This window comes from Rhinichthys klamathensis, unplaced genomic scaffold, assembly GCF_029890125.1.
Source record: "Rhinichthys klamathensis goyatoka isolate OS25496 unplaced genomic scaffold, OSU_Roscu_1.1 h1tg001060l_1, whole genome shotgun sequence".
NCBI lineage: Eukaryota > Metazoa > Chordata > Actinopteri > Cypriniformes > Leuciscidae > Rhinichthys > Rhinichthys klamathensis.
Genome location: NW_026607325.1, coordinates 1 through 118,594, shown reverse-complemented (window position 1 = coordinate 118,594; position 118,594 = coordinate 1). Strand labels below are relative to the sequence as shown.

At 42.1% G+C, this 118,594-nt stretch overlaps 2 protein-coding genes across 2 annotated transcripts; one reads left to right on the top strand and one right to left on the bottom strand.

Annotated features, from left to right (window-relative positions):
• Positions 1 to 10,681: 10,681 nt before the first annotated feature.
• Positions 10,682 to 29,962, top strand: LOC130079446 (ATP-dependent DNA/RNA helicase DHX36-like). Its single transcript, XM_056244717.1, has 6 exons — positions 10,682 to 10,791; positions 10,898 to 10,997; positions 15,586 to 15,676; positions 18,750 to 18,867; positions 28,014 to 28,166; positions 29,677 to 29,962. The coding sequence occupies exons 2-6, from the start codon at positions 10,898 to 10,900 to the stop codon at positions 29,842 to 29,844; spliced, it is 630 nt and encodes a 209-aa protein (XP_056100692.1). The 5' UTR covers positions 10,682 to 10,791; the 3' UTR covers positions 29,845 to 29,962.
• A 574-nt stretch (positions 29,963 to 30,536) lies between these two features.
• Positions 30,537 to 99,383, bottom strand: LOC130079445 (rho guanine nucleotide exchange factor 26-like). The gene is made up of 10 exons (XM_056244716.1): positions 99,286 to 99,383; positions 96,580 to 96,732; positions 95,764 to 95,893; positions 91,572 to 91,646; positions 91,381 to 91,470; positions 52,162 to 52,316; positions 40,435 to 40,644; positions 33,823 to 33,890; positions 33,405 to 33,506; positions 30,537 to 30,760 (listed from the first exon to the last, which is right to left on the bottom strand). The coding sequence occupies exons 1-10, from the start codon at positions 99,315 to 99,317 to the stop codon at positions 30,618 to 30,620; spliced, it is 1,158 nt and encodes a 385-aa protein (XP_056100691.1). The 5' UTR covers positions 99,318 to 99,383; the 3' UTR covers positions 30,537 to 30,617.
• Between the last annotated feature and the right edge of the window lie 19,211 nt (positions 99,384 to 118,594).

The window sequence follows — 118,594 nt, the reverse complement described above, 5'->3', positions numbered from 1 at the left end:
TGTGCAATGACAACGCACTCTTCTCAGCGCTCTCGTACTGTGCAATGACAACGCACTCTTCTCAGCGCTCTTGTACTGTGCAATGACAACGCACTCTTCTCAGCGATCTCGTACTGTGCAATGACAACGCACTCTTCTCAGCGCTCTCGTACTGTGCAATGACAACGCACTCTTCTCAGCGCTCTCGTACTCTGCAATGACAACGCACTCTTCTCAGCGCTCTCGTACTGTGCAATGACAACGCACCCTTCTCAGCGCTCTCGTACTGTGCAATGACAACGCACTCTTCTCAGCGCTCTCGTACTGTGCAATGACAACGCACCCTTCTCAGCGCTCTCGTACTGTGCAATGATAACGCACTCTTCTCAGCGCTCTCGTACTGTGCAATGACAACGCACTCTTCTCAGCGCTCTTGTACTGTGCAATGACAACGCACTCTTCTCAGCGATCTCGTACTGTGCAATGACAACGCACTCTTCTCAGCGCTCTCGTACTGTGCAATGACAACGCACTCTTCTCAGCGCTCTCGTACTGTGCAATGACAACGCACTCTTCTCAGTGCTCTCGTACTGTGCAATGACAACGCACTCTTCTCAGTGCTCTTGTACTGTGCAATGACAACGCACTCTTCTCAGTGCTCTCGTACTGTGCAATGACAACGCACTCTTCTCAGGGCTCTTGTACTGTGCAATGACAACGCACTCTTCTCAGCGCTCTCGTACTGTGCAATGACAGCGCACCCTTCTCAGCGCTCTCGTACTGTGCAATGACAACGCACTCTTCTCAGTGCTCTCGTACTGTGCAATGACAACGCACTCTTCTCAGTGCTCTCGTACTGTGCAATGACAACGCACTCTTCTCAGCGCTCTCGTACTGTGCAATGACAACGCACTCTTCTCAGTGCTCTCGTACTGTGCAATGACAACGCACTCTTCTCAGCGCTCTCGTACTGTGCAATGACAACGCACTCTTCTCAGTGCTCTTGTACTGTGCAATGACAACGCACCCTTCTCAGCGCTCTCGTACTGTGCAATGACAACGCACCCTTCTCAGCGCTCTCGTACTGTGCAATGACAACGCACTCTTCTCAGCGCTCTCGTACTGTGCAATGACAACGCACTCTTCTCAGTGCTCTCGTACTGTGCAATGACAACGCACTCTTCTCAGCGCTCTCGTACTGTGCAATGACAACGCACTCTTCTCAGCGCTCTTGTACTGTGCAATGACAACGCACTCTTCTCAGTGCTCTTGTACTGTGCAATGACAACGCACTCTTCTCAGCGCTCTTGTACTGTGCAATGACAACGCACTCTTCTCAGTGCTCTCGTACTGTGCAATGACAACGCACTCTTCTCAGCGCTCTCGTATTGTGCAATGACAACGCACTCTTCTCAGCGCTCTTGTACTGTGCAATGACAACGCACTCTTCTCAGTGCTCTCGTACTGTGCAATGACAACGCACTCTTCTCAGCGCTCTCGTACTGTGCAATGACAACGCACTCTTCTCAGTGCTCTCGTACTGTGCAATGACAACGCACTCTTCTCAGCGCTCTCGTACTGTGCAATGACAACGCACTCTTCTCAGCGCTCTCGTACTGTGCAATGACAACGCACTCTTCTCAGCGCTCTTGTACTGTGCAATGACAACGCACTCTTCTCAGCGCTCTCGTACTGTGCAATGACAACGCACCCTTCTCAGCGCTCTCGTACTGTGCAATGACAACGCACTCTTCTCAGCGCTCTCGTACTGTGCAATGACAACGCACTCTTCTCAGCGCTCTCGTACTGTGCAATGACAACGCACTCTTCTCAGGGCTCTCGTACTGTGCAATGACAGCGCACCCTTCTCAGCGCTCTCGTACTGTGCAATGACAACGCACCCTTCTCAGCGCTCTCGTACTGTGCAATGACAACGCACTCTTCTCAGCGCTCTCGTACTGTGCAATGACAACGCACTCTTCTCAGCGCTCTCGTACTGTGCAATGACAACGCACTCTTCTCAGCGCTCTCGTACTGTGCAATGACAACGCACCCTTCTCAGCGCTCTCGTACTGTGCAATGACAACGCACTCTTCTCAGCGCTCTCGTACTGTGCAATGACAACGCACCCTTCTCAGCGCTCTCGTACTGTGCAATGACAACGCACTCTTCTCAGCGCTCTCGTACTGTGCAATGACAACGCACCCTTCTCAGCGCTCTCGTACTGTGCAATGACAACGCACTCTTCTCAGCGCTCTCGTATTGTGCAATGACAACGCACTCTTCTCAGCGCTCTCGTACTGTGCAATGACAACGCACTCTTCTCAGCGCTCTCGTACTGTGCAATGACAGCGCACCCTTCTCAGTGCTCTCGTACTGTGCAATGACAACGCACTCTTCTCAGCGCTCTCGTACTGTGCAATGACAACGCACTCTTCTCAGCGCTCTCGTACTGTGCAATGACAACGCACCCTTCTCAGCGCTCTCGTACTGTGCAATGACAACGCACCCTTCTCAGCGCTCTCGTACTGTGCAATGACAACGCACTCTTCTCAGCGCTCTCGTACTGTGCAATGACAACGCACTCTTCTCAGCGCTCTCGTACTGTGCAATGACAACGCACTCTTCTCAGCGCTCTCGTACTGTGCAATGACAACGCACTCTTCTCAGCGCTCTCGTACTGTGCAATGACAACGCACTCTTCTCAGCGCTCTCGTACTGTGCAATGACAACGCACTCTTCTCAGCGCTCTCGTACTGTGCAATGACAACGCACTCTTCTCAGCGCTCTCGTACTGTGCAATGACAGCGCACTCTTCTCAGCGCTCTCGTACTGTGCAATGACAACGCACTCTTCTCAGCGCTCTCGTACTGTGCAATGACAACGCACCCTTCTCAGCGCTCTCGTACTGTGCAATGACAACGCACTCTTCTCAGCGCTCTCGTACTGTGCAATGACAGCGCACCCTTCTCAGTGCTCTCGTACTGTGCAATGACAACGCACTCTTCTCAGTGCTCTCGTATTGTGCAATGACAACGCACTCTTCTCAGTGCTCTCGTACTGTGCAATGACAACGCACTCTTCTCAGTGCTCTCGTACTGTGCAATGACAACGCACTCTTCTCAGTGCTCTCGTACTGTGCAATGACAACGCACTCTTCTCAGTGCTCTCGTACTGTGCAATGACAACGCACTCTTCTCAGTGCTCTCGTACTGTGCAATGACAACGCACTCTTCTCAGCGCTCTCGTACTGTGCAATGACAACGCACCCTTCTCAGCGCTCTCGTACTGTGCAATGACAACGCACCCTTCTCAGCGCTCTCGTACTGTGCAATGACAACGCACTCTTCTCAGCGCTCTTGTACTGTGCAATGACAACGCACCCTTCTCAGCGCTCTCGTACTGTGCAATGACAACGCACTCTTCTCAGCGCTCTCGTACTGTGCAATGACAACGCACCCTTCTCAGCGCTCTCGTACTGTGCAATGACAACGCACCCTTCTCAGCGCTCTCGTACTGTGCAATGACAACGCACTCTTCTCAGGGCTCTCGTACTGTGCAATGACAACGCACTCTTCTCAGCGCTCTTGTACTGTGCAATGACAACGCACTCTTCTCAGCGCTCTCGTACTGTGCAATGACAACGCACCCTTCTCAGCGCTCTCGTACTGAGCAATGACAACGCACCCTTCTCAGCGCTCTCGTACTGTGCAATGACAACGCACCCTTCTCAGCGCTCTCGTACTGTGCAATGACAACGCACTCTTCTCAGCGCTCTTGTACTGTGCAATGACAACGCACCCTTCTCAGCGCTCTCGTACTGTGCAATGACAACGCACCCTTCTCAGCGCTCTCGTACTGTGCAATGACAACGCACTCTTCTCAGCGCTCTCGTACTGTGCAATGACAACGCACCCTTCTCAGCGCTCTCGTACTGTGCAATGACAACGCACTCTTCTCAGCGCTCTCGTACTGTGCAATGACAACGCACCCTTCTCAGCGCTCTCGTACTGTGCAATGACAACGCACCCTTCTCAGCGCTCTCGTACTGTGCAATGACAACGCACTCTTCTCAGCGCTCTTGTACTGTGCAATGACAACGCACTCTTCTCAGCGCTCTCGTACTGTGCAATGACAACGCACTCTTCTCAGCGCTCTCGTACTGTGCAATGACAACACCCTTCTCAGCGCTCTCGTACTGTGCAATGACAACACCCTTCTCAGCGCTCTCGTACTGTGCAATGACAACGCACTCTTCTCAGCGCTCTCGTACTGTGCAATGACAACGCACCCTTCTCAGCGCTCTCGTACTGTGCAATGACAACGCACCCTTCTCAGCGCTCTCGTACTGTGCAATGACAACGCACTCTTCTCAGCGCTCTCGTACTGTGCAATGACAACACCCTTCTCAGCGCTCTCGTACTGTGCAATGACAACACCCTTCTCAGCGCTCTCGTACTGTGCAATGACAACGCACTCTTCTCAGCGCTCTCGTACTGTGCAATGACAAAGCACTCTTCTCAGCGCTCTCGTACTGTGCAATGACAACGCACCCTTCTCAGCGCTCTCGTACTGTGCAATGACAACGCACCCTTCTCAGCGCTCTCGTACTGTGCAATGACAAAGCACTCTTCTCAGCGCTCTCGTACTGTGCAATGACAACGCACTCTTCTCAGGGCTCTTGTACTGTGCAATGACAACGCACCCTTCTCAGCGCTCTCGTACTGTGCAATGACAAAGCACTCTTCTCAGGGCTCTTGTACTGTGCAATGACAACGCACCCTTCTCAGCGCTCTCGTACTGTGCAATGACAAAGCACTCTTCTCAGCGCTCTCGTACTGTGCAATGACAACGCACTCTTCTCAGGGCTCTCGTACTGTGCAATGACAACGCACTCTTCTCAGGGCTCTTGTACTGTGCAATGACAACGCACTCTTCTCAGCGCTCTCGTACTGTGGAATGACAATGCACCCTTCTCAGCGCTCTCGTACTGTGCAATGACAACGCACTCTTCTCAGGGCTCTCGTACTGTGCAATGACAACGCACTCTTCTCAGCGCTCTCGTACTGTGCAATGCCAACGCACCCTTTTCAGCGCTCTTGTACTGTGCAATGACAACGCACCCTTCTCAGCGCTCTCGTACTGTGCAATGACAACGCACTCTTCTCAGGGCTCTCGTACTGTGCAATGACAACACCCTTCTCAGCGCTCTCGTACTGTGCAATGACAACGCACTCTTCTCAGGGCTCTCGTACTGTGCAATGACAAAGCACTCTTCTCAGGGCTCTTGTACTGTGCAATGACAACGCACCCTTCTCAGCGCTCTCGTACTGTGCAATGACAACGCACCCTTCTCAGCGCTCTCGTACTGTGCAATGACAACACCCTTCTCAGCGCTCTCGTACTGTGCAATGACAACGCACCCTTCTCAGCGCTCTCGTACTGTGCAATGACAACACCCTTCTCAGCGCTCTCGTACTGTGCAATGACAACGCACTCTTCTCAGGGCTCTCGTACTGTGCAATGACAACGCACCCTTTTCAGCGCTCTCGTACTGTGCAATGACAACACCCTTCTCAGCGCTCTCGTACTGTGCAATGACAACGCACTCTTCTCAGGGCTCTTGTACTGTGCAATGACAACGCACTCTTCTCAGGGCTCTCGTACTGTGCAATGACAACGCACCCTTCTCAGCGCTCTCGTACTGTGCAATGACAACGCACCCTTCTCAGCGCTCGTACTGTGCAATGACAACGCACTCTTCTCAGCGCTCTCGTACTGTGCAATGACAACACCCTTCTCAGCGCTCTCGTACTGTGCAATGACAACGCACCCTTTTCAGCGCTCTTGTACTGTGCAATGACAACGCACCCTTCTCAGCGCTCTCGTACTGTGCAATGACAACGCACTCTTCTCAGGGCTCTCGTACTGTGCAATGACAACACCCTTCTCAGCGCTCTCGTACTGTGCAATGACAACGCACTCTTCTCAGGGCTCTCGTACTGTGCAATGACAAAGCACTCTTCTCAGGGCTCTTGTACTGTGCAATGACAACGCACCCTTCTCAGCGCTCTCGTACTGTGCAATGACAACGCACCCTTCTCAGCGCTCTCGTACTGTGCAATGACAACACCCTTCTCAGGGCTCTTGTACTGTGCAATGACAACGCACTCTTCTCAGGGCTCTCGTACTGTGCAATGACAACGCACCCTTCTCAGCGCTCTCGTACTGTGCAATGACAACACCCTTCTCAGCGCTCTCGTACTGTGCAATGACAACGCACTCTTCTCAGGGATCTTGTACTGTGCAATGACAACGCACTCTTCTCAGGGCTCTTGTACTGTGCAATGACAACGCACTCTTCTCAGGGCTCTCGTACTGTGCAATGACAACACCCTTCTCAGCGCTCTCGTACTGTGCAATGACAACGCACCCTTTTCAGCGCTCTTGTACTGTGCAATGACAACGCACCCTTCTCAGCGCTCTCGTACTGTGCAATGACAACGCACTCTTCTCAGGGCTCTCGTACTGTGCAATGACAACACCCTTCTCAGCGCTCTCGTACTGTGCAATGACAAAGCACTCTTCTCAGGGCTCTTGTACTGTGCAATGACAACGCACCCTTCTCAGCGCTCTCGTACAGTGCAATGACAACGCACCCTTCTCAGCGCTCTCGTACTGTGCAATGACAACGCACCCTTTTCAGCGCTCTTGTACTGTGCAATGACAACGCACTCTTCTCAGGGCTCTTGTACTGTGCAATGACAACGCACCCTTCTCAGCGCTCTCGTACTGTGCAATGACAACGCACCCTTCTCAGCGCTCTCGTACTGTGCAATGACAACGCACCCTTTTCAGCGCTCTTGTACTGTGCAATGACAACGCACCCTTCTCAGCGCTCTCGTACTGTGCAATGACAACGCACCCTTTTCAGCGCTCTCGTACTGTGCAATGACAAAGCACTCTTCTCAGGGCTCTTGTACTGTGCAATGACAACGCACCCTTCTCAGCGCTCTCGTACTGTGCAATGACAACGCACCCTTCTCAGCGCTCTCGTACTGTGCAATGACAACGCACCCTTTTCAGCGCTCTCGTACTGTGCAATGACAACGCACTCTTCTCAGGGCTCTCGTACTGTGCAATGACAACACCCTTCTCAGCGCTCTCGTACTGTGCAATGACAACGCACTCTTCTCAGGGCTCTCGTACTGTGCAATGACAAAGCACTCTTCTCAGGGCTCTTGTACTGTGCAATGACAACGCACCCTTCTCAGCGCTCTCGTACTGTGCAATGACAACGCACCCTTCTCAGCGCTCTCGTACTGTGCAATGACAACACCCTTCTCAGCGCTCTCGTACTGTGCAATGACAACGCACTCTTCTCAGGGCTCTTGTACTGTGCAATGACAACGCACTCTTCTCAGGGCTCTCGTACTGTGCAATGACAACGCACCCTTCTCAGCGCTCTCGTACTGTGCAATGACAACGCACCCTTCTCAGCGCTCTCGTACTGTGCAATGACAACGCACTCTTCTCAGCGCTCTCGTACTGTGCAATGACAACGCACTCTTCTCAGCGCTCTCGTACTGTGCAATGACAGCGCACTCTTCTCAGTGCTCTCGTACTGTGCAATGACAACGCACTCTTCTCAGTGCTCTCGTACTGTGCAATGACAACGCACTCTTCTCAGCGCTCTCGTACTGTGCAATGACAACGCACTCTTCTCAGGGCTCTCGTACTGTGCAATGACAACGCACTCTTCTCAGTGCTCTCGTACTGTGCAATGACAACGCACTCTTCTCAGGGCTCTTGTACTGTGCAATGACAACGCACTCTTCTCAGGGCTCTCGTACTGTGCAATGACAAAGCACTCTTCTCAGGGCTCTCGTACTGTGCAATGACAACGCACTCTTCTCAGCGCTCTCGTACTGTGCAATGACAAAGCACTCTTCTCAGCGCTCTCGTACTGTGCAATGACAACGCACTCTTCTCAGGGCTCTCGTACTGTGCAATGACAACGCACCCTTCTCAGCGCTCTCGTACTGTGCAATGACAACGCACTCTTCTCAGGGCTCTCGTACTGTGCAATGACAACGCACTCTTCTCAGGCCATCCTTAAAAATATTTTGGTTTGCAGTAACAGCAAAAAAAAAAAAAAAAAGGGTCGGTAGGTAGGTCTATATTTTTTTTTTTCAAGATTCAATGTAAAAAAAAAAGGATAATTTTGGTCATGGTGATTAGGTCGGTATGAATTTAAACAAATTTGCATATCGTGACGCCACTGACTGGGTCTTCAACCCCCATGCCTTCGGGCGCACCATTGCGAACCTCATTCTGATACAGGTTATAGACCACAAACAATTTGAAATCTTTGTAAAAAAAAAAACATATTTATTGCATTAATTCCAGCTGCATTCATTTGGAAAAAAAATAGGCAGAATAAAAAAAAAAGAAAAAAAAAGGAGCCACTAGATTTCAATGAAAGTGGATTTTCAGAGGGAAACAAATAAATTAAAATGACTAATCTCACCAGCGCCGCGCCGACCAATAAAACAGCGCGTTTGGCACCATTCGTTTACATTTGACCCATACTGTTACAAGCCCCCTTTCTGGTCTAGGGGCAGGAAAGGAGGGTAACAAAAAGTTGCAGGGAGAGAGTGAGAGATTTGACCCATAAACATCTGCTATTATTAACGGAAATCAGTGTGGTCAAATAGCTAGGCGCATTGTAGGAAACTATAGGCCGATTAAGTAGTCCTGACATATTATGGAATGGTCGATTTTCTTTTGTGCAATTTAGTACATTTCGGTATGGGATGTGCTGTTTTATTGGTCAGCGCGGCGCTGGTGAGATTAGTTCGCGCCGCACTGACCATTGGCTGGCGCAAGCAAACACTTCTCCTGCGCTGTCGAGTCTGACGCGCTCGCGCGTCTCGGTCCATTGAGCCACGCAGATTACAAGTCAGCGCAGCGCGAACTCTGTAACACACCGCGCCGTTTGTCCCACTTTCGGTGTGTTTGGCTTCCCACACTTATGTGTGTTTGTTTGTCAGAGCCTGCAGTTGCTGTTGTGACGAGCGTACGCGGTGGGCATATCGTGACGAGCTGGACGGGCTCCGAGAAAAGGCCGTTAACATTTGATCATTAAGAATTTCGAATAATGAGCGCCTAAATGTAGGCTCATACAGACGTATTTCACAAGCAGCCGCGCCGCAGCCATCATCACCGAGCGCGAACCATTGACAGTGAATGAAACGAAGCGAACGCACAGGCCATAGTGTGACATGCGTAACCAATTGTGTAAACATAATCATAATAGATGACGCCACGGGTTTTTATTTAAAAGAAAGAACGTAGCCTACGCAATTTATATTCACAATACTTACTATAATAAATGTATATTATTTTATTGCATTTGTATTAGTTGTTTGAAGAGTAAAAAAAAAATCGGTCGGTCTTAATGCAAGTTTACAACCGACAAGTCGGTCGGACTAAAAAAAAAAAAAAAAAAAAAATTGGGTCGGCCCTAATTTGACAGGGTCGGTCGGGTTACGGCAAACAAGAATATTTTTAAGGATGGCCTCAGCGCTCTCGTACTGTGCAATGACAGCGCACCCTTCTCAGCGCTCTCGTACTGTGCAATGACAACGCACCCTTCTCAGCGCTCTCAGCCCACCCTTCTCCAGCAACGGACACAACCCGGAAAAACTGTCGGTATGGATTTCTGCCGATAAAGATAGTTCCACCAATCAACTATCATTACCGATATATCGGCAAAACCGATGAATTGGTCGACCTCTAGTCACAGTTCAATGCAAGATTTACAAACAGACTTTTACTTAAAGATACGGACCTGACTGTAATGCCGCATCATGGGGGGTTTTGGTATTTACTAGTTTGGGGGAACAGACACAGTCTCTATGTTATGATATCTAAGTGAAAGAGTCTCTACATTGGGTTCTAACGCCCCAGTAAAGTGATGGGGACACTATACTGTCAAAGAGCACCGTCCTTCGGATGAGACGTTAAACCGAGCTCCTGACTCTCTGTGTTCACAAAAAATCCCAGGATGTCTTTCGAAACGAGAAGGGGTGTAACCCCGGCATCCTGGCCAAATTTGCCCAGTGGCCTCTGTCCATCATGGCCTCCTAATCATCCCCTATATATATATATATATATATATATACTAATTGGCTTCATTACTCTGTTACCTCTCCAACAATAAGCTGGTGTGTGGTGGGCGTTCTTGCGCAATATGGCTGCCGTCGCATCATCCAGGTGGATGCTGCACATTGGTGGTGGTTGAGGAGATTCCCCCCTTCCATGTAAAGCGCTTTGAGTGCCTAGAAAAGCTCTATATAAATGTAATAAATTATTATTATTATTACATGACATTGAGAGATTTATTTGACTTCTGTGACGTGAGACAGCTAGCAGATGGTCAGTTTAGCCAGTCTGCCTGCTTCCTGACCTGGGCCACAGTTAGTCAAATGCCAGCTCTAAGACTATTGAGTGATGACAGTCTATTATGTATCTTGTCGCCATGGTAAGCGGGGAGGGTGCCAGTGTCTGACATCGTACTTGCAGGCTCATAGACCTCTTTAATGTTATTTTTAGTGATGCCTGACTGATGCAGTCGGATATCATTTGTGCCAACTTGATAACAATTTTACTGAATTACGTTTCGCAAATGAGCATTAGTGGTGTTTTTGTATGGTGTTATTTTAGGGCTGGGAGGATGCTAAGAGACAGGGTGGCAGGTTTGAGAGGGAATACTGCTGGGAAAACTTCCTGTCTGCAAACACGCTACAGGTCAGTGTGCACTCTACCAATCAAACATTAGTTAAACATAATAGACGAAATTGACCTTTTGATATGCACTTGATAAATGGAAACCCATTTTGCTCCTTCCCACCAGATGCTTCAGAATATGAAGGGTCAGTTTGCGGAGCATCTTTTGGCAGCTGGCTTTGTGAATAGTAAGGACCCTAAAGATTGCAGCTCTAACATCAACTCAGGTACTTTGCCTAGACTCTTCGACTGCCATTTACACTTGTACCTTTAAAGATTTGAGCTGTCTGAGAGTGCTGATTTTTGAGGAGCGATGAGCTACTATTTTTCTAACCAAAATCCAAACATGATGTTGACACCAATGTTCCCTGTAATTTTTTTTTCTTCCTGAGCAAAACTTTTTTCTATTGGGCGGACATTTTTCGCCACCTGAGCAAAAATATTCTTTATACCTGACCTGTACAGCATACGTAGAAACACAATGGTTTCAACATTCAGTTGTAACTTTTAACTTGAATGTGCCATTTCTATTTTTATTTGACCCTTGATGTAACTTATTGGTATTAAATCATATTTTCGAAAACAAGCTTCTTAACAAATTAAGAAGTCACTAAATGAAGCACATTTTAGGTTACCTGATTTTTTTTTTACAGTGCTGTTAACTGTACAGTCTTTGCCAAGAAATCCTATGAAAAATAATTTACAAAATCTTCTGCAGGACAGTTCAATTCTTTACAATAATAGAATATAGTATGAAAGAAAAGTAAGCTGTTGCACTGAGATGGTTTGGGAAAACCATAAAGTGTTTTTGTACAGTCAATTAATTGTGTACAGGAAGCATTAAACCATCAAAGTTAAATGATTGTTTATTGCTTATGAATTTCCAATATTTTCTTTAGCAGGGGGTTTCAAACTTTTTAATGGCAAGGAGCCCTAAACAATACCCTTGTGAGATTCTTTATTTAGGCTTATAATATAATAAAATATAGGCCTAATATAACCTAAACAATACCCTTGTGAGATTCTTTATTTAGGCTTATAATTAGGGCTGGGCAAGTCAACGCGTTATTATCGCGTTAACGCATTTATTAATTAATGCCAACAATTTTTTTTATCGCACGTTATCGCAGTTTTTTTAATTATTATTTTGAAAGTCCGTTGCTCACTGGCTCTGAATACACATAGGCCTACAGTCAAACCATGGATCAGGGGTGGGATGTTGGTCAGCCAGCAAATAACCCACCCAAACAAGCAGTGGAGGGGCTTTGGCAGGTTCTCTCAGGTGAACAGAAAGGGAGACAGCGCTCCACGAGTGAATGACAGGCGCTCTGGATAGTAACCATGGCAACGGCTTCTGTGCGCTACGCAGCTGTAGCCTTTTTAACTTAAATTAAAATTATACATAACTTTACCTGATAGGCCTGCGTTTAGTTTAGCGGAGATGCTCTGCCATGTAAATTCCATCCTGTTGATGACGTCCTGATAACTATTTAGATTGTGGAAACTCACAAACAGCGAGCCGAGAATCAGTCTCTATTCCAATGATTTGTGCTGCGCGTCATGTAGCTACAAAAAGTTAGGCTGTAGACAATTCAACTTCGGCAACAGGAGGGCGCGGGCGCGTGCGTGAGACGAGCATGACCGCAACAGTTTCACAGGAACGCACCCGCTTGTCGCTGCACCTGTGCTCGACTACTTCACCTCACTCTAGTCTAGGCTGATTTATAATTCTGCGTCGGATCTACGCCGGAGCCTCTACGCTATAGACATAGTTGGTTTTTATTTATACTTCTGCGTCGTTGCCCCCCTTGACTCGCAATTACACATGCAGAGGGAGGGAGCGGTTCTAGCAATCACAGCGCTTGCGGCGTAGAATTGACGCATTGTTACATTTTTGGAGAGGTGCACGTCAGGGTACGCGCGCTACACACAGCAGGTAGGCCTACGTAGCTACGGCGTGAGTTCGACGCAGAAGTATAAATTGGGCTTTACATCTGTTTAATGTAATCTTAGTGTACGTGGGAAACCATGTCATGACCAAACCTAAGCTACTATCAGAGAAGTAACGTTGGTCGACTTATATCTGTAGTAGTGGTCATGACCTCTGACTACATAGACTGTTTCTGCTGCTCCCTGATAAAAGATACCTGTTGAGAAAAAAAAAAACAAGAAAACTGGACTCGTTTTAACAAGCTAGATAAAAGGTAATGCCCTGGCAGTGGCATAGCATTTGATTTGATTACATTAATGTTTAAGTTGAGATTTACAATAAATATTTTATTGCTACTGTGTAAAGGGAATACTGCTGGTATAAAGCACCTTATTTGTTTAAAGTTTTTGCAAACCACGTTATTGCACTTTTGTGTAGCAGTACATTTAAATCAAAAGTGCGCAATACACTACTTTAGAATTCATTATTCACTCTTGCGCGTAACAATGCGTTTAATCGCAATAAATTCATGCGATTAATCGCGATTAAAATTTTTAATCGTTGCCCAGCACTACTTATAATATAATAAAATATAGGCCTAATATAATATAATATTAAAAAAACGAATTGAAGTATTTGAAGTGATATAATATAGTTTAAATGCTTCAATTTGTTTACATATTATATTATTATTATAATATGAAGACAAACTGAAGCATTTAAATAGATCTAATAGCTAAATATTTTCAAGAAAAGTGAATGTGAACTCTTTTATAATCTAACCATCCCTGAAACTCCCCCACACACAAAAACATCTATTTAAACTAATGATGTATTTTGAATTTGCACGCAGGTGGGTGTGTAATTGTTACCGTTCTGTGTCCATCAACCGTTATTTCCACCACTTTAATCAAACCACTCTTCGTTAAAACATTATGTGATTTTATTTCACATGTCTTTGCGTTTCTCGTTGCCTCTCGTATTGAGCTATTTGGTCCGCACACACGACTCACTGCCAATCAAACGCGCTCACATCATTCTTTTTCTATGAAACCTGTAAACTGCATTCACCAGTTTTCACTCTATAGCGGTTGACCAGAGCACTGAAATTATTTCTCACTTAAACTACAAATGGATTTCCCCACACATTTCGCGTCAGTCCTCTGCGTGACATTTTATTCTTTTCTGCGCGGCCGCCGCTTCAGAAGTGCGCGGCCGAGGCATCAGAAGTGCGCGGCCGCGCACGTGCGCAGCTTAGAGGGAACATTGGTTGACACTATTGATCCCAGAAAAATATTTAGGTAACACTTCACAAAAAGATTCCATTTAATAACATTACTTAATGCATTTGTATTGTGTACGACAATTTTTTCAAAAATGAAATTACACGTCATCCAGCATTTTATATCTTTAAGACACTGTCAATTTAGATAAGTTAGTGTTTTCATCTGGTCGTGATGAAATATATAATTGAGTGTCATCGGCATAACAGTGGAAATTAATTCCATGTTTTCTTATAATATTACCAAGTGGCAGCATATATATTGAGAATAGCAGAGGGCCTAACACCGATCCTTGCGGCACTCCATAGTCTACTGACGTTATCTTCTATTTTTCCCCATTTAAACAGACAAAATGGTAACGGTCTGATAAGTACGATCTAAACCAGCTTAATGCCTGTCCCTGAAAACCAGTGTAGTTTTGTAGTCGATCCAAGAGTATTTTATGATCTATAGTGTCGAACATTATTTGACTTGAAATGTTAATATTTATGAGTTTATTAAAAAAAATTAACAGATTTAGAGTAATTAATGCTGTAAATGTCTAATCTAATTTTCCATGATATTTTGACATAAGAAATCATTGTACTATTAAAAACATGCAGAAAGTTTTAGAACACAAAAAAACACGATAGAGATGAATACAGTGGCAAAATACGGCCTGCACACAGATCAATGATGATTGACGTCATCATTACCTCTTTGACCTGCCCACTGGTGCGTTAGTGAATATGGACAGGCAAGAGAAATAACACAACATGATCAGTAAATAACTTTATCTTCCAAAGGGACTTAATGATAGGAAAGGGGTTGTTGTTTTGAAAGTATGTGAATATGTCAATAGAGCATTATTTGTCTGTTTGGTACTTTTCTCTGTGGATTCTTTGATAAACCAGTCACAATTTACAAACAGACTTACTGAAAGATATGGACCTGAAAGTAATGCCGCATCATGTATGTACAGTAGCAGTGTTCTATCGCCTAATCTGTGATAAATGATTTTACAACAAACAACGTCTGACTGTACAGGAGGGCTTACATACCAAAAATCATTGATTACTTTTTGTGTGTAGTAAATCAAGCCATTGACTAAATAGTCAAATTGACACTGTTACTCTCATGGAAATCATGTGTTATTTAAATTGTGGTAAGGTTATATAGAGAAAGAGCAAAGAAACACTCCCTTTAAGATCGCTGGAGCTGTTCAGTGACAGTGAGAGTTCTGTACTCTCGCCAAAACTCGCCTTATAATCAGAGCTGCTGTCTACACTGCACAATGAATCTCTAATTTACATTGTGTCCACATTGTGTTAGTTGTGATTGAGGAATTGTAAGTGTGAATACGAGATTCAATGGTGAGATGATTGGAATCGTGCGCTTAACAGCCATGATTGTGATCAGCTACAATGTTCAGCGATGCAACCTAAGGGAATAGATCTAAATATAATTCTTTAATCAACCTTTTTCACAATAAGTTAATCTCGGCAGATACAATTTTGATGTAAAAATTAGTTTCTAGCTGTTTTTCTCTCCGCTCTGTCTATCTTCCTATTCACATTTTTACATCTAACATAACCAATGTTCTTCATTATTTATGTTACTCAGAGAATGAGAAGCTGATTAAGGCAGTGATAGTAGCAGGACTGTACCCAAAAGTGGCCAAGATTCGCCCCAGCCATAGTAAGAAGAGACCGATGTAAGTGGCATGTATTTCTCCTATTGCTTGTTTTTTTAATGTTTATTTTGGATTATGTGCCCTCCATTCTTCAGTTCATTGATAGGCCTGAACCTCAATTGAATACTTACAGACTGTCACTAGCTGCGTTTCCATTACCCTTCAAACTGCGCAAATTGAAATTGAAAATACGCCAAATGGAAACACATCAATTTCTCCCATATATCGTTTTTTACTTTAAAAGTGTTTACACTCGCAGGAGGTGGTTGTTCAGGCAATTCGAAAAAGGAATATTTTGCTAAACTGCAACAGCTATGGAGATTATCAATCATCAATCTACTGATATTCCTGCCGCTCCAGGATGTCAAATGTTGAATTTTCTGTCGAATTTGAACCACTGAATTTATGGAAGCGAATTTGTAAAGCAAAATAAAATGGACTGTCAAAAAAACGCCGTCATTTCGCCATAGCTTTTTATCGACATTTAGAAAATATTCCAAAAGTTTTGTGCAAATCTGTAATGGAAACGCGGCTACTGATGGCATTATCCCAATTTAAGACATCTTCACAGACCTTTGTTCTGTTGTGAAAAATAAAGGGCAGAAAAGATGAAAAGCAATCTCAGATGAGAGAAACGGCATGAAAAGATCTGCATGTAATGTCTTCAGGAGAATATAACCTCATGTCACAGTGGTGGTTTGAAGATATCATTGTCATAACTCTCAGGAGGCATCCTGTTGTGGCGTTTGATTTCAGCTTTAATGCACACAAAGTGCATCAGCGCTCTTTCACAGCCCTACTGCTGCACACCTCCTTCACGCCACTGTATACACCACTTCACTCTGTCCGCTCTTCACACGGCTTCCATTTAGCATCATTCTATTATTTATACGCCATTCTGCCTGTGATTTAAAACCTTTACACTAAGCCTAGCTCAATTTGTTACTGCTCTCACTGCTAGACTGACTATCAGTGTAAACTAAAGTCTGCTTAACATTTATATTGTAGTGAAACCTTATACCATTCAAATGTTTCTTTTTTGCTCATCAAGGCTGTATTTATTTGATCAAAAATACAGTAAAAACAATATTGTGAGATATTATTGCAATTTAAGATAAACAGTTTTCTATACAATATATTTAAAAATGTAATTTATTCCTGTTATGGCAAGCTGAATTTTCAGCATCATTACCAATCATGATCCTTTAGAAATCATTCTAATATGCTGATTTGGTGCTCATCAAACATATCTTATTATCAATGTTGAAAATGTTGAATGAAAATTACTCCATGATTTACTGACCCTCACGCCATCCTAGGTGTATATGACTTTCTTCTTTCAGACGAATACATTAAGAGTTATATTAAAAAATATCCTGGCTCTTCCAAGTTTTATAATGGCAGTGGATTGCAACCAACAGATTGAAGCTCAAAAACGTGCATCCATCCATCCATCATAAACGAACTTCACGCGACTCTGGGGGGTTAATAAAGGCCTTCTGAAGCAAAACGATGAGTTTATAAAGTTTTAAATATTAAAGGGGTGGTTGATTATGATTTCACTTTTCTAAGTTTAGTTAGTGTGTAATGTTGCTGTTTGAGCATAAACAACATCTGCAAAGTTACAACGCTCAAAGTTCAAGGCAAAGGGAGATATTTGCTTTTAAAGAAATCGTTTTTTAAGGACTACAACAAACGGCTGGTAGGAACTACACGAGCTTCCTCCCGGGTTAGTGACATCACTAACCCTAAAATTTACATAAACCCAGCCCCCGGGAACACGCAGTCCATGTTGAGAAGAAGAGCTGTTGTAGTCAAGCACATTTGTGAGTCAGCTCAAACTGTAGCATCCGTCTTTTCACATGCAATAGAAAAGTCACTCTGTGTGCATCTCACAACAGTTCGAGCGATTTATAGATTATCCTGACAGAATATGCTAATTGAAGATAGTTAACTCCACATCAGCACCATAAATTCATCAACTAACCATTCAGAGATGTCCTGTTGCATTCTACATGTTGTCACATCTTCTTAGTCTCTCCATCTTTGTCTGACTCCGGTTTAAACATAAAAGGCAGAACAGTTTCTGACATTTTAGTGTGTGTCTGCTTAAGGTAATCGGAGCTGCTATAACACACACACTCTTGAAGCTCTGCCCACTGTTTCGGGAGCTGCAGCTCATTTGAATTTAAAGGGCCAGACACAAAACGGTGCCTTTTTGCTAACCCTCAAAAAGTGACAACTTTAACATGCTATATAAAAATATCTGTGGGGTATTTTGAGCTAAACCTTCACATACACACTCTGGGGACATCAGAGATTTATTTTACATCTTGTGAAAAGGGTATTATACCACCCCTTTAATATTTTTCTTACACAAAGTAAAATAACTAACTTCCGGCCAAACGAACATAAGTATAAAGCGCAGTTGGAGTTCGTTTATGATGGATGGATGAATTGCAATCCACTGCCATTATAAAACTTGGAAGAGCCAGGATATATTTTAATATAACTCCGATTGTATTCGTCTGAAAGAAGAAAGTCATATACTCCTAGGATGGCTTGAGGGTAAATTTGGGGTGAAATCATGGGGTAATTTTAATTTTAAAGTCAACTAATCCTTTAACACTTTTGTGGAAACCATGATTTATTTCAGGAATTCTTTGATGAATGGTGTAAGTGTAAATTAACAGCATTTATTTGAAATTATATAAGTTTTGATCAAAGTTCTGTCACTTTTTATCAATTTAATGCATCCTTGATTAATAAATGTTAATTATTTAAAAAAATCGTACTGACCCCGAACCTTTGAACGATAGTGTAAGTCTGTGATCAGAATTTCTGTCTTCCTAAAATAAGTACAGATTATTTAATTAAATTAACAACATTTCCGCTTACAACTTACACAAAAAAACTGCTGTGACGTTATTTGATTTTTTTTCCCCACCTCCTGGGTGGTTTATTATTGTTTCAATTATTTTGATAAACCTGCCCTAAAAGGCATGTATGACCAAAATTAACTATGGTTTGTTGCTTTACATAATATGGGGCATTTCAGTTTTTGAAAAATTCTTGAAATTGTGTGGTTTTGCAGGCCGGTGTACACTAAGGCTGATGGGAAAGTTTGTATCCACCCTAAATCTGTCAATGCGGAGGAAACTCAGTTCCACTACACATGGCTCATCTATCACCTGAAGATGAAGACCACCAGTGTATGTGCCTTTTTTAATTTTTTGTAATGTTTTTATCTTTGCTGACGAGTCAAATATTGAGGCTAAATTGTTACGTGTGTTCTGTTAATTTACTTTTCTATTGTTATTGTATTTGTATTGTATTTTATTGCAACACTTGTAGATAGAGCAGTGTTTCCCAACCGGGGTGCCTCGGCGATCCTGGTGTGCCGTCTGGCGAGAGCAGGGGTGCTGTGTAAAAATTCCTTCAAAAATGTTTCAATTGCTTAAAACTGTAAAAAAGTTTTTATTCTATACCATCATTCTCTGATGTCTCTAATAACAACAAATAACACATACATTCAAAAAAAAATGCAAACCATAAGAGCAGAGCCGGATTATCCATAACAGGGCTCTAGAGTGCGACCAAAATTTGTAAGGGTGCGACTAAATTTTTTCCTAGGTCGCACCAGTGCACCTAACGTTCTCGCATGATCGCATCCGTTGCCTCTCCACAAACGAGTCTTTTGTTCTCCTTGCACGCATGGTTGGATCATATCGTGGTCTAAACCAATCAGAGATAGAGATTGGGCGGGTCTTTGCCTCTGATTGGCTGTGGTTATGCTCCGTGCTGAAAATGCTCTAAAATGCTAAACTAAAATGATCCGTGCTGTGTGATTGAAATAAATTGCGACGTGAGCACCAGAGAATCAGTTACGGCAATCAGCAGCATCAGCTAAATAAACGCAAGAAAACAGACGACGAAGAAACTTTTAAAAATGTAGGCTACTTAAACTAGGGCTAGGTGAAAAATATTGATTTCTCGATTTTAATCGATTCTCATTTTTACGAACCGGTTGGGCTATGCTGTTTTCAGTTGATGAATGAATGGAACATTGTAGTGAGAATCCCATCCAATAAATCGCAATAATCTTTGTGCTTTGTTACTATTGATATGAAACAAAGTCTCAGATTTCAAATTAGGTCCATTTTCTTATGAAATTCAAAAACATAAATAGTGTGTTGAGTCGACGCTGTTGGGTGAGATCGCTCTGGCTCAGCTCAAGAGAAGCAGCAGCGCGGCGCGCACATGATCTCCTCTTCCGCCTTTACAATACCAGTTACAGCGCCAAATAAACATGAAAGAGCATCTGAAAGTGTGCTAAAAGATAGAGTACAACTTATCGAAATCCGTATCTTTCACATGTGTTTCAATGTGTTTCACATGTGTTTCAATGTCAATCAGTGTTTCAACCGTGGAAAGACGTCAGTAAAACGCTTGTAAACAATGTAATGTAACGTCACATTTAACTTACCTCAGAAAAAACATATCCAGTGACCATAAACTCGTTAGCTAGATAGAAAAATTAACTCTAGGGAGGAGCATTTTGCCAAATATATGCACCATATTGCATATTCATTATAATTTTTAATGTTTTTCAATATTTAATGCATGTTGTTTGAAAAAATCTGGCAAGTTTTTATGCAGCCACCATTTAAATGTTTATATTTCATATAACTTTATTATTATAAAAATAAATAAAAGTGTAATTTAAGTGTTTGTGTACAAATCAGGTAATTTTTACCTTCAATATTATAGTAGGCTAATGAAGCATAGTGGGCTACAACTGACTCCCAGTTTACAGCATTAGTTGAGATTTGTTTTTCTTGAGAAAATTTGCCATGTATTGTACCTGATATCCAAAATAATCAATATTGAATCGAATTGTGAAATTTGTGTCAATACCCTGCCCTAACTTGAACAATGTAAAAACAGCACTTTAAATGTTTTATTTTTTTTAAAGATTTATATTTTTATATACAGTATAATTGTGCTTAAAAAAAAAAAAACTACACCTTATTATTCTTATTCTTGTTTAAAAGCATTTACATAATTTAAATGAATGTATATGGAGCGTGATAAAAAGGTGACCTTGAAATTGTGGCGTTAAAGGCGACGTGAGACGAGGAAAAATTTTAGTGCACCTAAATTTTGTGCTGGTGCACCTAAATAAAAAAGTTAGGCGCACCAGTGCAACCAAGGCAAAAAGTTAGTCTGGAGCCCTGCATAAGGGCACTTGGGCCAGTGCCCAGGGGCACCAACGATTCACAACCACGAGGGGGGCACCACATGACACAAGCTTTAAAAATATTTTTCGTAAATTGTTATATTATTAACTTGAAATTCTTAAAAGACCATACATAACTCGTTTATGAACACTAATTTAACAATAATAATAATAATAATAAAAAATTATAAATAAATAAAGATTTATAAAAGAAGACCACTATCACTCCCCCCCTCCCGGACCCTCCCCAATCTGTCAGAGTTGAGTTGGTCCACAACAAGTACGCGCAAATGTGTCATTTTTTTAACGGCTACAGAAAATTAATCTAAATCCAAAATGGACAGATGTCAATTGAGTGGTTTTGCAAAAAGAAAGTTAAAGAAAGACAAGGACGCTAGACGTTTAGCTACAATTCAAAATGTTCCAGGGATTGAACGTTTTTTTGTGAGAACATCACTAGTTTCTGAGAACATCACAGGAATTGCGATCACTAGCAGTGCTGAGTCTGACGAAGCCGGGGGTATATTTTGAGGTATAGTGCCCAGGGGCACCACACTGTCTTAATACGGCCCTGCATAAGAGGGGTTGGTCTGAATTTTGGCGTGGGATTGCGCATAATTTTCATTCCCATGCACACACACAACGCTGCCTCTCAAACAGCTCGCGAGTGCCAAATGGATTTCTTTTTTGTGGCTTGTTGCTCTTAAACGGTCAAATACTAACACAAATATTGTCTTGTTGTGTATTTACATAAACACAGTCGGTTATGTCATATGTGAACGTAAACAGTTCAGAAATGCATGTTCAACAGTATATTGGATCTGTGCGTCAGGTCTTAAAGTGATGGTGAACTTGGTTGGCTTTTAAAGTTCCACAGAGGGTCCTGCCTTTGAGTTTTGGCTTGAGCAATGAGAAAAGTGCAATTCTCAAGCGGTACAAGTTCCTTTGTTTAAAAAGCTGACTCAAACTGCCAGCTTGCTCCAATCATGCAAATGTGTCCATTTATACTCTGATAAATATAACAAACACACACTGCATTCTATGAGAAGGTGAAGGTCTAGGAGAAGTCATTAACCCTCTGGGGACGGCAAACGTGCCGGCGCGTTTTGCTGTTTTTTTTTTCACATAGCAGCAACATAGACTTAAAATACTATGTCATTTATGGTCATATAAATAAAATCAATACATGATTATAAACTATAGAGGGTCTTCTTTTTTTGTGTACACTCACATTAACATCAAAACCTTGTGTTTTTTTTTTTAATAAATAAAATAAACAGGGTGCGCTTTCAGCTCACTCTGTCTCCACAAAAATCTTTCTGAAACATGTCTGGAAAATGAATTGAAACTCAGCTAATACTTATCACACAAACATGAAACATACGTCTAAAGAACGCTTTAAATTTCTACTTTTAAATAAAACAATTCACATTTAAAACAAATATTCTCCTGCAATGTAATCTGTATGAAACTAAAGAGAAGTACAGTTTCTCCTGTCTCAGCTCATTATCGTTAATTTGTTCACACCCACTCGCAGAGCGTGCTATTCATAAGATAGTGTGTTGAGGCCATATGCAAAATAGATAAACGCCCCCAGGCAAATGCTGTAAACTCTGTAAACACACTATATTTTTTAGTCAGATTAAGATTCGTCTTGCGCGGCTATGAGGAATAATCCTGGGACATTTACCACAGAAGTGCTGGTTTATTTTCACTTCGAGGAGGAGCAACAGATTCAGCTGAGAAGTGTAAGTGTTTTATGCTTGTGCTTTGTTCTAATCGCGATATAGAATAACGTTAGTGTCTGTAAACGGAAAAATAGCATACTGTTTTAAATGTGAATCATGTTTCTGTGTGTGTGTGTGTGTGTGTGTGTGTGTGTGTGTGTGTGTGTGTGTGTGTGTGTGTGTGTGTGTGTGTGTGTGTGTGTGTGTGTGTGTGTGTGTGTGTGTGTGTGTGTGTGTGTGTGTGTGTGTGTGTGTGTGTGTGTGTGTGTGTGTGTGTGTGAATGAATGAATGAATGAACGCACAGATACGCACTGTTACAGACGAAATAAAAGACAACATTTCGTTGACTAGTTTTGGATAACTTTTTATAAATCAAATAAGCATCAAATAAGCTTAAAAATTAAGACATCAAATAAGCTTTTGTTTGGAGTTTCTGCTCATATGTTAAATATATAGTATGTTTTGTCAATAAACCAATCAACTAAGATGTTTGTTACAATGCAAGCTATATCAAAATAATGAATCCTCAACTTTGAAATATGTATGATCAAACTAAGACATTTATGGAAAAAAACAATTTTCTTTTCAAGATGTTTCCAACTCTAACTTTGAACTTTGAACTGAAATAAAACCATGTCTATATGGTGAAGGGTGTGTGATAGAAGTGTCGAGACATATGCACCCTGTATTTTGTATTATTAATGTCCCTAAAGGTTGGAGTTTTCCTCATTTTTTAAATTAAGGCATTAAGATTTTTTATTCCTCTTTTTAGTCAACTTTAGCATGGGTGTGTTCACTTATTCTAAGCAGTGTGTGTGTGTGTGTGTATATATATAATTAAAAAAAAGCAATTTTAACCAGAAAAATCTACAATGCATGCCCAAAGTCGTGCAGCCATATAGTTTCTCTTGATATCAGCATGTTCACAGGTGTTTATTTATTTTTTTACAGGGACAAGATGCTACTGATGAGTCCTGCTGACTTCAACATTCACAGGAGACTACATGAACATGGTAAAATGAAAAATCAAACACCTTGGAAATGACAGGTATGTACTATGTTTCAGGAATGGGACAATGCTGTGTGACTGTGCAAGCCTCTGTCTTTAGATCAGTGTGTTTACTAATGTGCTTTTTTGTCTTTTGTTGTGTATCTTTGGATTATGTTGTGTTGTAAATAAATCCAAACAATCTAAAAGCCATTCTTTTTTAAATATCCTCATTCTTTGTGCAAGGCTCCTCATAATGATATGGCCTGATAGCACCTAATAGGGCCATTATGGGAGGGTCTTTGTCTTTCTCAGGTGTGAAATGCCATACATATTAATGAGAGATCACGCCTCCTCGCATAAAGCTTTCTCAAACAAAACACGTCATACACATTCTAAAAGACTATTGACTTATCTGAATGAGTAGTCAGGATGATTCTCACATAGTTTTGGAGCAAATATTCTAGACTATGTGATACAATTTTCAAAAGTCTTGTGAAGAAATAATCAATATGTGTTTTGTGGCCTTATTTCAGAAACTTTTATTTTTAAGTTTTTCAATAACCATGCATAAATAATATTCTCTCAAAAATACAAACATGTACATACATGTTGCTCACATATTATGGTAGCCCCGTTTGTGCTATATAGAGTGAATTTACACCTTTGCCATGAACATGTTTATAAATAACTGAAAAAAGCACAAATGTCAGTGCATGTCAAAACATCCCAAGGGCCCCAAAAACCCCTTGGTCCCCAGAGGGTTAAACGAGGAACATTTTGATAGGAGACACCACCTAGATGTATAGGCAGTATATACACTATACAAGGCAGTATATACACTATACAATATAAAAAGACTATAAACAAACAGTAATACTACTCAAAATGTACTGGAGAAATGCATGTTAATTCATTAGACAGATTTGTAAGTGAATTAGTGGAGAGAATTCCATTTCTATGGGACTGCATGTCTGTTTCTTGCAGCATGTACTGTTCTCTCATTGAGAACAATCAATGTCCCAAGTGTCTTTGAAGTGTGTGAGTGGAGCAGAAGGGTGGTGATTCACAGTGGGGCAGACAGACATCACGGAATCCACTTGAGTGAGGAGTTGTGAAGATTAAGCGTAACAATGGTGTGTTTGATTGGTCCTGTCGTTACATAGTTAGTTTGTGGAGTAAATATACAGGCTATAATCTGTGTGTGTACACAGCTTGTTTTAAAATGGCGGTACCATTTCTGTTCCATTAGTCAACTCCGACTGGTACAGACTTTCGGCAACTATTGTCGACTGATCTAGACTGCAAATTGGGGCAAAAGTTGTGTTGTGTATTCCAGCCTTTATAAGGATGTGTAAAAAAAAAAAAAAAAATTCGCCCCCCAAACCAGTCTGCTCACGCAGATCACGTCGTCAGCATGTTCCTGGGCTATGCAGAGTTGTAGACAGACAGTCTTTTTTTCAGAAACCATCTTTCACAGTTCCTCCTGATCGAAAACAATGAGCTTATGTGGCGTACATGTAACCGTAATTACGAGATTGCAACCCATGGCATTCTCGAAGCTGTTCATGTGCTTAGACTCGGATTTAAGCGTTTTTCTCTGGCAACACTACCAACGGTGAAATGAATCTGCAGCAGCACAAGTAGTCAAGTCAAGTCAAGTCATCTTCATTTATATAGCGCTTTTAACAATGGAGATTGTTTCAAAGCAGCTTTACAGAGATAAACATACAATTTACGGTAACAGAGATTGTTTTGGCTTTATAGCGATTTTTGAATAATGTTATTTCCAGCTAAAGTTAGTTTTGATTGATTCACTTCCAGCAAAATTATCATTTGTTATTACATTTGGGGCCACTAAGACGACGGCGTTCTCTCTAAACAGACTTTAAACGCGAACCTGTGACCTGATGGCGTTCACATGCGTTCACAAGCGCATTAACAATTTATTCTATAGTTATATTCGTTTGAATATATGTGCGCAGGTTTGTAATTTCCCTACAAACCATGCCTAAACAAACTACTTGTCTTGCCTATACATTTTATAAAGAATTTTGTTTTATTTTATCACTTCGGGGTACGCGAACCGGAGTAGAGCTCTACAATAATGATGAACGTATACAATTACAATGTTATGTGCTTTGAGACATGAGGTAATTTAACTCTGTCTCTCTGCTCTGGCTGTGTGCGACCAATGTGTTTTGGATGAGGCGTGGCTTTGGAGACGCTCTGAAGGGAGGGTGGGATCTAATGCTTTTAAAGCTAGGGTGCTATTGCTAGCCTCTCCGGAATTGCCTACCCTGATTTAAACAATGAATTTGGATGCTGGATGGGATTTGCGCTGATCTGAAGTAATGATATGAAGCTTATTATTTTATTGAACCTAATTATAATATTTACAGATCAAACCCTGTGTCCCTAAAAGAAAACATTTAGGTTTTTTTTTTTTTTTTTATCAAAACAAAAAACAAATCTTACTTTATGAAATATGAATAACTTTTTACCTTTGAGGATGTCCCCAAAGTGAACCCCAACACTAGGGGTTCCCAACTCGGTAAACTCGCACACATGCACTTGTGCTGTGTGTCCATTTCCTCATATCAAAGGAAAGGACTACTGTATATCATTTTGTTAAAGAGCTCTGTGTTGAGAGGACGTGTGTTTGCAGATTAATGCCGCCCCCAGTTTAAGTCCATCTTTTATTCAGTTTCTGTGTGCCTTTTACTCAATAGCCTCTCAAAAGAGTTCAAAGCTCCTTACCAAATCAAAGAGTACAATTTCTGCCATATCTCTCCTTGCTCAATGAGTCTCATACACGCACAGTTGCACCTGTGGCTGTTTTTGAAAAAAAAAAAAAAAAACTATTTTAACTATTTGGTGGCTATCTGTCACAGTGATGCAGATTGAACAGTCCTGTCCTGTACAGCAGTGTCCCCAGGGTGAGACCTGGCATGCCTGTCTTATTGTCCTTTTCCGAGAAAGCAATACTGAAAATAGAGAGCGAGAAATTAACCTGTGCTAACACTATAGTCACTCTGGGGTATCTTTGTTTTTAGTCTCTGTTTTTAGTTTGATGTGAAATCAATAATTCATGCGTATTTATTTAATTGGTTCACATAAGGGTCCTGACCAGATTTATTTTGCGATTAAATGACCAGCTGATAGAACATTGTTGCTTACTTTTTTTCTTTTTCATAGTCTGTCTTTCTTAGCAGTTGCAGCGCTCCTTCATAACGATGCAGAAACATGGGGACAGAGTTAAGAAAATCACATGTAGAGGGAGGAAAAAGATTGTTAAGAGTGACAAAGGAGACCCCTAAAGAAAATTGTCGGATAGTGAGATTGAATTTTTAACTGCCTCACTCTTTATTGGCTGGCTTCACTTTTTATGACGTCATGAGCAATCCAGTCATTTATATAGATCAGTGCTCAATACTGTGTTCAGCAAGTAAAGAGGGAGGAAGTGCCAAAGATATGCTTTTCTTCCTCTCTCTTTTCACACGCATTTACACCATTCTGTTTCTGCGTATGGGGATATAAGTCACCCTGCCGCAGGACATTTTCACTCACAAACAGTCTATTTCTCCACTCTCTGACTCAGAATTACATTTAAGCAGAGACAGCCTGAAAAAAAATCTCAATTTTCTTTTGCATGTGTGCATGCCTTTGCATGCATGCATCATTGCAATTTGTTTGCTATTTGTACATTGGGCTAGTTTTGCAAAACTACAAACAGCATATTGAGTAATGCTTGATACCTGCAAAAATTTAATGTATTCATCTTGATTTGAAAATGAATACACTACTTTTCTAGAAATTACTTGTAAAGTCAAGTGGTGTAATATTTCCTTATATACTCAAATTAATTCAGGGTATAATTCTGAATTATTACTAAAAAAGTATTACTAACACTTTATTTTACAGTGTCCTTGTTACATATGTTACATGTACTTGCGTGTAATTATGCATAATTTACTAATTACTACAGCAACTACCCTAAACAAAACCCTATTCCTAACCCTATCCTATAGTAAGTACATGTGAATTGATATTATGCAAATGTATAATTACACCTTAAAAATGACACCTAAGTCTAAAGTGTAACCAAAAAAGGGAATTATAGTGAAGAATTATGAACTTTAACCCCTGAATATTATGGTTAACTTGGATTTTTAGCTTTGGCATTTTTTGACAACCTAAACTAAACTTGTCATGTTACAGAAAGTTTCAGCCTTTTGGATATATATTTTTTATTTGAGACTCTTTTTTTTTAATATATATATATAATTTGTAACTACCTCACATCAAAGTCAATGATGTCAAGGTGAACTGTCTGAAGTAAATATAGGTTGGGAATTTAAAAAAAAAAAGTTGTTTGATTTCTTTTCCCTCTTTTTCTAAAGATCTTCCTCTACGACTGCACCGAGGTGTCTCCGTTTTCATTGCTGTTCTTCGGAGGGGATATTTCCATCCAGAGGGACCAGGACCAAGAGACCATCGCCGTGGATGAGTGGATTGTATTTCAGTCCCCGGCACGCATTGCTCACCTAGTCAAGGTTTGTGTTCATTTGACATTTTTTTGTTTCACATACAATACAATACAATACAAAGTTTATTTATAAAGCACAATTTAAAAACAACCGAGGTTGACCAAAGTGCTGTACAAAAGAGGATAAAACAAACACAAGCTGTAAAATAGGTGTAACACATAAAAGTAAAATCCTGAAACAGCAAGTCAAGGTATATTAAACGCCAAAGAAAATAAGTGTGTCTTGAGGGAGGACTTAAAGGTAGATAAAGTTGGGGCAGTTCTGATATGAACCGGGAGAGTATTCCATAATTTAGGGCCGATGACAGAGAAGGCACGATCACCTCTATTTTTTTAATCTTGTCCTGGGAACTTGCAATAGTCTGGAGTTAGCAGATCTAAGTGACCTTGACTGAACGTAGGGGTGTAGCAAATTTTGAAATCGATTCTATATTTGATCGGCAGCCAATGTAGTGAGATCAATACTGGCGTGACAGAATCATATTTACGTTTTCCATAGAGGAGCCGAGCCGCTGCATTCTGAACTAATTGTAGACGTGAAACACAAGCCTGAGGGGCACCGATATACACAGAATTACAGTAGTCCAATCGAGATGTTACAAAAGCATGCATAACTGTTTCAAATTTCTTTAGAGAAAGAAATGGCTTTACCTTTGACAGGAGACGAAGATGGTAAAAACACGACTTAATCACAGTGTTTATCTGCTTATCGAATTTAAGATTATTATCAAGCCAGACACCTAAGTTTCTGACACATGTGGTAGTATAAGGTGACAAAGATGCAAGTTCAAGGTCATGTACATAGTAAAACTGAACTTATTGTGTTTGGTTCAAATGAGCACTCTCATTAATACTCATGAAGTTAGTTGCAAGCCAGTGTTTTAGTTCTTCCAAACAGTCCATAATGGTCTTTAGGGCCTGCTTGTTATCCCGCTTCATAGGGATATACATTTGGGTGTCATCTGCGTACAAATGGAAAGAGACCCCATACTTGTTAAAAATAGACCCTAGTGGAAGCATATAAAGGGAAAACAATACAGGACCCAAAATTGAACCCTGAGGAACACCAGAGTTTAAAGATATTTCAGAAGATGAATGGTGTCCAATATTGACAACATACCTCCTGTCAGAGAGATATGACCAAAACCACTGTAATACTGTGCCACGAAGTCCAACACATGTTTCAAGACGTGATATAAGAATATCATGGTTGATTAGATCAAAGGCAGAACTGAGGTCTAACAGAACCAGAGCCATAGACTGCCTGGAGTCAGTAGTTAACATGATATCATTTAAAACTCTTAAAAGAGCTGACTCAGTACTGTGACAGGATTTAAAACCAGATTGAAATTTTTCATTAATAGAGTTTAAAGTCAGATAAGACTGAAGTTGATTTAAAACAACTTTCTCTAGAATTTTTGAGAGAAAAGGTAAATTTGAAATTTTACCACATGTGACTTGACATGGCACTCAGTGATGGATTGCAATTATACTTCAAATGTATTCTTTAAATTTAGGAGCTGAGGAAGGAGCTGGACGTGTTACTGGAGGAGAAAATAAAAAGTCCACGTCCTGTGGACTGGAATGACCGGCAGTCTAAAGATTGTGCCGTCATCTCTGCCATAATCGACCTCATCACCACACAGGAAACCCCTGCTGAAGACCCCAGGAGAGGCAGCCAGTGAGCACAACCACCAACAGCTTATTTATTTCAATGACATTTAGCTGCCACAGAGAAGACTGATCTGCTCTCACCCACTCTGATCTTTTTTTTATCAATACTTGCAAGTGTTGAAGTAAATACTTAAAGTTATCTTATCTTTAATGTTAGCACTTCTTTTTTATTTTAGCATTGGCTTGAGTTGTATGCTTTCTTTACAGTAATTCATTAAATTTGACATAATATAATCCATTTGTCTATGGAGATCTTTCATTCGTAATCTCACTTTATACACATACATATAGGTCAAGTGAAAGTTTAAGGAATGCAATATATTTACTCTTTAAATGCACATAAAAAGATCTTGAATATGAATCTATATACTGATTATTTCTATTGATTCGTTTACAAATTGAGTATCTGATACATGTTTACATTTTCCCTGAGAGTCAATTATGAGAGTGAATAAGCGAGTGAACATCTCTGTGCTGCTATAAAACTTTCCTTCATTTTAAATAGGGACTCCATGTACACGAAATGTTACTTGCTCTGAACAGTGAACCTGTGTCGCTTTGGAAAAAGCTAATTTTTGTGGAGGACAAACCCCCCCCCCTCCTCATATTTTAAAATGAGCCCTAAACTCAATGTATAATCACAATAAATCACTGTTGGATAAAGCAGAATTCCACATGGTGTGTATTTCCCCTTTTGAAGCAACTAAAGCAGTTACTGCACTGTAGTGGTTCGAGTTCATCCACAGTTTTATCATGTGCTGTGCGTTCCTCAGGAGGTAATGTCTCAGACATTGGTCTCTAGGCTTTGCAGACGGTCCATCCGCTGCATGTTTTTCTCGATGGTTGCCTGACAGGTGATGAGTTCAGCACACTCCGCTAGGAACCAGCCCCTCTCTCCATCCCGCAGACGCTCTCCTTCATACCAGCCTGAAACCACAGACAGACATCAATTGAGATTCTTGTGTACACAAACCAGACACTGAACAAAGGAAAAATATTTGACTACAAATCAACAAAATCTGCTGTCGGAGCCATGGCTTAGCGGTCAGTAACATGAATGTGCCATTTCTTACAGAAGTTCCCCCTTATTTCCTTTGTATTGCACACTTTCTCTCTTCTTTTGCCAGTTTCTTTTATAAATAACAAAACAAGAGTCTAGAATTTTGCATGAAGCTGGTTAAGAACTGTGTAGCTGTGAAGTTTTAAGAGTCGGGTATCAATGTGATGAACTGAAGTAGTGCTGAGATAAACACTTTTTCTACTTCAAATTGCTCTCTGAGTATTGTGGAGAGCTTTTGGAAAAGATGAAATGTTCAAAAATAAAACAGCCTGCTTTCAACTGTCTTTTGTATATTTAATGGCCATTAAAAGATTCAAGGGGCCTTTGAAGCCCTATCCCATGAGCCCTGGCCTTTCAACATGAAAGCCAGCCAATGAGCAGAAGCCAGAGCGAGACCGTCGCTTGACCCTCTGACCAGCACCATCAAAACTGAGACCTTCAGCTGAGCCTCATATGAAAAGACATCCCTGTGGTTAAAGGACTACTCGTTCTGGGACAATAATTATTATCCAATAACCACAGAACTGTCCTCTGGAGAACTTTAACACAAGCAAGAGGTCAGATTTGTGTAGAGAATTTAGAAAGTACCAAGTCTGAGCTTGAAGAAAGATTCTTTAAAGCAGTGGTTCTCAACCTTTTTGACTCCAAACACACTATTTTGCTAAGTGACAGTAAATACTAGAGGAAGAATGCAGATCCGGCTTTCTTTCTCTGTACTCTTAGATTTGGTGTAGTCTTATAAACATCATAGTAAATTAAAAAATCTGAACCGCTGTTTGAAAACACATACATTTGTTTGATAATGTTTCTTCTCTTTGCAGTGTCAGAAATGAAAAGTTGTGCAAGTTGCTGCCCTTGTGTGTTTTTTTATTACTACATTTTGAACAATAAACACAGAGGTGTAGTGGTAAAAAAAGAGGTGGGTAAACTATAAATTCTGGTGGACCACGACGTGGTCACCCGGTAAGGTGGGCCACTGCGTATGTGTATCCTGATGTCCTGATGACATTGCTATTAGGCAGGGCTCGACATTAAGCCTTTTCATACGCTTGTCCTGACCTTAGGACAAGTAAATCTGTCATTCACTTGTCCGAGTAAAAAAGTTTCTCGTCAGGATTTTTTTTGTTTGTTTTTTTTGTGTTAATTTATTCTGAAACAATATTCTCATCAGTGTTCAATTAGCTTTGATATTTAAATCGGCATATTGTAATATTTGCACCTTTAAAGGGCATCCCCTCCCCAATATTATTAAATGTATGCTTCATCTTTCATTTTAAATTCCTAAATTTGATCAATAAATTCAATTATTTCGAATAATAAGACGCTATAGGGCTGATCAAATTAAATCATTTACACTGAAAAATTACAATTGCATAAAATAATGTTATGAAATTGATTTAAATTTACAAATAAGAAACGTTGGAAAGAATGATCTACTTTTAAACATAACACGAAACCGCCAGTAGGTGGCGGCAGGCGACCGTCTTAATGAGTGAGTCATTGATTCATTCATGATTCAAACGATTTGTTCAAACGGCTGATTCATTCAAGATTGAGACAGATGTTTATGAATGGGTCATTGAATCTTTGACTCAATCGATTCGTTCAAAATGCTGAATCATTCAGTAATGAAAACAGGTTGAGTGTTCCTGTGAGATGCGCCGTGGTTCTGCTGTGATTTTTGTTTGGAACTATTTTCGCTGCTGAAACAGAACAAAAACAGCCAAAATATTATTGCATCTAAAATGTAAGTGACTTAATTTTAACTGTTTATTGAACTGTTGTAGGAAATCAATGTCACATTTTCAATCGTGATGGTGTTCAGGAAAAATAATTGAGGTTGCTTAACATATGTTAAAAATATAAAAACTCCACATTTAGATTTTTTATAGGCAGTATGTTGTTAACTGAGTGTGTGTGTGCGCTCATTTGTGTAGATTTCTCCTCGAGAGGCTGCGCGATCGTCAACAGCGCAACCTTACCGTCAGTAAAAGTCAACAACACTGACAGTAATGCAGCGCAATATGAAAGAGTTCGTTTTAGGTTTACCAACCTATGAAACTAATAATGAACAATATGAAACTAAAACGACATAAGCTTAATTTATAGCTATTTAGAGGTGGATAAACGCACTTTGGAGGTGGGTAAACGCTATTTCTGAATATTGGGAGGTGCGTAAACGGCGTTTACGTGCGTTTAGCCTCCACTACATCCCTGAATAAACACAACGACAATTATGACAAATATCAGTTATAGCAAATCAAACATCAGAATATACATTTAGTGTGTATATCAATGGATTGCATTGTACACTGTCCTTGTGTACTGCTGTATTTCTACTTTTTCGTAAGTGCCACCCACTCAGAGTAAAATTGCATTTTCATTCAGTCTATCTGCTGCTTTTTTTTATTTTGCATTGATTTGAACAGACATATTGAATGCCAAAATCAGACTGAATTATCGTTTTGGTGTGAAGAATGAGAAGAATGGAGATAAGGGGGGTGATCTCACCATCCACTATCTGTGACAGCAACACCACATCAGCGACCTGTAGAGAGAGCTCATCCGGCTGCCTGGCTGTGTACGTCCTCGTCACCTCCACCTGCATGGCGTCTAACAGAGAAATACACACATTTATCACTTTAACAAAAATAAAGTGACACTATGACAATCTAGTCCCTAAATATTCCTCCCTCAGTGTAATTTTCATTTATCATTTTTCTATCCACCTGGCAAAAATCATAAGCTTATAGAAAATTAATACTACACTTCTCACAAAGCAGCAGATTTAAGGCATCGTTCAGGAAAAACACAGTTTAGTAATAGTAACAGCGATTGTTGACTTGATTAGCAGTAGCTGAGTAGTGTCGCTGTAATACTCTCCATGGCCAGAGGGTGACACTGTTTCGCTGAGGCTGGTTATACTCACTCATTCTGTCATTCTTGTTGTCACTGTTGTTCCGTCCTAGAGCACTGATCCACCGGGCTCTCTCATTACTGTCACCAAAAAACAAAACCAAAAAAACACCATGATTAACTGATAACCACTGAAGCAGTTTTTTTTTTTTTTTTTTTTTTTTTTTTTTTATGTGGTCTTGTTTGGTTTTCACAATTTGATTCATTTTGACCAAATAACACCGAAGATCTTCCTTTTTCACATTCCTTTATTGTTCTGGACCGTTCAAAGACACACACCCCCAGACTCAGGTGCAACAGCAGGTAAGGTTACTAGGAGAAACCTGACCTCGGTGCTGAAGCATTCATTACATTCAGTACAAGAAGCATCTGTTCGCTCTTGTAAGCTCTTTTGTGTTTGTTCAGTTTCAGTGTGAACATTCAGCCACTTTCATACAAGAAAGAAAGAAAGAAAGAAAGAAAGAAAGAAAGAAAGAAAAAGAGATAGGTGATGCCATCATTTTTTACTCTTTCAATCCTTGAATGATTTGAGCTGTGACGTACATGAGTCAAATTCAGCACAAATATCCCACAATAAACATTATTGTATTAGGACTCAGGAGAGCAGAAAGACACAAGGGGGTCATCTGTCAGAAACTACTCCTTTGTTTAATGAGATTTGCTATTTTGCTATAAGTTGTGAGAGGGAAATACTGAAAACCAGGGGAAACATTTTCAGAGCTGACCTGCATTCGAGCTCCTAAAGTGAGTCAGCCAGACTGTGGGATGTTTAGTACAACTGCAGCGCACACAGAGACACCAGTCCCATATCACAAACTGAGCTGACCATCTGCATGAGTCATGCTTGGCTCATTCTGGTCCCGTTTACAGCTAAAGGGGTCACAAAGGCCTCTCTCCTGTTCCATTACCGGGAATCTTAATGAGCGTGATTGTGGAGTGATTCATTCATTGACTAATTAGTGTTTATAGAGTAATTAGTGTTTAGTAGAGTCACTGACAAAGAACATGGGAAATCTTATATAAATCTTAGCATAATTAAAACATTACAATACAATTTTTATATATATATATATATATACACACACACACAGTATATACATTTTGTACAAATGATGCATTTATTCACCAAGGATGCATCAAATTGATCAAAATTCTTTCAAACTTTCTATTTATCAAAATATCCCGAAAAAAAAGGTATCACTGTTTTCACAAAAATATTAAGCAGCACTGTTTTCAACATTTATAATAATACATAATGTTTCTTGTGCAACAAATCAGCAATTGGGAATGATTTTTTCTGAAGGATCATGTGACACTGATGACTGGAGTAATGATGCTGACAAATCAGCTTTGCCATCACAGGAATTAATTACATTTTAAAATATTATCAAAAAGAAAACAGTTATTTTAAATTGCAATAATATTTCACAATATTGATGACCCCAACATTTTGTTATGTTATTTATGCCAAGCAAACGAACATAAATAATCAATATGTGCCTGAATTGTTGCAATGAGGAAACGACACATGATCAACCAAGCAAAGACATCCTTCACACACTCATTGTGCATGTCCAAATATTAAATGTGTAATGCAAACTATGAGGACGTTTGTTTTGCTGAACCCGTTTCCCTCAGCCGCTTGTGTAGTTAGCATGAGAAGGGCAGCTGTCTATTCACATCCTTGGAATCTGAGCACACATGATCACAAGAGGTAGCAAAAACGCCTTCACGCTGCTCCGAATTACACCAGCTGAATTACTCATCTTACACCTAGACACAGTGTTACACATTCCCTGAGTTCATAACATTTTCTAAATGATTTGAAAAGTCCTGCATGAATAACATTTCGATAAAACCTTTCAAGGTCAAAACTTTTTTTTTAAATGACACCAATGCATTTAGAAAATGGATGGGGTGAATTTTCATTTCATGCAGAATTAAGCAACTCTGATCAAGCAAGCTATATTTGCAAACACCAGAGAGGCCGGCAGCACCAGGAAGACCTCACATCTCCCACTGTCTGGTCTCCTGCATGCTGCACTGCTTCAACACGCTCCAACAGGCTTCCTACAGCTGAGGGCCAACATTCCAGGCCTATCACCTTTAAAGATTATTTTACATGAGGTGAAAAGTTAAAAAGGCACCCAAGCACCAGTAGATGGTAGGTTTGGAAGTAAATATCAAAACTGAAAACAGAGCGAAGGAAAACATGAAGATGAATGAGGCATCTTCAAGAAATATATCTACTTTTGGCTTTTTTCATATTAAGACAAAACCAATACATTATCTAATCAATTATACTGCTCATTTAGTGGGTTTCCACTTGCAGTTTTAGGGCACCATAGAATCCCCCTTGGAAAGAAAGTGAAGACGGAAGAATCGAAGGAAATCTTCTTTGTGTATTGGAATATTATTGATCACTCAAGCATCACTTCAAACCGTCATCAGGTGTGTTGAAGGGATCTGCCCTTCAATCTGCCCTTTTTTCTATTGGCGGCTATATAGTTCCATCAAGCAGCTTTAACATCCATTGAACCTTTCCATTCAACAAAAGGTTCTTTATTCTAGAAAAGGGTTGTTTAGATTATTAAAATGTTTTTCACACTAAGAAAAAGTGGTTCTTCTATGGCAGTCTTCAAGCCTGCTCCTGGGGACCCACTGCAAGGAAATGAGGAAGCATCAATTTGAGTATTGAGAAGCACCCATATCAACATTCAAGTGAACACAGCACAAAAAGATGTGGCTAATGACGTCACAATGGGGGTCTGTTCTCCAATATCCTTTTCTAAGACATGGGGAGTTGGGGGCTTTCCATAATGATGACATTCTTGTACACCCACCGTGAGGAAGGATTGTGCCACTCACCGCATACCACTCATAGAGCTGGTTTAGCAGTATCAACATGTTATTAGACACTCAATTGGGTGGAGCCTGAAAGAAATGTGGGAGAACTTGTCTTGTGTTGACGGAGGTTCCTCAGAAGAACTACAGTCATGCTGACTCTTCACCAAGAGCAACTGTAGATAAGCATCTTTGTTATGTAAGTGGAATGGCAACATGCTAAGCTATAATTACACTCTCAGAGACAGATAACATGTTATCTCACTCACCTGAAAAGCTCAATTGAAAATGGTTCTAATCCTTTAAAAGTATTTAATGTACTCAGAGAGAGAGAGAGAGAGAGAGAGAGAGAGAGAGAGAGAGAGAGAGAGAGAGAGAGAGAGAGAGAGAGAGAGAATATAGAGGCAAACAGCAGATCTTCTTACATTTCTTACATACGGTTCCTTTAAGACTGTATTTCAATTAATCATAAAATGGCCCTGATATGTCACTAGACATTAAGAAATCATGTTCATTTCAAATACTTATATCAATGACAATAGTAGTACGCCCAGTGTATTGTCATTTAAAAAGTGAAGTTGCAGCCCTCAACTGTAATTTGAATTACACCGCTCTACAGTAATTTGAAAGTGATTGCAGGACCAGTTTTGGTCACAATCTTGCATGCGGTTCCTTTAAAGTAAAACTAGTTTTAGTTACTGTACCTTTAAGGTTTCTCTAAGTAAATAACCTGTTCTGTTCAATATAACTTGTGTCTCTAAACCTATTTGCTTTAAAAGCTTGAGGAATGATACAGATCTTTACTGAACAAATAAAGACCATTGTCATCCATTTAAATGAGTGATATGGTTGGTTTCATGGAATTTATTGATAAGTTCTCAGTGCTCCATTACAAACAAACAAAAAGGCCTAGAAATTACTGTACAGTGTCCAGAGTCACTAGAGTCATATCTAGAGACCAGAATATCGACGTTTGTCCTTTTGACTTGAGGAAGTGACCACTTAGCAATGGAATAGCAACACGCTAAAAAACACTCAGAACACCTTAGCAACCAAATAGTACCCTCTTGGCAACCACTTAGTCTTTTAACATTGTGATGCTGATATTTGCACAGACGGGCACCACACAGTCTCCGGAAATACGTGTTTATTTCTTAAGGTCAGAGGAGGTGTGAAAGAAGATGATCATGTCAAAATAACTACTGTTTTTGATGCAAATAAATTTGACTAAAAATTAAACTTAAATAAAATAATACAATGTTACATAAGTGTAGAATATGTTCCCTTGAAATAAAATTCAGGTTTTCTGGCTTTAAAATGAAGGAAGGAGGATTATTTTGGAGAGATGCAGAGCAAAAGAATGATACAAATGTGCAGCTGTTTCTGTGCAGCTATTTTCTGTTTTTTTCCCCCCCTCCCCTTTCCTGACCTTAGTCCTCAAAACAAGAGCAAAAACCCTGCTGGAGTCTTTCTCTTCACCAAACATGTTTGTATGTGCTCTATTCGACATGATTAGCTTTTTTTAATGAGTAGTTCTTGGCACTAAGTACATCACCTACGGCTATAGTTTCAAACAAACCCTGATTCAAAACCATCAACAACTATTACAAGTGAAAGGGTGAGGTAGATCAGGAAATCCTGATAATTTGTTTAGTTTACTGGGTGAATGCCTGATTCTTTTCTGATAAATCTTGTGCTGGTACATGAGGTCCTGCAGTGTGATGACTGATGGGGTGCTAAAACACACAGGTACTGCTTTTTAAAAGCAGTTAAAAGCTGTCATGTCAATTAAAGGTTATGTCAACACGTCTACTTCAGCCGGTTATCTAACCTCAGAAAGATACAGAATCACTCACGTAAGTCATAAGCAAGTTCAATAAAGGGGTCATATAATGCCATTTTTGTACAAGCTAATATGATTCTTTAGGGTCTAAATTAAAAGTTTGTAATATACTTTAATTAAAAATTCTCATTAGTATTGTAAGAAAACACTTATTTTACCTGGTCAAAAACAGCTCTGTTTTCAGCACGCCGTTTCAGTGCATATGACTTTAAATGATCATGAGCTTTGCTCACCCCGCCTCTCTGTTCTGTGCAAACACCATTTGTAACACAATAACACAATAACCATAACGCGTTGTTCAGTATAAACATGGGATTATGAATTATATTGAGAACGTCATACATAGAAAACATGCTGTAATGTACCCTGAGTGTAAACCTTAGACGCATTCATTGTGAAGCGTGCAGCTAGCGATTTGCAAAGATTAATATATTAATATAAAGTTTAATAAAACGTTACACTCACTTCCGTTCTTCTGGAGATTCAGCAGGAACACGAATATCTGGTACCGATCCTTTTTTCATGAGCAGCTTCTTAGCAAATCCAGCTTTATACTGATCCTCGTTTATAAAGCAGTCTGGTGTGTGAAATGATTCGCGCAAACATGAAAGCATTGACGTTGCTCGTGGGGAATATTCCCTTCGAAAACAAACTCAGCCACTGCGTCTTAAGCGGTTCGGATTTAGGAACATTAAAATGACTGCTGTGTTCGTTATTACACCCAAGAACAGAACACCACAATCGCTTAGACGCCATTCTGCTCATAGACAGTGCTCCAGCATATCAACAATGACCGCGCCTGTCCGCGCGGACTATGATTGACAGCTCCCTCACGAGCGAGGGCGAGTCTGTGTTGAAACGCTCCTGTCAATCAACAATCGTGGGAGGGGCTTCCGACCGTGTGACGTCACACGGTCGAACGGCTTGATTTGAGGCAGGGGAAAACATATAAGGAGATTAAAACAAAAACACTGGATGGATTTTGATCATTTTATGATGGTTGTGTACAGGCACTGCCAACACACATTTCAGTACAATCAACTTGTAAAAGTGCATGTACCATTATATGACCCCTTTAATATGTAAGTGTGTTGATGTAAGCACAAGCAAACTAAATGCACCATGAAAGGAAGCAAAGGGAGAAAGGGAAATTATATGATAAAGTCAGGGTTCCCACATAAAATCTGTTTTTCTATTTCTGTCTAATTTTCAAAATATGCTATTGGTCAGTATATGTGACCCTTGACTTGGGAACGGCAGATCATAAGTGAGTAATAAAAGGAAGGGATCTCAATTTGAACCAGAAATTACTAAAATACATCTTTGCCAGGATCTATGAATAAATCTATGACTGGGTTTGGACAATACTTGATTTTAAGACAAAACAATGAATGATGCAATCTGAAGCTGAATTGAATATGAATTGCATCGTTATTTCTAGAAGTCATGGATGATGCAGTTATAACGAAGCTCTGCTGAACAAATTGCCCATTATCAGCTCTAGAAATCATACAGCAGGAGTAAAAAACTCAACTCTGCAAGGCTGTGGCCCTCCAGGAATTTAGTTCCAAACCTGTTCCAACACACATACCTGTAGTTTTCAAATAAGCCTGAAGGACTTGATGAGCTGGATCAGGTGCGTTTAATTAGAGTTGAGGCTAAAGCTAAACTCTGGAGGGCTATGGCCCTCCAGGAACTGAGTTTTTCACACATGTCATACAGTGTTGTGCTCTCTTATTTTTCAGTAAACTGAAACTGAACACAGGGATATAAATATAAGGAACAAACAAAGGGAACTAGATGAACACAGGTGAACAGAATCTAATCAATGATTAACCATAGTAACAAAATAGAGTCAATGAGTAACCAAGAGAACTAATTATGAACACAGGCAAACAGAGCAGACTGAATTGAATGAATTATTATGCAAATACTTACAGTAGCTCCAACCCTAAGATCATGGTCACATTGTCTCCAGAGTAGTTGCTGCGGAAACTGATCTGGAACAGGTGGCTGGCCACGTTCTGTCGTGACGTCAGCATTCCTGCAGTGCCACGTACTGGAGAGAGATTCAGGTCTTCTGCCTGACAAGACCCCACCCAGATCTGATCCCTCAGTGCGTAGTCTATAACTGTATAGCTCTCCTCGCTGAGGGAAGAGAAACAGAGAGAGTCAGAGATTAATATTAAAGAAATATTTAAGGTTAAATCACTTGGGTCTCAGATATACATTTTCGGTGGAACACCACCAAGTCCATCACACACAAACAATTGTATTTTTCACATTTGTATTGAATACATTAAGTAATCATTCACAGTGCAGGGAGGAGAAAGTACTTGTAGATCTTTCTTTAGACGCAGAACTTCCACCAGATGTTTACTGTAGCTGCTTATAAGACTTTTGACCAGTTTTAGACCATCCCTCAGCTCAAATCTGTTTCAGTTTATCTATATTTCTGGGTTGTCTTGTTTGCACAACACTCTTTAGGTTATGTCACAGAATATCAATTGGCTTCAGGTCAGGACACTTCTTTTGTTGAATCACCCAACCTCTTTTAAGCTTGAAGTCTGAACATCTGTCCTGACAGTCTCATGCAAAAATGTCTTGATAGTCTCTTGAATTCATTGTTCCTTCAGTGATTCACACGTGTCCTTATGCCACCATGAGACACATCAATATTTTTCCTTTGTCCACAGTGGTTTCCTATGTGTTGTCCTTCCCTATGTGTTGTGTTTTTCTGATAGTGGGCACAGGGAGAATAGATTTGCAATCCCTGCGTCTCGAGGAGAACAAATTTGTCAGTGTGTGCCTTTATTTAACAGACAGGTCTTCAGTGAAACCCACACTTACAATCTCATCTTCTTAATTGACTCCATTTATCTTCTGGAGAAGTCTTAACACAGAGGTTTACTTCATTTGTCCAGTCTGCCTTGCTAATAATCACTCATTGTTTTCAAGAAAACTTTTGTGTTATTACATTTTGTGTGTTATTATGTCAGATTGTGTCCATCTTGTCTATATTTGTGACTTAGATAAAGATCGGACCACATTTTATGAGTAATCAATGCAGAAATCAAGACATTTTCAAAGGGTTCACAAATGTATTCTTGTGACTGTACGTCTAGCTTTAGTTCAATAATAAACAAACTACAGCTAGTTCAAAACGCAGCAGCTCGAGTTCTTACCAGAACCAGGAAATATGACCATATTAGCCCGGTTCTGTCAACACTGCATTGGCTCCCTATTAAACATCGTATAAATTTAAAAATATTGTTGATTACTTACAAAGCACTAAATGGTTTAGCTCCGCAGTACTTGAGCGAGCTCTTAACGCATTATAGTCCTTCACGTCTATTGCGATCTCAAAATTCCGGCCAGTTGATAATACCTAGAATATCAAAATCGACTGCTGGCGGTAGATCCTTTTCCTATTTAGCACCAAAACTTTGGAACAGTCTTCCTACCATTGTCCGGGAAGCAGACACACTCTGTCAGTTTAAAGCTAGACTAAAAACACATCTCTTTGACCTAGCATACACATAATACATTATAGACTTCGGTACTTTCCTGTTATCCGGACCCCACCATATACCATGGGCGGGGTTAGGGGTAGGCCATCGTCCCTGATTGGTCTTAACCCCAGTGACGGGTAGCTTTAGGGGCGGGGTTAGGGGTAGGCCATCGTCCCTGATTGGTCTACCCCAGTGACGGGTAGGTTTAGGGGCGGGGTTAGGGGTAGGCCATCGTGGGGTCCGGATAACAGGAAAGTACCGAGACTTCTATAATTCAATGTTAGGCTGCATAGATTAAGTCAGCCGGAACTGGGAACACTTCCCTTAAATCCAGATGTACTCGTTACATCATAAGAAGAATGGCATCTATGCTAACTTTAGTGTCTTTGTTTATCCCGAGGTTTTCCCGCAGCCTGCCGGATCCAGGCCGTATCCAGATCTGACGAAGGAGCTTCGCCTGGACCCGATGACAATGCAGTGCTGAAGTGTCAACTATCCTCTTTCTCCCTATGGAGGATACCTTTCCCACTCTACAGATAAAGCATTGTTGAAAATCCGGTTCGCGTACCCCGAAATGATCAAATAAAACAAAATTCTTTATCTAATGTATAGGCAAGACAAGTAGTTTGTTTAGGCATGGTTTGTAGGGAAATTACAAACCTGCGCACATATATTCAAACGAATATAACTATAGAATCAATTCTTAATGCGCATGTGAACGCCATCAGGTCACAGGTTCGCGTTTAAAGTCTGTTTAGAGAGAACGCCGTCGTCTTAGTGGCACCTAATTTGATAACAAATGATAATTTTGCTGGAAGAGAATCAATCAAAACTAACTTTAGCTGGAAATAACATTATTCAAAAATCGCTATAAAGCCAAAACAATCTCTGTTACCGTAAATTGTATGTTTATCTCTGTAAAGCTGCTTTGAAACAATCTACATTGTTAAAAGCGCTATATAAATGAAGATGACTTGACGTTACTTGACTTTAGTTGCCTGTCTAACACTTTCCTGCCATCTGGAAGTAATTGGAAGGTTTAGGCAGGTCAAATGGCCCCTCGCTGCAGAGACGTGAGGCTCTCGATCTCTGCTGAGGCCCATCAACAGCAGCTAACTGTACACCAATAACATTACACATGTGCAGCAGTGCTGTATCTTTTTACCAGGGACCACTGGCCTACTGTTATATGTACATGACTTCAGGGAGAAGCTGTGGGTTTAAAGTGCAGGTCATCAGCTATCCATCAAACCTTGCTCCAAAACATCAATCAAAACCAGAATGCAATCTGCAGTATGGAAAAGGGGATAGACTGATAAAGAGGAACACTGGAGGAGTGATAAAGAGGTGGAGGCGTAATGTAGACCTTAACGGGTGAATCTCATGAAATGTTAAGACATGTCCCAGTCAAATTTCACCCCAAAATCAAAAGAAACAAATAACATATTTTGGACAGAAATTTCTAACTCTATCCCGAGTAAGCTATCTGCGTGCAAAATAATAATAATAATAATAATAATAATAATAAATGTAAGAAGTATAAGTACAGTACACTTTAGTATTTGTTGTACTGAATTTTATGCAGATTTTAATAATAATAAAAGCATTTTGTCTTGACAGGATGGATCAATAATTATAGTAATGAAAATGTGATGCTTTTTCTTGCATTTTAGTAATAATAATTTTTCCTGAAGGAATAGTTCACACAAAAATGAAAATTCTGTTCTCATTTCCTCACCCTCATGTTATTCCAAACCTGTTTGACTTTCTTTCTGCTGTGTAACATAAAAGAAGATATTTTTGTATGTCTCAGTTTGTTTATTTATTTATTTTTGTCCATACAAAGGTAGTCAACATTAACAAAGAGGGTGAGTAAATTACATATTGAGGAAACATATACAATACAATATATATTTGTCTACTTTAAATTTGTAGAAGATGTCCTGTCACTTGTCACACATCTGTACAATATATTAAACAAAACAGTATTTCTGTCTATAGTCAATATGCTAAAATGTTTTTCTATGATTTAAATTATTAAAAGTTTCTGACAATGACTGCTGACTGTTTTAATTAGAATATTTATGTGTAAACAAGTGCTATTCATAAAAGCATTGAAATGCTAGTGGTGTGGAATAAGTCAGCATGTCTTCAGCCAGATAATTAGCTGTGTTTGTATAGAGATAATTGAATAAGTGGAGTCAGATCCTCCTGTTCAGTTCCTGAAAATCCTCTGGACTCTGTCCGACACAATCACAATGCCATTTACATTCCACTGGCAGAAGACGACAGATCCTACAGACAGAGTGGGACCAGGACCATCACACATAATCGGAAGTCTGGAAGAAACACGGTAACTCAGGTGATCATGAAAGAGTCTGAGCAACAGAGAGAGAGAGAGAACAAATGAGCTATTAGGAAGCTGAATCTTCAAAAGGAAAGCAGTCCAAATGATGTGATGCTCTAAATCATTTATAACACTGAAAATTACTGATTTAGTAAAAATAAAATAAAAAATCATCATCAATAAAATAGTCACCAAACCGACATCGATAAAAACTAGTGTTGGCAAAAGCCGACTGTTGTGTTTTTGCTCAACTTTTTTGAGCCATAGGCCTACATCTAAATCAGTAGATGATTTGATGGATCATTTTAATTCACAAATGTTAGACATTATGGATAATATAGCACCTTTCAAACTTAAGAAAGTCAGTAAAAAACAGAAAGCCCCATGGAAGCTTAATTCAACAGTTAAGCTCTTGAAGAGAGAATGTAGGAAGACAGAAAGACAGTGGCGAAAAACCAAACTCCCAGTACATTACAATATATATAAGGAAAAGCTTAAAATTTTTAATACTGAAACTGGTAAAGCTAGACAGTTGTTCTTTTCTAACATTATCAATCAAAACATAAATAATGCTCGAGTTCTTTTTTCCACAGTGGAAAAACTGACAATTCCCCCACAAAAACTGCCACCTGAATTCATCTCGACCATAAAATGCAATGAGTTTGCGTTATTTTTTAAATCTAAAATTGATCAAATTAGACTGAATATAATAAATCAAAAGCATTTCACTATGCAACCAGAACAAATAACTACAGGAACATTAAACAGGATGGCTAACTTTAGTTTGATTGATACTGAAACACTTAATAAAACAGTACAAAGCCTCACCTCTTCCACTTGTACACTAGATATTTTACCCACCACTTTTTTTAAAATCTGTTTTTCATATTCTAGCACCAGAACTGCTTAACATAAATTCATCCTTACAAATGGGCACATTTCCTAAATCCCTAAAGACTGCTGTTATAAAACCACTTCTCAAAAAGAATAACTTAGACACATCTATATTAAGCAACTATAGGCCGATTTCAAACCTACCGTTCATTGGCAAAATCATTGAAAAAATAGTTTTTAATCAATTGACATCTTTTTTAACACTTAACAATTGCCTTGACAATTTTCAGTCAGGTTTCCGGACCCACCATAGCACAGAAACAGTTCTTGCTAAAGTCACAAGTGACATCCGGTTAAATATAGATGCAGGCAAGGCATCCATTTTAGTATTATTAGATCTTAGTGCAGCTTTCGACACTGTTGACCATTATATATTGCTTCATCGATTGGAACATTGGGTTGGTTTCAATGGTGTTGTGATCAGCTGGCTAAAATCGTATCTTAGTGATAGGAGTTTTATTGTTAAAATTGGAAATTGTTCCTCAACACTAACATCTCTGTCCTGTGGAGTTCCCCAGGGCTCAATTTTGGGTCCTTTATTATTCAATCTTTACATGCTACCACTTGGTAAACTCATAGAGAAAAATTCAATCTCCTACCACAGTTATGCTGATGACACACAAATTTATTTACCTCTAATGCCTAATGACTATACCCCCATTGGAACTCTCTGTCAGTGCATTGAAGAAATAGATACTTGGATGTCACAGAACTTTCTCCAGCTTAATAAAAATAAAACTGAGGTTATCGTCTTTGGAAGAAATGAGGAAAAATTTAAAATCTCTACCCTGCTCGAAAAAAAAGGGCTTAATAGCAAAGGAAGTGGTAAGAAACCTTGGTGTCTTAATAGATAATAATCTAAAATTTGATAGTCACATAAAAACAATCACAAAATCAGCATATTTTCATCTTAAGAATATTAATAAACTTAAAAAATGTATGTCTAAGGAGGATCTTGAAAAGATCATACATGCTTTTATTTCTAGTAGGATTGATTATTGTAATGTGCTTTTAACAGGACTCCCCAAAAAGACTTTAAAACCTCTCCAAATGGTACAGAATAGTGCAGCCAGGATCCTTACAAAAACTAAAAGAATAGATCATATAACTCCAATTTTAAAGTCCTTACACTGGCTCCCAATTAGATACAGGATTAATTTTAAGGCACTTTTATTAGTTTTTAAGTCAATAAAGGGGATGGGACCTAAATACCTTCATGATATGTTTCAACAGCATACTCAACCAAGACCCCTTAGATCACAGCATAAACAGCTTCTACTAAAACCTATTGTTAGAACAAAACAAGGGAAAGCTGCTTTTAAATACTTCGGCGTCCATCTCTGGAACCAGCTTCCAGAAAACATTAAAAATGCTCCAACTATTACAATATTTAAAAATAGATTAAAGACCAAGCTTTTTTCAGATGCTTTTTGTAGTTAATGCGTAATGAATGCATGTGTGTATGTGTATATATATGTATATGTATGTATATGTATGTATGTTCATTATTGAATATTTTTGTGTATTAATCTTTTTAATGTCTTTGCTGGTGTTTTATATATGAAGAGTTCAGATGCAAAAGCCTCTAAATGCCATCTGAAATTTTCTTCTAAAATTAACATTTTTATCAAGCTCGTATATTTAAGTTCAATAATTTCACTTAAATGGCAAGAAAAATTACCCATTTATTGTCATTTAAGTGAAATTACTGAATTTAAATATACGAGCTTGATAAAAATTATCATTTTAGAAGAAAATTTCAGATGGCATTTAGAGGCTTTTGCATCTGAACTCTTCATGTATAGAATTTGATTTATTTATACTATATTGTGTGAAGCGCATTGTATTGCTGCTATGTATGAAATGCGCTATACAAATAAAATTGCCTTGCCTTGTGTTGCCTCACATCACCTGCGTCTGGACCAGAAAGTTGCGCTTGAACCTACCACTACTGCAAAAGCTACAGCCAACAGCCAACTAGCATGTATTATCTACACCTGGGTGAGAAGAAACAACTCTACATACCAGCAGGTGGCAGTAGTCAGCATAAAAGCCGCTAGCGGGGGTCTGACTTGTGCCAAAGATGTGGAACAAAAACAAGGCTGACAGATGCTCAACGGCAGCTCTTACAGCTTGGTGTGTTACAACCTTATTTGTAAAAGTTGGGCTAGGCGATATGAAGATATGTATCGTGCCGACGATACAAAGTGTGTGTGTAACGTAAAAGATATTGCTATATCGTGTAGAGTATTTAAATATATCCACACAGCACAGGACTACATGCATAAATGAAAAAAGTGCTTGATGTTAATATAAAGCTATAGGCCCCAAGAAGCTGTGGATTAAAGTGATTGTAGAACAGATTAGAGGCATTGTAAAAAATGGCCTTTGGCTGTTCTAAAATCTCTGTAAACAGTGGCTTTATGGGGGTTAATGCTTTTATAAAATGGTTACTACATATCCAAGCAAGATTTCATGAAATTAACGCACAGCATAAAAAATGCTATAATTTATTGATAAATAACAATTTTTCTGCCAAGCAATGTATTTCTTCAGCAATATTAAGCAGCAATGTTAAAGTTACCATGCAACACACAACACTCCGATGCAGTAATGCTGATGTAATAAGGTCACAGGAGTATGAGTATTTTACAACAGCTTTGGACATGGCTCAGCCAATAATAATCAAGGACCAAAACTACCCATTTTATAAAGCGTTATTAAGTCCTGACTCGTCCTGCCTGACACACACCTGAAGCATGCATACAGAAAGCTGCCTCTCTCAGACAACATGCAATCCTGAATTCAGTTCTCTTTCTTGGCTTATTGTGCTTGAACAACCAGTTACACAGAATACCATTAAAATGCCCATCTTGGCAAGTATCCACTTAAGCACGGTCAACTTCTAAGTGAACGTAAACAGTTTGATAACTTACTCCTGTCTATATTCTTAATGTTAATCCAACAAAAAAACAAAACAAAAAAAAATCACTTACTGGTATTGACTGAATAAGAATCAGTGTATTTAATTCCTTCAGTGAAGACTGTGCATTGTTTTATTTCACATTTGATTATTCAATATATAGTATTTCTTACCTTAAATCTACTGTTAAAGGAACACGCCGACTTTTTGGGTCTTTAGCTTATTCACCGTATACCCCAGAGTTAGATAAATCATACATACCCTTTTCATCTCCGTGCGTGGGCGGAGTTATGAGCCCCGTGGTGCTTTTCAAGTGTTGCACTAATCACTTCGCCCAAGTAGCAGTGCTTCGCCTTCTGAGAATATAGTTCCCAGTATGTATATGGTTAAAAGCTGGCTGTGTCTCATATGAACTTGTTATTTGTACAAACTGTGACTATACAAATCACAACATATAAATAGGAAAATGTTGGCTTTATTTTGTCACTTATTGGGAGCAGTGTGCTAGCTGGAGCCATTTACTTCCAGTCTTTGTGCTAAGCTAGGCTAGCGGTGGGTGCGTCAGACAGAGTTACAGCACGCACGGAGATGAAAAGGGTATGTATGGACTAGGGATGCAAATTATCGATTAATTCATTAATCGTTAGTTGATCGACCTTATCGATCGATTAACGATTAACTGACAAGCGGCTATTTTCCTGAGAATGTAAATTTCTCACGGTATCAATAGTGTCTTTAACATAAAAAGCTAAATATTGCTTATATACTGAATAAAAATGCATGTTATATTGCTCAATTGATGTTTTATTATAACAGTTGGGATACGGTACAGATAATGGCATTTATGTAGTTTAACAAAATAAATTATGCACAGAAAATTAAAATACATAAAAAATAATTGTGCACTGGCTCACCTGTTGCATGTGAAACATTTGCAGCAGCACTTATAACCCCCCTTGGTCTGAGAAAGGTAAAATTACTAGACCTGGAAACTTCAAATATAGAACTGAACACAACTTAAATCATCCCTGAGGAAGGTGACAGTAAAATTAGAGGGCAGTAAAATTAGAGAGTTTCCCATACGTTATTTGTGGCGGCCCGCCACAATATCAACGCTGATCGCCACACATTGATTTTCTATATATTTTTTTTTTACTAAGCCTATTTAAAATCGTATTTGGTTGCAGCACTACCTCTCGCGCTCTCACTCACCCGTACCTCTCGCATGCTCTCTCTCCCTCGTGGAACACCGCTACACAAATCTGTCCAACACAGCGCTGTTAATGTTAGAGACCCAGGCACCCAGCTTTAAAAAAAGTTATTAGCCAGCATGCAAGGAGCCTAGGTAATAAGGAGAGCTAAGTTATTGTTAGAATACAGCTGGATTTTCGATGTTAGCACGCTGTATATAGCTGGTAGTCCACTCCGTTTTGACCGCCTCATGTTTGGTTTCTTTTTTGCCGCCTCAAGTTTGTGTCGGCTCTCTCGCGTGAGAATCTCGTGTCACGTTCGCAATGTTCAATTAGCCGACAATTAATTTAATTTAATCGAGTAAATTCTTGTCGACAATTAATCGATAATCGATTAACCGTTTACATCCCTAGTATGGACTTATCTAACTCTGGGGGATACGGTGAATAAGCTAAAGTCCCAAAAAGTCGGCGTGTTCCTTTAAATAGACCTACTGTCCTTGAAAAAATTAAAGCACTGTTTTTGTCATTTGTATTTACTGTATTTGTTATAGTTAAATAAGATTTCGATCATATCGCCCCCACAATTAGGAGAGATGTCCTGATATGTACACACAAATGTACAACAATCCTTTTTGCCCAGGCCTGGCCATCTGTCAGAGACATCAACAACATCTACCTCTCTCAGTTCTGGCAACAAGGGGCACCTGGACTGGCACTAGTCAACTTTTAACCAGCTTTCCCATCAGCAAACTGAGTGCTGGACAAACTACTGTGTTCTCTTGACATATCGTATTATAATTTCATATTACAGCATCCAGCAGGGAATTTCTATCAGTTGAGCAATCTGATGTTCTTACTGTTGTAATGACATCCTCTCCAGCAGCCAAGGGATGTTCCAGCTCCAGGACAAAACATTCACACACTTTCATTTAAACATACACAAAGGCCTCTGTGCTGGTATGAAGAGATATGGTAATATCTATTAATATCTAAAATACTATTACCGGTAATATTGGTAATTACAAATTCCCGGTAATATTGGTAATTACAAATTTGAGAGATGGATTATGTAGTCGTCGTATAATACTGAACCTTTTTGTTAAACTTCTTGTACACTCACACTTTGATAAACATGCCTAACAACAGTGTACTGAACATGGTGTCCTTTTCTATTGTCTATAAAACTAAAAAAATATATATTATTATGCAAAAAAGGATAAGCAAAATGAAACAAACACTTCAGCCCATATACTGTATGTGTGCGTGAGAAATAGATTCATAAAGGAAGAAAGGAGATAACAGAAAAATAACCAGCTGCATTTAAGTTATAGTTACATAACCAGAGAAAATGAGTGAAAACAGTTGAACAGAGAGAAAGAGAGAGAGGAAATGAAAAGAGGGATGAAGTGGAGAGAGCATGATGGCGTGCACGGGTTTGTTTTGCTTCAGATTTGAGCGAGTAGTGTGACTCAGGCTCCCCTCACATATTGTACAGACCGCGTACTAGAATAAACATCACACAATGATTGAAAAAAAAAGCTTTTCTTTTTCCTTTTTATTCATTTTTCAGTTGAATCCCAGACGCAGATTTTGGGGGCCGTACTCGCTGGAGTAGAAATGAAAACCATCTCATTTTCCTGGAGGCCGTCCCCTTGTCATAGTGTGCAGAATGTTCCCAAAAATTGACCAGAACAACAACAACAACAAAAAAGCGTTGCTAACTGCATAACACGCTGACAAACTGGCACTGTGCAGAGACTGTACAAACGGGCCAATAAGACATGTGACACAAACACACTATTTTTAATCAATGCATTGCTACAAAACAAATGTTTATTTTGCAAGCCTCAAAGGTGAAATGTTCTAAATGTGTCATTTCAAGCTAAACAATTTTAGAAGAAAAACTGACCACAAAACAGAGTGTCCTAACCAGGCTCAAAATCATTCAAGCGATAAGTTATCATCTTATCATGTTAATATGAGTTTTTGTCCTACTGGACACCACCGTCAACAGTGTTACATGATGAAGATAATGTTTGTTAATGTTTCTATTTTAGTTGCTTTGTGCGAGGTAGAACAAAACACAATGTTTGTCTAGGACAATTACCAAAAAGTTTGAAAATGAGTCACAGTGGCAGAATAAATATATTTAAACAAGAATGAGAATCAAGGGAAACAGCATATCACATTCTGGAATGCACACAAAAAAACAGGATAAGCAACAAGCAAAATCTGGAGCACTGTGAGTTGTGCGTGTCATCTGCAGTGGTCACAAGGTCTTACTTCAGTCAAATGAAATGAAGACTCAAGGGTTTAGTCTTATTTTTATTAGACTTATTAACCTGATAGGACAGCAATATTTTATGTATAATAATATTCTAATATTGATGTTGAGCACTGGCCAACTCGAAAATCCCACTCCATATTGTTGTATAATACACATGAAAGATGATCATAGGTACCGTCTGGAGGGTAGTGCAGATGCTTTGACGTTGAGTGACAATTTTCATTACCTGTTTATTTTAATACAAAATTCTGCCCTCTCAATTGCTTTATTTCCTAACAACAGTTTTTGAGTTCTGTCATTTCCTTATGGAATAAGTGGTAAAGCTAACTTTGTCCTATCTCTGCAACAGGATCCACCCATTCATACAAGCTGTACCTTCATATCCGCCCACTTTAGCCAAATCATTTCCTGTTTTCTATAGTATCCTCCAGGGCACAATAACAGCAGGGGAAAAACAGAGGCACATTTGGACACTGTTTGAGAGATATAATTTGTGGTCTCCAGCTCACCTTTTCTTTCGTGTGACAATGAGAACATCATTGAAGAGGAAGAAATAGACCTGCTGGCGAGATGTCCTCTTGGAAAAGATCCCATTTTCCTCTACGAAAGCCGTTAGCTCACCACGCTTCACCATCCAGCGGGAGGACGACACCAGTGGGAATGGCTGCAGAGAGAATGTGGGAAACGAGAAAGTGTGAGCCAAACAGAATCGTTAATGTTTTTAATGCAAGACAGATGACATGAAGAAATTCAACAAGGCCTCATCTTTCTCCAAATTACATATATTAAGAGCAGTGAATAAAATAGTTAGATAGGGATGTGGCATTTGACTCCTAAACAATAAAATAATAAATCAGCCAGCTTTAAAAAAAGATTGTCTCAAGACCCCAGAGATCAGTTCCGTTGCTTCAGTTATGCTCTTTTTAGGAGATTTCAAGCCAAGAATAGTGTAAAAAATCCATTCCTATTTGTTTTTCCAATTTAACTAATAAAAAAAATCGTTTTTATTATCAATCATTGCTGCCACTTCCAGGGACAAAGTACCCAAGCACTCGAAAAGACACTGGGTCTCATTCACTAATAATAATACGAACAGTAGAACTCACAAAAAGAACATAAAATGCCTAATTGCAAACATATGCACACAAATTTGTTCTTTTAACCTCATTCTAATGCTAATGAATTTGAAGCATTCTAAATGAGAATTTAGAGAGTTAATTTCTCTAAATGTGTGACCTTTTGCAGAGCCTTTCGTCACTGTTGTGAACTTTTTCTTCTAAAGTGTAGGAAACTCAGAAGCGAAGCCCAGGAGACTTGGTTGTATCTTCAGCAGGATTATTTATTGAGAACACGAGCTGTAGGTAGCTGCAGTCATTGAGTCTAGTCTAAGGGAATCTTAAATTGTAGTTTATATACATTTAAACTGGGTGGAATTAATTACATAGTGGTGGCATGTAAATGAAGTACAGGAGTCAGCCCATTTCCCCAGTCCTGATCTCGTCAGCATAACAGTCTCATTCACATATCTTGATGATAATCCAATCAGCCTAACTATTCAACGACTGAGCCAGGGGCTCCCAGAGCCATTAAAGACAAAGAGTCTCAGTAATCTGATTCATTTAACTTACAATCGAGAGAACAGGACTGGCAGGACTCTCATGCTTAACAGGTGATATCATCATCATCATAACCTTAAAATGTAAAACACAATGTACATAACTTTCTCAGTTTATATACTATTGTATTGGAACCTAAATTAAACATTTAATAAATTGGTAATACAACACTCTCAGCAAATATACAACACTCTGACATACGACACCTAAGAGAATGCGAAGAAAGATGCTCATGGTATACCAAGTCTACTATCTAAGTTCAAACACAATGAACACTTTTTAAAGTCAGCATGAAATGTAAGTTGCAATCATGTGTTTTCCTATTTATTGTGACATATATTAACACCCGTGTTGAGGAAAGTTACTTTTAAAAGTGCATTACAAAATGCATATGATATTGCGTTACTTTGTATGAAAAGTTACATTACTTTTGCGTTACTTTTTCTCACCGTTTCTTTTTTCTGTTGAACACAAAAGAAGATATTTTAATGAATGTTGGTAACCAGACATGGAACCAGACACGGTTTCCTACTATGGAAGACAATGGCTACCATCAATTGTTTGATTACTGACATTCATTAAAATATCTTCTTTTGTGTTCAACAGAAAAAATAAACTTATACAGGTTTGGAACAACTTGAGGGTGAGTAAATGATGACCGAATTTTCATTTGTGGGTAAACCATCCCTTTAATAAAGTGATGGAGTACATGGAGTATATGTGTAATTTATTATATTTAATTATTGCAGGTTTGTGTAATATTCTGAGTTTCCATTTCACTGTTTTCATTCATTTTTAGGAATACTGAATGTGTTTTTGTGCAAGTGAGATGAGTAAATGCAAGCTTAGAGTGTACTCACACTAGGCACTGTTGCCATGAACCGGGCCCGAGTACGATTGTCCCCCCTCCCCACTCCCCCTCTGGCCTGCACTCACATAGGGTTTCAGCATTCGTGCCGGAGCACGCTTACGTCATTATTATTTCCTTTTCTTCTGCAGAGCTGCCCGATTTACGGAGTGCATCCCGTACCCTTAAATACTGTGCCCGCAGTTTTTTTATACCTTGTCTCTACACTGCTCGGTAGTTCTTTGATATCCATGACGAAGAAGATAGTCACGGATTTTTCTAAATATATCTGAGTTTTTATGCGTTTTGTCCAGCTGTTCTTGTATGCTCTTGTATGCTCTCATCTGCCCAAATTTCCAACAAGCATTGCACCTCTGCCGTAGACCAAAGCGACCCTTTCCCCACCATGTTGGTTTTGGAGCGTCGCAAAACCATGACGTCACGCGTCCTGTTCCGTGCTCCAGCACGGTTAGCGCTCACACTGCATGCGAACCGCGCCCGAGTCCAACTGAACCGTGCTCTGGCCCACCTCTTCCAAGCGGGCCAGGGCCGGCTAATCGAGCCACGCCCGGGCACGGTTCGGAGCACTCACACTAGTCAAACGAACCGTGCTTTGGTGGTCAAACGCACTCGGGCACGGTTCAAACTGGCTAGTGTGAGTACACCCTTACATTTAGACTAGAACTACAATAGCCATCATGTTTACACAGCGCACACAACACCTAGTGACACACAAGTAAAAAAATAATGTGCATTGATAAACTGCAAAATTCCATAAAAACAAGAACTGTTCATTTTGATCTCATGGTAACTTTAAACAGAACCAGATTACTTGTACAAATGCGTATGTGCAGTTTTTCACAGAAGAACCTTGCAGCTCAAGCTATACCACTCTTCTCTCTATTTGTCTCTCTCTCTCTCTGTTTGTGAAAACACTTGTGCGCACACATTACACAATTAATGAATGAGACCCACTGACTGTTGCCTATGGAAGCCTGGTAATTGTAAGATATAGTTTCAAATATGAAATACAATCACAATGTGAGACAAAGTTACACTGTGAGATTGCAAAGAACTTTTTATTTATTTATTTGGGTGGGGACACAAGCTAATTAATTTAATTGATTAATTTAGTCGTCCCTACACTTGGACATTACTATACAATTTTATACTGAATATTTCAACTTACTGAGCACTATTTACATTGCAATCTAAAACCACCCTGTCACACCATGTAATTTCAGTTCAGCTGTATGTGTGTGCATGAACAGACTGGTGTGAGATCTACTGACCTCCTAACAACTGGACACAGCAAAGTCGTGATTGTGCTGAACCCTTTAGACATCTCCTTGTACCAAATGTGCCAGCAGAACGTTCCCACACTGCTCAAGCAGCAGGTTGTGAATACGGTTACATAAGTGAGTGTGTCTAATGCATCACTGTGTACGTGCAAAGCCAGTTTAAAAAGCACATGCATAATGTGTTTGGAAATAATTCACGATGAACACATGACGTGAAGACCCACAGCGAGGGAGCAGCATGTGTGTATGAGGTAAAAATGTATGAACAAGTTCCCTTTCGTTGTCACTCCGAGTTCCGTCGGATGACGACGAATGGGGTTTCGCTTAGAAAGCCAATCGACTTCGAGTACTACAAAACGAGCCAATGGCAAAGAAATGCCATGGGTCTGCGGAATTTGCAAAGCGTAACTCCGCCTCACCTCGTGGGTATTTAAGGAGAACGCTGGCAGCAAATAGGCATGTTTTCGCTTCGGAGCCAAGGTGATCCTTCGTTCCACAAGCCATTCCTGTACTGTCAGTTCTTCTGGTGTGACGGCGATCTCCGGCGAGCGCGCACTTCCTGCCTATCTGTCTGTGGTTTGACAGCGAGTGTGTTTCTCCCCGGGCGCTTCAACACAGTCAGAGTTTCTTTCCTCTCACAAAAGAGCTTGCACGCGGCACGTCTTTTTAAAGATGCCTCGCCCGTGCACTTCTGGTTGCGGTAGACTCGTTGCCGACTCTGATGGGCACGAGCGTTACATAGTGTGTTTGGGCATTGATCACGCTAGAGCAGCGCTCGTGGATGACTCATGTTCTCTCTGCGGGAACATGACCATCGCAGCACTACGATCGAGACTCAGTGATCTCGCAAGAGTGAGAGCCCCCTCATCCACATCCCGATCTACTGACTCTAGAAATAGAGCTAGTACTTCGGCTGGTGGCCAGGGTGATCTGAGGGTGACAGTTTGGAACAAAGCGCCGACTATCAGTCCGTGCCCAGCCGCACCTTCTCCATGTTGCAACCCGTGAGTGCTCAGGGGATTCCTGCGGGATCATCTTCGGGTGTCCCGCGGGTTTCCTTTGGCGCTCCAGAGGAGGACGCGATGTCTGTCGCGGCATCACAAGGTGGGTCTGAATCTTCTGGAAGTGAAGACTCATCACAGCTGCCACCTTCGGGTGTGAGCACAGTTGTGTCAGAGTCTGATCCGGAGATGACGGCCATGCTGTCTCGAGCCGCCGCGAGCATCGGGTTAGAGTGGACCCCTCCGCCCTGTCCCGAGCGCTCACGGCTGGATGATTGGTATTTGGGTCAGGCTGCGGACCCCCGTCCGCGTCAGGCCCCGATACCTTTCTTCCCGGACGTGCATGATGAGATCTCGAAGTCCTGGAAGACCCCCATGTCTTCCCGTGACCGCTCGATGATTTCATCCGCCTTTCCTCCCCTCGATGAGGCCGCTGCCCGTGGGTACACTGGGCTCCCCCCGGTTGAACGCTCTGTTGCGATGCAACTGTGTCCTCAGAGCGCTTCTTCTCGTGGTGAGCCTAAGCACCCATCCAAAGCCTGTAGGTACTCGTCTACGTTAGTGGCGAAGTCTTACAGAGCTGCGGGACAGGCAGCCACCTCTTTGCATGCCATGGCCATTCTGCAGGTCTACCAGGCCCAGATGCTCAGGGACATGCACGAGGGCAGGACAGACCCAGGGCTCTTCAATGAGCTGCGCGCCGCCACCGACCTTGCTCTCCGAGCGACGAAGGTGACCGCACGCTCCCTGGGTTTGGTGATGTCCACAGCCGTGGTCCAGGAGAGACACCTCTGGCTGAACCTTGCTGATATGAAGGATGCCGAGCGGTCCCGGCTGCTCGACACCCCCATATCACAAGACGGCCTTTTCGGCGGTGCAGTCGAGGATTTTGCCCAACAGTTCTCGACTGCTCAGAAACAGACTGAGGCTATTAAGCATATTCTGCCTCGACGGCCCGCTGCTGCCTCCACCCAGCCGACCGGGCAGAATACTCAGTCTGTTCGCCGCCGAGGGCGCCCTCCTACGGCTCCCGCCCCTCCCGCCCGGCCCAAGCAGCAGCCTTCACCTGGGCCCGGTCGCGGAGGAAGCCGTAAGAAGGCGCCCCAGCCCTCTCCAGCCCCGCCCCCCGCTAAACGCCGGGCCAAGCGGCGCTCCTGAGACGGGCTGCTCAGGGATGATGTGCACTTCTCAGGAGATGGTAGCAGGACCACTCCTTCCCCCGGTGGAGGGCCGGGGGAGAATCTTTTGTTCTCCACTCCCCGCTGCTCACCCTCGGGTGGGCAGCACCCTTATGTGGTTAAAGAAAGAAGTGACACATTCATCCCTGAGCACACAGAGTTCTCGGACGACACGGTGCGCCGCCCCCGGGCCGTGCACCCCTCGTCCTCCTCTGTCCCAGAGCCGGATGACAGTGCGCGCCGTCCCCGGACCGTGCCGCTCTCATCCTCCTCTGTCGCCAGACCCCTGGCAGAGCAGACCCCCGTGGAACGTTCGTCCTTCCCTGGTCTCCTCTGTCAGGACGCGGTCTATGGCTGTACCCCCACACCGGGCCGCTATGCTGTCCACGTCTGGGTCAGCCATACCGCCTCGCTGCCCCACCGACGGGAAGTCTGTGGTTCGCATGACCCCGCTGGTACAGTCCTTGGGAGCCTGGCTAGAGCTTCCCAACCTGTCCCGCTGGGTCGCACGAACGATCAGGCTCGGCTACGCGATTCAGTTCGCGCGGTCTCCTCCCCGCTTCAGGGGAGTCCGCTCCACTATGGTCGGTGGCAATGCCCCTATCATGAGAGCGGAGGTTGCCACCCTGCTGGCGAAGGGTGCGATCGAGACTGTCCCTCCAGCCGAAATGAGGACCGGCTTCTACAGCCCGTACTTCATTGTCCCGAAGAAAACCGGTGGGTTACGGCCAATCCTGGACCTGCGCGTTCTGAACCGCTCCCTTCACAGGCTGCCGTTCAAGATGCTCACCGCCAAACGCGTTTTCGAATGTGTGCGGCACCAGGATTGGTTTGCAGCGATCGACCTGAAGGACGCCTACTTTCATGTCTCCATTCTCCCTCGACACAGACCGTTCCTGCGGTTTGCTTTCGAGGGGCAGGCATATCAGTACGCAGTTCTCCCATTCGGGCTAGCCCTGTCTCCTCGCGTCTTCACGAAGGTCGTCGAGGCAGCCCTTGTTCCCCTCCGGGAACACGGGGTTCGCATTCTGAATTACCTCGACGCCTGGCTAATTCTAGCTCACTCTCGAGATCAGCTTTGCGAACACAGGGACTTGGTGCTCCGCCACGTAGCCCGTCTGGGCCTTCGGGTCAACTGGGAGAAGAGCAAACTTTGCCCCGTGCAGAGGATCTCTTTTCTCGGTATGGAGATCGACTCGGTCGCCATGTCCGCGCAGCTTACGAGCGAGCGCGCGCAGTCACTGCTGACTTGCCTGAGACAGTTCGAGGGCAAGAGTGCGGTTCCACTGAAACTTTTTCAGAGGCTCCTGGGGCATATGGCATCCGCAGCCGTGGCAACACCGCTCGGATTACTTCATATGAGACCGCTTCAGCTTTGGCTTCGCGACCGAGTCCCGAGGTGGGCATGGCAACGCGGCACTCTCCGAGTACCAGTTACTCCGACCTGCCGTCAGACCTTCACCCCGTGGTCGAACCTCAGTTTTCTACGGGCCGGAGTGCCCCTGGAACGAGCTTCCCGGCATATTGTCATAACGACAGATGCCTCTACCACGGGCTGGGGTGCCATGTGCAATGGACGTGCTGCCGCGGGCTCCTGGACAGGACCCCACCGCCTATGGCACGTCAATTGCCTCGAGTTGCTGGCTGTACAGCTCGCCTTGCGCCGCTTCCGAGCCGTGCTCAGGGGCCAGCATGTACTAGTCCGTTCAGACAATACCGCGACTGTAGCGTACATCAACCGTCAAGGTGGTCTGCGCTCCCGCCGTATGTCGCAACTCGCCCGCCACCTCCTCTTATGGAGTCAGAAGCATCTGAGGTCGCTTCGTGCCATTTATATCCCCGGAGCCCTGAACTGTGCAGCCGACGAGCTCTCACGGCTTCAGCCCCTCCCGGGAGATTGGCGACTCCATCCCCAGTCGGTTCAGCTGATTTGGGAAGCAGTTCGGGGACGCACAGATAGATCTGTTTGCCTCTCACGACTCGACCCATTGCGCCCTGTATTATTCCCTGACCGAGGGCACGCTCGGCACGGATGCACTGGCGCACAGCTGGCCGCAAATATGCGTTTCCCCCAGTGAGCCTTCTTGCGCAATTCCTGCGCAAGGTCAGGGAGGACGAGGAGCAGGTCACTCTGGTCGCACCGTACTGGCCCACCCGGACCTGGTTCTCCGAACTCATACTCCTCGCGACAGCACCTCCTTGGCCGATTCCTCTGAGGAAGGACCTCCTTTCTCAGGGACAGGGCACCCTGTGGCACCCTTGTCCCGATCTTTGGAACCTCCACGTGTGGCTCCTGGACGGGACGAGGCAGGTTTGAGTACCCTACCACCAGCGGTGGTGGCTACCATCACTTCCGCTAGAGCGTCGTCCACGAGACACGTCTATGCGTTGAAGTGGAACCTCTTCGTCAACTGGTGCTCTTCTCACCGAGAAGACCCCCGGAGATGTTCGATCAGTGTCCTGCTTTCCTTTCTTCAAGAAGGGTTAGAGCGAAGGCTGTCTCCCTCCACCCTCAAGGTCTATGTCGCCGCCATTGCCGCACATCATGACCCGATAGAAGGTAAGTCTGTGGGGAAGCATGATCATCAGGTTCCTGAGAGGAGCGAGGAGACTGAATCCTCCTCGTCCTCCTCTCGTACCCTCTTGCTACCTCGCAGTGGTCTTAACTGCCCTGCGCAGCGCTCCCTTTGAGCCTTTGCAGTCAGTCGAGCTTAACTTCCTGTCAATGAAGACAGCGCTTCTGACTGCATTGGCCTCCATCAAGAGGGTAGGGGACCTGCACGCATTCTCCGTTGACGAAGCGTGCTTGGAATTCGGGCCGGGTGACTCTCACGTGATCCTGAGACCCCGGCCTGGATATGTGCCCAAGGTTCCTACCACTCCCTTCCGGGACCAGGTGGTGAACCTGCAAGCGCTGCCCCCGGAGGAGGCAGACCCAGCCTTGGCACTGCTCTGTCCAGTACGTGCTCTTCGCATCTATGTAGACAGAACGCAGTGTTTCAGGACTTCAGACCAGCTCTTTGTCTGTTATGGTGGGAAGCTGAAGGGAAAGGCTCTCTCCAAGCAAAGGTTGTCTCACTGGATAGTGGACGCCATTGCTTTGGCATACCAGCAGCAAGGTCGACCGTGCCACCTTGGTGTGACCGCACACTCCACCCTGAGTGTGGCGTCCTCTTGGGCTTTAGCGCATGGCGCCTCGCTAACAGACATCTGCAGAGCTGCAGGTAACACATTCGCCAGATTTTACAATCTCCGAGTGGAGCCAGTCTCCTCCCGTGTACTGTCTTTTTCAAGCTAACATGGGATCCGTTAGGTGTCTTCGCTTGCTCGCCATGCCACTCCACGGACTGGATACGTGCGATATTCTCCTCAGGTGAGCTTCCCCGAAAGCCCTGAGCTCCTCCAGCACTGCTGACGCTGGCGCCAGTGTCTATTGCCTGCGTGTCGGCTAGGTGCCTTCCGTGTGCATGGTACCTCCTCTGAGCTACTCCCACATGTGTATTTCCACTGTAAGCCTCTCTGAGCATGTGTCTTTCCCTTGGCAAGCCACCTTGCCACCCCTGGGGTTGAAATATTCCACCTGCGGCTGGACACCCCAGTGATTCCCCATATGCATCCCTCGGGTCATATGTGTATTCTTAAGTCCCCCCCTCTGGGTTGGCAGTAATTGCATATTCCCCCAAAAATCTGGAATATGCTCCCCAGTGTACCTTGGTATTCCTGTGCTAAATAGGAGTCCTTCGTCCGTGCTAGTCTCACGACAGGGATCTCAGATTTACGCAGGGCACTGGAAGACAGCTGAGAAGGTGGCGTGATTAGACTGGTATCCCCATTCGTCGTCATCCGACGGAACTCGGAGTGACAACGAAAGGGAACGTCTCGGTTACGGATGTAACCCTCGTTCCCTGAGTAGGGAACGGAGACGTTCCGTCTTCCTGCCACTTTCCGCTGTACTGCGGGGATCGCCTGAGCTCAGTCTTGGCTCCTCAGCGAAGAAACATGCCTATTTGCTGCCAGCGTTCTTCTTAAATACCCACGAGGTGAGGCGGAGTTACGCTATGCAAATTCCGCAGACCCATGGCATTTCTTTGCCATTGGCTCGTTTTGTAGTACTCGAAGTCGATTGGCTTTCTAAGCGAAACCCCATTCGTCGTCATCCGACGGAACGTCTCCGTTCCCTACTCAGGAAACGAGGGTTACATCCGTAACCGAGACGTTTTCTGTAATGAGTAAAAAACAAACAGCAGCAAATACCCACAGTTCTGCTTGCTTCTTGTGGTACAGAACACAACATGAAAGTGAAGGCAAGTAAATGATACATCCAATGATTAAAAGGCAGACTAAAGTCTAAACTCTTGCTAATTTCTGTGAGAGAAAAAAAGAGCATATAGTTGCGTTCACATCTCCAAACAGATCATTTCACTCCACATTCTTTAACCAGTTGGATTAATCTCTCCAAATAACTGGGATTTGTGTAACTCTACTCTACTCTACACAATCTGAGAAGGCCCTCAGCTGTGACATGGACATAACTGTAAACATATTAAAGAGGTTTGTGGAAAAGAACAAAGATAGTACACACATGCTTTATAGGATTAAGGACATATTTCCTCTCCATAAGACAGTCTGCATGTGCAAGATTTTACATGTATTGCTTGCATAGTTTAGACAATGCATTTTAGACAATGTTCCTCATTAGCTGATATTACAGGCAAAATGTCAAACACCAGTACATATCTCTCTAGGACTGGAAATCAAAACTTTGTTCTGTAATTTTTACTTTTCAAACCAACTTTTTAACTGGAGCTGAACTTATTGTTTATGGCACTTGGTTCTGTTAATGGTTTCTGAACGCATTCTGCAATCATAATACCATAATACAAAACTCTAACAGTGTATAATCGAATCTACAGCACTAAGCAAAAGACATTATGTTTCAGCAGCTTGTAGTCTAAACTGAATTCGATGTGAGAAAGTCTGCAGAAGTGTTACAGTGTTAAGTGTAATTTACATCAATGTTAAATGTCTTTAACGTTAAAAAATGTGCAGTCATGCTGTTTACATATTGGACACTTTGCAGCTGTTTTACACCGATATGCCCAGCAACGCTGCATGTAAATCATTATAATATGAAAATATTGTACTAGCACACCTTATCTAGCATTATATATCGCTAGAATAATTACTTACATACTGTAACGTTAGTTACCGTTATATTAACGTTATCTTACTAGCTATTTATAACTTATAGAAAGAGTGCAACGTTATAAAGTTACATGTAGGCTATTGCAAAATACATAATGATTTGAGGACCAAGTTTGTAGTCAAAGTATGGGCAGGCCATAGTCAATGTAAAGCATATTGTTGACGTTTAGTCCCTATTAGTGAATGTGCCATATAACTTTTTATCCGCTGTTATCGGTGGCCCTGTTTACTAGCCTGCGTGTTCACGACAGGCTCCGCTGTGGAGGACGAGGTGTGGAGGGAGGGCTGTAGCGCAGCAGAAAGCAAGGGGGTGGGACCTGTAAGTTGTGCTTGTTCAAATTTTCAGGCTAAGTCAACGTTTTCTCAAAACTCCCTACTGCAGCTTTAAACGGTAGTGCACATATAGTACCTTTTTACATACCTCACTATGGGGTTAGAATTGTTGCATTATGAATCAAGTGATTACATTTATGTATCAAATTCACAAATAAATAGATTAAGATCCACAAATAAATGTAAAGAGTTTCACAAAAATGTATAAAACTTACAAATAAATAAAATGAGATTTGCACAAAAAAAAAATATTTACAAATGTGTTTTATGTCACAAACACAACTCTGCCTGTCACAAACCACAACTCGTCCATTTTTGTGAAACTCTTTACATTTATTTGTGGATCTTAATCTATTTATTTGTGAATTTGATACATAAATGTAATCACTTGATTCATCTCACTGACAGAACAATTCACTCACTAAATCAGCAGGAGCGGTCGGTCCTTGTATGGCGGAAAATCAATGCCAATAATAACCGAGCGCACAACTGATGCTGGCAGCGCGCAGTAAATGACTTCCGCGAGAGGATAACAGATCTACACGCGAGGAAACGGGAACTCGCGAGCTCATTCAAAAACCGTGCGCCCGCATGACATCTCCTCTGCACGCAGTACAAGCCATCGCGTGCGCGCAAGATCAATCCCCACGCTCTCGTGCTCGATCTGCTCTCACCTGCTGCTTTTGCTCGCTCGAACAGTTTTATTTTTGGCAGTCGAGGGGCGGGACTTACTGTTTTAATAACCTCGAATGTCATTGGTTACTTCCCCTTTTCCGGAAGTCAGTTGTGATTGGACGCCTGTCCAATGACCCGTAATCACTTGACTTGAGACATGAGACATCACTTCATTTGTTTTATTTATTGTGGTTTATTAATGTGTAATGTGATTTAATGCATTGTTAACCCTCTGGGGTCGGCAATCACGCCGGCGTGATCTGCTCGCTTTTTTTCTTATCAGTGCAAAAGAGACTCAAAATACTCGGTTGAGTTTGATCTTACATATAAGTGTTATACATCATTAGATCCTGTTTAGTTTCTATTTTTTTGTGGATACTCACAATAAAAACAAAGTGTTGTGCTTTTCACCAAATAAAGAAAAACAAACATGATGCGAGTTCTGCGTTCTCTCTGTCAGTGAAGTCCATTCTGAAACGCGTCCTAAGATTAACTGTAACTCCGCGATTACTTGTCACACAGGCAGGAGAGATTTTTCTTTATGACGCTTGAATTCTCTTCTTTTAAATGAAGTAATTTATATAAAAAACAAATATTCTCAGTTTATGTAATCTGTATGAAAAGAGAGTGCTGTCAGTATTTTTTTTCCCAGCTCATTACACTTCATTACGCGTGAATCTGACATGCCCACTGAGGACGCGCGCTATTCAAACGCAAATGTCGAGGCAAGCCATGACAATGCCCATATCAGCCGTTCCACCGCGGCGGTAAAATGTGTGGTGTATTTGCTGCCTTTTACCGCTAAGAGGCGCTACAATCATAGACTCTGAAAAGTGTTCGTTTATTCTCTCTATTGCGTAATCTGCTGCCGCGCCGCGGAGCGATTGAAAGCTGGTAATAGCAGATGAATTCAACAAGTGAAACGTAGTTAAAATAATTAATAATCACAATACTGAAATTAGGCTACTGAAATGAAATTGAATAAATAATGAAAACATTTCAACATAAAGCATTGCAATAAAAACATTTAGGCTACATCAATGAGGCTTTACAACGGCATAAGACGTTAACACTAACAGCGTACAGACCGTAGCTCAGTGATCAACGCAACAACACGAGCTTCGAGGAGCTTCAATCGACCCGAGATCGAATCTCAATGTAGCATACATGATGTTAACCGATGTTGGCCTACAGCGTTTATATTTTACCACCTTGATGCTTAAATAGGTAACTGTTTATAACTGTTTACTTATTTAAAGTCAAGAGTTTTGTTTAATTATCATTACAACATAAATTTGCTACATTCCTGTAGAACCGCAGCCGCTGCACAAACGACAAAAACTGATGAAGGAAGATTGTCAGCCGATTGCATCAGAAAATGAAAATGAAGAAGCTCGTCTTTAGTCTGCTAAATTATTGTGTAGGCTAATGTAAAAGAACACTAAAATTACTTAAGTTTGAAACCAAGTTCGAACATTTCAAGGTTTAAATAAAGTGTCGGGACAGTTTTTTTAAATTTAAAACAGGGTTGCATCGGGTTTAGAGTTTATTTCTTTTGCGATGCAAAATAAGAAACACTAGGCTAATCTTATTCTTGCGACATTTTAAATTTGTATTGCCAAAGAAATTACAGCTATGTTAAACAATTAAAACAGTACAAAACGAAAATTGTCCAAAGAAACATAATTAAATTAAAAACATGCGTTTTTCTGTGCCTCTCTCGCGCTGGATCTCTTTTATCCTTACAATAATTTTGCCTGCTCATCAGGCTGGCTATCCGACACTCTCCATATGAAAGAGGAACATTAACACCTTTGTCCAGCAACTGTCCCTCCAACCCCCCCCCCACAGGCTATCGGAGTCTGAGGCTGACTTAACACAAAGAGAAGTCGCAATTCACACTTAAATCGCTATTCTAGACAGTGTTGATAATGATAATGAAGGAATTAAATGATTTAAGTTACATGTAGCCTAGTGATATTTCTGTCATAAAAGTTTATTACTAAATATTTCATTATTTCAATAATTGATTAAATAAAACTGGTTTGGGGCAGCTTTTTCCAAGCAAAACTAAATATAATCTGAAAAAAAAACGCTTGTTAATTTGTTGTCATGAACAAAATGTTCAACTCAATAAAGTCTACAGGGATCTTTGGATCCTTACAACTAGGCATGCAATTTGTGAATTAAGTTTTTATTTTATTTTATATTATTCAAATAAATATCGAAACACGGTGCTTCGTGGTAATGCTGCTAAATTAAATAACATTTATAGAATAATTATGAACTTAAATGAAACAATATCGCAACATTTCGACACATACATTATTTGATCTGTTTTTACATTTTAATTCAGGGCGATTTAGCCTACATTTAATTAGAGCGAGATTTTCACCCTTGTCTTGTCATTTTCTCATTGGGAAGCGCTTACGTTTGAGTAGATCCTCTGTACCTCTCGTTTTCATATGGATTAGCCTACATAATCAGATAACATTTATTAGCCTAAATATTTAGACATTTAAAGGCTTTAGACATAGCCGATTTCTTATCGTGACTGAGCTGAAGTGGCTTTCGGTTCATTTTTGTGACGCGCAGTTCCCGGAGACAGAGACGACAGATATACTGTTTTTGTCGTTAGCCTAATATGAATACAAGTTTACAGTTTTGAACGATGTAAGCTACTCTACTCTTATCTGTATGACCAAAAAATTACGGAGTCGCCTATTAAGTTATTTTAGCTGTAATAATGAGAAAAATAAATTAATCTAAATGAACGCTCCGCCGCGTTTGTCGAACACTAACTCACCATGCCAGAATAAAACCCGACTTTAGAAAAATGCATAGGGCCACTCGGCGTGGTGTGCCAGAACACTTAATTATAAACTTCAATATTTCATTCAAAATAATCTCAACACGCTTTGTGAAATTTTGAAAAGCCGTGCATGCATTAAGGCCACTGGAACTAATGAACAACTGAAACGCTGGTTTTGATTTTATTGTTTGTCGTTTAAACGTGCCTGTTGAATATCTCTATTTTATATTGATGAAGTAGCCTATAGCATTGATTAGCTGTGGAGGGAGGGGTGTGGGGATTCAAATAATTCAGCAGAAGCAGGGATGTTTAGACCAGAAGGAAATCCCAGTCCCCCCTGGCAAATCACACTTTACTTAAAACCATGTTTTTAAAAACTCTAGGTTGTAGGGAACAGACCTCTCTGCCATGCGGCGCACGGTTTGGAGCACAATATCTGTCTCGCATGCACGCTTGCTCTAGATAGATTACGGGATATTTTAACTAATTTGCGGTATAATAACTAGTCGATCACGAGTGGCTCAACAGGTAGATCTATAGATAAACTATATCTTTCAGGAATTTGACCGACCGGGTTGACACTTCAGCGTGAGAAATCGGGGTTTTTTTTATATATAAAAAAAATATATATATAGCCTATATATATATATAGGCTATATATAATTTATTTTTTTACAGAACTGCTTTTGAAATTACTATTGGTAGCCTATTATTATACAGATGCAAAGTCGTTCTGTTGGATACTATTTTGTTCCTTAGTGTAAAATGGAAACGCATGATAATTGTATTTTATAAATATAAGCAAAAAAAAAACAACTGTATGGTGTAACAGAGTTTTAGAGCTAGACAAATCTCTCTGCAATAATAAATATAAAATTTACAGCAGACCATGTTTGTGCGGGAATTGAACCCATGTCATCTTGATGATCGAACCGTAAGTTCTACCGCTCGGCTATGCATTTTCTCACTGAGAAATGCCCAAACGTTTGTTTCTCACATGAGCGAGAAAACGTTTTGTCTTTAGCCTGTGAGTGTAGGCCTACTTTAGCCTTTTACAGTTTTAAAAGATTATATCTTATCTGTATGACCAACAATTTGTTGTAGGCTTATTTGGAAATTACCCTAACTTGTAGTATTTCATCCTTAGGCTACTGTTAATAGACATTAGCCCCACTTACGTTTTGCTAAATGTCCCTTTGCGCCACCTGGCGGTCATTTCGCGTACGACTTTGAAATGCGACTGGTTTATTTTTATGTGTGGATGGCTAAAAGGTGTGACTAAAAATGTGCTTTTGGCTTTCATTTATATTTTGATTGTTTGTATATATATACATATATATATATATATATATATATATATATATATATATATATATATATATATATATATGTGTGTGTGTGTGTGTGTGCGTGTATATAAATATTTATTTATTTATATATATATTGTCCTTGCATTCTTTCTTGTGTGACACCCCTGAATGAAAGGCTCATTAGTATGCAGTCTGCTCAGGTGAGAACTGCCTAATTATTCATGAGGGGGTTGGGCCGTTCCGCCCATCCGCATATTGCCTTTGCAAACAAAAAAATGTTTTTCACAATTTAAAACAATCTATTGTTTTATGAGAACTCTAGGCGACAACATCCACTAGTCAAAAGTCTTGTGGACAGATATTTAGCATGTTATTTGTGGCCTTATATTAGAAACTTTATTTTTAATTTTTTTCAATAACCACGCATAAACAATATTCTCTCAAAAATACAAACATGTACATACATGTTGCTCACACATTATGGTAGCCCTGTGTGTGCTATATAGAGTGTAATTTCACCTGTGCCATTAATATGTTTATAAGCAACTGAAAAAAGCACAAATGTCAGGGCATGTCAAAACATCTCAAGGACCCTGAAAACACCTCAGACCCCAGAGGGTTAATATAGAATAGATTCTTCCCAGATACTTTATTAACAGGAAGTCTTACTAGTGATTGCATTGTGTTGTTAAGAGATATTTACAGACTGTAATGACGCATATCCATGGTTATTAGCATTGCAAATGTACCCACATTTCTATACATTTTTACGTAATATAAGTGGTTCATTATGTTTTCTATTAAATGTAAAAGGGGTTCTGGCTTCTCAAGTACACAGCATGATTTCCATTACACGAGAGTAGATGTTAAAACTTCATACTGATTTGTACTCGGCTTTCGCCAAGATAAGCAACACTAAGACGTAGTTTTACAGTAAACTATGCTTCTCCATCCATTTACACTTCTTTCCATATGATGGTGTGACTCCCCTTCTGTCCGGCGTTAACGGCTGCAGTGTACTTGTCGCGTCAGCACACGCGACGGCTGCAACTACAGTGGACCAGCACGACAACCGTCTGGATTGAGCCGAGTAGGGGACATCTCTAGGGTCTTCAAGTGGGCACCTTCCGTCCTCAGTGTTTCGTCGACTAGCCCACGACACCTCAAGAGGGCGCGACAGTGACCCTGGCGTCCCAGAGTCACCCCCCTCCGTCCCCCACTCAACTCAGCCCAGCTTACTGACCTCTACATCCCTCCTGCTGCTGAGACCTAACCACAATCTCACAATCTCTCCGCAGCCCAACCATACTCGCCAACCCGTTTGACTAAGGCTGTCGAGCCCCACTGGTGCGTTAATATGCAGTTTCAGTGGCAACGGTTCCGTATGGCATACCACCTACCACCGAACGTAATGACTGTAAATACTATACAACCTATACAAATAAACCAACAGACTCAAGTTTTTCAAGAATTCTACGAAACCGTAGCGTGGCGGCCTGTACAAAGCCAGCTAGAATCTTTCCGTCTCAACCACAGCCAGTTGCTGCTCCTTTCTGCTGCTTCAGATAAGTTCTTTACTGTGCGACGCAACTCTTGGCCACTGAATCCGACGTCTCTGAGGAACCGGGTTGTAGAGTGTGCCACAAAACCTCGACAACCCACTTCCACTGGATAAACCTGGACTCTCCATCCTCGCTGTTCTGCTTCAGTGGCCAGATGAGCATACCGCAGTTTCTTCCTCTCATATGCCTCATCTACCGCATCCTCCCATGGCACTGTTAACTCTATCAGTTGAACAATGCGTGCTGATCCAGACCACAAAACAATATCTGGTCGTAGGTTAGTGGTGGCAATCTCAGGTGGAAAAATAAGCCGCTGATCAAGATCAGCCAGCATCTTCCAGTCCCTAGCAGCTTCCAGTTGTCCTGGGCGAGAATTAGTGTTAACACCTTTTCTTGGTGGTTGCTCGCCTGGGCGGAGGAATATTGTCTTCTGCGTGTAATGTTTTGCTAGAACAGGCGGCAACTTATTGGTCATACTACGCTTGCCTTCCAATGCTAAAGCCAAACATCGCAGTACTTGGTCATGGCGCCAAGTAAACCGACCTTGGCTAAGAGCCACCTTACATCCTGTCAAAATGTGCCTTAATGTGGCAGGTGATGAACACAAAGGACAAGAGGGATCCTCTCCTACCCAGAGGTTTAGGTTCTGCGGTGATGGGAGAACATCATATGTTGACCTAATAAGGAAACTGATCCTACTCTCTTCCATTGACCAAAGTTCTTGCCAGCCCATCTTGCGTTGTTCCACACTCTCCCATCTCATCCACTCTCCCTGCTTGGCCTGGGAAATGGCTTTTATACACCTCATCCTCTCCTCCTGCTTTCGTTGACTACCAGCTTCCTCCTTTGAGCTGGGCCTGCCTTGTGCCATTTAGGAGGAGCTAAACTGAGCCCAAAACCCCCTCTTCCATGCTGTACCTGTCCCACGATATCCCCAATTTGAAGGTCAGCCTTTGCCTCTAATACAGCTTTCTTTGCTGACCACTTTCTACCAGTTTTTAACACAGGGGCTGCCTCCCTTACACATTTGTCGCGTGACTCTACTAAGGTCATTTCCAGTCTGACCTTGGCACACTTAAACTCCTCGGTTAAAGCAGAGACTTGCAGCTGCAATATTCCTTTACTATAAAGTCCCACTCTGCTGAGGCAGCGTGGAACTCCCAACCATTTCCTAATGTATGAACTTATTAACGCTTCCAGCTTATCCACTGTTGTCAAAGAAACCTCGTACACAGTCAGTGGCCACAGCAACCTCGGCAGTAGACCAAACTGAAAGCACCAGAGTTTTAGTTTGCCTGGTAGAGCACAGCTGTTTATGCTCTTCAACCCTTCCACTGCTTGTCGTCTAACTTCTCCCACTCGAACTGTGTCCTTTAGATCCCCATCATACCATCTCCCAAGACTCTTCACTGGCTTCTCAGCAACTGTTGGTATTGCCTCACCATTAGTGAAGAATGTTTTATCTACTACCTTTCCTTTAACTATCGAGATGCTCCTTGATTTAGAGGGCTTAAACTGCATTCGTGCCCATTCAATATTATCTGTTAACTTCCCCAATAACCGATTAGTGCAGGCTACTGTTGTAGTCATGGTTGTCATGTCATCCATGTATGCTCTGATTGGTGGTAGTCGCATCCCAGAAGCCAAGCGCTCTCCTCCTACTACCCATCTTGATGCCCTAATGATTACTTCCATTGCCATGGTAAAAGCCAGTGGAGAAATGGTGCATCCTGCCATAATTCCAACCTCTAAGCATTGCCATGCAGTGCTGAATTTCGGAGTTGAGAAACTAAATTGCAAATCTCCAAAATAGGCTTTCACTAAATTTGTTATTGACATTGGTACTCTGAAAAAATCAAATGCTGCCCAAAGAAGCTCATGTGGCACTGAACCATATGCATTAGCCAAATCCAGGAATGTCACATGGAGCTCCTTCCTCTCCTTTTTAGCTGACTGAATTCGTTGCCAGATAACATTGATGTGTTCTAAGCATCCTGAGAACCCTGGAATGCCCGCTTTTTGAACTGAAGTGTCAATGAAGCCATTCTTTAATAGGTAGGTGGACAATCTCTGGGCAATAATGCTGAAGAAAATCTTACCTTCAATGTTTAATAGTGAAATCGGACGAAACTGACTGATGCTTGTAGCATCTTTTTCTTTAGGTATAAAGACCCCACCTGCTCTGCGCCATGCTCTAGGTACAACCTGTTTTTCCCATGCCACTTTTATCAATTTCCACAGAATTCGCAGAACTCCTGAAGCACTCTTGTACACTCTGTACGGAACTCCATTAGGCCCTGGAGATGATGAAGCCCTTGCCTTTCTCACAGCCTGCTCTACCTCTTTCCACTTAGGTGCACATACCTCCATTTGGTATTCTGGTGGGTTGATAGGTGGTATGTCTGATGGAATTGACATAGGCTCATGCCTTTTTGCATCTGTATGCGTTTCCTCCAAATATCTCTCTAGCTCAACCCTAGATGCTTTTAAAGTGCCATTCTTCTCCCTGGTGAATAACTTCTTTACGAATTTGAATGGGTCTTTATAGAAATTAGCCCTCGCACGTTCCTTCTTTTTGTAGCGTTTCCGTAGGCGCTCAGCTCTGCGTAATGTTGCCAGCTTATCTTTTATGGCCCTTTGTAAGAGATTGAGTCCCTCCTTCTGACTTTGTTCTGCTCTTTTCCATTGCTTCCTCAGCTGTCTCCTTTCTCTAACTAACCCTTCAATTTTCTGCTGCCGTCTAGACATTCCAGGAGTAGTTTGTACTTTTTCCTTCCTTTTTTTTTCCACACCAAACCTCTCACTTCCATATGCGTAAATGATGTCCCCAAATGTATCCAGCTTCTTTTCAACTGTACCAGTTAATCTTTCCAATGCAAAGCATAGATCTGTGTTTACCGTGTCCCATGCAATGAATTATAGCTTACAAATGCCTTTTGAGAATTTGCTACAGAATACAGAGGAACAAAATTAAACCCAGCAAATTATTAAACTCAGCTTAAACCCAGCAAATTAGATTAGATTAGAATCAAAATATTATATAGTGATCTTAATCATCGAACTTTTTGTTTTATTTATTCGTTTATTATTTTGTTAGTTTATATAAACCTTAAAGGTTCTCTAAGCGATCCTGGGTGACGTCACTTCTTGTTGACGTTCGAACTATTGTCAAACAAAACGGAGGCTAGCTAGACCCTCCCTCCTCCTCATCCGCACACTAACCCCCCAAACCCCGCCCCCAAACCCTTCTTGTCGGTCATTGGCTGGAACAGTTTGTTATGTTTTGGGGAGCGGGTCGCCGCAGTTTGCTTTTGTTGCTGTTTGTGGAGCCTGGGTTGTCTACAGAGATCGCGTTTCTTTACAGTGTGTTCAGGGGACAGGCAGCCAGCGGATAGTGAGGAGATGTTTGCTGTATGTGACAAAAAATGTTTTGGCCTAAAAAACGCGTGACATCGCTTAGAGCACCTTTAATATTATTTTCTTTGTGATTAAGATTATTATGCCTGATCATTGTGCCCCAAATAAACTTTAAAGATTATTTGTCACTGTATTATGTTTGATTGTATGTTTGCATACCATTTGCTAATTCGCCAGAAAAAACCCGCGATTTTACCATCTCAGAAGCACTAACATTAGCTATGGCCGTATCAATTTCCAATCTTATGTTCTTTTTTTTAGACGATAGAAAAACCATAGATCGAGGAGAGATCCACTATAAATCTGGACATGTAGAACAGTGCAGCTTAGATGCTGGTTTACTTGTCGGTATTGTAAGGCCCAGCATGAGGGACAAGGTTTATCGAGTCTCGGTAAGTAAAACTAGGGAGAGATAGAGGAGTTATAATAGTGTTCTATGTATTTAAGATAACTATACAAATAATCTCTGAACAAGCATAACACAGTTAAATTCCAAAAATGTAATATAATAGTTGACAAATAATCTCTGAACAATCATATATATTGTATATATTGTTGTATATAATTATATATGTTGAATTTAAAGAGAATTGTCCAATAGCATCAACAAATGCTTATTATAATATATAAAACGAGCATCTTTCATTCGACGACTTGTGGTTGCATCTCGGGACAAAACAAAACACCATTGTCGAACTACAGTCTCTCCACAGAAATAAAGAACTGGTAATCGGTTACCTTAATATCACAGAATTCTGTGTACAACAATATTTGGAAAAACTACAATTTGAAAAGACTAAATATATAATGTTATGTATATTAACTGAAAGGTAAACTTCTAAGAACGTGAGGCTGAAACACGGGCTAGTGAGAGATTTCCTGTTTGTCATGATGACGTCTAAAGTCCCCGCCAAAGGATGTAGTCCCTTTTAGCAACTTGTTAGCAATGACCGTTTTTAAGACACAATAAAGTTTAAAAAACCACAAGCAGGTTATAACTGGTGTGTTTTATGTCATGGATCAAAACGTGAAAATATTTAGAGGCTTTGTTAACCGCAGACCTTATTTCAGGCGATTTAGGAAAAAACCATTCAAAAAACCCATAGACTTTAGGGCGAGGGAACCGGAAGTGCTAAAATGCTAACTCACTTCCGCGTTTTGGCCTACAAAGTGACGTCATAACTTCGGCACTCTATGACGCAGGTCCTTGTTTACTTCCTCATTCTAACCTCCGTCGTAACAAAGCAAAAATAACGTCTCTTCCCCCTAATCAAGAAACTAATAAATTCACGTTTTTAATATATATGGTTTGTTTGTGATTTCGGAATATTTATATAGGCATAGGAATGCTTCCAGTGTGCTTGCTAGGTAAGGATAGCCCATAGTTTCATATAAAATGCTAAGTATAACATATTTCAAAATCTTTTTTTGACTTGAAACCATTTTAAACCGCGACCGGAATATGATACAAATACTCAATGGTGTTTTAAAGTGAGCTTTAAGTAAAAGTGTAATATTAATCAATTAAATTGTGTCATGTAGCTTGATAATAGGTGGATTATTCATGTATAATGGCATGACAGAGGTGTAACGCTAAGTTAAGTTAGATGGCCAAGCATAATGCCAGAATAAAGGCTATAATGGCTGAATTCAAACAAAAGAATAAGGACAAAAGAATGATGAAGATTAAGTCTCATACCGGCAGAGGTGTGAAATGTTCGCCGATTTACATCAATAGACCATGAATGGGGCAGTTCGCCTCGCCAGACATTAGTCAAAGACTGTAAATCGGTGTTTACAGGGCAATAAAATATTTGATATGCATCTTATCAGCCTTCTCTAAAACTTATCCAAATTATACCTTGACATGGTTTTAAAATAGGCTATAGGAGATATCATCCTCAGATTTGAAATGAAGCATGACCACAATTGTGGCTACACTTTAGTTGTGGTTATAAGTTGCAATCCTACATTCAAATACTATTTTAATACATTTAATAAATATATTATTAATATTTGTTGTTTTTGTTTTTATGTTTGAGCTTATATATCTCAATATTAATAACAGTCTGTTTAATTTTGAGTCTTGAACTGGAAACTCTCAAGGGTTGGCTTTCTAAATACACTCACCTAAAGGATTATTAGGAACACCATACTAATACTCTGCCCTACAAAGCAAAAAGGCAGTAACTGCATTTTTGGTCAAAAATTAGTTATTATCATTTTCATGACATTCAAGGCATCCTTTGTTATGTGACAAAACATCTTATCTCAAATGTGTGTCATTTTGGATAAAAATGGTAGTTGTTTGTACGGTAACTGCAAAAAGCTCTAGTGAAACAAAGCAAGAGTACAGTAACATCCATTACTGTATACTTGTTATGTTTTACCTAACAAAAAATAACACTGTTGCCATGGTGAACACACAGCTGATTTTGCGGCATCCTCACGGGACGATTTTAACATTTGCGATTTCACCCTTCTAACTTCACACAAATTTTGATTGAGATGCAGTGTTTCCCCTAATTGTTCCCCTACCAAACTACCCCCCCCCCTCCCCTCCCCTGAAAGAAGGAAAAAATATATATATTCCAGAAAGAAAAAAAAGGTGCAAGAGCTCCATGTAGTAACTTTAGCAGTTACTATGATTTTTCGCGATATAGCAGTTCAGTACACTTGAAATCAAATCGTGATAGACTACTGTGTGAATATTAAACCGCAATAATAGTACTAAATACAAATCCTACATGTTCTGTGAATAAATGGTGCAGTCGACGCGCAGTTTCATTTAACACACACACACGCGCGCGCTGAAGCACGTGTGACGCTCAAGCTGTTTTTTGCCTATAAGGACACGACTGCATGAACTTACTCTCCAGACTCTAGATCCGCTCTTAAAGTCACTTTGTGATTCTTTGGGCTTATTGGCGGTTCGCATTCTTAAAAAGAGCATTAACGCCATCTACTGTAGGTAATAGATCAGAGACAATATATCACAACTCCCAGAACAATCAGGACTCGTGCTTTCAATGTTGCTGCGTGTTCAGCTCCTCCATCTACAGCCAAAGTCCCTCATCTTCCAGAGAGGGACACTGATACTAAAAACAATAATAGCCTATCTATATTCTAAAGATCAAATTTGTTCTACCTAAAAACTTTATTATTAACCTACCCCCCTCTACTGAGTTTAAAACCATCTTTAATGTTAATTGTTGATTATCTTTCATCTCAAATTCTTCAATTATCTTACTCCTTTCTTCAGAATATTTATTACACTTAATAAGTACATGCTCCACTGTTTCTCTGATTCCACACCATTCACATAATCCTGTAGGATGTTTTCCTATTATTTGCATTGTTGAATTAAGTCCTGTATGTCCCAGTCTTAATCTAGAAATAATACAGTCTTCCTTCCTTCTCCCACTTGAATTCCTTCCTCTACCTACCAATGGTTGTATTAAATGTAAATGTCTACCTTTTTCCTCATTATCCCAATACGATTGCCAATTTTTATTTATCTCCCGTTTAATTATTGATTTGATTTCTAATTTACTATACCTAATTTGCATATCTATATTTTCCTTTGCGATAGACTGTTTTGCTAGTTTATCTGCTGCTTCATTTCCAGACACTCCAGTATGTGCCGGAACCCATAAAAACTGAACTATCTTATTTTTTTGTTGCATCATGAACAATACCTGTAAGATTTCCAAAACAATATCCTGTCTAGTATCTGATTTTTGAGCTTCCAGGCACATCAAGGCTGAACTTGAATCTGAGCATATTAAAGTTTTACTTAGCCCCATTTCATTTATTTTATTAATTGCTATCATAATTGCTAGTAGCTCTCCTGTAAACACAGATACATGATCTGATACTCTTTCCCCTCTTGCCACTTTCAATCTGGGAATGATATACGCTACCCCAACCTGTCCCTTCTGTGGATCCTTAGATGCATCTGTGAAAACGTACTCGGTTACTAACATAACCTCGGTTCTCTCTAGAGAGGGAACGAGTACTGCGTAATAGCTTACGCTAGGGGAAAAACTCTTTTCCACGAGATATTGAAGCCAAAAATTATCCTTAATTTTTTATTAATGTAAAACGCTTTGCAGCAGCAAGCAGACATAGGCGAAACAGCTCGCGCGCCTATTGGCTGCTCTTGCCGCAAATGCAGCAGCCTATCGAGAGAGACTCTGCGTGACGTAATGACCAATGGGGGCAATTCGCGCCCATATCGTCACGTCCCGCCAGAAAGGGCGTGGTCTCACCCTATAAATATGCTCGTTAGGCTGGTACAAGCTGGTTTTCATCGCTGAAGCGAACCAGAGCGTATTCCAAGCACGGCAAGATACGCAGTACTTGTTCCCTCTCTAGAGAGAACCGAGGTTACGTTAGTAACCGAGTACGTTCTCTTACGAGAGTATCTCTCGTACTGCGTAATAGCTTACGCTAGGGGAACACAATGCAACACGCCGTGCGTACAGGGATCCAACACCAAAGTCCCAAGGGCCGAAGCCCAGGGCTCATGTAGTGCATAATCACCATAAACTCACATAGAGTGGAGGAAGAGAGGCTGGAAGCGTCATTCCCTATAAAAAAGCACCCAGCGGGGCTATCATATGACAATAAAACGCGCAGCCAGGGTGAAAGCTTTCAGCCTGATCTGGGTGGCCATACGTGTGTCAACACTCATGGGGCTGCAGTAAACTCAGCATCTGGGCCGCACAGCGGGGCAGATAGCACTGAATTTTAGACCGCCAAAAGCTTAGCTTGTAAGGCGGGTACCTCCAGGTTATAGTATTTTATAAATGTAGACGGCGAGGCCCAGCCCGCGGCCGTACAGATATCTTGCAGGGAAACCCCGCTCGACCATGCCCACGAAGAGGCCACGCCTCTCGTGGAGTGCGCTCTGACACCCAAGGGGCACTGTAGGCCCTTTGCAGTGTAAGCGAGCGCAATGGCATCCACTATCCATCTGGATAGGCTCTGTTTTGAGGCGGCAAGTCCCTTGGAACGCCCGCCAAACAAAACGAAAAGCTGCTCCGTCTGTCTGAAAACAGACGAGCGCGACACATAAGCTCTCAATGCCCTGACGGGGCAAAGGAGACTCGCGTCCTCCTCCTCACTGAGAACCGGAAGGGCGGACAGGGAAATTACCTGGGCCCTAAACGGTGTATTGAGGGATTTCGGCACATACCCGTGCTTAGGTTTGAGAATGACCTTCGAGTCACTAGGCCCAAACTCCATACACGACGCGCTTACTGAAAGCGCCTGCAAGTCCCCTATGCGCTTCACTGAAGCGAGAGCCATGAGAAACACTGTTTTGAACGACAGGTGTTTCATGTCCACCGGCTGGATTGGCTCGAACGGGGCGCCTTTCATGGCCTCCAGGACCGTGGAAAGGTCCCACGTCGGGACTGAAGGGGGCCTGGGAGGGTTCAGCCTCCGAGCTCCCCTAAGGAAACGCACGACTAAGTCGTTTTTCCCCAGCGACTGGCCAGACACCGGTTTTGCAAACGATTGCTATGGCCGCCACATATACTTTGAGCGTGGATGGGGTCCTGCCCTTATCCAGTAGCTCTTGAAGGAAGGAAAGCACTTCCGAAACCCCGCATTCCACAGGTGAAAAGCTCTGGGCTTGACACCATGCAGAGAAAACAGACCATTTCGAGGAGTAGAGCCGCCTGGTAGACGGAGCTCTAGCCTGCGCGATCGTGTTTAACACTCCTTCTGGGAGGCTAGCGGGCACCCGTTGATGGCCCATGCGTGCAGGGACCACAACTCCGGGCGAGGGTGCCAAATCGAGCCCTCCGCCTGAGAGAGGAGGTCTCTCCTCAATGGTACAGGCCATGGGGCAGTGCTGGTCAGCTGCATCAGGGCAGGGAACCACGTCTGGTTTGTCCAGAGCGGAGCTACGAGCAGCACTGGGCATCCGTTCTCCCTGATTCGTTCCAACACCTGAGGCAGGAGCGAGACAGGAGGAAAAGCATATAGGGGGCAGCGGGGCCAAACATGAGCCAGCGCGTCCTTGCTTTTCGAGAAAAACTCCGGGCAATGAGCGTTTTTGTGGGACGCGAATAGGTCCACCTGTGCTCTGCCGAACGTTTTCCACAGCAGCTGGACCGTCTGCGGGTGCAGCGACCATTCCCCTGCTGGAACATTGTTCCTGGACAGTCTGTCTGGTCCCATATTCAGGTGACCAGGCACGTGCGCTGCTCTCAGTGAGAGCAGGTTGTGCTGAGCCCAGACCAGGAGGCGTTCCGTCAGCCTGTGAAGGTTTCGTGACCTGACGCCGCCCTGGCGATTTATGTATGCCACCACTGACATGTTGTCCGACCGGACCAAGACGTGGTGGCCTGTTACCTGGGGACAAAAACGCTGTAGCGCTTTGTCGACTGCTATCATCTCCAAGCAGTTTATGTGAAGGAGCTTTTCCCGTTCTGACCACAGGCCAGCTAGCGGTCTGCCCTCGAGCAGCGCTCCCCACCCCGAGGTGGAGGCGTCCGTAGACACCACCTTCACACTCGAAGCGGTCCCCAGACTCACACCTGACTGATACCAGTCGGTTATTTTCCAAGGTTCCAGAGCTGAAACACACTGTAGGTTGACCCTGAGGCGAAACAGACCCGCTGTCCATGCCCTGGGTGGAACCCGCGCTTTCAGCCACATCTGCAGTGGGCGCATGCGAAGCAAGCCCCACTGGAGTACAGAGGCCGCTGAGGCCATCAGCCCCAGCATTTTCTGAAACCTTTTGAGCGGAACTATCGAGCCGTGGCGGAAGGATTTCGCGACGCGCTGAATATTTAGTCTGCGCTCTGGTGACAGGCGTGCCGTCATGGATAGCGAGTCTAACACTGTTCCCAGAAAGGAAATTTTCTGACTGGGAGACAGTGAGCTCTTTGCCCAATTGACTGTGAGGCCCAGCTCCTCGAGGTGCTCGAGTAATGCGGCCCTGTGTTCTATGAGCTCCGATCGTGATCGAGCTAGAATCAGCCAATCGTCCAAGTAGTTCAGGACTCGCATGCCCTGAAGTCTCAGGGGTGCGAGCGCCGCGTCCATGCACTTCGTGAATGTACGAGGTGCTAGGGACAGGCCGAACGGCAGGACTGTGTATTGATATGCCTGGCCCTCGAAAGCGAATCTCAAGAATCGCCTGTGATGGGACGCTATTTGTATTTGGAAATAGGCGTCTTTCAGATCTATTGACATAAACCAGTCCCCGTGGCGCACTTGCGCGAGGATTTTCCTGGTCGTAAGCATTCTGAACTGGCGCTTCACAAGCGCTCTGTTCAGCTGTCGCAGATCTAAAATGGGTCTGAGACCTCCATCTTTTTTCGGTACCAGAAAATATCTGCTGTGTGGGCCCCCTTTGCTCTGAGCTTGAGATAAAGGTTCTATAGCACCTTTGCTCAGTAGTTTCGCTATCTCGGCTCGAAGTAGATGAGATACTTCGTTTTCCACCGTCGTCTCGACGCGCGCCGTATAACGGCGGGGACGTCGAGCGAACTGTAGCGAATAGCCTCTTTTTATAGTGTTCAGCACCCATTCTGATACCCCAGGAAGCTGTGCCCACACTTTCGCGTGAATAGCTAGGGGTAGAATGAGATCTGGGCTCTGGCCGAGACATAGTGACGGCAAGAGAGCTCCGGCGTGCTGTAACGCAGACACTGTGTTTACAGTGTGTGAGGCGGGGGGCGCGCCGATCGCGGCGGGCAGCCTGGCCGCGCTCAAAACCCTTATAGCAGTTTGCTGAGGGAGAGAGAGCGGGGCGAGCCCCGTGGGGCTTAACATGTCTGTGAGTGAATGTGGGCGCAGGACAGCGGGCACATTTACTGCACTGAAAAACACCGTCGGCCTGAGCTGACTGAATGCGTGTTGGTTTCGTTTTCACAGAACCCGTGGGACATGTGGTGTGTAGTGTTTGTGGGCACTGAGACGTAGGCACATTCACTACATTTAGTGCACAATCGACATGAGGCGATTTTGTTTGTGCGAGCCCTGCATTTTTGCGGGCTGTGTTTGTGTGTAGAAATGAGCCCTGGGTTGTGGGCATTTTCAATACACTCATAACACCATCGGCTCTGGCCGGAATACCAGAAAATACACCGTTTATGTGATTTATCTGGGTCGCCGTGGGAACAGCATTTGTGTGCAGGCAAGCGGGCATGGTACTGGCTTGCTTACTGCAAAATACACTGGAACAGTCACATTTTCTGGAACTGAACGAGCGAAAATTTCAGTGGAAGTCTGGCCACGGCGAGACTGAAACACCGTCGATTTCCTAGAAGGCTAGGAAGACTTGTGTTGGTTTCGTTTTACAGAAACCGTGGTAGTGTTTGTGGGCACTGGGTTGTGGGCACATTCACTACATTTAATGCACAATTGACATGCGTCGATTTCATTTGTGCGAGCCCTGTACCGTGGCGGGCTGTGTTTGTGTGTAGAAATGAACACTGGGCTGTGAGCATTTTATTACACTTATAACACCATCGGCTGTGGCCGGAAAACCAGAAATACAATGATTTCATGATTTTTCTGGGTCGCCGTGGAAACGGCCTTTATGTGCAGGCAAGCGGGCCGTGGTACCAGCTTGTTTACTGCAAAATACACTGGAACAGTCGCATTTTCTGGAACTGAACGAGCGAAAAGTTTCGGTGGAAGTCTGGCCGCGGCGAGACTAAATTTTTATCTGCTGCGAGAGCCGGGATCGAACACGGGTCTCTCGCGTGAAAGCTTCGGGTTCCGCCACTGGGCCACAGGGAGAACTACACTAGCGCAAGCAGATAAGAGAGCGTCATCACAGTTTTGTGTGTGTCGGCGTTTGTATGCAGGTGTGCGTGTTATACAACAGGCTCATTGCTGCAATAATGACATTTTCAGCCGCTCAAACTAGGAGCTGAGAAATGTTTGAGAAATGGAGATTAGTCCGGCCTCGGCGGGGACTAAAACACACTCTTTTCTCATTTGCCGGTGACGCACGCCCATGGGGGGCGGGGTAGATTTCTTATAACGTAAAGAAAGCTAGCCGCGGTTTTAGGGCTTGCGGTCTTGATGCTGGCCCGTTTCCTTGACGACTCGCGGACAGAAGGCGGAGGTCCACAGAGCTCGCCTGTTGCGCGGCGGTTGCCGCCCAATCGAGGCCGATGCTTTCCACGGCCTGAGAGAGCAGACGCATCAGCTCAGTCTCAATGCCGGTTCTCTTACCAGTGGTCTGGCGGGAAACGCTAGCGGAGGGGAGGTCCACGGAGCTCGCCCAATCCTCGCTATCGGACGCCAGAAGAGAACACGCCTCGGTGGGTTCGTCGAACTCGTGGACGGACGCGGCGGCAGGCGGCGGCCGTTGTCCGTCAGTGAGCGACTCGAGCGAAGCCGGCGAAGCTGGCGGGCGAACCGGCGAGCTTTGGCGGGCTGGAGAAAGCTCGGGAGCGCGCTGGGCGCGGCGCTTCTTGCGGCGCGGCACCACGGCGGGCTGTGGTGAAGGCTCGGAGAATGATGCCAGGCGAGTCCTCAGAGTCACCATAGGCAAAAGCTCGCAATGAGGGCATCCGCCGTCAGCGAGCGCGAGGGCCGCGTGATCCTCACCCAGGCAGGAAACACAGATGACGTGACGGTCTCCGTCGCTGAGCGGGGCGCGGCACGAGCCACAGGATGGCATCTTTAAAAAGACGCAGCTCTTTTGTGAAGAGAAGTGTGAGTCGCGTCAAGTAAGCGAGCAAACACTCTCAGCAGAGTAAAGATACACAGAGTATAAAAGGATATAGAACGCCGGAAAGCACAGCAGGTACGGCAGTTGAAGGCGGCGAGGCCAGCGACTCCAGAGCTCGTCCCGCTGAAAGGCTTGCTTCGACGGCGCGGCTTCTCACTCCGGATCCAGCGATGCGTGTGCGTCGCTGAAGAGATGAAAATCAGCTTGTACCAGCCTAACGAGCATATTTATAGGGTGAGACCACGCCCTTTCTGGCGGGACGTGACGATATGGGCGCGAATTGCCCCCATTGGTCATTACGTCACGCAGAGTCTCTCTCGATAGGCTGCTGCATTTGCCGCAAGAGCAGCCAATAGGCGCGCGAGCTGTTTCGCCTATGTCTGCTTGCTGCTGCAAAGCGTTTTACATTAATAAAAAATTAAGGATAATTTTTGGCTTCAATATCTCGTGGAAAAGAGTTTTTCCCCTAGCGTAAGCTATTACGCAGTACGAGAGATACTCTCGTAAGAGAACCTTTATATATTGTTCATACTTAATACCAATATATTCTTTTGTCATCTCTGCTTCCAACATCCTCTGATCTTTATCTTGTCTTGATTCCAATAAGAATAGATCTACATTTGGTTGAGGTAAAATCCATAATGGTGTTGTTGGTAATATTACTGCTGGAATAACTCTATACTCACTTTGTGAGCATTTAACCGCTTCATTTGAGAAAAACTATCGTCATGTCATAAACACAGAAACTCAAAGGTCTTCACGGCACCCCGTCAAAATAAAAGTTCGGTTTAACTTGACAGAAATATATTACTGTTGTACAGTAGAATTTAGAAACGTCTCAATGTAATAATAATACAAACACTAATACAAATAAATTAAGATTAAAATGTAATTTTTATTCAATGTTTTAATTTTAACAGTAGCTCATTGTTCAGCATGTTGTTTGACCAAAAATGTTTGTTTAATTTCATATGATTAAAAGAAATGTAATTAATAATATATTAGAATTTTAATATATTTTATTTTTTAAATATTTTTAAAATATTGTATAAGTTTAATAATAGTTTATAATAAAAGTTTCATGATTTCAATTAATTAGACATGATTTTTGATTACAAAAAAAATTACACCACGTATCCGTAACACGCCTGCTCCGCAACACTAGTTTCGCAACACAAAAATGTTGAAAAAAAATGTTGTCCAAATCAGTGTTAATTTCGTTGACGAAAATAACGACGAAAATTATTCGTCAACGACATTTTTTCACAGACGAAAACGAGACGATAACTAAATAAAACCTAGTTTTGAATGACAAAGACTATGACGAAAATCTATTGACATTTTCGTCAACGAATAAAAACTAGACGAAAATGTTAGATAGTGACGATTTGGGAAGCGATCCGTCAGAACTGATGTCCTGCGTGTGTGGTAGATGCGCACATTTGTAGGCTACTGTAACGTGATCTACCCCGCGGTCATAAAACGTTAAAAAATGTGAACGTCTGGGAGAATGAGTAGAGCAGACATATAGATCTCTGAATAAGAGTGACGATGCAAAAAAGAGCTCTATTTGGTGCGGTTTTCTTTGCGCACACACCTAAAGCCTTGTGTATACTCGACGCGTCCGCACGAGCGCGAGTCTCCGCTGACTGCGCGCGCACCTCTCCAAACGGACGAGGCGTTTTTGACGCGCTCGCCGTTGTACTATTCTGTGAAACGACAGGGGGCGACTCGGAGTAATTCTCCTCTAAACCACCAGGAATCAGCAGTGAAGAAGTAGTTTGCCGTTTATTAGTAGTTTATTAATAGCTGATTCATATTAAAAGAGTAATAAATGCAGTAGGTGTATTGTACTTTCTTGTACAAACTCGTTAAACAACTGAAGCCTTATTGAAGAGTGTTTAAACCTTAATTTCATCAGCAGGGCTTACTTCTGCTATTGTAGGCTTATTTTATAAATGTAAGCAGTTACTTTAGACAAGTGCAAACTGGGTGCTTAATGCAAATGTGTTCCTATTCACAAAATGAGAGGCTTTTATGGTCGCCCATCAATGCAAATGTCTCTGTGTATAGAAGGATCATAAACATGCTGGTACAGACGTACCAGTTCGGCCTGATTCGGCTCGAAGTCGTTCACCTTCGGATGCGGCGCCGCGCGCGATGTTACAAAAAGTGCCGTGCACACCGCCAGGCGAAATGGGGTCTTGCGCACCCAACGCGCACGACCGCCCACACCGCAATGACGTCATTTTTGCCGCGCGCACTTCGCGCTCTTGCGGACGCGTCGAGTATAAACAAGGCTTAACCCGAAGCGTGCAGTCATGCACAATACACCTACAGCGCGCGAGTAGGCTACTGAATTGAGCTCTCTTTCGTGTCTGAATGGAGAAATACACGTATGTCTAAATGTCCTTTTTGGAGAGTATTCATGTAAACTATGCTGGTTATGTCTTAAACTGTGAGTGTGTAGGATGTGCATCAGTGCAATTGTATCCGCATGTCATTGGACATGATCCGACGTCTTAAAGTGACAGTGGCAATAAACCTAATGCGGTCCGTGTCCTTAATTTTGATCAAGCAACAAAAGAAAAAGAGAAAAGCATTCACTGTTTGTTAATAGCTTTAATAAGGATTAATTATATTTAATTCATACAAATAAATATGTCTGCTTGAAAGAATAAAGAATGATGTGTAAGTAGTTATAAGGAATGAATATATCATTCATTGTAAAGAAGACTGTGTTGTACTTTAGGAAAAGTGGTTTTATTTCATTTTAAGATATTTTTTAAGTAACAGCAGTTAAATCTGTATCTGTATTGCATGTTCAAACTTAAAAATCATTCATATTAATAGGTTAATAGATGTTTTCTCCGGGAGTATATGGGTTTGGAAATTTTAGAGAAATTCTAAATTAACGCATTACAATTGAACTAAACCCATTATATTTTAGTCGACTAAATCTACTGTAGATTTAGTCGACTAAAATGTTATTGTATTTCGTCGACTAAAACTAGACTAAAACTAAAACAATTCAGATGACTAAAATATGACTAAAACTAAATGGCATTTTAGTCAAAAGACTAAGACTAAAACTAAATCAAAATTTGCTGACAAAATTAACACTGGTCCAAATGGTTCCAATTATTTCAAATACAGTGTATCTAACACACCCAGAGCCCAAGTTGTGGCAAAATAGTTTTTGGAGAATCTGTAGTTACTGACTTTTTCCTTGGTATGGTGCCACGTTTTTGGTAAGTAATACAAAGCAAGAATACAGTAACTGCAAAATAGGGGTAAAATATCAAATTAAATATGAGGATTGATATGTACAAAGAATAAGCTAATATAAAGTAACAAAACAGCCACATGTCCAATAATCTACCTACACCTGGATGACAGGATAACTTTAAAGTCATTTTTCTCTGTTCTGCACTCAGCGTAGTTACTGCCTTTTTGCTTTGTAGGGCAGTACTGTGTTTGACCCCCTTTCGCCTTCAGAACTGCCTTAATTCTACGTGGCATTGATTCAACAAGGTGCTGACAGCATTCTTTAGAAATGTTGGCCCATATTGATAGGATAGCATCTTGCAGTTGATGGAGATTTGTGGGATGCACATCCAGGGCACGAAGCTCCCGTTCCACCACATCCCAAAGATGCTCTATTGGGTTGAGATCTGGTGACTGTGGGGGCCATTTTAGTACAGTGAACTCATTGTCATGTTCAAGAAACCAATTTGAAATGATTCGAGCTTTGTGACATGGTGCATTATCCTGCTGGAAGTAGCCATCAGAGGATGGGTACATGGTGGCCATAAAGGGATGGACATGGTCAGAAACAATGCTCAGGTAGGCCGTGGCATTTAAACGATGCCCAATTGGCACTAAGGGGCCTAAAGTGTGCCAAGAAAACATCCCCCACACCATTACACCACCACCACCAGCCTGCACAGTGGTAACAAGGCATGATGGATCCATGTTCTCATTCTGTTTACGCCAAATTCTTACTCTACCATCTGAATGTCTCAACAGAAATCGAGACTCATCAGACCAGGCATTTTTCCAGTCTTCAACTGTCCAATTTTGGTGAGCTCTTGCAAATTGTAGCCTCTTTTTCCTATTTGTAGTGGAGATGAGTGGTACCCGGTGGGGTCTTCTGCTGTTGTAGCCCATCCGCCTCAAGGTTGTGCGTGTTGTGGCTTCACAAATGCTTTGCTGCATACCTCGGTTGTAACGAGTGGTTATTTCAGTCAAAGTTGCTCTTCTATCAGCTTGAATGAGTCGGCCCATTCTCCTCTGACCTCTAGCATCAACAAGGCATTTTCGCCCACAGGACTGCCGCATACTGGATGTTTTTCCATTTTCACAGCATTCTTTGTAAACCCTAGAAATGGTTGTGCGTGAAAATCCCAGTAACTGAGCAGATTGTGAAATACTCAGAAAGGCCCGTCTGGCACCAACAACCATGCAACGCTCAAAATTGTTTAAATCACCTTTCTTTCCCATTCTGACATTCAGTTTGGAGTTCAGGAGATTGTCTTGACCAGGACCACACCCCTAATTGCATTGAAGCAACTGCCATGTGATAGGTTGATTAGATAATTGCATTAATGAGAAATTGAACAGGTGTTCCTAATAATCCTTTAGGTGAGTGTATATATATCTGCAGATATCTGGCATTTTTTAATTATCGCATTGGCCAATATTTTTTTCCTGTTTGGCCGATAAGTGTTGAAAGCGGACTTTTATTTTAACAGCACTGAGAACACAGAGCCTGAGTGCAGATGCACAGGAGCTCTCGTTTTACGTTTCTGTTCCCTTTTATTCATGTTTTATTATCGAAAAATAATATTACAGAATTTCATTTTCAATTTTCTATCTAAAGTATAAATCTGTTTCTTTTACAGATTTTTTTTTAATCAAGTTCAAATCTTTTTTTGCATATTGATATATTTTCCTATTAATTATTTTTTAATTGAGCAAAAATGTAACACTTTACAGTAGAAAATGTTATGCATATGTTACATATATTGTATTTATAATATATATATAAATATATATACAGTATATATATATATATATATATATATATATACATATACATAGTATCTTACAAAAGTGAGTACAACCGTCACATTTCAGCAAACATTTTAGTATATCTTCTCAAGGGACAATACTATAGAAATGAAACTTGGATATATTTTAGAGTAGTCAATGTGCTGCTTATATAGCAGTATATATTTACTGTCCTCTGAAAACAACTCAACGTACACCCATTATTGTCATAGCTGGCAACAAAAGTGAGTACACCCTGAGTGAACATGTCAAACCTGTGTCCAAAGTGTCAATATTTTGTGTGAGCACCATTGTTATCTAGCACTGCCTTAATCCCCCTGGCCATGGAATTCACCAGAGCTGCACAGGTTGTTGCTGGGATCCTCTTCCACTCCTCCATAATGACATTACGGAGCTACTGGATGTTAGACACATTGCACTTCTCCACCTTCCACTTCAGGATGCCCCACAGGTGCTCAATAGAGGGTATGCATTGATGTCACTTTCCCACGGGAACACGTCCCCTCAGCTGGACTGAGTGGCAAAAGAGCTGCTGCGTGACTGGATTTAAAAGGGGAAACTGCGGAAACGAGAGTAAAACAAACGATGGTTGGACTCGATATAAGTGTTCCTTACAACTTAGGCCTACCAAAGATCCAGTGATCCATGGATATTGACACGCAGCCATTGTGTTTCCTGGCATTTATATGTGCTTGATTTCGACGCCGGGGAAATACGTGAAGCAAATTTGCCTGTGAACGCTTCATATAAATACAATATAGGTCTAAATCTAGGTGATCACTCATATCAATGTTAGGCTATAATCATATCATCCAGCCCTAAAACTTGTAGCCTATAGTTTTTTGTCAGTTTATTTAAAAAGATCCGATTATACGTAATAAGCCGACAACACATGTGGTCATGTTAACGCGGAAACCCGTTTTCTTTTATCGGAGTAGGGTCATAACCGGCTTAAGCATAAACCGGTCGACACAGGTAGTTTTTTGCCTCTTACTCGGATTTCGCATTATGTAAACGCATTAACCTGCTTTCTGTCGGCTTATTGAAGTGCGCATGTGTGAAATGTGACAGAAACGCATCCTTAGTGCAGATTTAAACACATCCAGACAGAGCATTTTTCAGGAAAGGAAAAAGAAAATATATCACAAACGCAGACTCTTTCATGACACAGAACATTATAAAAATGTCCTGTCATCCCGTGCAGCAGAAGTAGAAGTGGTTCAGTCAAAACGCTGCATCTGTAACTGCATGAGAGGATAATATACGAGCTGTAAGTTTCACGCTGACATGTTGCAAGTTGATTTAACATCAACCGACATAACAAATGAAATACTCAGAGTCAGATACGCAAATGATTGTTTTGTCGTCACACAGGGTCATGGCCTGATTTATTAATAAAGTCATGTGTACATGCCACGGTTTACTTGCGTTGTTATCATAGGCGTCATTTACGGGGGGGACGGGTGGGACATGTCCCCACCACTTTTTGCCAGGGTCGATATTGTCCCCACCACTTTTGAAACATCTCGCGGCACGGATGTACCAATACAAATAAAACATCTCCAGTTAACTAGCAGCATTCGTTTCATTCATTTGTTAAATAAGAGGCGATCTAGCGCTGAAATGTTTTGTCTTCACTCGGATGCGCGCTTCAATCCGTTGCGGAGATTCTATTCGTTCCGGTGAAATCACAAATCAAAATGCACACAAACGTGTCCCTGCTTCTCTGGGTTCTAATCCGCACTCGTATAGTTTTTTTTCCCTCATCAAAACCGATAATGTTTATCAGTGATAAAGTATATCAAGATTCTTGATATACAACCACTGATAAACATTATCGGTTTTGATGAGGGAAAAAAACTATACGAGTGCGGATTAGAACCCAGAACCTCCGACATGCTTGGCAAAAATTCTGCCACTGGACCATTACAGTACATACGCAACACAGGCGGATCTATGTATTTATTCATGTAAAAATTCACGATACTAACAACATATATTAGATCTCATTGTACGACCAATTAAACCCAAAGTACCATCACATTTTTGGTCGGACATCGTCACATCTTTGTATACGTTTTTATTTATTTACATCAGTAAGCTACAGGACATCGTCTTTCAAAACATGACCTGCACGAAAGAGAAAAAAGAATGAATGCGTCATTGTACCCAGCACTTTTGAAAATGCCCTTCCGAATGCGTCTCTGTCCCCAGCACATTTCAAAACAAACTGACGCCCATGGTTGTTATGGTTACTGGTGTGCATGTAAACGTGCTCAATGATAACTGCAAATCCACTATTCTCTGCCTGGAGTCAAGTTGTATCTATGAATTGCATCGATCCATTTGCTTCTCTGTTCTGTAGCTTTCGGCAGTCTGTAAAAATACACCTCAGATTTCTTGTCAAATGTAGTTGTACAGTCAATCGCAAAGCTCTTTTCCATTTTAGATGTTTTTTGTGTTTTTCACGGCATTCACGCTGAAAACCAATGCTGCCGCTCAGTCTTTTTGCCACTCAGTGGGCGTGACCGCAATCACTCCAGCTGGCGGTGACGTCACGCGCATACCCTCTATAGGGTTCAGGTCTGGAGACATACTTGGCCACTCCATCACCTTCACCTTCAGCTTCCTCAGCAAGGTAGTTGTCATCTTGGCGGTCTGTTTGGGGTCGTTATCATGCCGTTCGGCCCAGTTTGTGAAGGGAGAGCATCATGTTCTGCTTCAGAATGTCACAGTACATGTTGGAATCCATGTTTCCCTCAATGAAGCGCAGCTCCCCAGTACCAGCAGCACTCATGCAGCCCCAAACCATGATGCTACCACCACCATGCTTGACTGTAGGCAAGACACAATTTTATTGGTACTTCTCACCAGGGCGCCGCCACACATGCTGGACACCATTTGAGCCAAACAAATCTTAGTCTCATCAGACCACAGGACATGGTTCCAGTAATACATGCTCTTGGACAGGTTGCTTTCAGCAAACTGTTTGCGGGCTTTCTTGTGAGTGAGCTTCAAAATAGGCTTCCTTCTGGGACGACGGCCATGCACTGGCCGTGGTCTGAGCACTGACAAGCTGACCTTCCGCTTCTGCAACCTCTAAACTTTAGAGTCTAAAGCAATGCTGGCAATACTCATGCGTCTGTTTTTTGAAGCCAGCTTCTGCACCTGACGCACAGCACGAGGACTCAACTTATTTGATTGACACGTGCGAGGCCTGTTCCTAGTGGAACCCGTCTTGGAAAACCTCTGTATGGCCCTGGCCTGTACTATAACTCAGTTTCAGGGTGTTACCAATCTTCTTATAGCCTAGGCCATCTTTGTGGAGAGCAACAATTCTAATTTTCAAATCCTTAGAGAGTTCTTTGCCATGATGTGCCATGTTGAACATCCAGTGGTCAGTATGAGAGAATTGTACTCAAAGCACACATTTTAACTGCTCTAATACAAGATACAACAATTTGTATGGTCCTGTCAAGCAGATGACGAAAACATGAACATAATGAATAGGACATGTGGCTTTGCATGGTTAAACGACATACAACTATTATCACTTAGGGTGTACTCACTTTTGTTGCCAGCTATTTTGACAATAATGGCTGTGTGTTGAGTTATTTTCAGTATATATAATGAATATATGTAAATAGTGAATCATAAAATTCCTGTCACAGGTTGTTTTATTCTCTTACCTTAATTTTAAACTCCAACTGGGAATTGATGGTGTACATCATTTCCGTTCTCTCCATTGTACGAGCACCCTCATTACACTTCCTCACAAGCTGCATATACACACATACAGAGAAAAGATGGTGATTATTAACTAAGGCTCTCTCAGACAACACTAGAAAAATCCACATTGGTAATTCATGGCATTTCTTACCTTGCTGACAGCATGCAGAGCTTTTTTACATGCCTCGTAAGGGATCGAATCTTTGGGCGTCTTCTGGCATATGGTCTATAAGACAAAAACGTTTTGAATCAAAATTATCTTTAAACTGTTGGTGCTTTTGCACACAGTTTAATATGCTATAAATATAAAACAGACTTGCAACAGAACTTGTTTCCTGTATACAGTAGGGTAAGTGTACCCATTAAGCCCATGTACCCTTTAAGCCCACTTTCAACTTTGAAGTCAAATAAAAAAAAAGAGTAAATCATATTTTATGCTGCTCATTATTTTAATCAATCCAGTGAGTTGTTACTTCCCTGGCATTTTTTATTGTATACCAATCACATTTGGCAATGTTGAGTTAGCCCCACCCATGTGCAAGCTGTCTCAGGGCACCTCACACAAAGTCACCCCAAAACTTTGGTGTTTCGGGACCCTTCAGAAATCACTAAATTTCTGCAATTTTCAGCCATTTATTTGGTAACTACATTGATATTATGTCAAATAAGAGATAAATGTGTTGTTTTTTGTGTATGAACAAATAGTACTTTATCATTTTATATAGTTTTCCTTTAAATGGAAAGATGAGTTTTATTAGCTTCAGTTCAAAGCTAATCTCTAGGTCAATCCATTAGCCTTACAGAAAGATAGACTGCCAAAGAATTAAGCATGTGAACTGCAAACAATAAATGTTTTGTGATTCATTTTACATTAATTTACAAATAAATGCATCATAAATCGTTTTGTAGAGAAGATTATTTTCATAAATTAACTTTTTTTAAAGTGGGCTTAAATGGTACAGTGCCACAAAACGCATGCAAGCTACAGCCAACACAAGCTAACCTAGAATGAAAAAACCCTAACATTTCTCAATGTGGGCACAATGAAAATTACTATGATAATTAGTCCACAGTATATTTGAGCTCCATGCATGTATTTGTAAACATATCTTACATTTTTTAAGGAAAACATTGTCTTTTTTCACCATTACTCACTGTGGAACCATTTAAGCCCACCTTATGTGTTTCAATGAGAAATCCCTCTAATTGCAAACTTTGATACATTTTCTGAAAGTGTTTAATGATAACATTTCTTTGTGTACTTTTTACCTTACTAACCTTTTAACCTTACCTTACTTACTACTAGGGATGCACCGATCCACATTTTTTCACTTCCGATCCGATCCCGATACCTGAATTTGGATATCGGCCGATACCGATACTTTTCCGATACCAGAGCTGTGTTTGCTTTAATATTATTATTATCATTATTGTTGATTTTATATGATGCTGAAATAAACTCCTCTCTACAGGCAAGTATGATATGTACGTATGTATGCATGTATGTCAATATATGTATATATATATATATATATATATATATATATATATATATATATATATATATATATATATATATTAAACAATAGATAAACAAAAGATAGAAAATTAAACAAAGATACACATTATACAGGCCTACACAGTGCTTTAATTTCAGGAAGGTCTACTAACATTTTTCAGGTATGGTCTGAAAAGAATTATAATAAAGTAATCAAAAGTAAAACAGCACTGCAAAGTTTATCATAGATAGATTTATGCTTATTAAAGCTAAAGTTATTCATTCAAGAGCTGTGAGTGATTTTCTCTTTGCCTTTTGTTGTTTGATTCTCAGTAATGGAGCAATCGTCAGCATGTTTATTAGACTGCTTCCCCTTTAAGAACGAGTGCAGATCTAATAGTCTACTGATGCACCATATTTTCTCCCAACTATTTCCATAACTACGTCCATTTTAGACATAAACTGTTTAAGTGAATCTCCAAGCCGGTCATTTTGACATTTTTGTGTAGGCTACATTTGATCATTTAGACGCGCATATGAAGCCCAAAGTATAATGTGCTTGTCTCGTTGCGGTCTGTTTCGGAGCGTGCGCCGCGGGAACAGCATCTCTTGCGCAGATTTTTGTGCTTTTAATAGCTCTTTTTATTATAAAAAGCATCCCGCAATTTAGCAACAGTAGAGACTGCATTTTACAACAATCACCGATCATGCTGATGGGCTGTCGTGTTGTGCGCGCTGTGGCACCGCGTGAGAGATCTCTCTCTTTCTCTTCTGGACTGTGAATAGCAAACATGCATCACAGACAAATGGTTTAATTAATACGGCTTTGCAAACATTGCATTTTGCTGTCTTGCTCTGCTGTGGTGTTTCCAGTGTGAAGTATTTCCACCATAGGATTTCCACACAGTGAACATGTTGGCAGCTCAATGCTATCCTGTTAGCTGGCTGCAAACTGCGGAATGGATTTCCTGAGGAGGGGGGGGTCTATGTGTCTCATTGAGCCGTGCCTCCGTTCAGGAAATCCATTCCACAGTTTGCAGCCAGCTAGCAGACTAGCCGGCGGGCCGCGGGAATCACTTTTGGAGTCGTTTCAGCAGACAACGTTAAAGCGCAGACATGGCTCATGGATATCGGATATCTCCGCAGGTTGGATCGGGAAAATCCGATACGTGAATTACGCTGGTATCGGTCCCGATACCGATACTGGATCGGATCGGCCCCATCCCTACTTACTACCTTAATTTACAACTATATTTAGATAGGCCTACAAATTACACACATTCATTCAAATGAGATAGAGCCCGTTTTGTCCTAAAGTCGTTTATGTATAACCGGGCATAATTTGGGAGCCAAGCCGAGTTAAGGCTCCAGACTCCCGGTGTCTGGGGCCCACTAGGAGGCCCCCCTAAGCCCAGAGTATGGAGCCCTAACTCGGCTTGGCTCCTGAGATACACCCGTTCAAACTTCCAGCTTGACTCCAGCTACAACTCCAGTCAAGCCGACTTTAGGCTCCAGACCACCGGCCACTAACACCAACCCATCCCACCCAGGGCTCTAATCAAACATTAGCAAAAGGAACTTTTTTAATACTTCCCTGTCACTGAATAAATATATTGATGTTTTACTTCTTTAAAATCAATACATTTTTTTATATTTTGTGAATAAATGATGATGAGGGCTTATTTGGAACACATGCGGGCTTAAATGGTGCCAAAAGAACCAATTAAGCCCATGCCAGACTTCTGACTTTATTCATAAAATTATCTTAATTTTATATTCAAAAATGTCATCAACTAATTAATACATTTTCAAATGAGAGATAAATCTTGCATTTTAACTAATTATTTTCCTTATAAACCTTGTCATTATCTATTAAAAAACCTAGACTTAGATTTTGGTGGGCTTAATGGGTACACTTACCCTATATAGTTTTTGGTTTATTGTTCCTGAAGCTTTTTGAACACTTTATATTTAAAGTAGTGCTCTCAAACTTTCTCTCACGCTTGTCTGATATTTCCCAGCTAAAGTTTTATTTGTTTCCAAGCTGTGGGAAGAAAAAGAGAGAGAAGGAAAGAAAATCAAACCCAATTTTCTCATACTCAGAGCCAGCCAGCCCAGCTCTACTGTCCTAAACTCACCGCCAAGCTCAGGGGACCCACAAACAAAGAGACAGAGGGATGGAAAGATGAGAGGGTGAGAAAGTGAGAAAAGGTCTACAGGAAGGAGGGAAGCATGGTGAAATGAAAACATGAGCTTTGAGGATAGGGACCATGGAGATGTTTCTAGGTCATCTTTAGTGAAGCTGACTCCCTCACTTCATTTTACATACACAATCCTCTGAATGGGACAAAGACGACAGAGAGAAAACAACACCCTTTTAAATCATCTTTTAAATATAATAAAACAACTCCAACTCAAACCATTTACCTTATGCAAAAATACTGCAGAAAAGTATCAACCAAACAAAAATGAATCTTAACAGAATTGTTACAGTTGAACAGCGAGGCCCTGAAAGCTATATTTTTAATGAAACAGAAGAGAACTGGAAGAGAGTGGAAATTTTACAAGGTATGCAGAGCAGAGAAAGAAAAACAAGTATCAAGGGACTTTAATTAGTTTAATATGATGTGTTATGTAACAGGGAAAGTCCTGCAGGTCAAACCAACCACATAACATTAGTGGAATCTCAGACACAGAGATTCAGCTAATGTTATCAAAGCATAAGATACATGTCAGAAGATTGAGAATGCAGTTGCAAAAGAGCTGAATGTTTATGTCAGTGTTAGAGATATTAGCAGAGGTCAGGCTGGGTCTGAACGGGAAGAAAAGGGATAATGTCACTCACATCCATCAACAGGGGCAGCCGTGTGACTCTCTGCATGGGAAGGATGAGGAAGGAGATCATGGGAAGGTTCCGGCAGTCTGGGTGGGCCTCGATCCCTGTCAGTACCTCCTTAAAGGATGAGCTTTTATTTCTGAAGGGATAAACAGACTGTTAAACTAGTGATGGGCCACAGAGTGTGATGTGATTGCAATTGGAATTGCTTTTTTCATAATTGTGTCTCTTGAGACAATGTTTCAATTAAAAGAAACAATGTACATATTGTTAAACATATCCTGACAATATCTACAACTTTTGTCGCAATGTGACTTTATATCTTGCAATTGCGAATTTATCAAAGTTACACCAATATGTTGCGTTACTATGTATGTATCTTATAATTGTGATTAAATGCGACTTTATCTCAATTTGATTTGATCTGCCAATTGCGACTTTGTTTCTCTTAATTGTGACTATATCTCAATGTGACTGTCACAATTGCAAATTTGTTTCTCTAAATCACAACTTAATATTTCAGTGTGACTTCATATCTCACAGCTGCAATGTCATTTCTCATACTTGCATCTTTATATCTCACAATGTGATATTGCAACTGCCACTTGATTTAATTTCTCGCAATGTGACTTAATTTAATTCTTCTTCTTTTAAACTTTATTTCACAATTACTCTTTTTATTTTTACACTGAGGCAGAAAAAGGCTTCATAGAAATTTGATCTCTGTCCAGAAAAAGCTTCAGATCTGCTGGGCTAAAGGGTAAAAGTCAGAGGTGACTTTCAGTCGAATCAGTGACGAGTTATGTGTATATGTGCTGTACTCACAGGAGCCTTTGCAGGGTCCTCTGCTGGTACACTTCATTCGAGCAGTATGTCACATAGGGGTCAAAGTTTGCCTGAGCATGCCTTGAAACAATGTCACTTATGTCATCGATTACGATGTTTTGCTGGTGACGATCTTCAAGTTCCTTGAAAAACCTGGAGGGAAAAAAGGAAAGAATACAATTGCATTAGGGTATTAACATGCGTGACATGCCTCACATAACATCAACACGAGTTAAAGTCAATGTGGGGAGCAACGTTTTAGTCATTCCGCATGCACAAACACGCACATATACACATGCAACACAAAGCCAGGAAACTGTTCTAACACCTCCTTCCCCAGTCTATGATCACATCAGAGCACAGGACATCCCAAAGCCCCTCAAATGACCAACCAGGGATGGCAGCATGAAAATCATATACACATGCTCTTCCTGACCAGACACACACTTCATGACCAGTCATAGGGAATTCACTATTTTTCAGTAATCCAGAGGATGCAGCTCAGAGCTATCTGTGCTGGAACCCAGCGTGACCTCTAGTTCACAATCTCACAATAGACCACAGAAAGACAGAACCTGAATGCTAAATCTGGAAGTGATGTCAGTCAGGTTGTTAGCACAGGGGCCGTGACCCCGGGACCTATCTACAGGTGTTTGGAGCCCTATCAGCTTTACAGAGGGACAAGAGTTAACCGGTGAAGTCCAAATGAACAGTACTCAAAATAAATTTGTGCAAAGGATAAAGTTGTGACTGTAGGTGTACCTAACAAACACAGTGTTTTACTGAACACATACCAAACCATCACTTCAAAACCGAGGTATGTATCGAACCATCACTTTTGTGTACCGTTACACTTCTAACAAAGGGTAAAAAGCAAACATCTATTTCTGGTCTTGGGGGTTAAAACAGCCACTGAAAGCAAAGTTCAGCTGCTGTATCAGGGAAAATCCAACAGAGGAGTTTTGAAATTTCTTTTGACTTACAGTACAAAAGTCTCTTTATCCACAGCAAAGGAATCTGAGCTTTTATGTGAGCAATCCATCACACGAGCCAACCCACACAGACACATATGCAGCGGGCCATTTCAGGAATGCTTTGCACTTCTGTTCTGGTGCAGAATCAAGGCAACTGTACATGTTCATGTACATCTGTTTATCTGTCATTTACAGCAGGCCCAGCATCTGTTTGAGCACATCGCAAATTTGAGCACATCACACCCATCCTCCATAAACTTCACTGGCTCCCTGTTAGATTCAGGATTGATTACAAGATCTGTCTCCTGACCTATCAGTGCGTCTACGGTAGCGCACCATTGTACCTCAAAGAACTCATCACTATGCATAACCCACCCCGACATCTCCGATCTTCTGACAGCTACAAACTGCAGGTTCCTAAGTCCAAACTCCGTACTATGGGAGATAGGGCCTTCCAGGTAGCTGCGCCTCGACTGTGGAATGCCCTCACCAATCACCTGAGGGCGCCACAGTCTATAGAGGTTTTTAAAAATAAACTAAAGACCTACTTATTTTTAACTGCTTTTTCTTAATATATATCTTGCTCTTGCTGTCATTGACTGTTTTTATTTATTTTTATTGTTTTTACTTATGCACTTGTAGCACTCTGAGATATGTTCTTCATATGTAAAGTGCATTACAAATAAAACTTACTATTATTATTATAACTATTCTGGATGTCCCTTGTCTTTGGCTCTCTATCAATGTTTGTTTGTAATGTGTAAATGTGTTTGTTTATTTGAAACGAAACGATATGGGCTCTAGTAAACTGATTATATTTATCTTGCATATAGAGGAAAACATTAAAAACACAGTTCAATATTTCTGTCTGGGGTTTGCTGGGCCTAATTTATACTTAATCAACATCATGCCTCTGACTGAGAAAGACTTCTCGATTTTATTTATTTTTATTTATTAAGTGTTTACAAATCAGAAGCACAGCTTGGGCTAAATGAGTCTTATCGTGAAACATCTTGCTAAACCAGTCCTTGAGAAGAAAACATTGTTGTAAAAAAACTGCAACTCAGGTGACTCAAGTTTGAGTTCCGGCTTGAGGTCGTTTTCCGATCTTGTTCCCCTTTCTCTCCTCCCCACTGCTTCCTGTGGCATCTATACTGCACTATCCAAAAAAATAAATTATAACTTTATTAAAAACATTGTGCCCTGAGCAAGGCACTTAACCTCAGTTTGCTCTAGGGGGATTGTCCCTGTAACTAGCATACTGTGGGCTCTTGTACAATTACCTTGTGTCTTGTCCACACAGCTTTCAAAGTATACTCAACCATGGATAAAGGCGGGCATACACTGTGCGATTTTCGTCCGATTTTGAGTCAAATTCTGACTCGTGCGACTCTTTTTCGGGTCGGATTTTCAGCTTTGTCGTGCGTCATTTGTCGGGCAGTTTTCGTGCAGTGTACAGGGGGAAATGAGAGGCGATTAACCTCTCCCGACAGGCAACCGGATGGTCAGATGAATTTCTGGCATGTCAGAAATGTTGGTCGCTCCTCGTGACTATCTCGCACAGTTTAAGCAAAGCTACGAACCGATTGCCCAAAACTCAGGGCTTTTTCCCTCACTGCGCCTGTGCGAAAACAGAAGTTTAACCATTTCATCTGCAGCAAGAAATAAAACGAAAAGAGGGAGATCTTAATTTCTGTAGCTATCAAACTAGCTACAAATTACGGTTGCTTACCTCCAGTTCGTGTTGCAAAATGGATAAACCATATATTACCCACGTCTTCACCTGCGATGTAGCTACCGTGCCTCTTTTATTAATTTGTTAAACAATGTCCATGTTAAACAAACTGTTTTTGAAATAAAGCTGTTTTGACTAATCATTCCAGTGTTCGGAAATATTAGCCTATAGACTGTTAATAATTTTAATTATAGGCCTATAATTCATTGTAATCGACCTAAATGTTTTTAGACAATTTTCAATGAGGCAGAGTAAGTTTCTATGTAATCTTTTATTTTCCTCACTGCGCGTTGGTTATGCGGTGATGCGCTACGCCGCTATGAAATTATCGCGCATATTTCACACGTATAGTGTGAGCAGTCAAGTCGCAGCTCGACGTTCGGACCGTAAAGTGTGAGCACATAAATCCTGAGCTTTAGCTTTACATCGCATGCGATCTACTCGTTCAGTGTGAGTAGGTACCTTGCTGAAATCGCACAGACATCGCACAGTGTATGCCCGCCTTAAGCGTGAATGGATGAGTTCGACATGTGCAGCACAATTGCTTTTTTTATAGTCTACCAGCCTTTAGAGGGCAGCACTGAGTCATGTCATTTACAGGACATTCGCTCGGAAGTATAGAAGAAGAAAAGTAGCGGATCATCATTGTATGTAACGTTTAGCACAAGAACCTAAAAGAAAACGTTGCTTTGTTTACTGTTCATGGAACAGCATACTATTTTGTATTGCTCTTTCTGCACCCTTCTTTGATTACTGCACAATATCACAACTGTGTATATTGCCACCTAGTAGACTCTTCTTTCTCAACATTCACCTTACGCATGTGCAGTTGTATACACACCATCTGCTCGGACACAAAAATTGGTCTGCACACGGATGGGGTGCACCAACGTAAGCGGGAAAAAAATGATGTCACACGGACAGTACCACAGCCCGTCTAGAAACGTGGACTTCTGAAGTATACTTCACACTACTGACTATTACAATCTGCAGAATGTAATTTAACAAGAAAACATGTTAAATGGATCCGAGAGTACTAGACCCTAACTGACAGCTGAAAGCAAAATGAAATGAGCTATTCAATAAAACTCTGAGAATGTATACAAGGTGTAGTTTTGCCAAGGCATTTAGCTCAAAACTTAGTTTACTTTGACTAAGAATGCCATAACCCCTCTCTCATGGTATGTTTATGCTAGGGATGCACGATATTGGATTTTGCCCGATGCCGATACCAATATATTTGTATTTTTTTTAAGTGCAAAAAAAGCTTATTAAAGCTTCTATTAAAGTTCTCAGTCAAGAGCAGTGAGTGATTTCCTCTTTGTGTTTTGTTGTTTTATTAACATTAAAGGGATAGTTCTCCCAAAAATTTTAATTGTCATCATTTACTCTCTCAAGTTGTTTTAAACCCAAATAGGCCTAAATGTCTTTCTTCTGTTGAAAATAAAAGTTATTTGGAAGAATGTGGCAAACCAAACAGTTGCTGTACTCCAGTGACTTCCATAGTATATTTAAGCACAAGAAAGAAATTAATCCAGGTTTGGAACATTAGAGTGAGTAAATAATGACAGAATTTTTATTTCTGGGTGCAGTATCTCTTTAAGGACAAGCGGCAGCATATTACTACTGTCTCTTTAAGAACTGCACGCGACGTGTCTAATATACACACATTTGACAAGCAGAGGCTGCGTTTACACTTGGCATTAACATGCGACCTGTATCTGGATGTTGTCCACATACACATTGAAAAGACAAGTGTAAACGCACATCTGATCGGAATGTTATCCGATCAGCGTGTCCCGGTTCGGAGGTAGTCGAGGACGCATTGTGATCGGATCTCAGTGTAATGTAAACGCAATCCAGCCATCGTGTCTGCATTCACAGGTACGTAATTTAAATCCCCGCCCAGTCTCCCCGCGTGATTGTCAGAAAGTAATGGCCAGACGCAATTTAGACACGAAATTAAACTTATTTGAACAATAAACGTCAATCTTTAAAACAGTTTATTTATGTCATTTTTCATTTTAATTGTGCAACATTATCTGAACGAGGCGATCGCCTGTACACTCACAGTCAGTCATGAGATCTTAATGAAGAGCTGCATTTGCCAGAGGAATAATCGGAATCGGAATTTTTTAATGTTTTAAATGTTGAATGTTTTTATTGTTTCAGCATGTTTATCAATCTCCCATTTCTGTCAATATAGTCATTGCACGCAACCTTAAACCCAGATGATCGATGATGTGACTTGTTTAACATGATCAACCCAGTTATTTTTGTAAGATCAACTCTGGAAGTATTCCTTCTTTCAAAAAATATAATTTGATCTAATTAATGGAGATTGCATATGAAAGTAAAGTGAGTGAGTGAAAGCAATTGGGATGTTGTTTAATTTGTATCATCTTTACTATTAATCTGGTGTCGTGCCACAGACCTGATTTAAATATCATACTGAGATCAAGAGGACATGGAAGAACCCATACTCTGCCTGTATCCACCAACATCAGCAGGCTAGTCTCGCTGATGTTGAGAGGATAGGAGAGCGTGGGTATGCGTCGATGGGAAAACAATCGACACTGAGAGCTCAAACCCTGCCAGTTGAATGGCAGAGCATACACGTCAGCAGGTCAGGCCGGTGCTAGCCTGCACATCATGGCGGTGTTGCTGGTACACCAGGCCGATCTGCTGGGGGATCTCGACCAAGGGGTGGGGCCCCTGAGGCGGTTACTGAGCTGCGCCACAAATAAAAAAAAAAATATATATATATATATATAGCTCTCCGGGATGGCGACGATACTGGCCACGGAGTGACATTTGTGGTTGAAACTGGCCGACATCGGGAAGAAAGATAAAGGCTTTCTCCTCGATTCGCTGGTTTCGCCCTCTGAGCTTTTCGGCACCTCCGTGTTGGCGGTGGTTGGAAAGTTCAGAGAGGCGAAGGCGCGCTCAGCTGTATCCAGGACATACATACCGCTGAGATCCGTGTCCACGCCCAGACAGATGGGAGGGCCTGGCCTATCATGGTCCGAGGACCTTAGATGAGGCCAGAGAGCCAGTGTCACCTTTCGTGCGCCTCCTCCGTGGAGTAGTAGGTCGCAGAGGAGGCGCGACTCCCGCAAGAAGAGGGATCTGAGGGAGGTGATCCGGCACAAACGCACGTTGCGTCGGTCATGGATCATCTTCCCTGAGGGCGTGATTATATCTTAGCCCTTTCCTCTCTTCCCCGACTCCCCAGGCGCTTCTTACATCAGGCCTGAGGCTGGGCTCATGGTTAGAACAATGTTCTGATGGCCCGCCTCGGCTTGGTTAGTGAGAGTGCCTCTTTCAGGTATGTAAAGGTGGTAGACCCCATGTTCATGAAGAACTGTCTGGTGAGTCTTCACTTCGCACGCCGCAGGTGAGCTGCTGGTCTTTCAAAGAGTATTTTTTGTGATTAAAAAATAATATGTTTCTCTTTACAGACCTCGTTCCCTGTATAGAGTTATGGGGCCATGTCAAGGTAATAAGGTAAGAGAACTTTTTTGGATTATCAGGGCCCTGAAGTTCCCCGTTAGGTGGCCAGAACGATAACTATGTTAGCCTTCGGGCTATAAGCCACCTCAGGGTAGAGTAGTTGGTCTCTCTCTGATAGAATGTTTTACTTAGAGTGTTGACTGACGCTAGACCTTCAGATAGATCTTAGGTCCGGCCCATGGGACCGTTTTGACTTTTCTGAGTATTTCGTCCCTTGAGCTCTGTTGAGTTTTCATTAGGTTGAGCGTTCTGCAGCCCTTTGTATGGAATAATACAGACTATATTCTTTAGTAGGCTGTGGCTCCTCTGAGCCCTCAGATAGATCTATGCTTACAGGTTGGCCCTCACCAGGGCCGCCTCTGTAGCTGGCCTAGGCTGTGCCAGGGATATTAGAGGCGTTCTGCTAAAATTAGCATTTCTTCCTCTGACCCTTCACTTTGTGAATGTAGGTTTTTGGCATCCCTGTATAATCAGCCTCCTCCCATGGGAGTCGTTAGGCCAAGGCCCGCCCCCTTCTCTGTATTCTGGGGTGACTAGAGTAATGAAGCGTGGTGCAGAGGATGGTTTATAAGGACATGGTAGGCCTCAGTTAGGCCTCCGTGGTATATAAGTCCTTTTGAGCAGGGTTAGGCCGTCTTTCGCTTCACGAAGAAGACTGAGTCTCCTGCCCGACCCTGCCGTGCAGAACTAGGCTGCCAGTATGGGCTTCACTTACCTCGCTGAGCTACTGCTCGAGCGCCGGGTTGTAGGTGGTTGGCTTTCATTCAAGCCCCACTCCCCTAGGTTGGGCACAGATACATTTCTGTCACCCCTAGAGCCGCTGGCAGGCCCGCCCCCTGGTAACCTCAGGGTGAGGTGTGAGTATTCCCCTGTGATTCAGGGTAGGTCTGAGTACTTCACTCCCAGTTCTGTTTATCCTACCTCGCACCACTATGGCTCAGGTCGAGTATGAAGTAAGCCTTCACTTCTTCTTTGGTCGAAGTACGCTCCCCTGTAGCCAGAGCATTGCCCTGAGCTGACGCCCATGCATAGATGGTAGGCCCCTGACTAACTGGGGCCTCCATTGAGGCAGAGTGGCGTATGTTGTACTCCCCTTGTTTTTAAGGGTGCTAAGCTCTCTTGCTGAGTACACTGCCGTGGGCAATGTGATTAGGCACCAGGATGCTGTAGGCGCTGTGTAAACAGCTTATCTGCCAACGAAGGCTGCGCCATCAGGTAGTAGGCCTCAGCAGGCCTCCTTGTATGGGCAGCCCCCAATAGGGCGCTGTAGGCCACTTCTCGAGTGAAATGGTTGGCCTTGGTGGTTCAGGCAGTTGGCTCACCGGTGGGTAGTAGGCCTTAAACAGGCCTCCTCGGAGGTGAGTCCCAACATTGTGGGACATACTTTATAGCCGCTACATGTAGCTAGCCGTACTAGGCCGCCTGTGGGTGGGCCCAATAGTTATGTTGGTGTAGTAGGGTTCCCAACAGTGTTCCTTTGTAGCAGAATTGACTTGCTATCAGCTAGTAGGCCCAACCAGGCCTCCCTGATAGGCGAGTCCCCAGCTGGCTGGCCTTAGCAGGCCGCCTTGGAACTGTCACCCGGACTCAGCTACCAGTTGCTATCAGGTAGTAGGCCACTCAGGCCTCCCTGAAGGTGAATTCCCACTTAAGATGGTTATCAGGTAGTAGGCCTCACCAGGCCTCCCTGAAGACGAGTTCCCACATGCTGTGATTATCAGGTAGTAGGCCTCACCAGGCCTCCCTGAGGGTGAGTTCCCCACGTACTATCGTTATCGGGTAGTAGGCCTCTCTAGGCCTCCCTGTAGGTGACCACATACTGTTGCTATCAGGTAGTAGGCCTCACCAGGCCTCCTTGTGAGTGGTTCCCTAGCGGTGCTGGGTTCAGGAAGCTAGTGGCCTCTTGCTATCATTTCAGCTGGCCTTATCAGGCAGCTGCTAAAGGCGAGCTTGCGCCCTGGCTCGACTAAAGTGTTCATTCTCTGCTACTGGTTCCCTCTCGGAAACTCTTTCCTGCCTACAGCCTGGTTTTGCCTACCAGGGGGACCATATGCTCCCCTCATTGAGGATCACTGTGAGGACGCGGACTCCTGAGTCTGGTCAGACGGTCGTAGGCCTCTCGTGAGGCCTCCCAGTTAGATCAGTCCTTAGGCCTTCACAGGCCTCCTCAGTGTTTTGAAACACAGACACTGGGTTGATCCGTGGATCGAGTAGAGAAACTCCCCTCGCTAGCAAGGGTTGGAAAGCACTATGCTGAGTCATACTCTCCGGGATATCCCGTCTCTGAGATCCGGGCCGAGTGGTTCACTGCCAGCTTCGCAGTCGCTCGGGTTGGATGCCTTACCTAAGGCAAGTGTCCAGAGGCTCTGTCTTCGGTCAGACAGGAAGTGGCCAGACTAAGTTCCCCATAACGTCGATTACGTATTGTCTCGTTCCCTGTTCTCAGGGAACAAAGGTTACAGTCGTAACCTGAGACGTTCCTGTGAGCGTCGGGTGTACGCGCTCAGAAAAGCGCATGTTAGAACAGCGCATCAGCAAGTGAATGACATGTTTAACTAGCAAGACTTTGACGCACATGCAAATAATGAACTTTTGTGAATTGCAGTGTCCCGTAAGTGTAACTCTACCTCTGCGTTTACATGTGATGTGATGTGAATGTAGGTCGCGTTGTACAGTATGTTAAAATGAAGGCGCCAGAATTGAACTGATAGAATGCACGATACTATGATTCCTCTCCAACTATAGCTGGTGTGTGGTGAGCGCACTGGCGCCGTTGTACTGTGGCTGCCGTCGCATCATCCAAGTGGATGCTGCACACTGGTGCTGGTTGAGGAGAGAACCCCTGATATGATTGTAAAGCGCTTTGGGTGTACAGTAGTACATATGAAAGCGCTATATAAATGCCTCATTCATTCATTCATTCATTCATTTTTCTTCAAAAGCAGATCGTGGAGACATTTTAATCGTCCACGATCAAAAACCGTGAGACGCACACCCCTAGTTGGAAGTTTAAGCTCATGCTTTGTTCACGGTCGTCACGTGCGCATAGGAAACACGCCACCCTATCGGCAAGGCTCATCGGCAGTAATATTCATATCTGCCGATGCCGATGATGGTCATTTTAAGCTTTTATCGTCCGATACCGATGTTGTCCCGATATCATCGTGCATCCCTAGTTTATGCATTTGGTTCGATTGTAATGAACTCTGGGGCATTTGCTCTGTTAGAGCGGTTAATTTTTGTTATAAGTCTGAATGCTGCGATCCGAACCTTGGTGCGCACCAAACAAGCGAACCGAGGCCCCTGAAGAGGTGGGTCTCGAATCGATCCACTTCCAAACAAACTCTTGTGCGGTTCGACTGAAATATGAACACAAAGACAGGACCTCTAAACGTGCAAAAAACAGGACATAATGTCACAAGATTTAACCCTAAAAAGGACAGAATGCTCAAGCATACCTTTTTTTCTCATAATAGGAGCAACGTTGTCCATTACTGTTCAGTACAGGCGTCGGAAATGATGTCTCCTTGCAGCAGTTCTTTGTTTGTGTGGACAACAGAGGAATTCCTGCCACTGTTTTGACTCTTTTACACATTTTAAGTTCTTCAGGAGTTGTTAGCTGGTAGAAATGCCATCATATGTACACACATAGAATGAGTGCATTTAGCATAGCACACATCATTGTTTTGGATGTTTGGTAAGTTCTGTCGCAAAATATACGTCATAAAAGCTGTTTATTTTTTACGTATCATTATGTTTGGTCTAAAAAATGACAGTGTGAATGCTAAGCGAACCAGGACTAAATGTATAATTTTCTTTTAATATCCGAACCAAACTAACCAAGAGAACCAAACCACAAATGTGAACACTCCCTCAGACAACACAGATTTAATAACCTCAGACAGTATGCATTAAATGCAATTATCCCACAAGTTAAGTATGTTTTACTGGAACAGTGCTCACTGCCAGATGTCTGTAAATGTTTAAAGAATTTATTAAATATTTAATCCATCTGTGTGAACATAGCCGGTTGGACTTTGATCACAGGTTTTACGTGCACTGGCAAAAGCAGTGAACAGCTCTGAGGGATATTTGTGAAGACAATTAAACATCAGTAACATCCGAGCTCTGTGTTTATTGGATAAAGCTGGTACAGTGTAGAAGTACAGGACATCTAATTTAGTATAACCTCTAAAGACATATAGGTATAGGTATAAGACATTGTCACAATTACACACATCCATATCGAAAATGTGAATTTTGAACCTGTTATGTTTATTTAAACAAATGTATGTTGTATCATTTATAAGTATAAGTAACCAGATAAGAAAGTTTGGGGTGCGAGTGTGTGTGTGTGTGTGTGTGTGTGTGTCTGTGTTATGTTTACCACAGACCTCACTCATATATTGAAAACCCCAATTATAAAAACCCATAGGAAAACAGTGGCGATTTAGTCTTCAGGGTTTTGATGTCATCCCTGCAGAACTCTATTAGTGTGGGATGAGCACATAGACGTTGGAACAGGGGGGGCAGGGGGGTCACACTGAGCTGTGCGTAACGCCCACAGACGTGAAGTGAACGAGACAGAGGCTGTCCGGTACTGTCTGTACCGGACAACCCCCCCCACCCCACCCCACCCCACCCCACCCCACCCCTCAAGAATCCCGCCCCCCCCTCTCACAATATAGTTCCCACGTCCCTGGATGAGCATGTGTTAATGAGGCTCACCAGCTGGACTGTTCCTCACAGATGGAGAATAGAAAGTGAAACCATTTCTTGTGTTCTGAAAATACAGCACTGTGCTTCTCACCAGAGGTCAGCGGGGGTAAATCCTGTCCGCAGGGCATTAACAGATCAGAACATTTGTTCATGAGTGTAGGCAGCAGGGATAAGGGCAATAAAAGTGTTGGGATGTGGCATGGACAACACTGACGGGCAGTACACATGTGCACACACACATAATACACAGGCAAACACAAGATTTTGTCATTTTAATTCTCTTCTTTCTCACTGACCTCATGAGTGTCTACATGAAAACAATGGTTCCAAACATACGAGAGTCGACAGAATGTTGCAGTATGTAACTGATTATACAATGAGAGTTCTATGGTAAATGGAGGTTTTCAATACTGAATGTCCATCTAGATATCTAATTACAAAATATCTGTAATGTGACAGTTTCAAGTGAAAAAGGATATTCAGCAAGTAAAAAAAAATTGTGTGTAAATTGTTATATTGTACACATTTTCAGTGGTCAAAAACCAAATGTGTGTCACTTTTGCATACAGCTGATTTGTTTTCTTTTAAAGAGGAATGTCAGTCTAGTAAATGTCATTCCTAGTAAATATGCATGCTAATTAGCAACTAGTTAATAGTGAGAATTGGACCCTAAGCTAAAGTGTTACCAGATATTTCAATATCCTTTAAGATTCGGGTTCTAAACAAACTTTTCTTTTGACATCTTCGATTGTAAAGGCCTATACGGTTCACTCCCTGAGATATGGGGAACTCGATGCAGGTCCATGTGCAAATTGTTGTATTTTACCCATTTTCAATGGTCACTCTGCATGTGTCAGGGTTGCTGGGTGCAGGTAGCCGAAGACGAGGACATGAGAACTTCAATATAGTTGATTTATTAACAAAACTCAACTTACAGAAATAAACAGGAACAAAAGAACAAATGCCAGGACTTCAGAGAACACACAACCATAGATCGACGACCAACAAACACTGAGGGAAAACACAGGGCTTAAATGAACAGGGACTAATGGGATAATTAACAGAACACAGGGGAAAGGGAATTACTAATCAGACAGAGCGGGAAAACTAACAGGACTGAACCAAAATCACAAAAGACGGGGGAAACAAGATCTCAAAACTGAACTAATAACAGGACTAAACCAAAATCACAAATACAGGGGGAAATCAGATTACAAAACAGAACTAAACACATAGAAAACGTGACAGAACCTCCCCCTCCCCGAAGGCGCGTCCTCGCGCCGTATAACATCCAAAGGGGTGGGAGGGTGGGCGCCCTGGAGGCTGACGAGGGCATGGTGATGCAGGGACGGGAAGCCTCCAGGGCGGAGCTGGTAGCTTGGGGAACCGGGGTGGAACCGGCTGTGGACGTGGCCAGGGCGGAGCGGGCTGTGGGCGTGGCCAGGGCGGTGCAGGCTGTGGGTGCGTCCAGGGCGGAGCTGTCGGACCCTCGGGCGTCCAGGGCGGAGCTGTCGGACCCTCGGGCGTCCAGGGCGGAGCTGTCGGACCCTCGGGCGTCCATGGTGGCGAAGACCCTTCAGGTGGCCACGGTGGCGAAGACCTTTCAGGTGGCCACGGTGGCGAATGCCTAGCAGGAGTTCCAGGGATCCCCAACTGAGCCGGAGAGACCCCAAGCCGAGGCGACACCACAGGTCTGGAGGGCCAAGGCGGATCTGCAGGCTCATGGGACCGAGGCGGAGAAGGGGCTATGGAAGCCCGTGGCGTAACCAGTGCGAGGGAGGACGACTGAGGAGCAAGAGGGAAGATGGAGCCCGGTGGAGCAGAAGGGATGCAGGGCAGAGGCGCAGCCGGCAGCACGGAGTCCCGAGGTGGAACCAGGGTGACAGCTGACCAATGCGAGGAAGGAAGGAGGAGTGAGCCTGGTGGAGCTATAGGGCTGACAAGACCCGGCGGAGGTGAGGGCACAATGAGCCGAAGAGAAGCTGCAGGGTCGGAGGACCAAGGTGGAGTCAGAGGTTCAGGGGATTGAGGCGAGGACAGAGGATCCACTGACCAGGGCGATGCTGAGGCCTGGAGTCCCGGAGGCGGCTCCACAGCAACACTGGCGGGTAGCTGTGGATGGGCAGCAGGGTCAACAGGGCTCAGTAGAGGCAAAACAGTAGACCATGAAGACACCAACAGCGGAGGTGGGAGAGGGAGGCTGGGTGGGATCAGCGACGAAGGCCTTGAGCTGGGCAGGACCAGCGGCAATGAGGGCCCTGGACTGGACGAACGGGCCACAATCGCTGCGTGTGTAGCCCACACACACAAGATCGCCGTAATCAGCACTGTATCTTCCAGAGCTGGCTGGACGGTCTCTGGCTGGACGGTCTCTGGCTGGACGTGGCTGATGTGATGCTCTGGCTGGACGTGGCTGGCGTGAAGCTCTGGCTGGACGTGGCTGGCGTGAAGCTCTGGCTGGACGTGGCTGGCGTGAAGCTCTGGCTGGACGTGGCTGGCGTGAAGCTCTGGCTGGACGTGGCTGGCGTGAAGCTCTGTCTGGACGTGGCTGGTGTGAAGCTCTGGCTGGACGTGGCTGGCGTGAAGCTCTGGCTGGACGTGGCTGGCGTGAAGCTCTGGCTGGACGTGGCTGGCGTGAAGCTCTGGCTGGACGGGCTCTGGCGCAGGATCAGCGGGCTCTGGCGCAGGATCAGCGGGCTCTGGCGCAGGATCAGCGGGCTCTGGCGCAGGATCAGCGGGCTCTGGCGCAGGATCAGCGGGCTCTGGCGCAGGATCAGCGGGCTCTGGCGCAGGATCAGCGTGCTCTGGCGCAGGATCAGCGGGCTCTGGCGCAGGATCAGCGGGCTCTGGATCGGCTTGGCTGGACGGAACCAGCGGCGAAGAGGGCTTGGCTGGGCTGGACGGAACCAGCGGCGAAGAGGGCTTGGTGCTGGACGGAACCAGCGGCGAAGAGGGCTTGGTGCTGGACGGAACCAGCGGCGAAGAGGGCCTGGTGCTGGATGGAACCAGCGGCGAAGGCTTGGCTGGACTGGACACCACCAACCCAGAATCGAAGAGAGGCCAGAGTGGAGAGTGGTGTCGGGACTCCTCTCGACCACCGCCTCTACTGCAGCCTCCACGGGTCCCACGGAACACAGCTTGGCGGGTTCCCACAAAGGCTTGCTTCCAGATCTCCATCTTCCTTTTTTTATATATTTTTTTTTATGGTTGGTCGTTCTGTCAGGGTTGCTGGGTGCAGGTAGCCGAAGACGAGGACATGAGAACTTCAATATAGTTGATTTTTTAACAAAACTCAACTTACAGAAATAAACAGGAACAAAAGAACAAATGCCAGGACTTCAGAGAACACACAACCATACATCGACGACCAACAAACACTGAGGGAAAACACAGGGCTTAAATGAACAGGGACTAATGGGATAATTAACAGAACACAGGGGAAAGGGAATTACTAATCAGACAGAGCGGGAAAACTAACAGGACTGAACCAAAATCACAAAAGACAGGGGAAACAAGATCTCAAAACTGAACTAATAACAGGACTAAACCAAAATCACAAATACAGGGGGAAATCAGATTACAAAACAGAACTAAACACATAGAAAACGTGACAGCATGCAGCTAATTCTTAATACATTTAAAGAGGAAGAACAAATAAATAGCTTTATTTATTCACATAAAAGCAATAATGTCACTATTTTGATCTTTGAATGTCTATACGTTGTCATTAATAATAAGGAAATCATGGCAATTTAACCCTCTGGGGTCTAAGGTGTTTTTGGGGTCCTTGAGATGTTTTGACATGCCCTGACATTTGTGCTTTTTTCAGTTGCTTATAAACATATTAATGGCACAGGTGAAATTACACTATTTAGCACAAACAGGGCTACCATAATATGTGAGCAACATGTATGTACAAGTTTGTATTTTTGAGAGAATATTGTTTATGCATGGTTATTGAAAAAAACAAAAAATTAAAGTTTCTGAAATAAGGCCACAAAACACATACTAAATATCTGTCCACAAGACTTTTGACTAATGGATGTTGTCGCCTAGAGTTTTTGCTTCAAAATGATCTGAAAATCAGCCTGCCTAATTATTCACATAAAACAATAGATTGTTTTAAATTGTGAAAAAAAATTTTTTGTTTGGAACGGCCCAACCCCCTCATGAATAATTAGGTGGTTCTCATCTGAGAAGACAAAGACCCGCATAATGAGCCTTTCATTCAGGTGTTTTACACAAGAAAGAATGCAAGGACAATATATATAAATATATATATATTAGGGGTGTAACGATACACAAAACTGACGGTTCGGTTTTCCCACGGTTTTGACGTCTCGGTTCGGTTCGGTTTAGAAAGCTAATTTCTTTTTTTTTTAAACAGTGGTTTAATGAACAGGGATGCAAACACATGTATGGTCAAAAAAGAGAGAGGTAATCGAAGGCCTCGCCCCGCGGAAAATATCCAGATACTTACATTGCCACCAACCCCTGCCATCCCCGGCCCACCCCTAGACACATATAGTAAATATGTTCACTTTCAGCCTTTAAAACATTTTTTTCAAAAAAAAAAAAAAAGGTTTTATAAAAAGACAAACCTCACATATTTCAGCCTTTAAATCATTTTTCACACAAAAAGGTGTTATAAAAAGATAAACCTCCCATATTTCAGCCTTTAAATCATTTTTATAAAAAGAATGAGTAAAAAAAAAAATTACTTGACATTAATGCACATTAGCTTATCTTTTATTATTAATAGTAAAATTCGATCCGATTTTCCCGTGGCGTCTGTCGTTGCTAAGCATCCATGCACTGCGCTCTCCACAACGAAAAAAAGAAGTAGTAGGTAATAGATTTTCACCACCGCAAAACGCTTTCTGTAGCTCTGCTACAAGATTTATTTACGGAGAAGAGAAAAACACCGGTGGTGTTTGGGCGCACCCCCCATCCTTCATGTTTACTGAGCTTTCAATGGTGGTTGGTTCTTGTCACATGAAATGCGGTGTGCTTGCGGCATTCTGAAAAGTTGAAGTGTTTTCATCTCACAGCGCCTGGAAAAAATCGCTTCAATTATGAACGCGCTTGCCCGCGCGCAAAAGACACAATATGTGAACGGCCCTACGTCGTTTATTTAGTCTCAAAACTCGCGCACAGGATACGAGGGGAAAAAAACAGTATACACGCGCACGATGGCATCCTCGCGCGGCCCCTTGAGGCCATGAGCTAGTGGAAGAAACACTAGTGGTTCACGCTTGCGCGCATGCTGCTGTTTTGGCGCGCAGTGTTCTGATTTGCTTATTTCCTATTTACTTGTTTGGTGGAGGCAATCCAGAATTACTGTTGGTGAAATTATAATCAGACCCCCCCACCCCACTAAAAATAACTCTTCGGTTCTGCACGATTCACACAAGTCACCCAAACTGACGTGAAAAAAGCAGGAGGCGCCGAAAAGCGCACTGTTTGCATCCCTGAATGAAGAAAAAAATGTGTCTTTGTTTTTAAATTAATTAAAGGTGCTCTAAGCGATGTCACGCGTTTTTTAGGCCAAAACATTTTTTGTCACATACAGCAAACATCTCCTCACTATCCGCTGGCTGCCTGTCCCCGGAACACACTGTAAAGAAACGCGATCTCTGTAGACAGCCCAGGCTCCACAAACAGCAACAAAAACAAACTGCAGCGACCCACTCCCCGAAACATAACAAACTGTTCCAGCCAATCACCGACAAGAAGGGTTTGGGTCGTGTGGTTTGGGGGGTTAGTGTGCGGATGAGGAGGAGGGAGGGTCTAGCTAGCCTCCGTTTTGTTTGACAACAGTTCGAACGTCAACAAGAAGTGAAGTCACCCAGGATCGCTTAGAGAACCTTTAAATTACAATTAAACGTTTCACAAGGATTAAAAAAAATCTGCTAATGCTGTAAACTATATGGTGAGCCGCACATTACTATAACATTAAAGGTTAACAACAGAGCCTAGACTTTTAGCCTAAATTCAGATGCTATTTATTTTTTAGATATAATAATCAACACCCAACACATTGCATGAAAACATGTAAACTGAACATAAGGCAGTTTTTGCATTAACTTATGTTTTTACTCTAATTTGTTATTGAAATATAATAATTTACACAGTTGCTGTCATTTTTTTATAAAAAGATATTTTAAACATACATTAAATAATCAAGACATAATTAACAGGTTAAATAAAATATGATATATAGGCTAATATAGTGCATTTATTTAGTGCAAGAGTTCATTTCTCTTGGAACCAACACGTTGTGGACACTGAATCACTTGCTGAGGTAGCCTAAATATAATGCTAGTGACAAGCTATGCTGTTTTATTGACGTCTTTCCGCTGCTGAAACACTGATGGAGCGATTACACGAGTTATGATGCCTTTCAGTAAGTATACTGTATCTTTCAACATACCTTCAGGTGTCCATTCATGTTTATTCTGTAACTGAGGAAGAGATGATCGCTTTTACTCGCGCTCGTGCTGCCGCTCGAATGAGGAGCTAGTACAGTGATCTGTCACGCCACATCAAAGAGCGCCAAAACGGCATTTATTGTTTGAATATCGTGATCAAATAGTCAGAATTTGAAAGATTACACTTTGCTTATTATCGAAAGTAACAAAACACGGAGCTTGCTATTTGGTGTTAATGGTGGTTAGGCTACAAAACTGAATTCGTTGTGTACACATAAGACATGAGGTCCAATGAGCCGGGCTGGGCGGGGCCGGGGTAGCAGGGGGCGAGGCCGGGGTAGCAGGGGGTGGGGCGTGTTCGGTACGCCATGAGAGTATCGCGATTCGAACCGTGGGTTCTGTATCACGGTTCTTCGGTTTGGTTCGAATATCGTTACACCCCTAATATATATACACTCACCTAAAGGATTATTAGGAACACCTGTTCAATTTCTCATTAATGCAATTATCTAATCAACCAATCACATGACAGTTGCTTCAATGCATTTAGGGGTGTGGTCCTGGTCAAGACAATCCCCTGAACTCCAAACTGAATGTCAGAATGGGAAAGAAAGGTGATTTAAGCAATTTTGAGCGTGGCATGGTTGTTGGTGCCAGACGGGCCGGTCTGAGTATTTCATAATCTGCTCAGTTACTGTGATTTTCACGCAAAACCATTTCTAGGGTTTACAAAGAATGGTGTGAAAAGGGAAAAACATCCAGTATGTGGCAGTCCTGTGGGCGAAAATGCCTTGTTGATGCTAGAGGTCAGAGGAGAATGGGCCGACTGATTCAAGCTGATAGAAGAGCAACTTTGACTGAAATAACCACTCGTTACAACCGAGGTATGCAGCAAAGCACAACCTTGAGGCGGATGGGTTACAACAGCAGAAGACCCCACCGGGTACCACTCATCTCCACTACAAATAGGAAAAAGAGGCTACAATTTGCAAGAGCTCACCAAAATTGGACAGTTGAAGACTGGATTCAAAAATGTTGCCTGGTCAGATGAGTTTTAATTTCTGTTGAGACATTCAGATGGTAGAGTCAGAATTTGGCGTAAACAGAATGAGAACATGGATCCATCATGCCTTGTTACCACTGTGCAGGCTGCTGGTGGTGGTGTAATGGTGTGGGGGATGTTTTCTTGGCACACTTTAGGCCCCTTAGTGCCAATTGGGCATCATTTAAATGCCACGGCCTACCTGAGCATTGTTTCTGACCATGTCCATCCCTTTATGGCCACCATGTACCCATCCTCTGATGGCTACTTCCAGCAGGATAATGCACCATGTCACAAAGCTCGAATCATTTCAAATGGGTTTCTTTAACATGACAATGAGTTCACTGTACTAAAATGGCCCCCACAGTCACCAGATCTCAACCCAATAGAGCATCTTTGGGATGTGGTGGAACGGGAGCTTCGTGCCCTGGATGTGCATCCCACAAATCTCCATCAACTGCAAGATGCTATCCTATCAATATGGGCCAGCATTTGTATGTATATACACTCACTTTAGGTGAGTGTATATACATACATACATACATACACACATATATATATATATATATATATATATATATATATATATATGTGTTTACCTGACCAAGTGTCGAGGTGTCCATGAGCAATACACCTAACCCCAGCTGCTCCCGACGAGCTGGATGGCGCCTTGCATGGCTGACACCGCCGTCAGTGTATGAATGAGTGAGTGAATGGGTGAATGTGAGGCAATTATGTAAAGCGCTTTGGTGGCCATTGGGTCTATGAAAGCGCTATATAAATGCAGTCCATTTACCATTTACACCATATATATATATAATTAAAATATAAATTAAAGTCAAAATCACATTTTTAGTCATAAAAATCCTGTTCAAATAGCTTATATGGGCCATTCTATAGAATTGGTTCAAAGTTAGAGTTGGAAACATCTTGAAAAGAAAATTGTCTTTTTCCATAAATCTCTTATAAAGTATTATTTTTTAAAGTAGGCCAATACATTTTATCATACATATTTCAAAGTTAAGGATTCATTATTTTGATATAGCCCAGCTTGCATTGGAACAAACACTATAACAGTTGATTAGTTTATTTTTGACAAAACATACTATATATATTTAACATATGAGCAGAAACTGTCTAACAAAAGCTTATTTGATGTCTATTTTAGAGTAAAAACTTTATAATCTATCCAAAACTAGTCAACGAAATGTTGTCATTACAGACACTATTCTATATCGCGATTAGAACAAATCTCAGTAGGCTATAGCAATATAGTTTGGATGTGTTCATGTAAAAATAACGTTTACTAATGTAGGAGCGAGAGTGAATGAACACACAGATGCGATGTACTACATCTGTAGTAAACAACATCGCGCGCGCGTCTGTGCCATTCATTCATTCACACACAGACATTCATATTTAAACAGTCTTTGTGCAGTTTACAGACACTATTCGATAACGCGATTAGAACAAAGCACTTAAGAATAAATTACTTACTGCATCAGCTGAATCCGTTGCTCCTCGAAATTAAACTACCAGCACTTCTGAGGTAATTTTTCCAGGATTATTAAGATAGTATTATTCCTCGCAGCAAGACGAGGTAAAGTACAAGATTCTTATTAAACTGGATGTTTTATCCAGCTGATGTGGGCGTTTTCATGGCTTGCCTCAACATTTGCGTTTGAATAACGCGCTTTTAGTGGGCGTGTCACATTAACACGTAATACGCTATAATTAGGTGAAAGGAAAAAGACTGACATCTCTCTCTTTTCATACAGATTACATAAACTGAGAATATTTGTTTTTTATATAAATTACTTCATTTAAAAGAAGAGAATTTCAGCTTCATAACGAAAAATCTTTCGTGTCTCTGTGACAAGTATTTACTTAGTTACAGTTCATTTTCGGACGCGTTTCAGAATGAACTTCACTGACAGAGAGAAGGCAAAATTTGCATCGTTTATTTTTCTTTATTTGACAAAAAGCAGAACACTATGGGCCCTATTTTAACGATCTAAAACGCAAGTGTCAAGCGCAAACGGCAAGTAACTTTGTGGGCGGATCTCGGCGCTGTTGCTATTTTACCGGCGGGATAAATGACTCTTGCGCTCGACGCAAATCTAAAAGGGGTTGGTCTGAAGTAGCCTCATTATTCATAGGTGTGGTTTGGGCGTAACGGGAAATAAACCAATAAGAGTGTCATATCACATTCCCTTTAAGAGCATGATGAACGAGGTGCGCTTGTTCCATGGCGCAATACTATTATAACGGTGCGCTTCAGAATCGGTTCACAGCCGAGGAGATCGATGATCTCGTCAGGGCCGTAAAAGAAAGAGAAGTGACATTATGGATGGGACAAACCCATCCAAATTAGCTTCGGTTAAACATGCATATAATAATTTGGGTAAATGTGTAAGCTTTATGCCTATTTTTCCCATCGTCATGGACACAACAATGATTTCCCTCGTGTTTTAATATTTTTCCTTATAATAATGTATCATTTGCAAAAAGTAAAATGCATCTGTGTAGATGAGAGAATCATCTAAAGTGTATGCGCATTGTTCACACTCTGTATTATGGCCAAGCATGCGCGCTTAAAATAGCATCTGAATGTACGCGCAACGCGCCACTGACTTTAGACTAGGTTTTTTATGGTCAGTGGCGCAATTGTTTTCTGGAACTGCAAAATAGCACCAGGGAATGTTTGCGCCGGAACACGCCTCCTTTTTTGCGCTGAACCGCCCAGGGAGCGCAAGTTCATTCCCTAGTTTGCCGGCGTGCGTCTGTGGAGGGAAAAGTCCGCTTTGCACGGGTGCAAAATACGAATGATACATGCATCGGTGTACAAAGTCAATTGTGCTGGGTGCAAGATAGGGCCCTATGTTTTTATTGTGAGTATCTACAAAAAAAAATAGACACTTAACAGGATCTAATGATGTACAACACTTATATGTAAGATCAAAATCAACAGAGTAATTTGAGTCTCTTTTGCACTGATAAGGAAAAAAGTGAGCTCGTCACGCCGGCGCGATAGCCGACCCCAGAGGGTTAAGTGGTGCAATACATTTATTTATTTTTTGGATTTTTAGAAAGGGTCATCTACAAAGCTCTGGAACACAAATTATACTTTGAATGTTTTCTTTCTCAAAGTGATACCATTGGTGATTGAAGGCACAAAACAATGCGTGAATTGTGGCTTAACCGGTACACAGCACTCATCACAACGTCCTGCCCACTTGAATGATTTGGAACCCACATGGGTCATGAAGGACACAAGAACATCCTGCCTATCACCACACTTAATGCTGCAAATATACCACTTCTGATTGTACACTGCAGCAATGTACTGTCCGGGCATATACAGTTTCATGTTAGGCAGATTGGACTAAAGTGCCAATGGTGTCAGCAAAAATGAAAATATAGGGCTTTTTTACAGTGTTTAAACCTGGGATATCATAGTTATAAACCCTGCTTTTAACCATGACTGTTGTCACCGCAAACATGCAAATAAGAACAGTAACCCAGGGTTTGGGAATGTACTGTGTGACACGTCTGGTTATGAATACCCAGTATTGATAGTTAACCCCAGGAATGTATGAGC

Bases quoted from the DNA above. Each gene is read 5' to 3' on its own strand.
- LOC130079446 (XM_056244717.1), top strand. From the start codon at position 10,898: ATGCTTCAGAATATGAAGGGTCAGTTTGCGGAGCATCTTTTGGCAGCT. The intron at 15,677-18,749 runs GTAAGTGGCATG...GTGGTTTTGCAG, and splicing joins CATAGTAAGAAGAGACCGAT to GCCGGTGTACACTAAGGCTG. The intron at 18,868-28,013 runs GTATGTGCCTTT...CTTTTTCTAAAG, and splicing joins TGAAGATGAAGACCACCAGT to ATCTTCCTCTACGACTGCAC.
- LOC130079445 (XM_056244716.1), bottom strand. From the start codon at position 99,317: ATGGTTTATCCATTTTGCAACACGAACTGGAG. The intron at 33,891-40,434 runs GTAAGTATTTGC...TTTTGGTGACAG, and splicing joins ATCTTAGGGTTGGAGCTACT to TAATGAGAGAGCCCGGTGGA. The intron at 30,761-33,404 runs GTGAGATCACCC...CTGTGGTTTCAG, and splicing joins GCTGTCACAGATAGTGGATG to GCTGGTATGAAGGAGAGCGT.